Source organism: Grampus griseus, assembly GCF_964374135.1.
Source record: "Grampus griseus genome assembly, chromosome: 18".
In the NCBI taxonomy this organism is placed as follows: Eukaryota; Metazoa; Chordata; class Mammalia; order Artiodactyla; family Delphinidae; genus Grampus; species Grampus griseus.
The window spans coordinates 8457592-8601770 of NC_139012.1; the positions used below are offsets into that span (position 1 = coordinate 8457592).

At 41.3% G+C, this 144179-nt stretch overlaps 1 protein-coding gene and 1 long non-coding RNA gene across 2 annotated transcripts; one reads left to right on the forward strand and one right to left on the reverse strand.

Moving 5' to 3' along the window:
- Positions 1-8331: 8331 nt before the first annotated feature.
- Positions 8332-26344, forward strand: SLC10A2 (solute carrier family 10 member 2; the record flags this gene model as incomplete). Its single annotated transcript, XM_082675352.1, has 6 exons — positions 8332-8708; positions 15519-15637; positions 19864-19952; positions 21145-21320; positions 23498-23655; positions 26187-26344. The coding sequence occupies 6 exons, from the start codon at positions 8332-8334 to the stop codon at positions 26342-26344; spliced, it is 1077 nt and encodes a 358-aa protein (XP_082531478.1).
- Positions 26345-37968: 11624 nt separating this feature from the next.
- Positions 37969-106319, reverse strand: LOC309836131. The gene is made up of 3 exons (XR_014298099.1): positions 105996-106319; positions 103633-103823; positions 37969-40711 (listed from the first exon to the last, which is right to left on the reverse strand). It is a non-coding gene; the product is annotated as an uncharacterized lncRNA (long non-coding RNA).
- Between the last annotated feature and the right edge of the window lie 37860 nt (positions 106320-144179).

The following is a 144179-nucleotide window of genomic DNA, read 5'->3' on the forward strand; positions in this document are numbered from 1 at the left end:
CTGATACCAAAACCAGAAAAAGATATCACAGAAAAAGAAAATTAGAGACCAATATCTCTGATGAACATAGATGCAAAACTCCTGAACAAAATACTAGCAAACAGAATCCAGCAACACATTAAAAGGATCATGCACCATGATCAAGTGGTATTTATCCCAGGGATGCAAGGATTCTTCAGTATATGCAAATCAATCAATGTGATACACCACATTAACAAATTAAGGAATAAAAAACATAAGATCATCTCAATAGATGCAGAAAAAGCTTTTGACAAAATTCAACACCCATTTATGATAAAAACTCTCCAGAAACTGGGCATAGAGGGAACCTACCTCAACATAATAAAGGCCATATACGACAAAACCACAGCAAACATCATTCTCAATGGTGAAAAACTGAAAGCATTTCCTCTAAGATCAGGAACAAGCCAAGGATGTCCAATTTTGCCACTATTATTCAACACAGTTTTGGAAGTCCAAGCTATGGCAAGCAGAGAAGAAAAAGAAATAAAAGGAATACAAATTGGAAGAGAAGAAGTAGAACTGTCACTGTTTGCAGATGACATGTTGCTATACATAGAAAATCCTAAAGATGCCACCAGAAAACTACTAGAACTAATCAATGAATTTGGTAAGGTTTCAGGATACAAAATTAATGCACAGAAGTCTCTGGCATTCCTATACACCAACAACAAAAAACCATAAAGAGAAATTAAGGAAACAATCCCATTTACCATCACAACAAAAAGAATAAAATACCTAGGAATAAACCTGCCTAAGGAGCAAAAGACTTGTACTCAGAAAACTATAAAACACTGATGAAAGAAATGTAAGATAACATAAGCAGATGGAGAAATATACCATGTTCTTGGATTGGAAGAATCAATATTGTAAAAATGACTATACTATCCAAAGCAATCTACAGATTCAACGCAAACCCTATCAAACTACCAATGCCGTTCTTCACAGAATTACAACAAAAATTTTACAATTCGTATGGAAACACAAAAGACCCCGAATGGCCAGAGCAATCTTGAGAAAGAAAAATGGAGTTGGAGGAATCAGGCTCCCAGCCTTCAAACTATACCACAAAGCTATAGTAATCAAGACAGTATGGTACTTGCACAAAAACAGAAATATAGATCGATGGAACAGGATAGAAAGCCCAGAGGTAAACCCATGCACCTATGGTCACCTAATTTATGACAAGGGAGGCAAGAACATACAATGGAGAAAGGACAGCCTCTTCAATAAGTGGTTCCCGGAAAACTGGACAGCTACACGTAAAAGAATGAAATTAGAACATCCCTAACACCATACACAAAAATAAACTCCAAATGGCTTAAAGACCTAAATGTAAGACCAGACACTATAAAACTCTCAGAGGAAAACATAGGAAAAACATTCTTTGACATAAACTACAGCAAGATTTTTTTTGACCCACCTCCTAGAGTAATGCAAATAAAAACTAAAATAAACAAATGGGACTTAATTAAACTTAAAAGCTTTTGCGCAGCAAAGGAAACCGTAAATAGGACAAAAAGACAACACTCAGAATGGGAGAAAATATTTGCAAATGAAACAACAGACAAAGGATTAATCGCCAAAATATACAAACAGCACATGGAGCTCAATATCAAAAAAACAAACAATCTAATTAAAAAATGGGCAGAAGACCTAAATAGACATTTCACCAAGGAAGACATACAGATGGCCAAGAGGCACACGAAAAGATGCTCAGCATCACTAATTATTAGAGAAATGCAAATCAAAACTACAGTGAGGGGGCTTCCCTGGTGGCGCAGTGGTTGAGAGTCCGCCTGCCGATGCAGGGGACATGGGTTCGTGCCCCGGTCTGGGAGGATCCCACATGCCGTGGAGCGGCTGGGCCCGTGAGCCATGGCCACTGAACCTGCGCGTCCGGAGCCTGTGCTCCGCAATGGGAGAGGCCACAACAGTGAGAGGCCCACATACCTCAAAAATAAAAAAATAAAAAAACTACAGTGAGGTATCACCTCACACCAGTCACAATGGCCATTATCAAAAAACTCTGGAAACAATAAATGCTGGAAAGGGTGTGGTGAAAAGGGAACCCTCCTGCACCTTTGGTGGGAATGTAAATTGATACAAGCATTATGGAAAACAGTATGGAGGTTCCTTAAAGAACTAAAAGTAGAGCTACCATATGACCCAGCAATCCCACTCCTGGGCATATACCCTGAGAAAACCATGATTCAAAAGGAGACATGTACCACTATGTTCACTGCAGCACTATTACAATAGCCAGGACATGGAAACAACCTAAATGTCCATTGACAGATGTGAAACATATATACAATGGAATATTACTCAGCCATAAAAAGAAATGAAGTTGAGTTATTTGTAGTGAGGTGGATGGACCTAGAGTCTGTCATACAGAGTGAAGTAAGTCAGAAACATAAAAACAAACACCGTATTCTAACACATATATGTGGAATATAAAAAAAAACAAAAAATGGTACTGATGAACCTAGTTGCAGGGCAGGAATAAAGATGTAGACATAGAGAATGGACTTGAGGACACGGGGTGGGAGGGGGAAGCTGGGGCGAAGTGAGAGTAGCGTTGACATATATACATTACCAAATGTAAAATAGTTAGCTAGTGGAAAGCAGCATAGCACAGGGTATAGCACAGGGAGATCAGCTCGGTGCTTTGCGATGACCTAGAGTGGTGGGATAAGGAGGGTGGGAGGGAGGCTCAAGAGGGAGGGAATATGGGGACATGTGTGTGCATATTGCTGATTCACTTTGGTGTACAACAGAAACTAACACAGTATTGTAAAGCAATTATACTCCAATAAAGATTAAAAAAAAAAAAAAAAAGGAGCTGATACTCCCAGGTCTTCCACATCTGCTTGTGTGATCTGAGCATAAGGAAGGCTTACTTCCTCTGAGCCTCAGTTACTTCATCTGTAAATTGGGGGTGATAATACCTTCCTTACAAGGAGATAGACTATTATTCTATGTTACAATGTCATGATCTTACTGTTCCAAACTTGACAGATGATAACTGAATAATTTAAGACCCTGGTGACCTTCTCTAAGCAGCCAAATTTCACTTAATCTATTGATGGTATACAAATTTACAGAGAGTAAATGATTGAAGAGCTGAGATTATGAAACCATTCCTTGAAATTACGCATCTACGTTTCCACCAGCTCTTGATGATGTGATCACATGGTTGAAGATTCTCAGAGAATCTGGCTCAGGTAGGAACACAAGTTCTCCATTTTTTTTTAAAGATAGTGTCAACTTTCAAGTTTAGTACCACTTTGAAATCATTGTGTGAGTTGCAGTGTGTGATTAGCTGTATTTGTATAAAAATGTTTGCAGGTTTGAACCATTAAAAACTAAAAAGCATACCCAAGAAATAACGATGGTCATCCTCCTAATAAGAGAGGACATGACCCAGAAAACAAACTTATGGTTACCAAAGGGGAAAGGGGGTGGGGGAGGGATAAATTAGGAGTTTGGGGTTAACACATACACGCACTACTATATATAAAATAGATAACAAACAAGGACTCACTGTATAGCACAGGGAACTCTACTCAATATTTTGCAATAACCTATAACAAAAAAGAATCTGAAAAAAATATATATGTATATGTGTATAAATGAATCACTGGGCTGTACACCGAAAACTAACACAACATTGTAAATCAACTAAACTTCAATAAAATAATTTTTTTTAATATTATGGGTCACTGAGGAAGCAAAAAGGACAGAAGCATTGCCTTCTATAAAGAGAATTTGCTTGGAGGTTTATCTAGAATTAACCCAAAAGTACTTTATTAAAGATTCACAGAGATTCATGTTTTTAGACATTTAGAAAATGTTTAATTGACCACCACAAAGTTACTAAGCCATAGTTAGTTAGTTAGTAACCAGAGGATGGTTAATAGAACGAATCCTTGCTAAATGGTAAGAGCAAAACATCCATCTCCCTACCTCCCTCCTAATCTTGATCCTCCCCAGACCCCCACTTCTACCCCCTGCTTTATTCTCACACGAAATCATCTCAAGTCTAGTGTTATCTTCTGTCACTTGACTTCCCTAGGACAGGACGTATATCTCCTCCCGGGCTGTTCCGACCAGGATAGAAGCATTGTTGTTTTTAACTTCCTATTGAAGGATGGCATACTTCTGACCTCTTCAGTCTCTTTTCTCCTGCATCCAAGGGTAATACCATCCCGACCTCTAACACCATAGATTAGCGCTGCCTGTTTTTGTATGGGCTCTTGTGAGTCTGGTCTCTTTCACTCAACATTAACCTTGTCACGGTAGATCATCCATCCTAATTGATGTATAAAATTACACTGTGTGAACAGATCACAATTTATGTACCCATTCTACTCCTGATGGACTTTTGAATAGTTTCCAGTTTGGAGCTATTATGAATAGGGCTACCATGAACATTCTAGTCCATGTCTTTCAAGGAACTCAATTTATGCACCTGTTTAGGTCCTTACCTGGGACTGGAATGACTGGGTCAGAGCCCATGTGTATAATTTAGCTTTAATCGTTTTTGAAAATGGTTGCACCTCCTCCAGACTTTTAATAAGGTTTCACGTCCATTCATAAAAGCCTTAAAAGTTGGCCCAGTGTTTCCCACAGAAGAAGACCTAGAACTCAGATCTTCTGATTCCAAGTCCAGTGCTTTTCACATTCAGTAAATTTTAAACTCTTCATACTACTTCCTCTCACCAATACTTTGCTGTTTTTTTCCTTTAATGCAACTCAGATGCGTGGGCAGCTAGTCATTCATAGGCTATTCTCCCCAGGGTATTTTTGCCTCAAAGAGGGTCCTTGGAGACTCCAAATAACAACTCTAATTGTGGACTTGCAGGTTCCACAAAAGGATGGGAGAAAGGAGAGAGGAAGGTCATTTCAGTCAGAGAGAACAGTTCTCCGGAATCTCTCAAGTCCCAAAAGACTGTTGGTCTGAAGAGAGCCATCCCTGATGAAACACAATAGAAAATTGAAAGCTCATCTTTTATCATATGAACTTCAGAGCAAACACCTTGAAAAGTTATTAAATCCTCATTTCTCCAGAGCGATACACCAGAACCAGAGGGAAGCCTGAGCTGTCGAGTTGACTCACAGCCCTTGGTTTCTCCACCCAGGGAGCTAGGAACAGAAATCTGCTGCTGGTTTCTTGAAGACTGCCTATAGCTGAGCCCAGGGCATGAAGAAACTGAGCAGAAAAGATTGAAAAAGATGACAGTGGAAATCAAGCCCCAGCCTCCTGACGGCCCACTCAGGTGTGCATCTGTTCCCCGATTCTGTGTCGTAATGAAAGCAAATGATTTTTTTTTCATATTTAGATCTTTCCTATTCATCCTGGTCTGATGCCTGAATTTGAATGCAGCTGAAGTTCAGGGTATTAATTAATTGTGAATCTCTCCGATACTTGAATAGAAGGCCTCTCGAGCCTTAATGTGCAAATTTATGCAAAAACAATGTGAAAATTAGAAATGCATTGGCACATTTGTTTTAACCAGAACTGTAGCACTCTGTCTAGTCAAACAGACTGCTCATTTGCAAGTTGTCTATATGCAAAGCATTCTGCCCCTGGGAGCCTCAAATCTCCTTAGCAAGTCATCTGAAATTTGAGCAGAGCTTTGTTCTGATCCTACCCTCTCTCTCTCCCTTCACTTTCTCTCCTGCGGACCAGAGGCTCAGTAGGCTTTCACCTGGCACCTCCAGGCACGGCCAGAACATGAAGCCCCTCCCGGGAAAAATCCTAATCCTTCACCCCACCCGACAGGACCCCAATTTCCCTTTCCAGACCAGACCCAGTGAAGTAAAAGAGGCTGTTTGCGGGCAGGGCCTGGGCTAGCTTTCAGACTCTCGGGTGATGCTGGAGGTCAGAGTAGGGCAGCTGCTTGGAAAGCTGACGGACCCTGGGTATGTATGTGTCAAGTGCATGATTCTGCAGCTCTGCACCAGGCTGCCCCTCACCGCCCCCCAGCTTGGCTGGAGAAGAGCCAGCACAGCAGGTGCCAAGGTGCAGCGGCAGGGGGCGCGTTCAGCTCATGCGCCCTTGGCTGGCTGGCACGTGAGCCAAGAAGTGGGTCAGAGATCAGGAGATGCTTGGAGCCAGCCAGCAGGGCAGGGCCAAGTCACTCCACGCCTAGGAGTGGGAAGGGAGCCCTGACGGGAACGAGCTAGCTAATCATTTAGCTGTGGGAGTGAGAAGGGTGATGGGAGAGACAGAGGATCTCCAGGATCTAGCAAGCAGTCAGGCAGAGCTGATGGCAGCCCACCCATGCGGGGAAGGCAGCTGAGGAAGAGCGCTCCTGGGACAGGGGGCTGCACCAGCAGTGAGCGTGAGTCACTGTCACCCTTTGTGGACGGGACTCAAGGTTTTCCCAGCAGCTTAATCCAAGATGAAGAGGCCATCGTCAGGGACCCCAGGGGCTGAGGCTTTTGGCTCAATTGGCTCCTTTGCTTGGTGGACCCCCTGCTGCCCATAGCTCATGTTCATTCAAGTTATGGAATCAAGTTGCTCTGGAAACGCTGTTTTCAGGAAGTTCTTCAGTAAGTAAGTGACCAGTAAATTCAATTTTTACCAGCTTGGGTGCACTTAGGGTCACCCTGATGTCAGTATCCTGAGACCAGTGTGGTCCCTGGGTCAGCATCGTCACCGTGACCTGTGAGCTTGTCAGAAACGCGGACGCCTGAGGCCCACCCCAGACTTCCAGATTCAGAATCTGCCTTTTAACAAGACCCACCCGTGAGCTGTGAGCACGCTGAGTTTGGAGCAGCTCCTTTCTAAGGTATTTCTCTCAATCGCCTCCAAGCCAAACTGAGTTCCAGTATTTCCAGTTATCTGCTGGGTAACCTTGAATAAAGCGCTTCATTTCCTAGGCTCTCAAGTCCTCATCTGTGAAATGGGGATGCTAACCCTATTTAAGGTGATTAAACTGAATAATAAATTAGAATTTGTCCTATAAATTGTGAATCATGATCCAAATATTCAATTTGTTTTGTTTTGCTTTGTTTTGTTTTTTTGCGGTACGCAGGCCTCTAACTGTTGTGGCCTCTCCCGTTGCAGAGCACAGTCTCCGGACGCACAGGCCCAGCGGCCATGGCTCACAGGCCCAGCCGCTCCGCGGCATGTGGGATCTTCCCGGACCGGGGCACGAACCCGTGTCCCCTGCATCGGCGGCGGACTCTCAACCACTGTGCCACCAGGGGAGCCCCAAATATTCAATTTTATTCTTATGCCGCATCCTGACCCAAAAATTGGGTTATAAACTCCTAAGAATAGGAAGAATCTCTCCTCTACTTCTTTTTTATCTTCCTTATATGCTGAGGACAGCTTTCTGCTCATAATACGTTTGACCATTTGACATGCACAGAAATCAACCTCCCTTGGAACCTCAGATTCCCCCCCCACCGCAAAAAAAATTTCTAATTTCCATTCCTGATGTCAAGCACAAAGAGCTCCCATCACTTTGACCTAATCCTCTGAGGTTCATCCCTCCAAATAATTGTATTGTCTCTTGCTATGCAGCACTTTGTTACCATGGCAACACATACATAATTATGTGTGTAAGTAACTGAGGGGGGCTTTCCTGGCCGCCTTCCCACCAGACAGTACAGAAAGCATCCTACCCTCCTGCATGCTACTCTCCCATAGGTTTGCATCAAAACCCTACAAGTTTCTCAAACGTAAATATTCTTTATGCACACTACAGACCAATACACACAGACAGAATAATACAGTAGGAAAACTAGTAGGGGAGTAAATTGATGGCCTGGGTTCCAGCTCAGAGTCTGATACTAATCGGCAATTTGATTTGTCACAAGGCACTGGACTTCTCAGGACCCAATCGCCCCCATTGCAAGGAGATGCTTTCCTGCGGCTTAACCCCTACAATGTTCTGTAATAGTCGGAGTTGATTTTAAGCGTCATTTAACTGAGATTATTGAACAAAGCTTCCCAGCATTAAACATTAACACAGCTCTTTTTATATGGCACAGTTCATTATCATGTCAATAAATGATTAATTAGAATTCTCTGTCTGGACCAATAATTTGGCAGGACTTTTATGATCCATAATTTGTGCTGTGTTGTAAGGTTACCTCTCGAAACTGACATACTAGCATTTATTGTTTTTTATTGCCTCTCTGAGGTGGCTTTTGAAGGAGACACCAGGTGACATATGTTTAAAAAGGGTTTAAAAGTTTGATGCAGTTGGAGTAGACAGTCCTCATCTAGTGAGGAGTAGAGGACAAGCGCTTCTGTGGACTTCTGTGAGAATTTGAGCAGAAAAGCCAGCAATGAATAATTCAACGGTCTGTTTGGCCAACGCAACAGTCTGCGATGGCGCGTCCTGTGTGCTGCCGGAGGATGATTTCAACACCACTCTAAGTGTGGTCCTGAGCACGGTCTTGACCATCCTGTTGTCTCTGGTGATGTTCTCCATGGGATGCAATGTGGAAATCGAGAAATTCCTAGGGCACATAAAGCGGCCATGGGGCATATGTGTTGGCTTCCTCTGTCAGTTTGGAATCATGCCCCTCACAGGATTCGTCCTCTCAGTGACCTTTGACATCCTCCCCATCCAAGCTGTAGTGGTGCTCATCATGGGATGCTGTCCGGGAGGAACCGCCTCCAACATCTTGGCCTATTGGGTTGATGGCGACATGGACCTGAGGTAAGATATCTAAACCTCCCAGTACTGCAATCACCTTGAATTAATCTTCTCAGAAGCCTGTGGCGTTGTGAACGGCCGTCTGATCTGCCACTGATCTAGGGTCCAGCTAAGAATTGAAACAGGAGACGAAATGCCTTTACTCGCCTTCCTATGCAGCTGCTTAGCTCTGCGAATTTAGGGGTTCTCTTTTGTGTTTGCGTTTTAAAATCTAACTCAGTTAACAAGGAGTTGTATAATTGCTGTTTCTCTTTGGGAAAAAAGTCAAAGTTTTTCAAAAAAGAAATCCTTTCCAAGCCACAAGCTGCAGCTGAGAAAGTTTTCCTTGTTGGTATCAGAAAAAAAGAAAAACAAGAAACACTTTCTTTGTGGTGATCAGGAGCTTTGAATGCAATCGTGAAACTAAGTTGTTCATTAAAAGTTAGACCCTAGGATGAGACAATGGCCAAGCACCGCCAGTTTTTTGGACAAGCTTTTTCTTGGTATAAGGTGTAAGAAAGATTTTGTACATTTGCTTCACTTCTACTGGCATTAAACAAAAAAAAAAGAAAAGAAAAGAAAAGAAAAGAAAACCTCTACAACAGCTTTTTTAAAATTATGCTTACCTTCCTATAAAATAAACAGAAAATGGTTTCTCTGCTTCCCACAGAGTGATCTAAATTGCAATGCTTGCCCAATTCATCCTGTGCCAGTCTGAACTAGCATTGGAAAAAAAAAAAAAAGTAATAGGAATAAGACAAAGCAGTAATGCAAGGACACCAAGAATTTTAACGCTGCAAGTTGAATAGACAAATGTCTTTTTCCTTCCCTCACCATTCCTCATTTCCTGTGAAAGGTATGCCTTTCTGCAAACCTGCCAGGTGTCAGTGTAACGAGTGCTTATTAAATACTGTACAGTAGGCAATGGGCTCTGTGCATCACGTTATAACACTCCGAAGCAAGAAGCTCATGTGTAGAAATGTAACCAGAGCAAAATGTCAGACTGGATTCCAGGTTGATCCAGTGCCTAGTGGGCAACTGGAAGCCTGCCACCTGAGCCCGGCTGGTGAGGATTTCTCCAGAAGCTTTAGAAAAGCCATACAAACAATATACCTTCACGTGACATCTCTCTTCCATAAGGAAATACCATCTCTTCCTTGCAATAGATTTTTTTCTAAGGAAAGTCTTGTGAGGAGCAAAGGATGGCAAGTGCGCTTCAGGTTTAGTTAATCTGTGAACCACCCTACAGAGATAAGGTCTTGCTAGATTTCAACTTGGTGTGACCTGGGTGAAAGCACAGGGTTAAAATTCTACAGGCAAGTTGAGGGGAGTGAACTGAACTGAATACAGGACTTTGCCACCAAACATCTTTTACATAATATTTGTAACTTTTTAAGAAAACAGGAGAGTCTTGTGCCTCCACGAAATGCCACACGTGTCATCATTCCGTAAGACAGAAAAGTGTGTGTGATGCTGAGCTGAGCAGCTACTGGGGCAGATTCCCTTCCGGGGGCTGAAACTGTAAAAACCTAACCTACAAACTCCAAGTTACACTTTCCTGTGGTTTTAAGGAAATCTTGTTTCTCTGGAAACAGGAGATGATTATGTAATCTATCTCCCTCACATAACAATGCCTGTAAAACGTAAGAACCAGAATTAGAATTTGAAACCTTGGTGGAAAACCCCCAGCTGAATCAGTATAGGTGAATCCTTCAGCAGCTCCTCTAATGGGACACGTGCCACTGAAAATTATTAATTTTCATTCTAGAAAGTGTGCACTCCACAGATCTCTCTTGTCTTGTAAACAACACCAGCACACATCCAGTGCAGTCATCACCTCTCTAGCAACTTCACCTATCCGGAACTCAAACAAGACCCAGTGAAAGACTCTGCACACCCAAAGTAAATCATTCTTCATCTCACAGACGTTCCTCACACAGCACCCACTTACTCTCCCGATTGTAAAGCTCTAAAACTTTTTCCCAGCACAGAGGATGAAAAACAAGAAGTAGGGTGGAGCAAGTTGTTAGAAGGGGCAGGCCTATGTCCCACAGCAGCCAGTGGCCCCAAAAGCCTGACTGCAAAGGAAAAGATCAAAATGCCTCCAAAGAGAAGAAGCTAAGTCAGAAAGCACAGCAGCTCTGCATCACTATTTTAGGGACACACAGCTCTGTAAGCGTATCACCCAGAAGACATCACCACATTTTAGTGGAACAAGTAATAACGATAACCCATGATCACTGAAAGGACGTTAAATTATGCCTCTAGGAAGATCATGACATTATGCATTGCATATGTTAGAGGAAAAACTGTTGAAATACTTCTTCAGAGCAAATTAAGAAAGTGACACCTCAGCTATTGGGAAACAGTTTTCCAACACTTTTTATTCTTCTGGAGTGAGCAGTGGATAACTAAAGTCTCATGATCATTTATGTAGATACAATTCTATCTACCCTTTATATTTCCGATTCTGTCCTCTTGGAACTTTACCTTCTCCATTTCCACTTGAACTCTAGCAATGGCAGCGAAGACATGACTGTTTATACCAACAGGTATCTGCACTAGTTGAGCAGATACCATATAACACCGGCAAAACAACTCCATCTGGCTTTAACTTCCTGGATGTGGTTCCTGGGAGAAACTGAATCATCTCCCCTTCACGCTGTCATCTCTTCCCAAACCTGGGAAACCATTGCATTCTGCAGTCTCTGGTGACTTCAACACACACACACACACACACACACACACACACACACACACACACACACACACACACACACACACACACACACACACACACACACACACACACACACACACACACACACACACACACACACACACACACACACACACACACACACACACACACAGCAAAAAAAGCAGACCTTACTAATGGAATCCTTGCTCATTGTAATACAGCAAGTAATATTTCAGCTCCTTCTTAGACCACTCCAGCCTAGAAAGTTGTGGGAATCTGATCTGTGAACAAGTATTTTCACCTGTTCTAGCTCTGCCGTGGGCGCGTTATGAAAAAAATGTCTCAGGGAGAAAGGAAGGTGGTGCTCTCAGGTGAATTTGCTGGTGGCCCACAGTTTGGGGAACAAACACAGAGGCTTCCACCCCCTTGTGTCTTCTGTATACCCAAAGACTCCCCACTTTTTAATGTTTCCTTTCTTTAGCAATGGCCTCGGTCACACCACACAAGGATTTTCCTTTCTTTATTTTTTTAAGTTTTTGTTGGAGTAGAGTTGATTTACAATGTTGTGTTAGTTTAAGGTGTACAGCAAAGTGAATCAGTTATACATACACATATATCCACTTTTTTTCTTTGGATTCTCTTCCCATACAGAGGATTGAGTGGAGTTCCCTGTACTACACAGTAGGTCCCTATTAGTTATCTATTTTATATATACTCGTGTGGATATGTCAGTCCCGATCTCCCAATTTATCCCTCCCCAACCCCTTAACCCCTGGTAACCCTAAGTTTGTTTTCTACATCCATGACTCTACTTCTTTTTCATAAATAAGTTCATTTGAATCCTTTCTAGAGATTGTCATACTGAGCGAAGTAAGTCAGACACTGAAAGACAAATATCATATGATATCGCTTACATGTGGAATCCATTTTCCTTTCTCTGACTTCTTCTTTGGGGAATCCCTGCCTCTGCATCCTTTCTTCAGGTTCCCCCAATTCCTTCACTGCTATGCACTGTCTACACTCCCTTTGATTATTTTCTAGATTTAAGAGTTTCTAAGTTTTCTTACTACAACCTTTGTTCTTTTGCCAAATGTTGTTACATTTTTCATCTTCCCACTTTGTGTTCACTGTTATTTTAGTTGTTCAAAATCCCTGACCCTCTGGCTTATCACAAATTCAAAGCAGTTCTTCCCATTTCAATGACACAAATGTCCAGCTCCTCTCTAATCTAAGAATTAATCCAACACTATTTGAATTCCCCTTTATTTTCCCTCAGAGGAACCAAGCTTTGTTTTGCTCTGCAGCATTTCTTTTTATTTACGAGCTAACATTTAGTGGACACTGTTAGGGGCCACTCACAGTATAAGTCCTCTAGGTGTATTTTAATCCTCAAACTAATCTTCTGAGGTTAGTACTATTATTTTCTGCATTTAATAGGTGATAAAATTAAGGCTCCTATCCTTGACAGAGGTCACAGTCAGTACACGTGAGAGTCCGAATCGGAATCCAGACCTAGTCACTTAGCCCTGTCCGGACTCTTGACCTCTGTTCAACACTGTTTCTAACAATCATCATGTCTCCGCCTTCGAGCCCCGCCTGTATACACTTCGTTTGACCTTCCAAACTTGGTGTTTCATTTCTAATACGATTATAGCCTCTGCCTCCCTTACCACGGACTTCACCAAATTCCTCAACATTCACTCAATTCTCATTTATCGCTTCCGAAAAGAAAAACGAAGGAAAACTATGCTCCCTGGCAATGAATAGGACTAAGGAAAGAATTTAAACCGAGAGATTTTTTTCTGATGTTTTCTCTTATTCCAATATAAATGCAGGGTATAGTGTTTCCGTTGTTGACATCTGTGCTCTTCATAGAACTTCAAATGTTTTAGGTAAAATGATTTCTCCTTGCTAATTCATTCTCCTACATTGTTCCTTAAAATCGTTTATCTGAGTTGGTTTTCATCTCATTTTGAGTGGCTCTGGCCATCTTTTCTCTTGCCTCTCTGCAGCATCTCATGGTCAAGGTGGCCACTAAATCTGAACCACTCCCTTCTCCAACTCCTGTTTTGTCGCTTCTCGTGGGCTTCAAGAAACCATTCTTGCCAAACTCAAGCCAGGACACAACTTCATAAGTTGTCTTAGCAATGAGACAGAATTGAAGCTTTCAGAAGGAAATTTGAAAGAAAAACAAGGGGAGGAGCAGACTTCCTTCTAACAGTTGTTCTCATGGTTTAAAACAAAAAATGGTCAGCCATCTCTTCATTGTGATGCAGGTAATGAACACTGCCCCCTTCTCCACCCCCATCCCATCATCTCCACTCTGGAAAGCATATTGGATGCACTGGAATACAAGTAATTTTATTATGGGGATAACTTTAAATCCATCCTAATTTATTTCTTTAAATAAAAGATGAAAAAGAGAATGGCAAAGGAAGAGAGAGAGGGGAAAATCAAACTCCAGGATCTTACTTATAAGTAGGACAAAGCACTATTCGTAACAAATTAACTTATTATTCTGGTGTGGAACTCTGCCTTTAGCATCCTATTGCATATCTAAATTAAGTTAACGTGTCACCATAACAGATCGAACTTCTTGGCAATGCTTTACATACATCCCCAGCACTGGTTATTGTTACACAATTTTAGCTCTACTAAGACAAGTATTTTTTTCTAAATCCTTTAAACATGTCTTAAGCGACTTCATTCTGGTTTTTAAAAAAATGATTATTATGCAAGGTAAGCCGCCGGATAAACACCACCCCATCCTTCATTTTGCCAAAGCTGCTTAGTTAGATGCAATGAAACGAGCTTCCTCACCTCCAGCTGTTTTCCTTAGCAATGTGTAGGGTGGTTTGTGGTCTTGGGTTGTTTTTCCGGAGGGGAGGCAGGTGTTGTAAATAACTTAATATTTCCTTGAAGTCCACATACAATTCCTTTAAGAACTTACTACTCTGATAGTGCTACGGCTATTAGAGAAAGGGCCTTTCAGAAAAATCTCTCTAGCTTCCTGATTCTGTATTATGCTGAAACACAACAGAGACACACACACACACACAATGGCTGGATAGGGTTAGGGTTAGGGTTACAGTTAACTGGCTTTTAATGAGCGCCTTGCGTTATTCTAAGTACTGGACTCATTGGGTCCCTTAGTCCTCACAGCCAATGAGGTAGTGATGATTATGATTTTCTTCATTTCACAGATAAGGAAACTGGCAAAGGGAACTCAAGTAAATTACCCATAGTCATAAACGTGGCCACGCCTGCTTCCAAGCCAGCCAGTGTCTGGCCCAGCCGTTTAAGGGCTCTGTTTCCCAGGAAGAGAATATGCCCCCATACACAGGGCACTTTTCAGGGACCAAAAGACCCGCTACCCAAAACCTCTCCTCCATCCACTGCAGTAGTGCTAAAAATAGCATCATTCCATGCCCTCCACTCCAAAGCCAAAGTCCACTTGCTCAACCGTGTCCACTCACTCAAACACTGATGCTTCAGGAGGAGCGCTACCAGACCCTGGTGCTACTGGGCACCATCTGCTAAATTTCTTAGCAGAACTAGAACCCAGACCCACCCTGCCTGCTTGCATGTTTTCCTTGGTTTTTGAAGTCAGCTTCCTCTCCTTCTCTCAAGCTTCGGGCGTTAGGGGAATAATTTGTCTGCTTTAAGGAAAGACATTGAGGCTTCCTCCCTTGGACGTGCATTCTCCTCCAGGGGCCACGGAGGCCCGTCTCACCCCGAGCAGACACAGCAAAGCCCCTGATGTCTTGGCGGGTATAAATGTGTCTGCTGTTCTCTGATTGGAGGTTCGAAGGGTGGCATGTCCAAGCACCTTGTACCTTGTTTTAACAATGAGTTTATACAGTCACAAAATATCTTCTCTGATCCTTGAGAACCAATGGGGAGGAAGGGGTGGCACAAGACAAAGTAGAAAGACACGAAATACAGATCTCACCATCTTTTCCCCGGTGTGGCCCTGCACAGACCAGGGTACATGTGTATTTCTGTCCATCAGACCGGATGGTGCTGCCGGCGGAGGGTCTTTGGCAGGACTTTCTAATCACGCACCGAAAAATGAAACAACCTCTCCCGTAGAAAACCCAGTTGGCTGTATCACCCTGCCCGTTTCCTTTCAGCATCAGCATGACCACATGCTCCACGCTGCTTGCCCTGGGGATGATGCCGCTGTGCCTCTTAATCTATACCAAAATGTGGGTCGACTCTGGGATAATCATAATTCCCTATGATAAAATAGGTAAGTCATTCCCCCACCAGGTTGCTTAACCCGGCCCTCCTCCCCTCTGCTTGTCCCTGGGTAGCTCCTCAGGCCAGGCTCAGACCCAGCTAGACCTTACCTCTCGCACCAGCCGTAGTTTGTGCCCAGTTAGGATTTCAGGACAAGTCTCGCCTGCGCTTGAATGAGGACTGGCCGAATGTGAATTCTAAAGCTTGACGCCGTGGGAGAACTGGTTTTGTCCTCCACTGAAATCACCAGGGAGGGGGCTGACGGAATGGACCCCCGTGCACAGCCGTGTGGACCTGAGGAGGCTGGGGCTGCCGACGCACAGGAGGCTCTGTCCTTCCCTTATCCCAGGGCACAACGGGTCCAGGGCGCTCCGGAACACTCATATTGAACAAATACAAAAAGCATTCTATTTATGGTTTCAAAATAGGGCACCCGGTAAGCAATGGCCATGAGAACCCTCCACATATAAATAGTGAGTTCCATGAGAAACACACTATTTATAACCCTCCACTGGGAACCACGTCGTGATTCAGAAGTTGATCTACTGGCCCAGCTTGTGTACCAGGCCCTGGGAGTCAAATGTGCAAGTTATATCTCTGTCTCCACTCAGCTCCCAGATGATCACCCCCAGCCCCAAAGGGCTTTGTTTCCTGTTTCTGGGAGAACAGATATTGGTGGGAGGTTAAGTCATTGGTGGAACATGGGGTCAAGGGCAGGACAAGACAGTTCCTGGTCTACCCAAACCAAGCATCCGCTAGAACCACGGTCATCAAAGATGAGATGTAAGTGAACTAGTACCTCAGTACCAATGGCCAGCTACTTGACATGCTAAACAGTCTTTTTTCAGCTGACCTTGCAGACCAGTGTCTCCCTGATGGGCTGCCTCAAAGAGGTGCAGGGGTCCCGTGGAAGGGAACATGTGAGCAAAGACTGAACAGTGCCTCAGAAAGATGTTTGTAAACAGGATTCCTGTTGACATGGGAAGCTGGACTGGATGGCTTCCATTTCTAAGAAAAACTGTTTCTGTGATAAAAACATGATTCGGCTCTACGCAACTGAGTTAGAACAAACTTTGGAACACTCACGGGGGACAATCTGTTTTGCAACATTTTCTCACACAGAGTCTACTCTATTCCTACCATGGCCATTAGACATCCTCCCCACACATACAAAAAAGTGGTCCTTTTTGGCACACCTTGTTCAGTGTGGGATTTCTCCTCACGCGGTCCTTCTACAGACCCCAGGGAGCTCCTTCCTATCAGATGTCATCTCCTGCAAGCAGGCTTTAGGGTGACCCTGTACAGCCACCTACCTGTGCCTCATGCTGCTCAACTCTCAGTCTGCTCCCTGGGAGGACACCTTCCTTCAAGGAAAAGAGCGCAGTTTGCTTGAGTGGTGTGCACTGTAGGCCTCTCACAGAATGTGTCTGCTGAATGAGGAGTTTTAATTCTATATTATTTGTCGTTGAAGAAAAAAATGTAAGCCTTAAAATAGTCTCCTCTTGATAGTCTTTCCCTCCTGGAAAATGCCCCATGGCGATATTGGGAAATTCTAACTACAGTGTGAATGACTGATAGCACCTTCTTCAATGTGAATACATTTTGAAAAGAAGAGAAAGTGAGTCATTAGTACCTGAAAGGAGGAAAAGGTCATCTTACAAGGCATAAAGGGCAAAAAGAAAAGAAAAAAGAAAACAGAAGGGGAGAGAAGTGAAGAGGAAAAGATAAAAAGTTTTAAAATGAGAGTTTGAAAAAGCAAAAGTATTAACTCTGCTTAGTCACCATTTTGTCCTTGTCCTTTTTCCAACCTAACCATCTTGCTACCCTTTAATGTAGAAAACACACAACCTGATTAATTCACAAGATGTTTTTGATACTTTTCAATGAGGCAATTAAGTAAGGCTCGGGGTATGTGTTTAATTTGTCCAAGATGACCAGGGAGCTGGAAATAACCCTCGGCCTGCTCTCCACTCTGCTCTGTTGGCCGGCCTATTGGGCCCAGTTTCCGTACGGTGCTCATCACGTTCTGATGATTCAATAAACACCCCCTGAGCCCCTTCAGATGGTGACATCTGGATGGAGGAGGGAGGCAGCTTGCGCAGCTGGTACCACTGCAAACACTGCAGAAAGCTCCCATGCTACCTCTTCCATCCCCTGCATGTCTAGGACCACAACCCGTGTATCCACTTCCCCATCTGATTCTCACAACTGCACCATGCATTAGACATAATTCTGGCCACTTCACAAATGAGGAAACTGAGGCTGGGAGGCTTAAATGATTCACCTGGTTCTCACAGTTTGCGAATAAGGTTCAGCTCCGAGTCTGTCTGGCTCCAAGTTCTACCCCATGACTCTGTTTCCCACTCGCTTTTCTTCTTTTTTCTTTGTCCCTTTCTTCCCTCCTGTACCTGCCGTGTAACCTTGATTACAGACCAAGCTATGGTTCGAACAGTGCAACTGTAAGCGATGCTCTCTCGTCTCAAAGGACAGGCATTTGCCACAGAGAGCTCAGGCACGTGGGGAATAAGAAACACAAATCTCTAGGCTTCTGGAGAGTAAAGAATTCCAGGTGGGAGTCACACACTCTGAGTGGGATGAAGGGCAAAGAGTGTCTTTTCCAGCCAACGTTGAGTCCTGGAAAATCTTTATCCGGTCTCGTCTGGTCAAGAGGGGAAATGCAATTCTGCCATTACCTTTGGCCACTGGTCCTGCTTGTGTGTCTATCTGGTAGCCTTGGGCTGCCCCCAAGAGATTACGACTCAGCAGAGGGGGGCCGAACACGGGCTGGGCTGCCTTTGCACAGATCCAACACATGACAAATACATTACCAAAACCTAACCGCACTCACATTCCAATCGCAGTATTGGCACCCAGATTTAAGCGAACGCAGTGCAACCAATTTGTATCAAGACGGCTTTCCTTTAAGGCCTACAAACATCCATTCAGGGAATAGTCTGGACACCCAGAGGAGGAAGTCTCCTCCCAAAGTAGCAGGATGTAAGGATACCCAAAGGGGATTCTTCTGCGGGCTCTGACCAGTACATCCATCAGTGACCTTTTGCATTTCCTTTATCCCACCATTTTCTCCTTACTCTTTCATCCCTAAATTTCTTTTTTTCTTTTCCTGCTCTTGGTACCCTTAGCTATTACTTAATCCCATTGAGTAATTTCTGGGAAAAAGTAATTGCAGACCCTTCTATCCCCAGGAGGGCCAGAAGGCTACAAAGACATTATGTCTTCATCACTATTATATTCATTCTAAATTGATATCTACAGGCCTGGAATCTAGAATCCATTTCCCAGTCCTAGTTCAATCTACTCCAATACCAGACCACCACCACTCTCAGAGTTTCATTCTTCAATTCCACTTTCTCCTACTACTTTAAAAGGATGTTTGAAAAAGAAACAGCCTGTGAGAAGTTAGAAGTTGTTTGGTGCCATATTATATAAAAGCAGCCATCGGACAAATGAGTGTTAAACAACATGGAGAAACAAACCACAGGTCACAGGAACAGCAGTAAGTTTAACGCAGAGAAACTGAAGTATGACTCTTTTATCTGGCTGGGTGAGCACATTCCTGCAAAGAATTATAATTACTTGAGAGGTCGACAAATATATTATCTCATGGAAAATTTAAAGCACGCTTTTGCAACCTATTCTTTCACTTCTCTGCTGCAGATTTGAATCACCCCAGTCTTAACCGGAAGTCATTAGCCACAGGATGCCTGGAGAATTTTGAACTTTTTTCTTTTATTTCTACTACCGTGAAGTAACAGACAGATGTTAAATATCATCTTTGTACACCCCAAGAATACACGCGCGCGCACACACGCGCACACACACACACACACAAACACACACACACATACACATACTTTGAAAAGGTATTTTTCCTAGGATATCAAGATCCCAAGGCCACATAAGCCAAGATTCTGACAAATTGAAACTAAAAGATATTGATTGGCAGCATAAAGAACTCTTAAAAAAAATTAATCCAGGATTTAGGAAAAGGACTTATATCATCGATATATCAATTTTCCACCAGAAATACTGAATTATTTACTGGAGTAGGTAAAGAAGCAGAGTTTGGGGGGGGTGGGTTGTTTTTTAAATTATTTAGTGTATTCAGGAAGGGAGCCTGATCTACCTCCTAAACGTTTTTTGGGGCCGCTTACTCTCGTTTTGCTCTTTCCTGTGCTGTATTCTGTTGATCAAATTGCCCTCTGTCACCTGCAGGTATATCTTTGGTGGCTCTTATTGCTCCTGTTTCCATTGGAATGTTTATTAATCACAGATGGCCCGATAAAGCCAAGATCATACTTAAGGTAAGTGTCCCATGCCACAGGCAGCATGGTCAAGTGGCCCAGAGTGTGCACTGCAGCGATGGGTCTCTCCATCTACTGAACTAGTTTTTCTCACTGTATTATAAAGCCCCTTCTAGAGGGTCTTAAAGTTATTAGACATGCAGCCCACTCTTCTAGAACACCCTTGAACCTAGGGGTAAGACAGGAATTGTCTTACCACAACCACAGGGCAAGTTTCTATCCGCGCTTTGAGATTCCCAATTCAAACTTTACCTCTTGGTTTTATTCTACTCTGTACACCGACGGCACTTTGCTTTTATCTCTGTTATGTGGGTTTGTATTATAAAATATATCTAGACAGCTGTCTTAGAAAAGAAATCGTATCTTTCTTATCCCTGTATCTATATGGCCATCTGTACCTGGCAATTGGTAGATTTTATATACACATTTATATATACATAAAAATAATAATATATAACTATATATATAAATGATGATATACATAATTAGCAACAATTCATTCCGTTTTACCAACTATATTCTAGCCACCTGATGGAGATAGACAATATAGATGATATAGACAAATATAGACATGGATAGATTCCACTTCTCATGGGGGCAAAATAAGGCACTTGGTGTCCTCTGTTTCTCTGGACCAGAAAAAAAAATGTTAACATCCCCGATTTTTTTTTAATGTGAAAAGGAGAAAGCAATAACAGTGTTTTGTTTGTCCATGCCTTTTTAACTTTTATAGAATTTTATCTCCATTTTCTCATTATCATAACAATCATAAAATGTGACTCAGGTAAGATTTCATCCTCAATTACAGATGAAACATCTAAGACTCAGAGAGGTTTCATGATTGACCTAAGGAAGGCAGGCAGGAGGACTTGAATCTGGAAGCCAGCTCTTCTAGTTCTTATTGGAGTGGGTTTTCTTCCTCTCTGACAAGGATAATTTGCAACTAGAACATCTTCTTCAGGCTGAGTACGGACTCTCAATTGGTCCTGTTAAGCTTCTTAAAGATTAAACCGTGGGAAAAGCCCCAGCACTTCTGGAGGGTCTACCGCGGCCGTCGGGCAAGGGTTACACAGAAAGGTCACTTATTCTCACTTTCCCAGAGAGAAAGAGATGCTTAGGCTTCTTCTCTGACAAGAATATTTGGATTTGCATTGCCTCACGATTGCTGCATCTGCTTGTGTCTTTCTTGCAGGTTGGGTCCATCACAGGCATCTTGCTTATTGTGCTCATAGCTGTGGTCGGAGGAGTACTGTACCAGAGTGCCTGGATCATTGAGCCCAAACTCTGGGTTATAGGAACCCTATTTCCCTTGGCCGGTTACTCCCTAGGGTTTTTTCTGGCCAGAATAGCTGGTCAGTCCTGGCACAGGTATGGTGTTTTGGTAAATCAGACTAGGAATCTTCTTCTGTAATAGCTGCTGTATTTGTTTGCTAGGGCTGCTGTAACAAAGCACCACAAACAGTGGTTTAAACAACAGAAATGTGTCTCCCAGTTCTGGAGGCTAGATGTCCAAAATCAATGTCAGCAGGATTGGCCCTTTCGGAGGGATAAAGGGGATCCGTTCCAGCCTCTCTCCTTGGCTGGTAGATGACCATCTTCTAGCTATTTCTCTCCACATTGCCTTCCTTCTGTGCATGTCTCTGTGTCCAAACTTCCCCTTTTTATAAGGACACCAGTCATATTGAATTAGGGTGCATCTGAATCACCTTGTCTTAACTAATCGTATCTTTAGTGACCCTATTTCCAAACAAGGGCACAATCTGAGGTACTGAGGGTTAGGACTTCAGCATATGCATTTGGGAAAATACAATTCAACCTACAACAGCTGTACATACTGATGCAGATTCAAAGTTTCTCACCTGTAATAACATTACCCTATTTCTGAATACATCATTCTATACAGACTCATTCATCCCTAAATTATGCAAGTCCCCCAGAAAGAAAACACTGACTGCCTCTGTTCAGATCCTCCTGGACCATTCCCCCAGGTGCAAGTTGGCCTCTTCCATTGTCACGCGTCCTTATTCTCCAAACAAAGTGACTTCAGCCGAAGCACCCAGGTTGGCCTTGTGATCCACAAGGGTTCCTCAGGCCAGAAACAGGATGCACTCATGATCCACAAAGCGCTGGGTATCAGAACTTGTTTTAGCGTGTATGGGCTTTCCTCTCTGACTAGAGCATCAGAATCAACATTTAATTTTATTTTATAAAGAAATATTTAATCAATATTGTATTTAATAAGGATATATTGCTTATTAATAAATGCTATCCATATACTAAATATAATATAAATAATCTCTGTGTATATATGCACATATAGAAATAGATGACACAGATACTTCCACTGCTTAGAGGGCAAAATAAGTTAATTGGTGTTCCTTGTTCCTCTGGACAAGAAAATATTATAATCCCCAATTTTTTTAATTTGAAAAGGAGAAAACAGTAACAGCAGCTTTTGTTTACATAAAGCTTTTTAACTTTTGTAGAGGTTTATGTCCATTTTCTCATTATCATAATGATCATAAGGGTGACTAGAGCAAGATTTTATCTATGTATATGTAGAGAAAAAGTGATAAAACATTTATTTATATTATAATGTATTATCTAATAATACGTTAATGAGTTACATATTTGTTTAATATAAATAAAACTATATAGTGAATACATACATTAAAAACAGATATATGTATACGCACATACACATGTACTTGTTCTCATATCTGCTTTTTTTCCGGAGTAAATATTTTTTTAAATTGAGGCTTAATTGACAATGTTGTGTTAGATTCAAGTGTACAGCAAAGTGATCGTTATACACATATGCATATTATTTTTCAGATTCTTTTCCTTTATAGGTTATTACGAGATATTGAATATAGCTCCCTGTTCTAGACAGTAGGTCCCCTTGCTGTTCACCTATTTTATATATAGTTTGTGTATCTATTAATCCCAAACTCCTAATTTATCCCTCCCCACCCCCCGCTATCCCCTTTGGTAAGGGTAAGTTTTCTACATTCATATCTGCTTTTTTTTTTTTAAACATCTTTATTGGAGTATAATTGCTTTACATTGGTGTGTTAGTTTCTGCTTTGTAACAAAGTGAATCAGTTATACATATACATATGTTCCCATATCTCTTCCCTCTTGCGTCTCCCTCCCTCCCACCCTCCCTATCCCACCCCTCTAGGTGGTCACAAAGCACCAAGCTTATCTCCCTGTGCTATGCGGCTGCTTCCCACTAGCTATCTATTTTACGTTTGGTAGTGTATATATGTCCATGCCACTCTCTCGCTTTGTCACAGCTTACCCTTCCCCCCTCCCCATATCCTCAAGTCCATTCTCTAGTAGGTCTGTGTCTTTCTTTATTCCTGTCTTACCCCTAGGTTCTTCATGTCTGTCATACAGAGTGACCTAAGTCAGAAGGAGAAAGACAAATACCATATGCTAACACATACATATCTGCTTTTAATGTTATACAATAACAAAGCAAAACAAGTACACCCCAAACAAACCAATGAAAACATAGGTTCTCGGAACATTTCTTTCAGGTGTCGAACAGTTGCTTTGGAAACAGGGATGCAGAATACACAGCTGTGCTCCACCATCGTCCAGCTCTCCTTCACTACCGAGGAGCTCAACCTCACATTCACCTTCCCACTCATCTACAGCATTTTCCAGCTCATCATGGCAGCAATATTCTTAGCACGTAAGGAACACTGATCATCACATTTCATTGTGATGTGCTTCTTTGAGAAATCCTGGAGTTGCTAGTATGGCATTTTTTAATTCCCTTTTTCTGGTAGTGAAATCAACAGGTGGGAAAGGCCACCGATAATATTATCACGACTTCCCGACTGCTGATGAAAAAAATTATAATCTTACCAAAACGTTCTAGCAAAGGGTATTTTTAAGTGAAAAGTAAGGAAGGTTGATTCTCTCCACTGACTTTCTTTTTCTCAGTAATTAAGGAGCATATTAACCTGTTAGGACCATTTTATAGTGTGCCTTCCTACCTGCTTCCAGGAACCCTGAACTGGTCATTTTTCTCAAATCATCATCTTGATATGCTTAGTATATATGTAGGATATTTATCAGAAAATTAGTATACAAGGGATGTTTATCAGGCTAAGTTATATTGGAAGACATGTATGTATGTGCATATATGTGTATATATATATTTTTTTTATAATAACCATACAATTGAAATAGTTGAAGCAAACATGTTCTTTATTTCAAGTACTAAGAATAGCCAACTTGATTTTTAATTTCACTCTAATGTAGCATATAGCTTTGATCCATTAGCCCCTGCCACCTGCTGGCTTTCACCTACTTGAAACTTTTCTTTATATTTTGTTTTCTAAGTACTGGTCATATTTGACCTTTATTTTCAAATTCTGGGGATTTTTGGGGGAGGGTTGGTTTAATAAAGAAACTTCCTCTTAAAGCTTAGTGGCATTTTAATGAGGATTGTATAGTGAAAGTGAATGAAAAAATAATGTGACTCTTAAGTGACACAATGACCAGAGGTACAGTTTTGTATAGGCTGAGGTTTGGTTTTTCACTTAGCTCCAACAGATGTTTAACTGGCCCATAGGAGTTAATCACTCTCTGTGCTATCATCTTGAATGTCATTCTCGAAGCAGAGTTGTCCTTTCCAGTACAGGATCCTCTGGACCCATTAGAAACGTTCCACTGACTTATCACTGGCACAGGAGGGAGGGCTCCACGGCCTAATTACCTTGTTTACCTGTATGATGGAGATGTACCAGGTTTGGTACACTGTGGGATTTTCCCAAATAATACTAGTGGTGTCTACTAGCCAAACCAGAGAAAGTAGATTGGTGGTAGGACAATTACATAGATTTACTAGTTAAATAACTAATTAAAAGGGGATTAGTAGATAAGCTGAAGGAATAATGGAAAAGTGGGCAATAGTATTGCTCTTGTATTTTCCCCCAGTTTTAGCAGCAAGAATGAAAACAAGGATATGCAATGCCGGGAAACATATTTTGGTGTAAGGATTAGAAGTCTAAATACTTTGGGGGACAAGAAAAGGAAAGAAGGAAGGGAGGAAGGAAGGGAGGGAAATAAATAGTTTGGTTAAATAAAATCAGTGATAAGTTGAGGGATTCCCGGCTCAAAACAGTTTATAATAAAAGTGTTGGGATATTGTAATTAACCACAAGCTCAATTCAATAGAGTCAATAGCTCAGTGGCTTCAAAACTAATATATTAGTAGAAGGGCAGAGACCAACCAAGGGGATATTGACCTTGACATATTAAGACCTTGGAAGCAGGCTATTGTCTCTCTCAGCTGTGTATCATCACAAGAGTTACTGTTTACTGAGCACTTACTACTCTCGCAGGGCTGTGCTAGGCCCTTTACCATTTTATCTCACAATTGCCCTCTGAGATAGACAGTATTATTATACCAATTTTAAGTGTGAGGTATTGGGAACTGAAGGTGCCAATAAATAACACTTTCTTTTCCCCTGTAGACTTTGGAACCAGATGAGAAGTAGGAGAAAAAAGAATCAGATATTTAGATAACAAAATAGCCCTTTTATTATAGATAAAGTTTAATTAAAAAATATGGCTCAAAACAACGACCACATGGGCTTGGTAATACCGTCCCTCTCCACTGCTTCCTACATGTGCATGTAGCACACGCATACACACATCAACTGCAGGCCAGTCTGTCCAGGTGTGAGCTGACCTCAAATATATGCTGAGAAATGGCTGCCACCAGAGACTAGCAGCTTCATGGACGAATCACCCATCAGCCAAGGCTCCCCCATCATAGGAAAGACAGAGTGAAGGCTGGGAGAGAGTTATTCCAGCTCAAGTCCTCCAACACAGACCAGTAGACCAAGGTCCTGACAACACCCCTTAGCTTGTAGCATATTATTGAGGACTAGTGCATAACTGGGAGACAGTAGGGACAGAATAAACATCTGCTGTTGTTGTTATTGGTGAGTACCACCTACAGGGCTTATGCCTGCAGAAATCAGGGGAGCAAATAGCCCTTAACTGTGTGCTAGGTCCTTCTGAAGTGCAGTCACCCCTCTTACCATGAGCGATCATGGAACTAAGAATGGTGATCACGCTCTCTAAGTAGCCTCCAGCCCACAGAAAATGCCAACTGCTTTTTGAGACATAGATTATAATCACTGTCCAAAGTAAGTTTGCAGCTTATTATTATGAAATTTGCTTAACCTGCTGTGTATTGTTTTCTAGTCTATATAGCATACAAGAAATATTACAGAAAAAACAATATGGAACTTCCAGAGGGCAAAGGCAATGAACCAGTCCCTGAGTCATCATTCCAAAAGGAGAATGAAGGATTTCAACCAGATGAAAAGCACACACCAGTGGACCAAAAGGAAAAATTCTAAAGAATACGCATCAGCTATAACAATATTTAATTATTTGTTTTGATGGGATATTTGGCAGAAAAAACGTTAAGGAGAAAATTTAAGTTTGAACTGAATTCATGTATTGGTTTTGGTACCATGTGACTGGTGGTCCAAATCCTTAATGTGACAAATATTTATACATATATATATATACATATACACATATATATATATATATATATATATATATATATATATTCTGTCTTTGAATATGCCCCCAAAATATCCTCAAACCTCAGACTAAACCCAACATAAGAAACACTGAGAATTTAATAACCAAATTAGAATCAAGCCCATAACTCGTCAAGGGTTTTGTATAAGCGTTGCTCTGACGTGGGAGTCCAATGATGCCCACTTGACCTTTTTAGGAAAAACAGAATTCTTTCAAATGGCTTGAATTTGGCCGCTCTTCAAGCCCTGGAGAGAGACTTCCTCTAGGCTTGCCTGTGTGACACTGGCTACTATGACAGCCATTTGGTTCATGCAAAGCTCCCACAGTAGGCAACATAGAGCAGGGAGGTGGTGGAAGACACAAAGACAGAAGTATTGGAAGAAACTCGACTGCTCTAGTGGGTGAACTCCATTCCATGGGAGATCATGGGAAATACATGGAAAAGCACAGATAACAAAAACTTGCTTGCAATGCAAGACAAGAGTCAATTAGGTGTGCAAAAGTAGCGGGTAAGAATGAAGTCAGGGGGCCACGCGGGAAGTGAGTAAGTATCAAACAGTGTTTCAGGAAGAAGAGGACAAGCCCAGGGCCCAGAAATGGGAAGAGCATCACCAAGTGAGTCCCTGGGATTCTGTAAGCCGGTCTAACAGGAGGAAGCAAAGAGGATTTGGCCAATGGCAGCGGAGTCTCATGGCAACGGGGAAGCAGCTGGCCGACAGTTGGGTGTCTCCATTACGGGGCTAATTTAATCTCCTTTCCCTCATTCCACAGCAAGATGTGGTACCTCCTTAATTCAGTTCAGAGTGGTCTAGTTCCATTTGCTATTCAGACATTTTCACTAACTCACCCATTCCCTTTCCAATGCGTTGGTTTCCAAGGGCCTTTTGCACTTGGTTGGTGTGAGTTCAGGTCCAGCTGGTGCCCCTCAACATTACAGGAACATGAATATCAGCTCTAAACTTAGTTCTTCCAATACCGAAGGGGAGGGATTCTGCGTTTAAATGTTGTAGCATTTATGCCTTTTTATACCACGTTCACATTTACAATTGAATAAGGCCTCTATATTTTTTCATCATTAGACAAATACATTAAAAGGAACTGAGGATTTTTTAAAGGCTAGTAGAAGGTGGTACCGATCTTCCCACTAGGGAGGGTCAAAGACTATGCTTCCAACAGTGCAAAAGGAAGATTTTTCAATCTATCTGTCAAGTCCCTCCTATACTTTCCTCACCAAATGGAAAACAGGCAGGTTTATTAAAGGCACACTGTGAATTCATATCATAATTTCAAGACACCCAAAGTCAAGGGCCTGGATGCCAACAGCTGCAGCAAGCAGTTTTTTCCTCCCTGTTGATCCAGATGCGTAAGTCAAACAGAATCTGGCTCGCTATACAACGTGGTATCTTGTGAGCGTTTTTTTTTTTTCCTAATGTGCTAGAGGGAAGAAAAATAGATGAGCTTTTTCAAATGAAAACTCTCTATTTTTAAATGAGTTTGAAAAGCTGATTAAATTATGTATTTTATTACCTCTGTGAGTATCCTATTAAATGAATTATTTTAAAGGCTTGAATAAATGAAAATAATTTTTGTAATGGTTGGTCTATTTGGGTCTTTTTGACAACTGTCAAAATGTCTTCACTCTTCAGTTCGAGAGATATAAATAAGGTGAATATTTTTAAATGTTAAATTGCTTTTTGAAAGGTGCCTGAAAGAAACTCTTAATTAAATACTCTAATAATTAGGTCTCCCACTGATACAGACTGAGGTGGTCCCCAAGAAAATCATACTGGGGGAACATTAATCAAATATTCTTAAAGACAATGTGACGATACCTGATTTTAAATAATGGTAAAAGTATTATGTGTACTTATAAGGCCATCACCGTCTTCTATGAAAAAAAAAAAATATATATATAGAGAGAGAGACAGAGACAGGCAGACAGAGAGATGCAGAGATACAGAGAGACAGAGATACTTCAATTATGGTCCTGGTGCATTAAAATCTCTCATTAAAAAGAAGAAGAAATTCAGGTTATGAACCTCATTTGACTACTCAAAGACATCACTCTGTTCTCCATCTAGGAAACTCTCATTCTCTTCCAGAAGGAAACAACTTATCTTTCTGGGAATATCTGGCATCCCATTGCCTATTAAGCCTTTATTTCTCAAAAACCACATTAGCTTAGAACAAGGGTCTTCAGGTCTGTGGTATGCATACTCCCAGTTCATGAAATTTCCCAGGAGTCTGCAGGCACGGAGGGGAAGCAGGTCCCATTTCTTCAACCTGCATACGTACACTTTCCCAAAACTACCCTGCTTAAATGCCCCAATGCTTGAGATGTTCTCCCTTTCTACCTCCTCCTTCCTGGCAAGACACTCCGCCTTGAAAAAGGAAAGCCTTATTCTCGCCAGCCCTCACCTTACTGTGGTGCATCGGCCCAGGGTAGAAGAATTTTGAACACAAACTAAAGGAACAATTCAGAATATCAGCGTCTAAGAAAGGCTGCTCATCCTTCTCAAGTTTTAGAAACATTGACAGAAGACACTTGTTTTTCATCCAAGAGATGACAAACTTATGGCAAATATCCGAACTGTATCTATCTATCTTGAAGTTGGAATTCAAACGTGAGGGGATTGACACAGGGACCCATACTGATGTTATTTGTTAGAATTGAAGTCAAACTTTTTTTTTCTGACAGAAAGTGTGATTTAGCCAATTGGTTTGACAACGGCCCTTGCTTTGTCTGTTAAGAAACTCGAAGGGCATTTTTCCATGAATTAGATGAGCAAAATTTGTAGCACCAGGGTTTTTAAAAATATAGTTAAAAATGTGATAATGTAAAAAGTACATTACAAAATGATTAATGTAGAATATATAAAGACTCTTACAACCCAATAGTAAGCAGGAAAAGGACGATTAAAAATGAGCAAAAAATCTGAACAGATTCTTGAGCAAAGCAATAAAGCAAATAAGCACGTGGCCATGGCAAACAAATACATGAAACGATGCTCAACACCATGAAGAGTCAGATAACTTCAAATCAAAACCACAATGAGGCACCACTGCATCCCAATAAAATCGCTAAAATGTAAAGATTACTGATGATAGCAAGTATTGCTGAGGATATAAACACTCAGAGATTGCTGGCGGTAGGGTCGCTTCAAAACCAATTTGCAGTGTTTTATAAAGTTAAACACACACTAACTGTATAACTCAGCAATCTCACTCCTAGGTTTTTACCCAGATACTAGAAGTAAAACATACTAACAGAAAGATAAGAGGCCCGAAACCTGTAGGAGGCATGGACTGAGACAGGAATGAGGGAACATTTTTGGTGGCGGAGATGCTCTATATCATGATGGTGGTGGTTATACAACCTTAAAACATTTGTCAAAATGCACGGAACTGTACACGTAAAACTGGTGAATTGTATTCTATGTAAATTACACCACTAATAAAACTGATTAGAAATGTTATTGGTCAAGATGAAGCAGGTAAACTTATTCCATTCCCAATCCTCTCTGAGAATACTGAGTTAAATTTGAAGCCCGTAAGTGAAAGAGTAATAGGCTCTAAGAGCTATTCGATAGGGCTAGCCAAGCTTTCTGCAGTCTATTTCCTAGGAATTGGAACAGGGAATAGCGCACGTTCCAGAGACATTGTGAAAAGCAGGTATTTCCAATTCTTTGCTTTCAACAAAACTGAGAGGTTCTGATCAAGTTGTCAATCTTGCATAGTTTCCTTGATAGACCGCTGTGATTTCTTTGGCAGGTAACTTGGAAGGAGTTCAGACTCGAGGCACAATAATACATACCAAAGTCCTTTCGCTGTTGTCTCTCTCTTTATGTGAAACAGGTTGATCAGCACTTAAATCCATTTCTTTTCATTTTTTTTTTTTAAAAAAGGAGCAAAGTGGATGCTGAACCCTATCTCAGTCTAACAATAACAACAAAAGTTTACCTGGTGCCATTGTGTTCCAGGTTTCCTTTAACTTCCACACTACGTGCACTGATTTCACCTGCACAGCAATCCTACAGCACAAGTAATGTTTTCTCCCTTTTACAGAAGAGGAAATTTAGGCACAGAGAGTTCAGTAACTTTCTCAATATCACACAGCTGGCCAAGTGGCAAAACTTGAACTCAAGACCCAGCTCCACATTCTGTGCTGCTGACCCCATTGCTAACCTACAACATATTCATCCACAGGTACATGGAATCTCACAGTTTTCACAAATTCTTTAGATTAGAATAATACTCTTCAGTGGAAATGAAATTAAAATATAAATTCAAGTAGAAAGAAAAACAATGTGAAATTCCCAAATATGAACGCAGAACTTGTCCATGTTTTTTTCCTTTTTAAACAGCTTTATTGAGATATAATTTATTTACCATAAAATTCATCCATTTAAAATATACAGTTTTATGATTTTTACTATATTTACAGACCAGTGAAGTTATCTCCCTATTTTGAAACAATTTCACCACTTCAAAAATAAACATTATGCATTTTATCTGTCACCCACCTATTCCTTCATCCCTCCCAGCCATAAGCAAACACTTAATCTAGTTTTTTGTCTCCACAGATTTCCTTATTCTAGATTTTCATATGAATTAAGTCAGGTAATATTTAGATTTTTTTATGATGGTTTCCTTTCACTTAGCATAATGTTTTCAAGGTTTATCCAACCTTCCACGTATACCAATACTTTGTTCCTTTTTAATGGCCAGATAATATTCTATTGCATGGATACCCCAAATTTTATTTATCCAGTCATTGGTTGAATGTCAATTGAAGGCAGAACTTGTCCATATTTTTTTTAATTGACAATGGGTATCATGCCTATGATGTATGCAAATTCCATTGGATACATTTAAAAGTGATGTAACAATTTAATTTAAAAAGTTCAGTATTTACAAAACTGTGTTTGCAACTATAGTCAGAAATTGAATTTATAATTAATCTTATGATGACAAATGGCAAATAGCACCTAAAAATGTATAAGGTATTCATAGGTTTTAAAAGTTATTTGTGGGGTATGAAATCTAGTTTTCTTTTTTTTAATTCTAGTGTTCTAGCCGTCTATTAACTTGCTGAGTATTGCATTTAAAAGCCTGGTCAGTGTTATAGAGGTGGTAAGTGAAGCTGAAGAAAGATCGTTTTTTCTGCAAATAAAATAATACAGACACAAACACACACACACACGCACACACACATATAGTGCAAGAAGTAATAAAAAAGATAGTATCATTATTCAAAATTAAAATAGTGGCTTGGGATGTTTAAACACAAAGATTACTTGCATGTTGAACCAGCAGGGTTTTCAGCTGACTTACTGATGTTCATTCATTATATTGAATTATACTGATGTTCACTTCATTATAAAAGTTCTTAAGTCACCATGGTTACATCATTCTCAAACCAGGAGAATTTAAAAGAATAGCTTTTCAAATATAACAAATATGATTCAGTCCTTCTGCTACTGTGGATTTAATGACTTTTTTGCAAGTAGTCTCTTGGAACTAAGGAACGTTATAATGACTACTAAATGTCTATCCTTTAAAGGAATCAGTAAGGACAATACAGATATTCATTAAGGACAAAATGAAACAGCAAGGTGGACAGGGTTATGAAATAACGTTAAGTAAAAAAATAAATTAGTATTTAATTATCTTTACACTGAAGTACATGCAAATGATACGGGTCAAAAGGAAAATGGAAACACGAAAACTGTCTAAGGAAATGGAAGTGAGAGATGATTTTTCAGTATATTTCTTTATTAGTATATAATATGTGAGAACCAGATAAACTCAAGAGGGAAAGAAAGAAACATTAAGAATCGCCTCGAAGGATAACCTAGGTTCGCACATGGCAATATACGGATCTGGGTGAATGTGGCTGGAGGGGGAGAAATACACGCCTCTACTGGTTTTAACATCTTCTGCCGCCTGTGTCTTTTCTCTTCCCAGCAGGTCCCCATAAGTCTCTGTTCCTAACCAGTGGAGCACAGGCTCTCCAGGTGTGGCCAACACTATCGTCTGGTTAACCCAACACCCATTTCCGATTCCCTTCTCCCATCCACCCTCTCAACTAAAAACTCACCATCCCACTTTTTTTTTTTTTTTTTTTTTTTTTTTTTGCGGTACGCGGGCCTCTCAGTGTTGCGGCCTCTCCCGTTGCGGAGCACAGGCTCCGGACGCGCAGGCTCAGCGGCCACGGCTCACGGGCCCAGCCGCTCCGCGGCACGTGGTATCTTCCCGGACCGGGGCACGAACCCATGTCCCCTGCATCGGCAGGCGTACTCCCAACCACTGCGCCACCAGGGAAGCCCTGCTCCCACTTTTATTTGCAGCTAGGTGGCCATATGCCACAGTTCTAGACAATTACATGTCAGCAGAAATGTCCAGGGAGATTGTAGTAAAGCCTCTGGTAATTTTTGTTGATGTTGCTGTGAGGTAGCAGATGCATCTGGCATTGCTCCTTCTTCCACATCCTTCTGCCTTCAAGACAAATGGGTGCCTGATGCCACTCTAGTGACTAGGAGGGAACAAACAGGGACCCGCACAGACACCAGCCCTAGGACCGCTGAGCCACTGAACCAATGCCACCATCCACCTGCCTCCGGACTTACTGATATCTGAGAAGAATAAAACCTACTTTTTAAAGCTGCTGTTACCCTGACATGTCATTACTTGCAACTAGAAGCATTCCTAACGTATAGACCTGGTAATTACTGTAAGTGGAGCTGTCTCGGGTATAAGACTTCCACACAAACATCTGAGGACACAGTGAAGGTGGACAAGAAGAGGCTGAAAGTCGTAGGGGGACAGTCAAGACAAAGTTCCTCCAAATACAATTTTGTTCGGGGCACAACAAGGTGACAAGTTCTGTAAAGGCAATGAATTTTTTTTTTTTTTTTGGCCTTACCACGAGGCTTGCAGGATCTTAGTTCCCCAAACAGGTATCGAGCCCAGGACCATGGCAGTGACAGCACTGAGTCCTAACCCCTGGACCACCAGAGAATTCCCAGTAAAGGCAATAACTATAACATTTAGTTTGCCTATCTCTTATCACAAAAGAAACTCAGTACATATTTGCAACATTGAATACATTGGCTCTGAGTCAGATTATGGAAAATGTTGCACATTTTCAAGCCAAAAGAATCTCCCCATAGACTTAAAATTAAAAGTAATAAACATGGAAGTTACAGATATAAGGACTATGAATATTTTATATTATTTCCAAGTAGCTACTGCCAAGCTATGTGTTGGAATATTTCACTTTGTACTACATAGCACAATTATAATTTTTATTAATTCTTCCCAGACCATGCAAATTTCTTTAAAGTATATTTACACTACTCATTTGCTCTAATGTAAACAAAAGTCCTACCCTACAGTGATCGGATGGGATTAGAAAGACAAAACAAAAATTCAAATTATATAATTCTAATGTGTAGTATAGCATTTAAAGCTTTCAAATACATACTTATTACATTGGGTTTCCAACTGCACATAGAGTCATGACTCAGATGGTTCTTTTACTGAGTAAATATGCATTAGGTGCAATTTTAAGCACTCATCATTAACTCATCCAACCAGAACAAACCCATTAACAGTGAGCTTATCTGGTTTATCAAGTGAATCTAGACTAGGTTCTTAGGAATATGCTTAAATGTTATATTTATTCATTAGACCTCGCTAGAATCACAAGGTAACATATTCATTATGCCAGGGATTTTTAATGGACCGTTGCAAGTGATGTTCTCCAAAATGCTGAAGTGATATAATACGATTAACTTTATAAGCCAGGTGTTAATTCTCATGATTAACATTAATAAAGGACCATGAATGAATCACCAACATTATAAAGCATTTTGTTACCTTTGGTCTCTAAGCTCCCTATATGATGTCTTCCCAAACTTCCAACCCCCAGTCTCCATTCACCTTAGAAACTTTGATCTCTTTCTTCTTTACCTGGAGATTCTACGGTTGAACCTGAGAAATTTCCTGAAAGCGGATGCTTCCCCCAGACCACCAGCCAAGGTCCACTGCCTGGGGCTTCTCCTAAATCCAGGCTCCATTGATTTAGAGCCTGAGGAGGTGAGAATAGAATCACTTGTCCAGCATGAACTGGTATCTCTAAAAATATATACATCATTTTATCTTACATAGCACATACCACATTGACCAAAATGCTGAGAATGATTTAATTTTCAGATCTGGTGATCTCCTTATTATTCTCCACCCATAGATTTTATATCTGCACTATCACTTGGCACTTCCCAAAGGCTTATGTGGTTAGTTTTCTTTCTCCTTCCCCAAGCCTCGTAAAAAGGGTTTGATGAAGATTCATTGAATAACGGCTATTTTAAAGTACTATAGATCTTTAAAACACTCAAAGTGTCTTTATTCCTTTTTCATGCCACCTGGCCAAAATTTTCTTATTCTTGTGTTTCAAAAAGTCATTAGTCCTACAACGTATTATTTCATAACTCACGAAATATACATTGGTTCCACACGTAGGTATCAGTAGCCCACTTGTAGTTACACCTTCCTGTTCCTACCTAGTGTTTCCAGGCTCACAGACATTTACCTAAGGCTCACACTTCGCTGAATTACAAAATCCTTGGAAAGACCTTCAATGATGAGGGCAGTTACCAAAGGGCACACTGCGATTATGCCTGTGTGCGTGCATTCTTGCACTCACACACGTTTTGTGTGTCTAATTAGTGCAAACAGGATCCTGATATTTACAGGGAAGATGTTTTCCGTGAGAAACAGCCCTATGCTTGCAAAGGTAGGATGCATCTTTGCAAGGGAGAGACCTTTGACTATAACGTTAGGGTGTGTTGGCCGCCTTATGAACCTTGCTTGCCTTTGTTTATTGCACTAATTTCTGACAATTCAGAAAAGGCCGTTTCTAGCAGTTAACATCTACTCAGCAGCTTCATTTCCTGAGAGAACGTGCCTTAAGGACACTGCCCCACCTCTTCTACAACTCCCTTCTTCAAGGACTTGAGCATTTTATAGACTTGTAAAAAACTGTGTGATATCAGATGATGACGATGTACATCTGTCATTTACCTAAAGTTCTGTTCCTTCCACACTCCATCTTATCTGTTTTGTTTATAACTCTATTTTATTGTTATTGGGATTACTGAATCATAAACCTAGGAAGAAAAATGTTCCATTTAAAAATATGTTTCATACTATTGGGGGATTACACCCATACTTGGAAGCTTCATCACATATTGCACAGCAGTTCTTTAAAATGTCTGTGTTGTATCACACAGCATGAGAGTATTTCAACCTCTCTTGCATTCCCCCCCCCCCAGTATATAACTTCCATGTGGTCAGGGACACTTATACTCAATCCTACATAACCTTGGCACCTAATATAGTGCCTAGCTCATAATAGGGGCTCAATGATATTTGTTAAACAGAAGTATGAAAATCTATTGTTGAAAATATTGACACATGAAACATTTTTCTTCTCCCATTTTCTTCCAATTATAAATCTCCTTATCAATCTTCTCATCTTTCAATAATCCCTTATACCATCCGTGACCATCTCCATTATTTACTTCTTGGCTCTATGCTCTTCAACTACAGTATAAGTACAGTCATCCCTCGATATCCGTGGGCTATCTGGATATCCAAAACCCCCAGAGATGCCAAACTCAGGATGCTCAAGTCTCATATAAAATGTGGTAGTATTTGCATATGATCTATGCACATCCTCCCCTATACTTTAAGTCATCTCTAGATTATTTATAATACCTAGTACAATGTAAATGCTATGCTAATAGTTGTAAATACAATGTAAATGCTATGTTAATAGTTGCCGATGTGCAGCCAATTCAAGTTTTGGTTTTTGGAACTTTCTGGAATTTTTTTTTCTGAATATTTTTGATCTAAGGTTGCTTGAGTCCTTGGATGTGGAACCTGCAGATAGGGAGAGCCAACTATAATGCATCCCATTAAAATAGAATTAATGGTTTAACTTTACACTGTTAATGACATATATCCAGCCTTGATCTCTCGTTTCAGCTCTAGTCCTGTAACTAATTGCATGCAGGGCATTGCTACTTTAAAATAACATCTATCCTCTTTGTACCAACGTTGTCTCCACTTACCTAATTTCATTTTTTCTATCAATAGCATTCTCCAAGTCAGCCCAGCTTGAAAATCTGGAGTCATCTTCTCTTCCCTTTCCTTTATCTCCTATAGCCAACCAGTTAAATGACGGGTCCAGTATGAATTCAAAAAGCCTCCTAAATCCAGCCCCTCCTCCTTGCTTTCATCCCCATACTCCAATACTGCCCCTCATTTTCTCATATCTGGACAACTTCATTAGCCTCTTGGTTTCCCTTCCTCCAGTTTCTCTTCCCGCCGAATTCCCGTCCACCCAGCCTTTGACAGCATCTCCAACAAATATTGAGTCGACTATGATTTGTTCAATGAATGAATGGAAGAATGGATTCATGAATAAATGCTCTAGTATATAAAGTGCCTTAGATCTTTAGTTCATTGTAGTCTACAATCTGACTCCAACTTTTGTCTACTATTTCCAAACTACCCCACCATCCCAGGTAGTTTTCCCTAAGCAGGCCAGAATCAAGTTTCTCTGGCTTTAAAAAGCACCCATCCCTCTTTACACATGCAAACTTCGCCCCAAACCTCCATGAACAGATGTCTAGAATGGCTTGTGCCCCTCACTAGCCATCCATCTTCTCAGAATTCCTATAACACCCCCCATCCAATAGTGATAAATGTTGGCATTCTATCTGCAATGGCACTGCACTCTTTCTTTCCCATGTCTTTTTTCTTCAGCTAGATTTACATAATCTTGGAAGACGGATGCTACATCTTAAGGTCTTTGCTCAACTGACTATGATGATTTAAAGGACTATGCATTTCTTTAACTCTCAACAGGCTTCATTTTTACCTTTGTATACTTCCTGCAAAGAATAAAAAGGAAACAAACTTTAAAGCAAAAAAAAAAAAAAAATCTATACATAACAGGCTCCTGAAAGGAGAGGAAACCACATGTTCTACACCAGTTAATTAATATGGAGCATATAACTCAAGAGACCTTTTTATAAGCAGAACTTCCTAAAGGCTTCCATCTACAGCCATGAAACTGAGAAACAGAAAAGAAAATCAGAATTAGAAGCAGAATATTTTATTGTTTTTATTATTGCTTTCTGAAATGCCCAAATTAGCTTACTATTTATTAGCAGTAGGATGAAATGGGAAATATATATATATATATAAACTTATTCCTGCTGTTGTGGAATAACTATCTAGAGAAATTTATTTAATGTGATGGTTTTCTATTGCTTAAGAATAACAAACTGTACAACCTGTTTTTTAAAAGCATCCAGTAATAGTAAAGTCAAAAGACAGAGAATAAACAGAGACCAAAATCAGATTTCAAAGAAAGTACCATATAATTTTATTAAGGATGTTGTTCCTACAACTCAAAAGTTGAAAATGCTCTTATCGGATAAGTTTCAAAGATAAGAAGAATAACTGAAGATAAGAGTTTATTTTTGACCCTCCAAGGACTAGCAGGCATTTAGTAAAGTATTAAAAATAATAAAGGAAATAACTCACATGTTTTGGCCTCAGGAAATACCCTGCTGTTTATGGAAATAATTCCCCAATCTTTATCCCTTGTTTTTTCAGATAATTATTTCAGTATTCATTTAGCTTTGTTGCTTAATAATAAGAGTTTCAGGGGAAAGATTCTAGACAAAAAGACTAATACGTAAACAGAGCAACCCCAGGCCATTCTGTGAGGTGAATTGTGCATCTCCTTTTCCCCCTGCATTCTGCTTCCTCTTCCTACCAGGTGCTCACCGTGGGTCGTTAGAAGTTTCTAGTCTTATCTGGCATTCCTTCCCCAGAAAACTTATTCTCCAATAAGGCTGACCCTCTTCAATATTTTACCATCACTCCTCATATACACTTGACTCCACACCTTAATGTGAACCATTTCTGTAGCCTCTGACACTTTCTTCTCGCCTCTCCAGATATCCAAGTTTCATCATCCTTGGAGGTTCCACTCGAGTCTCACCTCCTCTGTGGAGTCCTCCCTGATCACATCAGGGTCTTCAGAAATGCAGCAGAGCTGCAACATTCATACAAATGCTGTATCTTCTCTCCTCAAGTAGGTTTGCCTGTCCTGGTGGAATGATACTGTCGACGAAAATAATCAGTCAACAATCTATAATAGGAGTAGACAGACAGGAGTTTTATTTCAGCCAAGCTGAGGACTGTAGCCTGGAAGCCAGCCTCTCATATAACTCTGAGGAACTGCTCCAGGGAAGCATGGTTTCAGCACAGTTTTAAGTCTTGTCAGAACAAATAACACCAAACAAGTCAGAGATACATTCCTTCAAGGTTTCAACAAAACAGATAAGAACCTACACAGTGAGTCAGGATGGCCTTGGCCCCTGGGAAGGGGGTCATCATCGAAGGAGTCCCAGCCTTGGCATCCCAGGAAGGAAGGCATTTGATCTTCATTTTTAACATGGACGTTTTTTACCTCTGGTCAATGCGCCCTTTCCTTTAATAATTCCAGCAGATGTACAATGTACGTTTGATAGGCCACAAACAGGCTGTTTTAGTTAGCATAAAATTCAAGTTAACTCATGTATAAGCCAGAAAGACTTCCCCATACTTCAACATGTGAACATTTCTTTTATCAATATCATGTTTTATGCTTCAAAAGACAAGTGACTGGGGCCCAGAACATGAGCCTACCTTGTTTAAAATGCCCACCTCTTAAGTCTTCACATCTTGTTTACTGCCTTCTATTTTGGTGAGCTTTTGTGGAAACATGTCGTGTCTCCCCCGACAATAGGAGACGCATCTTGAGAGCAGAGCTATGTCTGATATTGTACGATTCAACCACCAATATGGGCACTGTCATACACGGACTAAGAAATAACTGGGAACTCTGGAAATATCTGTTTAATAAATGTAACACAGTGGTTTGGAGTTTGAGCATCTGGAATCTAAGTATGGTTCTGTCACTTACTACCAGTGCAGTGTGACCTGGGGGTTGTTATTTATCCTCCACCAGCCTCAGCAGCTGCATCTGTGAAACATAACAGCATCAGTGATTTTCGGTACTGTCTTGGGTATTCCCAGGGTTGTGGTGCTTTTAGCAGTCTCCTTCCATCCATAACTGGGAGAATGGCCATGTCTGTGGTGAGAGACAGTGCTTTATTTAAGAAATTTTAACTATCCCATTAAACTCTCTGAAGAAAATTTACTGACTCTTATCACAGTATTTTTCTGAAGTTTTCCTTCCAAACTCGTATAGGTATGGGAAGGCAATAAAAAAAAAGGAAACATTTATAATATATATGTTCACTCTTAATAACCCAAACAAATGATACTGCAAAAGACTTTGCTGTCAAATATCACTTTGTAATCCTCTAGGGGTATCCAAGCTCAGTTAGGAGCGATAGGCTGAATTCTAGAGACGGTTTTGTGGTTCACTGCAGTCTTGGTGGAAGTCTTTAACCCATGACACTCACTTCAGTGAAAAGTTCAGAACCACGTTCAGTCATTTCACACATAACAACACGTACTTGCTTTGTGCTATTGCGGCTTGGCTGCAACACGGAGCTACACCAAAAACGGATCTGAGCCTCCAAGTGGCAGGTTTCTGGAAACTTAACCTTTGCTTACCTGCGTGACTCTCTGATTCTCACATGCCAAAACAATTAAAGAAGCAGGAGTGGGTTAAAAAGTGTCCTTTTTTTTTTTTCTTTCTAAGTCATTGCACACAATTCCTCTGCATAATTTGTTTTCCATTTTGCAGACTTCAACATCTTGTTTACCACCGCTCAGATGGACTGTTTCTATTTAGAAAAGTTTCTGAGTTTCTGTGAATTGATTAAGAGTGAGATTTCAAAATATAAAAAGTAGTCATTATTCAGTAAAAGAGGCATTGACGATCAACCGTGAGTGTGTGCGATGAGGCACGTGCCCAGGAAGTGAGCTGACTCTGGACCTCTCATTCATTGGAGCATCACTTATCTCTTGTGCAAACCTTGTCTTACAGGCACTGTGCTCGGCATTGGGAGTCGATCAATTTCCTTGCTTTAGGATCCCATATATTGTCCTTTGTATTTGCAATTCGTAATTAAGATGATCTGATTAGCAAATCAAAGAGAGAAACGTTACCATTCCAGAAGATCCATCTGAACACAAGAAAGAGTTTAAAATCAACCTCTCAACAATGTGAGACGGTCAAATTAACTTCCTGGCCATGGTCTTTAAAGGTCTTCCATAAGAGCGCCTCTCCAACTTCATTATGTAACCCCCTGCACTCTTTCAAGCCATGAAATATATTATCTGAGCTAAAGTAAGTTAGTCATAGGCTCTGTGCTATAAATGCATACTCGATTTAGCCTTTTTAAACTTTTATTCCACTGTTTTTTGCCATCCTCTCCCTCCTTGGAAGATACTTTTTTCTACTCTGTGTCTATCAAATCGAGGCTGCTTTTCTCAAATTCAATCAAACAGAATCATTTCTTCTAGAAAATCCTTTTACGCCGAGTTTCAGTCACGATGTTCACTCGAATAAAGGACATTCCACTCAATCTCACACAGTATCTAGATTTTTCTAAAATATAAGTGTAAATATGCATTTACTATGCACCTTGCACAGAGCAGCTGTAAATTAATATCTAATGAATGCATAAAATTTCCTTCAATTTCTCATCTCTCTGCATGAAGAGTCTTTCCAATATATCATCAATCTCTATTAGTGTACATTTTGGCACATCGACAGTTTTGTTACGAAGAGAAACCAATCACAAAGTTATAAAGACCATTAGAGATACTTAAAAAAAACGTGTGGGGTTCGCGTAAAGAGAAAAGTAAAGGTTTAGTCATGTAGTAGTATGAGCCACTTCAAAGGGGCCTTTGATTTTTAGAAGTGAGTCCTGGGAAACGTAGACTAAGATGAACAGAAGAGGTGCTTAACAAGTTAGCCCCAGTTTTCTAAGAACACATACACAATGACTGGTCAAATCATAAGTGGTGTCTTTTATACAGAAATTTCAGTAATGAATAGACAGATCCAGGGAATTTGCACAGAGAAAAATAGATTTCCATGTTAGTCACCCAAGGGATGTAGATCAGCAAAGCAGTTACAGTTCTAAGCTGGACTCCCCAAGGTCTCCTTGGCCAGAAATGGTGGAGGCCCATAGAAACTTCTCAAATTAGGCCAGAATCCTGGGACTGACCTGGCACAGAACCATAGGGAAGCTGGAACAGAAGCCAACATTGACCTCAGCATGGAACTGCCAAATACAAAACACCACCAAAATTTTAAGAGAATTAACTACACAACAGTCAGAGGGCTGAGCAAGGATGAGAACGCATCTTCTTAACATATCTCTCCTGAGCTCAGAGCATTGACTCTTGCCTAATATCTGACAATAGAAAATATTATTTCACCCGTTTTGTGTCAGAATCAACCCCACGATAAGACCTTAAGTCAAAGCATGATAAGTGGTTGAGGCTATTTCTCACGTAGGCACAGCAATGCTGAGGAACATGAATGTTAAAAGGGAAAATAGCAGTTTGCAGGACCTAAACTGAGAAAACAGAATATTATTTATATAATATGTATTATATAAATATATATAATGTATATATGTGTATATATACACATATATATAATGTATATATGTGTATATATACACATATATATATAGCTTAACTTATTAAACTTGATGTTCTTTTCCACTGAATGCCTTATTAAAGGAGTGGGAAAGAATCATTGCTTGGTTATTGGTCCCAAAATATAGTTTTCTGTCTAAGTGTATCTCAATACGCAGTCACTTGAGACAGTGACTCAGAACTGGGTGCTGAAGGGATTTCAGCAGAGATGCCTTCTTTACGACACTGCAATACAAACGTACAAGTTAATCAAATGCAATGAAATGTTTCCTTGCTAATCTATGCAGCCAACACTGTATCGGCGAGTAGCTGTTTAAATTTACAGCTTCCAAGCAGGGGAAGTTTGCTGACAGGTAGGACACAGACCGTCTTAGGAGGAAAACACCCGCGAAAGCAATTTTTTTCAAGTTCTTAACATCCTATGCCCTACCTCTGCAACCAGTCCCAGGAAATGCAGGTTTTGAGTCGTGACACACAATCTGCTGGCTTCAAACCCTGCAAGAAGTTGGATGGGAACCGTCTTCGGACTTAACTATATTCTCTGTCTACCGTGTGACTCTCAACACATGCCTTTTTGTGTGTGTGTCCTCAGCTATCCCCTCTCAAGCAGCCTGCTTCTGAGTCGGTGAGGCTGGGTTCAGGAACCCCACGTCCACCTTGCCCCAAACAAGTGGCTTCACTGTTGATCTTAACCAGTACTAATCAACTCAGCCCTTACATGTAAAGTAGACCAGACAGAAAGCAGCGTGTCCTTGGTCATCTAATTACATTACCTGCAGCACATTCTGTTCTTTTATTATATTTTTTGATCTTTCACTCTTGCTAAACTTAATAATCTAACACCATATGTTATTTTTTAAATTCTATGTATACACACAAAAAAGGAAGACTTGAGGGACGAGGTCAGACACATAAAAGTGTGATCTCCCCAGTCACAGCCAAATTCCTAAAGGGTGAGCCCATTAAATGGCCAAACAAAATAAGACACATTGCTAACTTCATTTTCAAAAAGTTCCCACGTGTAGGTTTATAAGGGCCTAGAGGGATGAGTTGCCCTCAATTGTGTCTCGTTTAATTTGGCCATTTAAAGGGCTGACTCTTTTCTAACTTGGCTCTAGTTGGAGATATCACACCTCTACGTGTCGGAACTTGATTCTTAACTTGGCTTTTTCAGGGCCCATTAAATGTTTCTGATTTGGTATCACTCTAAAAGAATGTGTAAGTGGTTTCTTTGCACTAACGTCTGGACAGATTGGGGTCAAGTGTGATTGGTAGGTTTCCACTATTAAATTATTTCACACTCCCTCACCCCCGCCTAACCGCTGAAAGCTCGGAGTTCACCTTCTGGGTGGGAGGCCAAGATATTCTGAGATCAGACACTAAAGAAGCTGGATGTACACATTGCAGTTGCAACAAAACAAAAATGATAGATGGCTTTGTAGAATAAATGTGTTTTCTTTACCAAGGGCTTCTCATTAACACTTTTTACTTGGAAAAAAATAAAGAGGAATTGCTTAATCCAGCAGATAGAAGGCAGAAATTATGTCCTTGTTTCTGTCTGTTTCTTCATTTATTAAATGGAGAGCCTACTATTTCTCACAGGATTATCTAGTGTATGATTTAGTGGGAAGAAACTCAAATGGAATAAACTCTGAATTCCTTCATGGAAATGCACTGTATTTGTTTCTTTCCCCAAGAAAGAATTAACTTCAGGGCTTCCCTGGTGGCGCAGTGGTTGAGAGTCCGCCTGCCGATGCAGGGGACACGGGTTCGTGCCCCGGTCCGGGAAGGTCCCACATGCCGCGGAGCGGCTGGGCCCGTGAGCCATGGCCGCTGAGCCTGCGCGTCCGGAGCCTGTGCTCCACAACGGGAGAGGCCACAGCGGTGGGAGGCCCGCGTACCGCCAAAAAAAAAAAAAGAAACTTCAGCCTACAGAGACACATAAAACACTAGAAAACCTAAATGAAAATAATTTAGAAAGAAGATTCATGAAATGGAGCGAGAAATGAGTAGATGGATCACGAATGTCAGAGGCAGAAAACAGCGTTGGAATCCAGACTTATTAGCTTTCTAAGCCATTTCACCTCGTGGAGCCTCAATTTTCTTATGTGTAAAATAGAAACTATACTAATTTCTACCTCACTGGGTTTTTGAGAGACTCCCATGAGACTGTAGATGTAAAAGTACCCTACAGAGTATAAATCCCAATAAGGTATTTCACTAACATTATAAAAGAAGTAGAGAATAACCGTTAAGATATGGTGGGACTCTAGCTGTAAGGGTTCATAGCAAGGGGATAGAATTGAATCGAAGAAGATTAGAAATGGGTTCTTTGGAGCAGGTGTAATTTGAGGTGGGCCTTGAGGATCAGTCTAATTTGAGAAAGTACAAGGGAGGAAGAAAGTCTTCTGGGTGACAGGAGTAGGAAGGAGGTTGGGGGAGAAGTGAGGCTGGAGGGTAGCAGATGCAAAAGCAGTGACAGTCACAGCATGGGGAAGGGGTGCTCGTGGTGAGAACACTGGAGCTGAGGATGGGCACCCAGGAGGACAGAAATGAGTAAGAGTACTGTTGTAGACAGAGTATTTGTGTCCTCCCCAAATTTGTTGAATCCCTGACTCCCAGTGTAATAGTATTTGGAGAAGGAGTCTTTAGGAGATAATTAGGGTTAGAAGAGGTCACGAGGGCAGGGCCCTGGCCTGATAGGATTAGAGCTTTGTAAGGAGAGTCACTAATATTATAAAAGAATTAGGATACATATATACAATGGAATATTACTCAGCCATAAAAAAGGAACGAAATTGGGTCATTTGTAGAGACGTGGATGGACCTAGAGAAAGTCATACAGAGTGAAGTAAGTCAGAAAGAGAAAAAGAAATATCACATATTAACGTCTATATGTGGAATCTAGAAAAATGGTACAGGTGAACTGGTTTGCAAGGCAGAAATAGAGACGCAGATGTAGACAACAAACGTATGGACACCAAGGGGGAAAAGCGAAGTGGGGGAGGATAAACTGGGAGATTGGGATTGACATATATACACTAATATGTATAAAATAGGTAACTAATAAGAACCTGCTGTATCAAAAAAATAATAAAAGAAAATTCAAAAGAAAAAGCGTTAGGGAATAATTAAGAGGTCTTGAGTGCACTCAAAGAGACACGGCCTCCTACAAGCCAAGAGAAAAGGCCTCAGAATAAAAACCTACCTCGCTGGCACCCTTGATCTTGGACTTCCCAGCCTTCAAAACCATTAGCAATAGATTTCACTTGACTAAGTGGCACCGTCTATGGTAGCTGGTCATAGCGGCCCAAGCTGGCTAAGACAAGCTCCTAATATGGAAAGCCTCAAAAAGCAGCCCGAGAGGAGGCTGAATACAGTGGGCTGTAGGTTCCTGAGCGGCATGACGAAATGAAAGGGGCGTCTTTGGAAGATGGTCTTGGTAATGGTGAGCAGGGTGAAACGGAAAGAAATGAGGCTGAAAGCAGAGAGATGAGAGTGCGATGACAATGATTGGAAACGTAGCAGTGAGGGTGGAGAGACTGAATCTCACGGGCACATGTAGGACTGAAACAACAGTATCCAGAGACTGGGAATAAAAGAGTGGGAAGAGTTAGCCTAAATCCTAATTTTGGCTCTCATCCTTGTGCTTTTTTAAAAAATGGTTGAGGGGCTTGGAACGAGCAGGCTGAATTGCTCAAAATAAGAGACTCAATTATTATTACTATCCATCTTCTTCATTATTAATATAGAGCCCTAAGCCTTTGCTCATGGGTTGGCCAATCAAAGATCAGATGCTAGAAGGACTATCTCAGTTTGGCTTAGTTCCAAGTTTCCAAGAAAGTTGCTGCTACATCCCCCTGTGTCCACATCGAGAGAAACAGGACTAGCCAAGCACTCCTTCCTTTACCTGATAAGTTCATCTGTGAATGAGTGAGCTAGTATTTGTGAATAATATGGAGCCCTGCAAAAACACTGCCACTCAAACATAAAAATTAGTATGCGGAGACACACAGCCATTATAACAAGTATTCATGGCCCACGGAACAGCCAACCTTTAAAAATTCAATGTTTTCCATCAGGAACTTCCAGAATCATAACTTGGAATTTCATCATTGGAATTTCATCATTGGAATTTCATTCATAGTTACTCAAAGAATAAAGTTATAATTTAGATATCTAATTCCTAAAAGTTTCGTGCTCAATAAAATTATCTTAATAGATATTATCTCAAGTTTATGAAGTTGCTTCTTTCCTTCCGAGAGTCTATCTTTTTGTTATAGTCATTCAAAATATTCCAGAGATGTAAGCGGAAGAAAATATGACATCAGACCAAAGAAATTATTTTAGACATTTCTTCATTACTAAGAAATTGTGAATTGTTCATAGATAGATAGATAGGAAGAGATTCTAGATACAGATATATAGAATCTAATTCAGAACATTAGAACTAGCAATAATTTTACAGGTCATCTAATGTAATGCTTTTATTTAACAGGTGAAACCACTGAGACCCAAGCTCGTACAGACATACCTCATTTTACTGCACTTTGCTTTTTTGCAGTTCACAGACACTGTGTTTTCTACAAATTGAAAGTCTGTGACAACCCTGTGTCGAGCAAGTCTGTGGGCGCCATGTTTTCAATAGCATTTTCTCACTTCGTGTCTCTGTGTCACATTTTGGTAATTCTTACAATATTTCAAACTTTTCCATTTGTGTTATATTAATTATGGAGATCTGTGATCAGTGATCTTTGATGCTACTATTGCAAAAAGATTACAATTCGCTGAAGGCTCAAATGACGGTTAACATTTTTTAACAATAAAGTAATTTTTAATTAAGAGATACATACATTTTTTACGGGGTAAGGGGGGGAGGCATAAACTGGGAGATTGGGACAGACCTGTACACGTGACTATATATAAAATGGATAACTAATAAGCACCTATTGTGTAGCACAGGGAACTCTACTCAGTACTCGGTAACAACCTATATGGGGAAAGAAGCTAAAAAAGAGTGGATACGTGTATAACTGATTCACTTTGCTGTACAGCAGAAATAATACATTATAAATCAAGGGTACTCCAATAAAAATTAATTTTAAAAAGATACGTACATTTGAAATAAGGCCATTGCACACTTAATAGACTACAGTATAGTGTAAACATAACTTTTATGCGCATTAGGGAACCAAAAATTTTGTGTGACTCGCTTTATTGCAATATTCCTTTACTGCGATAGTCGCTTTATTGTTGTGGTCTGGAATCAAACGGGCAATATCTCCAAAGTCTGCCTGTATACAGTCCACGGATTCCACATCCACAGATTCGACCAACCAAAGATCGAAAAAAATTTTTTTTAATTCCGGAAATTTCCAAGAAGTAAAATTTGAGTTTGCCCTATACCGGCACCCATTTGCATACCATTTACACTGTATTAGGTATTATGAAGTAATCTAGGGATAATTTAAAGCAGTCGGGAGGATTGCATAGGTTACATGCAAACACCCCACCATGTTATGTAAGGGACTTAAGCATCCTCAGATTTTGGTATCCTCTGGGGGCACTGGAACCAATACCTGTGGATACTGAGGCACCACTGTGTTCACATGTCACAAAGAAAAAGAAACTGAGGCAAGAGAGTTAAAATAATTGAGCAAAACGATCGTCTCTTGGGTGAGTGGCCACGCTCAGACTAAAGCACATGTCTGGGATTCAGAACCTGTCCTTTCCAAAGCCCAAACTCATGATCTTTTCATTTTGTCATCCCGCCGGCCTGTCTTCTTCCCAGCCTGTAATCCAGAAGGCAACATTCAGAACCCAAAGCCATCCTAAGAGAACCAGAGGAAGTCACTCTGGGCCTAAAAACACCCAAGAGAGCCAGTCAATTTGGAGAAGAGCCAAACTCGTCCTTAACCAGGTCTGCTGAGATCTGATTTCTCATGCAGTTACTGAGTTAAGCTCAAAACCAGAGCTGAACTGGAGTTCAGAACAAATACATAACCCCTGTTTCCTTTGACCTGCCCTTCCCCTGGCTTCGCTCGGGAGGCTTGCCTTTTTGCCCTCTGAACTCTACCTACGCCCCCTCCCGTGTACCTTCTGCTTTAGAAGCACTCAGGTCCCCACTCTGAGCTCCATGAGTGTGTCCCCTCCGGTGCCTGAAATCAGAAGCTTGCTCTCCCACCTCTGCTCTCTCGGGTTCCTGATGTGGCAACCTAATTGCTACAAAACAGAATTTTCCAAACTGTTTCTCTAAACACACACATAAACAGCTTTTCAAGTTCAAATAAGTTTTGCAAACTTGGTTGACTATATTCCCTTCTTGGGAATTCACTCTAAACATATTAAAGCTTTGGGGAAATTCATAGCTAAAAATAGAAAAAAGAGAAGAAAAAGAGATGCAGGAGGAAAATGGGGGAGAAGAATTTGTTTCTATTTAAACCAGTGTTTGCCACGCTCATCTGACCGTAGACCTCTTTGTTTGCATAATTTCTCAAAAATAATATTCTGTGAAATGTGTTTTAGGAAAATTTGCATTAAAGTCTTTATGCCTGTAATTGGATTAGCATATGACTTATACCTGCTAATGTATTTGTGATTTAACTTAAACTTCCTAGAAATATACCTTAACCCAAAGGAACAATTCCCGGAGGGAGAATCTAATACAATTGACAGTCCTTTGAGGGAGCAGAGAGTGACAGTCTTTCCAGCCCTAGGAAATGTCATCAGGAAATGCAGCCAGCCTAGCCCAGGTCCCCAGAGGCACCTCCATGCCTACTCCCACCATGAACACCTACCAGGGGTTCAGGAGTCATGGCGGTAGAGCTTTTCTGTTTTAATCACATTTTTCTGCATAAAAGCACACAGATCCAAAAAGCCCTGAGGAGAAAATTGAAACGACACAGTTTATCACACAGTTTTCTTTCTGCAGCATTTATTGAAAAAGGCATCATCACATGGAATCCTTTTGAATTGAGTTTGGGTTTTGTAATTTTATTTATTCATGGTTCGCTGATGTCAAGGTGTTGTGAGAGCTTCAAATTCTATTTCAGACCCACCTAATTGTGCTTGAAAAGATCTAGGAAAAGAGTGCCCACCATGTGAATTATCTGCACTGTCTGTGCTCTAGGTAACGGCTCCCACAGCTTCCTGCGGGACTCAGACCAAAGGGTGGTCTTCCCTCTCAACATCCTCTCAACAACTTGCTCCAACTGAGCCAAGTAAAGCCTGACTGACTCACCTCAGGAAGACCCATCTCCCTTCACGGATGCTCCACCACCTCTCTGGAAATGATGTTGCTTCAAACGTTTTCTTTATAGTCAATGATGGATTGACCACAGCCCACACTAGCCTGTACTTCTGTTTCTCCCGCTCCTACGTTTATTGTCCACTGTCTGAGCCTGTCGGTTACTCCATCTACTACTCATGTTCTGCTGCGGCTGCAGCAGCGGGTGAGTTGGAGGATAAATAGAGAAAATTCCTTCTAAGGAAGCCCCATCTGAAGCAGTGGGACTGGAGACTGACAATGGCTTGTTGAAGCTTCAGACCAGCTCATGATTTTGTCTGTCTGCATCCTCCTCAGTCACCTAACATTCACTCATCCTTCAAAAGAAAAATGGGGGCTTCCCTGGTGGTGCAGTGGTTAAGAATCTGCCTGTCAATGCAGGGGACACGGGTTCGAGCCCTGATCCTGGAAGATTCCACATGCCTCGGAGCAACTAAGCCCGTGCGCCACAACTACTGAGCCTGCGCTCTAGAGCCCACGAGCCACAACTACTGAGCCCTCATGCCACAGCTACTGAAGCCTGTGCGCCTAAAGCCCGTGCTCTGCAACAAGAGAAGCCACTGCAATGAGAAGCCCGCGCACAACAACGAAGAGTAACCCCTGCTCACCGCAACTAGAGAAAGCCTGCACGCGGCAACGAAGACCCAATGCAGCCAAAAATAAATAAATAAAATAAATTAATTAATTTTTTTTAAAAAAGAAAAAGTTTTTAAAAAAAGAGAGAGAAATGGAGGGCGTACTTTTCTCATGACAAGGGCATATGAAGAATCACAACCCAGGATTATTTCTCACCGAATCTGCAATGTAGCTGGGTGCACCACTGTATAACAAACAAAATGTTAAGGACACAGTTGCAAAACAACAAGGCAAGCAATGTCTCAGGATGATCTTTTATTCAATACATTCACTTTTTTTATTCCAGAAAAGCGTTATTTAGCTCCTACTTTGTGCCAGGCAATATGCGTGGGGCTAGGTATGAATTAAAGAAGAGTTCCTGCTGTCAAAGTGCTCACTGAAGGTCCAGGGAGAGAGGGAGAAAAATGAACTAGCACCTACGCGACAGCATAGACTTCTACAAATGCTTTGAAGGAAGTATTTCAAGAGCGCTGTAGGAAAACAGAAAGTCCAGCCAAGAAGAGTCTAGAAAATAAGAAAGAGACCCTGAGGTGAGCTTTGAAGACAAGAAAACGTTTATCATGTGGATAAAAGAGAGAAAACCATTTATGCCAGAGAGAGCAGGGGATTAAAGGCTCAGAAGTGACAGGGAAACTGCTGAGCCCAGGGCCCTGGGTTCCTAGTCATGAAGTGAGCATCTGTGGCCCACGGGTATGCCAGGGAACAATGACAAGACAGGAGGCAGCCACCCAACCATGGAGGGTCTGATGCATCCTACAAAGAAACCTGGACTCTCACCTTAGGGCAGTGGAGAGTCATAGTAGCATTTCAGACAAAGAAATCATATCATTTAATTTGAATATGATGAAGATGATTGCCGCAGCACTAGAGGGGTAACTGGAGTAGAGTCGGTGTGGAAACAGGGAGCCTGCGCTCCCAGGACAGAGTGGCAATAAATGTAGGGCGATCTCCCAAATTCCGGCTTTGAAGAATGAGGAGCTGAATGTTCTATTGACTAAAAGAGAACATGTCTGTAGAGGATTGAGTTTGGGCTAAGTAATTTCAGGTTGCCTATGGGGTATTCAAGTAGAGGTGTCCAGTAGGAGGTTAAGGCTGGAGACTGAGGCTGGAGACCAATTTGAGTATTTTCTGGATGTAGGTAGCAGTGGACGCCATGTGGAAACAGGAGTTTGTCAAATGGTGTCAGATCATCCAAAGGAGATCACGAAAAGGGAGAGGAGAAGAAAGAGGCAGGAGGAACTCTAGGCAATGCTGACACCCACTAGGCAGGAAGCAAAAAGGAAATACACAACAGTTGAGTAGTCCAGAAAGAGCTAGGGAACCAAGATGACAATGGTGTTTCTGAAAGAGCTAGGGAACCAAGATGACAGTGGTGTTTCTGAAAGAGCTAGGGAACCAAGATGACAGTTTCTGAAAGAGCTAGGGAACCAAGATGACAGTGGTGTTTCTCAGGTGGGTCGCCCACACTGCTAGCCTGAGTGGGAGGAGAGATTCCTCACATGGTGTAGACAGGTGGGACCTCGAATTTTTGCAGGTTTCCCTGGGGACCAAGGGCATGACATCGGAGACCTAGCTCCTCTCACTTGTGTTCTGAATATCAGCATCTATCCTTTGCTCTGCTCTTTCGCCGGTTTGGTAATCAACCAATATGAAAGCAATCTGATTCATCACCCTTATGCATCTGCAAACTGGGAACATTTCTGTGGTTTTTCCAAGCCCATTTCGTTATCACTTTCATTTTACAGATAAGGAAAGGAGGCTCAGAGCGGTTACTCGCACAGGTAATAAGAATTAGCACCAGTACTAAACTCTCATGTGGCTTTAGATCCTACCATTTTTCACTGGATCCACTGGTTCTGATAACATTCCCCATTTGTACTCTTTTTGTCCTTTCCAATTCTTCCTTCCAAATGAATCCATATTGAAACTGGAGACTGTTCACACAATTTCACCTTGCCACCCTCTCGTAAATGGGAATCTCATTGCACATTCTGAAAAAACAGCTTATAAAAAACACAAATCAGTGAAGATATTTAGTTTCTGTGCTGTGTCTGTCTCTACTATTTGGGGAAAACAAAAATAAAAATAAAAATGAATGGATGAATGAAAACTTCAACAAATTTCAGTTAGGAAATAATGGCCTTAAGAATAATACCATTGATCACATTTTAAGTGGAAAGTACCCTGAAGGGGGTGGGCGATCAATCTAGGAGAATGTATACAAATGCTCTGCAAATAATACGCTAACAGAATTTTCATGACTATGTATCATATCCAGGAATAAGCCTCAGGAAACCCTAAAAGACAACTGGTCTAAAGGTTAATATTTTGAGAGTCAAGACCACTAAAATCCTAAGTAAAATACACTGTAAGAATGGGATGTTGTGTAAGATTAGGTCAGATTAAGGGGGGCTATCCTTGTTTAGTCAAGGAGCATAACTTTTTTTTAAGAGGTGGCAGAATGTGTCTCTGGTGATTTTAAATTATCATGCTGCTACGAGGAAAGAAATTGGGTCAAAACTCATTATCAAGTGGCATTTCCACAAGTAGCAAGGGAATACTCTATTTCCTATCAGATGTTACATCCAGAGTCTGGGTAGACTTCCTTCCTGAATCTCAGCCTAAAAACCTGCTTCATTTCCCCGCCTTTTCCCAGTACTTATAAGGATCCAAGTTTCAACAGTGACCATGAATAGCAGACCAACTACTCCAATTCCCTGCTCTGTAAAACTTATTCTAAAAAGTGACTTGTAAATTCAGCAGCTTGCGTCAGTTTCTTCCTGTCAACCAATAATGGCCAACCACCCCCATTCCTTGGGACAGACAGAGAGAAACGTTCATAGCCAAAAACTATTTTCTTTTTTTTATTTAGAATAAATCATTTGTGGCACAACTTTGCTTTCATTCCTTCCTCCCTGGAGGATCATTACGGAAAATTTAGTAGCCTGGACTTGCATTATCAGCTTTGGCTTTTGCTTTAGGGCCATAATTGTAAGTTACTGAGAGCATTAATTGTGGTGTTCTTTTGTTCCCCTGGTATCTTTCTTCAGACAACTCTGGGCAATACTGTTCAGTGTCTTATCTCTTGAATTCTCACAGAAGCCCTAGGAAATAAAAGTACCACGATGATTAATCTACTTTTTAAAATATGTGCTTCATCCTACCCACTGTAGTAAGATGCCTACCTATTTATAACTTCGTAATCAAACAAGAGTCATGGTCTGTTCCTGACATTTAGGCTTTATGAGGGCAGATATTTTACAATGTTTACTGGATGGATGGATAGATGGATAAGTAAATATATACCATATTCTTGGTATATTTTATTCTTTTCCCCATTTGTTTTATTTCTGACAAAAATGAATGGAAAAATTGGATGAATGGATGGGCAGATGAAGAGGTGAATGAATGGATGTAGGCTATATATATGGAAGGATGGTGGATGATTGGAAAATGCATGGTGGAGAGGTGAGTGGGTGGATAAATGGATGGATGGCACTGCTCATCATGACCCAAGATGTCATTTTATGCCATAAATGAGTCCACAAAGAGGAAGAATCTCAAATGACACCTACTGGGAGCTCCAGCTGGGAAAATAGAAAATCCATAGAGAAAGAAGGAAGAACTAACGCTGGATTGGAAATGAGTAGTGTTAGCTGGAAGAAATCTTCAGGTAAACAAAGCTTGTTTGTTTCACCAAGTTTGGGATTAAATCAAAATTCAGGATTAAGTGCTGTTTTAGTTCTACAAACATGCCCCAGGGTTTGCCACAGGCTGATGAAGAGGAAACAGAGAGCAAGGCCAACCCACCCCTTCAATCCTCCAACTGAACCAGAATAGATCCACTGGTATCACTTTTAGGTACTGTGGCTCCATATACCAAAAAAAGTTTACCAAAAAGGGAGCTTCCACCGCTTAAAATACTTTTAAAATCAATCTCAGTAAACTAAGAGGAATAATGTCTTGCTTACTTCACAGAATCGGTACAAGAATCAAATGATCTACTGTAAGTGAAAACAGGTTTTGAAAACCACCAAGGGCTTTATACGTATAAAGCATCACCAAAATCATAAGAAATTTTTGGAAGATCTGAGATTTAAGAAAGAGCTAATTCATTTAAATTATGCCTTTCCTTTTTCTTCCTTTCTCACCCATCCACCCAGCCCTAGGTCTTTGCAGGTTCCGTCTTCTTACAAAATCATAATTTTCGTATATCTTACCCTTTCCTCTATGCTTTTTACGTCTGACAAAGACTGAGGCTACGAATATTAGAACAAGTTAAGAATTTGGTTGCAAGTATGAGGGCTGGAGAAGACAAAATAGTGTTGGAAAATATTTTGATTTCTGAGGCTAAACTTCTGGGTAGGTGGGTGGATGGTGGGGGGTGAGAGGAGAGTCTCTGAAAGCATCCTTCATGTCTGAATTATACGGGTCATCTTGGAATTCTAAGGATCCTCAGAAGTAAGTCATTGGATCTTTTCAATGTAAGCTTCACCTTAAATCAGAGTTGAACCAGTCTTCCAGCAACATCAGCCTGTCCAATAGCAGTTGGACCCTCCTGGAAACCAAGAATCAAGTGTTTTCCAACATGTATGTTCTATCAGAGATTCTGTGATATGATTTTGATATTTTGATGCTATTTTAGTTATCTGCTGCTGCAGAACAAATCACTCTGATGGTCTGTCTCCCTTGGAGTCCTTCATGAGATTGTAACCAGATGTTGGCAGGGGCTGGAGTCATCTGGAGGCTCAACTGGGACGTTGGGAGACTGAGCCCTTCTCCCTCCCCTTAGGGGCTCAGGGCCTCTCTGCATGGTTTCTTCAACAAGATAGCCAGACTTCTTGCACTCCCGAAAAGGGACTGTTCCAAGAGAGAGACAGAAGCTGCTGGTCTCTTAAAAGTTAGAGCTGGAACTGACACAGTGTCCTTCCCTTTGCATTCCATGGTCAACATGAGCCACAGACCAGCCCACATCTACTGGAGGAGAAGACAACACAAAGGAGTGGATACAACACAAAGAAGCGTAGTTCACGGGGCTGTCTTTGGAGACTTGATGCCACATAGCATTACTATATCAGTAGGAAAGTGATTCTGCTGATCAAAGCCATTAAAAGGGAGAACTTGTAACATCACATACATTATCATTCCTCATAATAAGAAGAATCAGAATCATTTGGCAGGAGAATATTATTCCACTGGCATACTTTAGATGCACACTGTGCACACAGTGTATGGTCACGAGGAATTTGATTGAGGATCTATCTCTGCTTATGAACTAAGATTATGAGTGTCCTCTGTAACCTCAAACTCCTTTCTTGATTTTGAAATATAATTAGCTGTTAAGAAAGAAGAAATGAAAGTGTAAACACAACGTGTGTTTTCCAATACACTGTGGTCTGAACACTTGAGTCCTCTGCCCCTCAAATTCATATGTTGCAATGCTAATACAAGAAATCTGCAACTCAAAAGACGGCCTCACCTGACCATGCTGGCACCCGTATCTCGGACTACCAGCCTCTAGAACGGTGAGAGATAAATTGCTCCTGTTTATAAGCCGCCCAGTGGGTCGTATTTTGTTATAGTGTCTGAACAGACTAAGACACAATGCTATTCCTGAACACATAAATTCCCTTCTTTAATTTGATTCCAGGTATCTCACTTACTTAGGTCACTTGCTTTTCTCAATAATCCTCTGAAGTAGACAGGGTTCATGTGTCCTTGTGACTCCTAGACCACCCTATAGATGCGCCCCATCCTGGTTTATCTTACTATTTTCACTTACGTTTGCCTGGTCCAATATGGGGAAGGGGGAGAGTGCTTTAAATGGTGTTCACCTTGATCCATAGCAAAGAAAGAGAAGAGAGAGAAAGAAAAAGAGTAAAACTGGAGAGGCTCATCTGATCAGCATAACTGATAAATCCTAACTTTGGAGCGTCGTGTAACAAAAGCTGCAACACCCTCTAACAATAATAACTCAAACAGAGAGTCACAGACTCAGGCTCTGGCCCTTCATCCACAACCCTGACCTTCTAATTATCCTGCTTTCTTGGTTGCAATAATGTAGTCACACGTTAAAGCCTGTGACAAGTCACTGAGTTCACAACATAGCTCAGAAGAATTGAGAACAAGCAGTTACTACAAAGGCTCCATCCTTACCAACAACAACAAAGCGAAGTAGTAAGTCCCCTACATACAAGCTTTCAAATTGTGAACTTTCAAAGATGCGAACGTGCATTTGCATGTCCAATCACGTAAGTTAGTTCACGTGTCTGGCGTACTTTGTCACGTGCGTGCATCCTCTACAAGTGGTTGTGCTTTTGTGTACTTTACTGTGCGGTACTGTGTAGAGTACAGTAGTACAGTATCTTTATTTCTTGCCTTTTCACTCAATACCAGCCCTTGCATGCCAGCTGTTGTCCTGGACTACTGTACTTTTCAAGGTACTGTACTGTAAGATTAAAAATGTTTTCTTTATTTTTTGTATTTGTTTTTTATGTCTTATATGTGTGAAGAGCATTATAAACCTATCACAGTACAGTACTGTATAGCCGATTATTAGTTGGGTACCTAGGCTAATTTTGTTGGACTTAACGAATGCACTCTCGAAACAGAACTCGTTCGTGTGTAGGGGACTTACTCTAATAATCTGGGCAAAATAACCCATTATTATTTATATGATACTAGAGCCACTACAACTTTCTCCCACTGTAACTTAACCTATAAATCTTATTGTCAATGAAGCCGCTTAATTGATAACTTAGTGAGTACATATGATTTTTTATAACTTAGTGTTTTATAGGGACATTTACTATCCTCCATCCTTATACAACATTCCTAACGGCATTTCATCAAAATAATGCTTCTAGTAAACCCCAAAAGTACCATCAAATCACTTTTTAAGATTATAATTTTCAAAGTGGATAATATATTCTGTAACTTAAAGAGAAAAACAACAAGGTATATTTCCCTCTATACTGCTATTTTGGGATGACATCTGAAAAAAGCCACTTTAAAAATGACTGCTGCAGAATCACATGGTCCTTTGTTCATTCTTTCACCGACCACTTGAGTACACACTCCGTGCCAGGCACCACAACAGATGGCTCCTGCTTTCAAGTATGTTATAATCTATTTGGGAGACAGACAGACAAGCAATAAATATGTGGTGCTTGGGACCATGGTGAGATTTGCAAATGTAGAGGAGACATAAAAGACATAAAATCACACCCTCAGTCTGCTTTAGGGCATGAGAAAGATTAATAGAAAGAAGTAATCCTTGTGGAAACACTTGAAGGAAAAGGACTTAGTCATTCTCATCAACAGGACAAGAGAGCGTCGGAGAGAACAGTGTGTGCAAATGTGCAAAAGTGCAAAACACAAGAAGTTCTCCTGTATTCAGAGACTACAAGAACCCAAGTACTGGGGAAGAGAAAAGTGCAAGAAGCAGAAGAAGAAACAGATGCATGGGATGGGGTCAGATGGCAAAGGCCCTTGTTTTCCCTGCAGATAAATTTGGACTTGATTCCATAGGCCAAGAATTGAGAGGAGAGGTACATCCTTAGCTTATTTGCTTATGAGGAGCTGCTTTGAGGCTTAGCTCAAGCCCCTGGCTCAAGAGAACTGCATCTCCATCATCAGAGCCTGCATCTCCATCATCAGAGCCTGCATCTCCATCATCAGAGCCTGCATCTCCATCATCAGAGCCTGCATCTCCATCATCAGAGCCTGCAGAGCATTTCTCCATGGGGAAATGCCAGCTAGGCATTGCTTCCATAGCCACAGTATCAGCATGGTCATCTTAACTACAACGCCTGAATGAAGACCCAAACAATCTCAGGAAAAATCTATCCCAATACTATTCCAATATTTTTAGCTGGACACTTGTAGACTATGAAAAAGAACTAAGGAAATCCTTGTTTGAACAGATAGTATGTGCTAAACAACCTAAATTTCTCAAACCGGGATATACAGTTAGATAAGAGTATGGTGTATCTTCCAGGTGTGTCAATTTTGCTCAACATTGTGTGACAAAAATAAACATGTAGATATTTTTCTAAAACATGATATTCTAAGATGAAGAAATGTGACTTCAAAACGTTGTAACCTGCAGTTCAAACTCCTCCCGAATGCCCATCCCCACTCCCACTCCCAGGGGACAAAACCATTCTTGGATACAGTTATGGGCATCAGTGTAAATGTCTGAGAATCCAGTCCTCCATAAATTATGTATGGAAATTATGTTGCCTTAGGAAGAAACACATTCTAGGGAGCTGATACATGTTTTATACTTGGCCATAATTCAACGTTAGTCCATATATGTTAAGACCCAATTTTTAAAGACAGGAATAGTAGCACACTGGAATTCTCCTCAACTGTTTAGCCTCTTTCAACAGCCCTGCTTATTTCACAAGGTTATTTTAAGGATTAAATGAGGAAGTGAAAGCACTTTGTAAACTGTAAAGTACTATCCTGATGTAATGTTTCATTAACAAATTAATTTACAAATGGCTAGGACAAGGTGCCTTTTGAATGATGGTTTCATTCCTACAGGAATTAGAAAAAAAGATGCTCTAGTGTAGTCTACTGAGCAAAATGAAGGGCTAGGGCATTCCGTGATGTCAGGGCACAGATGTGCAGAACTCCAGTTGTCGACATCAGACAGTAGCAATCGGGCAGCATGTGGAAACCCATCTGGTTCTCATATTGCCTGAGCGAAGTGGTGAGTGGAGGATTTTTCCTTCACTGAATTTGAGCAAATCCTCCTGAGGTTACACCAAAAGATTAAAAACAGTGCAAACCGTCCTCAGCTTGGTCACCATTCTTTGATGGACTCTGTCCGCAAACACTTGACTATCACATAAGACAAAGGCTGAGGTGGTAGATGTCAGAACAGAAATTTCAGAGTTCATGAGTGATTCTGCGAGATTGTCACCAGTTCATTCAACTCAGAATGTATGCATGAGATGTTGGAGGTGAACCAAACATAAACCAGACCTATGCAGTTTTCAATGCTCTCAGCTGTGTATTTGTGGGAAATATATTTCTTGGAGGCTTGCCACTTCTTTGTTGAGTACCATGGCTGGGGTTTCTGCTTAATAGTGGTGGTGGAGGTGCTGGTGACAAAAATGTTACAGCCAAACACAGAAGTCTGGCTAAAGAAAACAAACTTTGTCTCAAGAAGATGCACAATTAGCTCCATGTGTTAACAGAAGAACATTATTAAATTAGTCGATCATCTATGTCAGATGCAAAATATTTTACTTTAACCCCTTCTAAGGCCATGGTATGTTCTTATTAATAGACCATTCTGTGGAAATAAAAACATGGAAAGCTGATGGTAAATGACAGAACAGATACACTGACATTTTAGAGGATCAGTCTTGGTTCTCGGGTAGCCAGCGTTATCCAAGTGGAATCCATAGATGTAAAAATAAATTCTTCAGCTGACCCTGAAATGTACTTGATTACTAGTATATGTGCCAAGACCTAGTATACAAAAATGGGGTTTTCCTTATTTATCTTATCTACTAAAAGATGGGTCCCAGCCAATAGCTGAGGGAACTAATATGGTCCTTATAAACATGAAATACAGTCGGGGACATCTAAAGACATTAAAAATGCTCGTTGTTTAAGTAAACCCAGTGTACTGCCTGAAGACTGACGCTGTGGAACCCAGTATTAGAATGTCATTTCCTCCAACGCACCTGAACTTCAGACTGATGCCAGCGACCCGAGGGTTCCTCCCAACCAGAATCCTCTTGCCTTAGAATGATATACACCTGCGAGCAGTTCTGCCACTTGGCTCCACACAGTAGTTTATCTTGACGTGTTATTGGACATAGCTCCTAAATGGGGGATCTTTCTTAATTCACATTTCTGATTGGTACTGGCTTTCACGTGCATATTTTTGTCTGATCTTGATCAAGCTGAATACTTGCAGTTATACTATGGCTGCCCTAAACCCTGCTCTTGTGCCGACTGCACACAACTAGGATGACATCAGTGTTAAACTGAGCTTTGCACAAAGCTAACAAGTGGAAGAGATTAAACTTCTCAAGAAATGGATGTTGGTGTTTGTTTGGTCTGAACAAAACAGCAGCCTAAAAGAACAGACGTGGGCACTTCCCTGGTGATCCAGTGGTTAAGACTCCATGCTTCCAATGCAGGGGGCGCAAGTTCTACCCCTGGTCGGGAACTAGGGTCCCACATGCCCCACTGCACGGCCAAAAAAAAAGAACAGACACTTCCATTGCTCACCAAGACTACGTGTGTCTCAAAGACTCTCTTGATCAGGTCTTATCATTATGCTTATTAAGAATAGGAATAGGGCTTCCCTGGTAGCGCAGTGGTTGAGAGTCCGCCTGCCGATGCAGGGTACACGGGTTCGTGCCCCGGTCCGGGAAGATCCCATATGCTGCGGAGTGGCTGGGCCCGTGAGCCATGGCCGCTGAGCCTGCACGTCCGGAGCCTGTGCTCCAAAACGGGAAAGGCCACAACAGTGAGAGGCCCGCGTACCGCAAAAAAAAAAAAAAAAAAAAGAATAGGAATAGCTAAGGACATTTTATGTTACAAAGCACTGCACACATATATTCAATGCTTTAAAAAAAAAACATCGTGAAATTGATGTTATTAATAACTTCATTTCACAGAGAAGAAAACTGGGGCTCATAGTGGTGATGTGACTTGCCCAAGAACATACAATCAACAAGTGACTAAGATTACAAGTCAGATTTCTTTTATTCCTAATCTTGAGAGATTTTTTCCACTACATGCATCTTTCTCTTTTTACATAACCATGTGTCGTTCTTCTGCAGGTTCCAGGGTAATGGAATACGGGATGGGCTTTTAAGCTCTGCAAGTTCAATGAAGACCTTCAATTGCATGGAGTACTTTTTGTTGTAAAGCAGTGGCCGACCTTGGTCTTTCTCGTCAGTCAGCTCACTTACAGTTGGGCTAGTTTCCACTGACAAGATCATCCCACCCCTTTCTGTTCACTCTCAAAGGGCCCTGGGAAGGAGAGCAGCAGAAAGAGGGGAGGTAAGTATTGTGGTTTCTGGTCCACAGATTTTGATCCCATCACTTTAGCTGCTTCCCACACTTTCCATCCCATGGACATTTATTATTATACATTCTTTCTTAGGAAAGAACACTGGTTTATTCAATCTGCTCACATGATCATAAATATGAAACAGAAAGTCCACACTGAACAAGTTGTCTGCTTATCAAGTCATCATCTTTCCGACTAAGGAACATTGGCGAACATGACTCACATAGTAAGAATCCCTTTAGCCTATCATTTCATAAGGAAAGGTAAAGAAACCAGGTGCTTCCTGTGATTCTATGGGTTTATCTCTAAGAACAGGGGTGAGTAAGGAGGTTTAAGGAGAGTGAGAATCCTCTCCCAAATCCTTTACCTAGCTCTGCCGCTTTCAGCTCTGCACTTGGGGACTTCCTAGAACACTTTTCTGTCAGCATTAGCGGAAGGATAAAGAATGAACCTTCCTGGATTGGATGCCTTCTGACCCAAGATCTTCTGAGACCCATCCACTGTGGGCAGGAAAGGCTAAGTAAACGTCCTTCATATAATCTGGGGTGCTCTCATGGCCCATAAATACTGCCAATGACATTCATCGTCTTCATAGCCAGGATCTGTGACTCTATCTCCTCCTTATAAGGAGACTTCCAGACAATTAAAGAATAAACACAAACAAATCAACAAATGACTTCTTCAGCAATACTGAAACTGCACCTTGACATCGATCTTAAAGTGGACTGCCTCCAAGTGGCCACCTACAGATTGTATGCTCATAATGCACTCATTATAGAGAAAAATACTCATGACCTTATGAACGTGTCACACACCTCAAAACAGATGTATTATAAAATGTGTACCACAGTACTAGAGGGCTATTGACCACTGGCTCCTTTGGAAAGTGTTGGGTCTGTTATTCCACAATCATTTGTTCTGTCTCTGATCCAGCATTATTTCTTTGGTCTACGTGAGCACTTGAATCTATTCAGGTACTTCACCTGAAGATTTGAGTAGGCTGTTGAACAAAGTGTCCATTTGATACTTAAAAACCCTCTTATCTCAGATTCAATAATTCAGTTTTAAACATCTGCACTATCTTCAACACTCACTTTATATATGCTCATAAACCATAATGAGAAAAAAGCCTTGCCTTGAAAATTACCAGCTGCACTAAGCCTGGAACACAGTAGTTGCTCAATAAATAATTGTTGAGTAAAAGTAAAATGGACTTATCAGACAGACTTAGATATTAGACATGATGGAGAAGAGGCACAGACAAGCCTATCAACTATCCCCAGTGGTATTTACAGCCTCTCTTTCACCCAGTAAAAAAGAGAAGCCAGGACACAGACTCAGATGAGACAGGTGTTTCTGTGAGAAAACTCGGCAGACAAGCAATGCTTTCCTTTCCCACAAAATTGCACATTTTCATTCTCTCTCCCCAGTATGGCAGGACTTTCTGGAAGTATTTACAAAATCTTTTCTCAAATCAGAGGCCTACTTTAGTTATTTGCTTTTCTAGCAGAAATTTTACCCAAGGGAACATCCATGGTTTTTTTTTTTTTTTTTTTTCTGTTGAAAGACTGGGAAAGTACATACCCTTTCTTAAAAGGAAAAAAAAAAAATCTCATCTGGGTGAAGGTGGAGAAGGCAGGCTGGGTGGTCTCACCATCTCACCAAGAAGCATCCTTGTTATTCTTTCCCTTTTTCTTTTTGGTTTTAAAATTCTGTGATATTATGAGAAACAACAAAAGGCTTTTATATAAATCATCTAAGTGCTAAGGTGACAGACACACTGAGGAGAAAAGAATTAATGCTTTTGGCTCTCAAGCTTCAACGGAAGGAAGGCTTTGTTAACTTTCAGCAAGGATCCTTCTGCAAGTCCTTGCCCCACTCCTAGGCGTTCTTCTCCAGAAAAATAAATTAAATAGCACTATTCAGACTCTAGCTTCGTCCCTAAACCAGGGCAAAAATGATGCCTTATCAGTGCCTTCAAGTACTATTTATTTGAGTCTGCTTTAGGTTCTGTCAAACATTTCCTCTGAAACTTAGGGAAGACCTGGGGCTCTACCCCAGGATGAGGTCCCAGGAGCTAACCTTGTCTTCTTCACAGAGGGGAAAGGAAAAGGCAAGTCTGAATAAGGTGGCCTCAGAAAGTAAGAAATTGTTCAAATATGCCAAACCCATAAGGAAGAGATAAGGCAACATGTATGTGTTTTATTAGTGCGTCCTCATTGCCTAGAAAAGTGCCTGGTACATAATAGGCAATCCAATAACTGATCAATGAATGAATGAGATCCAAAATGTAGCGATTCAGGAAATGTGAGCAATTGCATGTGTTCGGGTACAAAACAGAATGAAATCTCCTCTATGTAGCATGCCCTCTGTGACGACTGAAGAAAGAGGAGTTGTTGGTTAAGGAGTGTTCGTTCAAGTATCACCGCCACCAGCCCACTCCACCATCACATAGCAAAACACGATCTGGGTTTCTGTAAGCCACTTAGGGGAAAGCCTTGCAGGATTCCTAATCCCTTCAGGGAAGTACTCTTCCTGTTGGACGGTCCATGCTGCATTTCTGAGAGTCTAGTTCTGCCTGGACTTTTCTCTCTTTCATCAAGCCAATCACGTGAGTCAAAGAGAATGGCAGCATCTTGGTACATCAGGGAAAGCAGAAAGGAGTCAACAACAAGAGGGGCAATGGAAATCTACAGGCCACAGAGACGATCTCTTTTCACCTTGAAGGGTCCCAGAGAACATTCTAAAACTTCTGGCATAGGCAGGTGAAGTTGATGTACTGAGAGAATCAGACATGATTCCATGACCTCTGTACATTGGGTCTCCCCTTTATGGACTTCAGGATCCTTCTAAGACACCTGTATTTCACTGAGACACTGGCTGCCCTGCAGGATGGTGATAGAACTATGAAGTAGAAAGAAGGAATGGGATGTCATGCCAAAACAATATTCTACGTGGATGGGGTGCAGCTAAAATGCTACCTACAAGTCGGTAGGGGGTTCAAAGGTATAAGCATTATAGGGATTTTAAGCAGTATGGGGATTTAATGGGATGTGTCAAGTGCTTTTTTTTGGCCATTGGTTTGTGGGTAGTGGGTGGTGAAATAAGTATAAATGTGGGAGGCTTCAAAGAGTGCCCTCCAACATCAAGAGATAAATGGGGGCTGCTGTCGGAAACCTGGTGGTGCAGTCCAGGGGCGAGGAAGAACTCTAGGAGAACGGATCTGCTCTGACTGAGCACAGGGCGGATGAAGTGTGCCTTCCTGGTAGGTATCTCTTCCTTTAGAAAAAGTACCATATGGGGGTATGACTTTCAGTCCACAAACTCAAAGGTGCAGGAAACGACACACATCTTTACTTTCTATAAATCAATTTAATCGCAGTTGTGAGCCTACCTTCTTTCATATTTGCAGGAAGCCTCAGTCATTCCTGGGGTCCCATCCCACCAATCCAGGGCTATGCACAGTTCAGTGCTTTACACAGGAAACGCACTGAGATGTTCCCTTCATTTCTGCCCGATCCTCCAGCAGATTTCTGCAGCCCTGTGCCCACCCGGGGCAGAGGCATATCTGAGGAAGCTGTTTGTGAATTCTCTCTGCCAGGATGCACCAGGCAGCTGTTCCTTTTAGGAAACTGACCCCATCCTCTGGGGGCTACCCTGGGGAACCATGAAAGTTCCCGATGCTTTTCTCACCCTTTCACCCACCCGCTTCTGAAACTTCTTTTAGTCGGGGGAAAATTCTTCTCTGGTCATGTTTCTTCCAAGACACTGTGTTGCTTTCTGTAAGGCATTCCACATACCTCCCCACCCCGGGACTTCCGCTTTTGGAAAAAAAAAAAAAAATTTGCAGACAGCTTCTGCTTTCCACTCTGCCACAAAATTTTCCTGGGGCAAGAAACACAAAGGTAGGCAAACTCTATGCTAGGATACCGTGGGAAGGGAAGGGAAAAACCAAGAGCGAAAATAAATAAACGAATATTCAGCTATATAGAAAAGGGATGGACCAGAGCAGAAGTCCAGATTAACAATATTCCAGAGGTGCTTTGAAAGTCAGATTTCCTCAGGAGAGGTCCTTAACTTGGACACAGGTGTCACAGGTGGCATATAAGGCAACATCCTTGATTTGCCCTAATATGAGGCCAATAAAACTCCACACGGCTACGAATATCCGTGGCCTTGAATGGGCCACAGTTACTGGCCAGGTTTATAATCACCCACCTCACCCAGCAGGCCTTGCCTGCACCCTGCCCCTCTCTCCCCAGGGGCTACGTGGGACCCTACAGCTGATCACGCCAACCACCTGGATGGGTTTTATTATCTGTAGTTGAACTGAACAGCCGCAGTTCCCCCGATGAGCATCGGCTGAGAAAGGCTGTATTCACTTCCTTGGGCAGCCACAACAAACCGCCACTGACTGCGTGGCTTTAAATGACAGAAATGTATTCTTCACAGTTCTTGGGGCTGAAAGTCTGAAACCGAGCTGTCAGCATGACCACGCTCCCTCTGAAGGCTCTAAACAAGAATCCTTCCCTGACTCTTCCAGCCTCTGGTAGTCCCTGGAAATCTTTGGGGTTCGTGGCTGGCACATGCGTCGATGTCTGTGCGTCCACGTTTTCCTCTTCTTGTAAGGACACCAGTCATGTCAGATTCAGTGGTCAGCCTGCTCCAGCATGACCTGTCCTAACTGGATTACATCTGCAAAGACCCTATTTACAAAGACGGTGACATTCAGAGGTTCTAGACATGAGTTTTGAAGGAGCGCCACTCAACACAGGACAGAGGTCATCTCTGCAGAGGTGGCCACCTGTTCCTTTGGGCTGCTTGGAAGGACACACATGTTGGAAACTCAGAGCAGTAGGAAAGGTGCCTCTCTTCGTAATGAACCGTGTGTTCCCTCTTGCTGCAGCCATGACAGGCGGTGCACTGCCACTGAATGTCAACTGTTCTTGTCCTGTCTCTATAGCTCAAAAGCAGCTTTGACAGTAGGCAATTCTCTACTGTTTACTGGATCACCTTGTAGGAGAAATTAATACACGGTTTAGGATTCCCAGACCAGGGTCTATTCAATCACTTAGCCTCCCTCCCAGGCTTGTCAACGAGAGTGTGTTGACAGCCACAGCTCTGTCCTCCAGTGGCTGGGGGAAGGGACAGGTTTGGATTCAGAAGCTCAAACTCTCATTTATAGGATGGATAAGTTCCGGGAATCTGATGTACTACATGACTATTATAGTTAATAATACTGTATTATATACTGATATTTGCTAAGAGAGTAAATCTTGTGTTCTCACCACACACACACGCGCGCACACACACACACACAAAATTGTAACCATGTGAGATGAGGCAGATGTTAATTAATGTGATTGCGTTAATCCTTTCGCAGTGTGTACATATATCAAACCGTCACATTGTGTATGTTAAAAAAATCACATTGTACAACCAAGACATATACAATTCTTTTTTGTTGTTGTTGGAGTACAATTGCTTTACAATGTTGTGTTTCTGCCGTACACCAAAATGAATCAGCTATACGTATACATCTCTCCCCTCCCTCTTGGGCCTCCCTCCACCCCCCCATCCCACCCATCTAGGTCATCACAGAGCACCAAGCTGAGCTCCCTGAGCTATACAGCATGTTCCCACTAGCTATCTATTTACACGTGGTGGTGTATATATGTCAATCCTAATCTCCCAGTTCACCCCACCCTCCCCTTCCCTGCACCCCATGTCCACATGTCCATTCTCTACGCCTGCATCTCTATCCCCCACAAATAGGTTCATCTGTACCACTTTTTTAGATTCCATACATATGCATTAACATACGATACTTGTTTTTCTCTGTCTGACTTACTTCACTTTGTATGAAATCATACTTCAATAAGGCGGGAAAAGAAAATAAATAAAATTCTGAAAACTCAAAAAGAAGCTCACTTCCACTCATTTCATAATTCCTGGGGCTGAGACCGCCGAGCTGACCATGCTTCTTCAGCTCCAGCCACACCCCGGTTGCCCACATCCCAGTTCCTCCGTGAAGGCCAGTTCAAGAAAGTAACCCTAAGGGCTGCACATCACGCACAAATCTGGCACATCAAATGAACTGACATAAACTCACTTTCAAGAGCACAGATGTGGGGAGAATAGGGTCTTTGGGTCTGTGGTGGAGCAGCTGATGCCCATCCTGATTGATGGCAGCTTCTCCGGCTGAAGGTGGGCGCCACCCCACAGGGGTCAGTCATTTGAGTGAATAAGAGAGAAGGGGCCACGATCTGCACTGCACTGGAAGCCCCTGCTCTTTTGCAACTGGCCACTGCAGTTAGCACACTAGAGCAAGGGGCAGGTGGGTCGACTCCGGACAAAAAGTCCGGATGTCTCCTTTGCCCGTGAACAACTTTCACCCGGCCCCCGATTTTGTTCGAATGGGATTCAGAACTACAGGACAGCCTAGGAGCAGAGGCCACCTGACGGCACCATCTTTGAGGCCCCGGGACATGCATAAGGCCTTGAGAAAACCCTGCTTCCATCATGTTGGAAGCTGAGACTCCAACAAGAGGTGAGGTCTGAAGTAGGAGTCAGAAAAACGGCCCCCAAACTCCAAAGGAAAACCAAAGGCCAGATCCCAGTTAGGGTGGCCTCCGGGAGCAAAGAAGTCATTCGAAAGCTAGGAAGAGCATAAGGGGCAGATTCACCACGTAAGGTACTTAAGGACATCTGCACCGTCGGGGTCAACAAACTGAGCTGGGGAAGATGCCCTTTGTCACTGTAGCGATGGCCTAAGGGGGGAGCTGAGGAGGCTGGTGGGAGACCAGAACCAAACATCTATGGAGAAGTCGAGGGCAAGACAGGGCACCCATAGGAGCTCCTCTTTGTTTTGTATCCAGTCATTTCTCCAACTTAGAGGTTATTAGGATCAACTAATCGGTAGTAGGGGAAATGATGCACTGTTTCGGACATCTACTTCTATTTATCAAAATGCATAGGTCAGCTTACTCTGCCTCCAAGCCTTAGTAAGATGTGGTAAGAAGTAGTGATCCTGACTTCTGTAAAACTGCCATTTCTTCGCATCTCACTAGAACATTTAAGGGAGGGAAAAGAACAATGATGTGATCGCTTTTCACTGCAAAATACGTTGTTCCTTCTTTACTTCTGGATTATTGCCACTCGGTCCCTTCGGGCCCCACTCTCCATCCCCACCCAGTGAATCGTAATTCTGTTCAGACTCAAGTCTTCCGTCTAACTTCAGATTTCTCTCCTCTCTGGGAGTTAGTCTTCTGGGACCCCAAATGTAATACAAACTGGCTCAACGATCTCACAGTCATGCACAAAAAACTGATAGAAATCTATTCGTTAGATGGGAAATCATGTTACAGTTTAATCCTTTCCCATCTCTCTGCCAGGGGCTGCGTGTAGTAAAGCTGGACTCAAGAATCTCAGTACAAAAGAGACGTGATTTTTGGAAAGCCAGGCAAATCGAAAGATATGATATCTCCCTCTATTCAACCAAGAATATTGATAAGGCAGCAGTTTTCTGCTAATGTTGCCCAAAAGTATGACTTTGTTTCAATTCTCTGTAAGTGTCCAAAAGGAAATGCTGATGTAAATGAATATTCTGTGTTTCTGTTACAAATTCACCATGTAACCTTGTAGGAATCATAAAGCCCGTAGATTAATCAAGTAAAGCTTATCAACATATCAACAAATATTCATTGTGCATTTTTTGTGCCCTAAACATAATATACTAGGCCTGTTTACGGAACCAAACTAGTAAAACTTATATATCACCATGTCCAAACCCCCAAGGAGTAAATTTTTTTAATTTGCATAAAAAGATAACTAGCATAAAAGCAATGGAAGAAATCACAAAGGAAAAGATAGACTGATTTGACTGCATGAAAATGCAAACCTTCTATTTCTGAAAACACAAGTTTATCAGATGATAAACAACAAAGTGAAAAATATGTATTATTAAGATACACCAAGGATAATCTCCTTGATATATGATGAGGTTATGTTATGATAAGACACAAGGACCCAGTAGATAAATGGTACACGAACAGGACATTCACAAATGAGGACAAATAATAGTTTATAAATATTTGAAAAAATTAACCTCAGTAATTAATCAAAAAAATGAACATTAAAACAGCAACAACAGCAACAAAAATTTAATTTAGCAATTTAGTCAAGACATTTTTAATGAGAACTGAGGAAGTACAATCTTTTTTGTATGAATCTTACAAGTGAAGTAAAGAAACAAATCGTTCCTTTATCACCCAAGTACAGCAACAAAATGGGAGGAAAAATCCACATCAGTAAGTTATGGAAGAGAGAATTTCTGAGGAACAATAATTTTTTAATTAATAGAATTGGAGAACTGAAAGTATTTGGTTGAAGGCAGATTGTAGCCTGGAATCTGTTCAATCTCCTGAGAAATTAGGGAATAACCTTGGCTGTGGGGGCTGGGCGGAACACAGGGGTCATGGAAAGCGCTTTGTGCTATATTAAACATTCAACCAGGTTCTTACAGTTGGCATAATTGTAACTTTCAACTGGCTCTCTTTTATGCTGGCCATCATTATAGGCTAAGATCATCAAACCAAAAGTATAGTAAAGCAGCTCTACAGACGGCCAGTACAAGAAGGTCTGAGCACCCAGCTCTCTGCTGATATGACTTAACCTAGCAGATTTGAGAATATCAGAAGGAACAGCTGGACTGTACAGTCTTCAAAAATACCTTCTAATTGAGTTTCTAGAAAATATCGTATGATGCCTATATCAAGGCAGTCAGAGTTATTGGGTCCCAGGGCAGACCACCTAAAAGTGGCATATTGATTATTCTGAATTAAAGTTACTCAAGAAACAGCCAATGCAAGAAGGACACTTGGACCCTCCTCTCTGCCTTCCTGAAAGCAGGAAATAAATCTCCTATATGACAGGTCCACTCCCTGCATCTGGAGGTAGAAGGACACCCATCACCAGAGAGGGAATTCGGGGCAGAGAATCCTGTATAGACAAACGTTGTTTCTTCTTTAATTGGCTACCCCACGCCGAAACTCTGTTTAGATTCTTCACTAATTAAGCATCCAAAGCCTTAGTTTCTTGGTCCTGTCAATTTTTCACAAATTTATTGCTTCTTTGTCTAAAAACTATAGAAGTTGCCTGCTTTGGCCACTTCTTAGGCCCCATTTCTATGAAACCTCGGTGCCCACAAATTAAAATTTGTTTCTTTTTCTCGTGTTAATCTGTTCTGTGTCAATTTCATTAGTAGTCCAGCCACAGGAACTCCGGAAGGGTAAGGGGTGGGATAATTCCCCCTTCAAACAGTGCTTTTCATTAGGCACAACCTTGTATGCCTTACCCATCATACCGGGGATAAAGCTGACAGCTCTTTTGAAAACTGTGGAGTTTAATTAGGGTCATCAGGCATCTTTTCAAGGCACTCTTGGTTCAAGATGATAAAAACCTAACACCCTGCAAGGCTTTCTGTCTTCTAAAGGAGAAGGAAAGTTAGCTAATCCACTCAAAAGTCGTATACGCTCTTTAAGAAACTACTTTGAAAGACAACAGAAAACATTCTTTTTTAACACACATTTAAAAATTGTACATTTCCATCTGGCAGGATTCCTCAGCCTGTTTGAATATAACTGTGGGTTTATATTCACGCAGTTATATATAGTTTAGTCCAAAACCTACAAAATCAAAGCCTGAGAAAAAGCTGATAAAAGACGTATGTATCTATCATTAATTCCAGAGTATTATTTCCCAAGGAAGTGAAGAGGACAGTGGTAGATTAAGACAGAATCAACATACCTCACGCCTCTGTGTTCCTCAGGAAAAGCATTGATTTCATCAGGTGAAAAACAACTTTGCACATTCAAAACAGAGATTCTTACCTCTTCATCTGTGCCTCCAAATATGCTCCTTCTCCATCTTCCACATCTCAGGAAAAGGTACCGTCAGCCCAAGCCAAAAACCTACTAACTTAGTCTCACAGCGCCCACCCAACTCTCAGCAAATCCTGCTGGCTCTCCCTTCAAGATCGTTTCCATCATCCTTCTCCAAGATTCCAACTCCTCTTACCTTGACCGTGAAATGGTTTCCTAACTAGATTTCCTGCTCCCACTTTTGTCCACCTTCAGATAAAATGATACAGAACGCCAGGAGCAACTTGTAAAAACTCAGATAAGATTATGTCGCTCTTTAGCCCACCAAATCCTCTGTAGCTTTTGGATTACCCTCAGAACAAAACCCGAACCCTTGACCTTGACCTACAACAACACACAGGATCCATCCACCACCTGGCTCTGAGTGGACTAATGGCTTTGCCTACTCAGACTACAGTGCTCTTCTTCTCCCAGTTATTCACCCAGCTCACACCCTCACTTCATCGAAATCTCCACTCAAACGTTCCTTGAAAAAGGCCTTTCCTGGCAACCCTCTCAGAAATATCCACCTGCAACCTCTACTCTATCATTCTCGGTGCTTTACCCTGCTTTGTGTAGCCCTCATCACTATTATATATTAATACATATTTGTTACTGTTATCTGTATTTCCTGCTAGGATGTTAACTGCATAAGTGCAGGATCTTGGCTGTATTCATAGCTGTGTCCCCAGCCTTCTAAGGGGTACCCAAAATGCAGTGTCCACTCAGTGAATATTTGTTGAATATTCATGCCCTCTAATGAAGACAATTACAAAAAGTGGGTGAGATGATTGCAAGCCTTACTGTTATCAACTAAAATCCATTCCACATTTAAGAATGTACTTTGATCTAGAAAGCAATGTGAAAATAAGTATCAAGAGACTAAAATGTTTATTACACCAATTTCATTACCCTATGGTCATATGTTACATTTTGTGTATAATGTAATTAATATGTACAATGTCAATTGCATTATACTTTTCAATATCCATAGCATCTCTTTACAACATGTTATGTTGTAATATGACACACAAGGTTGTGTCTCATTTGAGCCAGAAAAATAAATGTTTATTTTCACCTTGATATAATAAAATCTTTATCCTCCTTAGATTTGGTATTTCAAATGCTGGGAATTTGTCTCAAGAAAATTATTCAAAACTTGGGCAAAAATTTTTTAAAGTGAACAACTTAAGAAGAAAATCTAACAATATCCCAGAGGTTTTTAATCTCAATCCTCCACCAGGTAAGGTGTCCCAACAGGATATCAGCTGTTTTAACTGATCAGAGAAGTCCCCAGACTGTTAGATCAACCCCTCATCATTTGGCTGAACCCAAACAGAATGTTTTTCTTTCTTCTTAACATCTCTATTGGAGTATAATTGCTTTACAGGTTCCTTACAAAACTAAAAATAGAACTACCATATGACCCAGCAATCCCACTACTGGGCATATACCCTGAGAAAACCATAATTCAAAAAGAGTCATGTACCACAATGTTCATTGCAGCTCTATTTACAATAGCCAGGACATGGAAGCAACCTAAGTGTCCATCGACAGATGAATGGATAAAGAAGATGTGGCACATATATACAGTGGAATATTACTCAACCATAAAAAGAAACGAAATTGAGTTATTTGTAGTGAGGTGGGTGGACCTAGAGTCTGTCATACAGAGTGAAGTAAGTCAGAAAGAGAAAAACAAATACTGTGTGCTAACACATATATATGGAATCTAAAAAAAAAAAAATGGTCATGAAGAACCTAGGGGCAGGAGGCAATAAAGACGCAGACCTACTAGAGAATGGACTTGAGGACACGGGGAGGAGGAAGGGTAAGCTGGGACAAAGTGAGAGAGAGGCATGGACACATATACACTACCAAACGTAAGGTAGATAGCTAGTGAGAAGCAGCCGCATAGCACAGGGAGATCAGCTCGGTGCTTTGTGACCACCTAGAGGGGTGGGATAGGGAGAGTGGGAGGGAGGGAGATGCAAGAGGGAAGAGATATGGGGATATATGTATAGCTGATTCACTTTGTTATAAAGCAGAAACTAACACACCATTGTAAAGCAATTACACTCCAATGAATATGTTTTAAAAAATATTACTAGCTGTTGAACATTTTCCCAGTTTTCCCAATATTATATATATATATACATATATATATATACATGTATATATACATATATATATACATATATATATATATATATACATGTATATATATATATATCCTTCCAATCTCTGAAAGTTGATGTGGTTCTAAATTTGCCCCCCAAATACACATCCAATTGTGAACTGGGATTGACAACATGGTTTCCTCAAAAGCACTTTTAAGTGCTGTGACTTTTGACACCAGAAGTCTAATGAAGGGCTTTTGTGTGCCTAGGAAAGCTGCCCAAAGATCCAATCAACATCACACAGAATCATCACCCACCAGGCCTCTTTAGGTCTAAAATCCCTGACTTTCCCTTGCCCAAAATGTGCCCCTCAATTAAAGGTGAACTTCCACACTGGAAAATTAGAGGCTGTTTCTCCTCGAAGTAAGTAAGCCTTAATCTCCAGTTCCTGTACTTCCTAAATCCCTAAATCACTTTTTGAGCTATCATCAGCACAGGAGCCACTTCCAAACTATAAAATAGACTTGTGTTCTGCATCCTCCATGTTAGTTAGCAAGGGCCTCAAAATGATTTCTGCTAGTTTATTTCCCATTCCAAAACAGGTGACAAATCCTCAATAAAATACCAGCAAACTCAATTCAATAGCGCATTAAAAGGATCATATACCATGATCAAGTGGGATTAATTCCTGGGGTGTGAGGGTGGCTCAACGTATGCAACTCGATAAATGTGATACACCACATTAACAGAATGAGGAATAAACGTCATATGATCATTTCAATTGACGCAGAAGAAGCGTTTGACAAAATTCAACATCCTTTTGTGATAAAAGCTTCCAACAAGTTAGGTACAGAAGAAATGCACCTCAACATAATAAAGGCTATGTATGCCAACCCTTAGCCAAAATCATACTCAATGATGAACAACTGAGAGCTTTTCCTCTCAGACCAGGAACAAGACAAGGATGCTCACTCTCTCCACTTCTATTCAACACAGAGCTGGAAGTCCTAACCCGGGCAATTAGGCAAGAAAAGCAAATAAAAGTCATTCAAATCAGAAAGGAAGAAGTAAAACTGCCTCTCTTCACAGATGACATGATTATATATGATATGACATTACATATATATATATGTATATATTCATATCATCTACATGTGTGTGTATATATATATATATATAAAATCTATAGACACTACCAAAAAATGGTTAGATCTAATCAATGAATTCAGTAAAATTTTAGGAAACAAAATCTACATATAAAAATCCAGAGAAAAGTGTAATTTGGAAAGATACATGCACCCCAATGGTCATTGCAGCACAATTCACAATAGCCAAAACATAGAAACAACCTAAATGTCCATCAACAGATGAATGGATAAAGAAGATGTGGTACATATATACAATAGAATACTACTCAACCATAAAAAAGAATGAAATAATGCCATTTGCAGCAACATGGATGCAACCAGAGATTATCATACTAAGTGAAGTAAGTCAGAAAAAGACAAATACCATATGGTATCACTTACATGTGGAATCTAAAATATGGCACAAATGAACCTATCTACAAAGCAGAAACAGACTCACAGACATAGAGAACAGACTTGTGGTTCCAAGAGTGAGGGGGGTGGGGGAGGGAAGGACTGGAAGTTTGGGATGAGCAGGTGTAAACTATTATATATAGGATGGATAAACAATGAAGTCCTACTGTATAACACAGGGAACTATATTCAGTGCCCTGTGATAAACCACAGTAGAAAAGAATATTTAAAAAAGAATGTCTATATATGTATACAGAGTCACTTTGCTGTACAGCAGAGACTGGCACAACATTGTAAATCAACTATACTTCAAAAAAAATAAAATTAAAAAAAGATATCATCTCTACCTATTAAATGGTTATTATCGAAAAGACAAAAGGTAACAAGTGTTGGCAAGGATGTGGAGAGAATTGTTACACGCTACTGGTGGCACAGTCATTAAAGAAAACAGTACGGAGATTCCTCAAAAAATTTAAAAAAAAGAACTACCATATGATCCAGCAATCCCACTTCTGGGTGTATATTCAAATGCAATGAAACGAGTAGATCAAAAAAGGTATCTGCACTTTCATGTTCACTGCAGCATTATTCACGATAGCCAAGCTATGGAAGCAACCTAAGTGTCGACAGAAAAATGGATAAAGAAAATGTGGCATATATATATATATATATGTATATATACACACATATATACATATATATATGAAATATTCAGTTTAATTAAGAAAAGGAAATCCTCCTGTTGGTGACAGCATGGATGAACCTGGAGGACATGATGCTAAGTGAAATAAGCCAGACACAGAAAGGCAATCACTGTATGATCTCACCTACGTGCGAAATCCAAAAAAGTCAAGCTCGTAGTATGAGAGTGGAATGGTGGTTGCCAGAGGCTGAGGGGAGAGGGAAATGGAGTGACACTGGGCAAAGAGTACAAAGTTCTGGTTATGTAAAATGAATAAGTTCTGGAGATCTAGGTCCAGTAAGGCGACTATAGTTAATAACACTGTACTGTATACTGGAAAGTTGCTAAGAGGGTACTTATGTGTTCTCAGTACACACACACAACAAAAAAAGTAACTATATGAGGTGGTAGATGAGTTAATTAGCTTGACTACGGTAATCATTTCACATGTGCACATATATCAAAACAGCACATGTACACCTTCAATATTTATCATGTTTATTTGTCAGCTATACCTCAATAGAGCTGGGGGAAAAAAACAAAAAATAAAATGAATACGTTTCCTTCATTCCAGCTGCCACAGTCCCTCATTTCACTCTTCAATCTTGAACATTCCTACCATACGTAGTGCTTCAGAGTACAAACTGGGATTGTCTCTGTTTGGCTGGTGCTAAGGAAGAACTAGGACCCAGATCCACCAGAGCCCCCCCAACAGGGCCTTCACCACATAACTGCTGGCCGGCAGGCTGAGGGTCAAGGTAACCCAGCTCAGCATGAGCCCAGCTCTTGAAGGTTTGAAGCAATGGAAAAGACATACGAACACCTGCCAACTCCTCTATAATTTCTTCATGACGGTGAGATGCTCGAATTGTTGGGATTATCATTTATTATGTATCAGATATATTTTGTTTCATTAACAAATAAAAACTTGTCGACTGGCATCAATTAACAAGTACAGATGTTTGAGTGGAGATATCCCATCGTCCTCGCTCCTGTCACGCCATCCGCGTTAAATGGGATCACATTGGTGAGCACCAGCATCATGCAGCCGCGTCGTATAGTGCTGTTATTTATGCTTACAGGATAGACCAGGCTCAGTAAGACACAGGAGGACAAGCTAGTTTGCGGCTAATAGGGCATGTCTCTTTCTTCACGTAGCTGAGGCATGAGTTCAAAACCTTCTGTGGTAGAAAAAGGGATGTGGAGAGAGTTTTCTAGACTGTGTACCAGGGGAACCAAGCCAGCTCAAGACTGCATGACTAAGTCACCTGGGACATCCCAGTAATCAAGCCAGCTCTAGCGAGAATATGAGTTCTGGATCGAAATAATCTATAGAGTCTCTAGAAAATAGAGCAAAAGTTGGGACTTTCCTAGAACCTTTCATGTCCTAAAGAAGGAAAGAGGCTCTTTTTTAATGTCTCTCTTTTTATCTGGAGACAAAACAGAACGCTCTGATATGGACAATTTGACACAAGCATTTCAATGTTTCTGTATTTATGCAGTTGCATAAAAATGGACATGATGAAATGTTAAAAGCACTATTTTTTAATCAATAAAGTGAATAACAGAAATTGAACTCCACTGTATCCCCGAGGCTGTTCTGCATGCCCACCCCAAGGGACAGATTCAGTTAACAGGATAAGTCTCAGGGATACAGCAGTGATACCTCTTTTGCACACTACATAGAATAATTTTTTTTAAAGTAGAGTGTTTCTTGAGCTTTTTTTAAGGAGGTGGAAAATATCTGCAAACAGCCACACCACAGTGTTACATACCCAACCATAGGACGCAATCCACAGCCATTCTACCAGAGACGGAATCTCAGAATTTCAGGATGAGATACCACATCAATATTCCCCTTGTAACCTTCCAACTTCCTTCCTGGGCAATGGACAGGACATGTGAAAGATCCTGAATCAGCAGTAAGGACTCTGACATTACCAGAGATGGATGCTTTGTGATTGGATGAAACGGTATCAGCTGTCACATGCTAAAAAGCTTTATCTGATAAAGAACAGGAGTCTGATATTGAAAGATGATTGAGGAAATCAGCAGCACGTTAAATATTAAGCATTTCTTGGAACGTGATCACTGTGCTAGAGGTTACCGCAGCATAGGAAACGAACCTTCAAAGGACCTCAAGGTCTTTGGCTCTGAGTCTCTGCTGAAGTGTAAGAATGTCAAAGTATCTAAATGGGTTCCAGAACTGATGCGAGAAGGAAACATGACTGCTTGAGGGTGCTTTACTTCTCAGATCCCCAGATATCCTCTATTCTGCCTCCAGGGCTGTTACCCTCAAACTCCTACAGCTCTTGGGGAAATACCGTTAAATCCATCATCTTGGAGACCTTCCAATTAAGATGCTCTCTTGACTTTGTATATTGTTCTCATTGGAACAATGGTATATTGTTCCTATTTGAAAATTTTGCTCTCCTTCCTCCAAAATATTATCAGATCTCTCTGGCTCTTCATGATGCTACAACAAATGCTGAGTCTATCTTTTTATTCTTTAAATATTTATGGAGTACTTCCTATGTGCCAGGCACTGTTTTAGATACGAGAGAGGGGAATTAGTGATAGTTGGCCTTGTCATTTCTTATCAAACCATAGGAACTGTGATTTACCCATATTCTATTTTTCACACCCATGTTGTATCCCGTCCATAACACTGGGGACCCGTCTTTTGTCTGCCGCTGACACTCTGTACCTTGTATACCTCTAGCCTGCAAGGATTTCCGCACCTGCAGCACCAGATTGCCTCTCCTCAAACAATAACTGTCAAACTTAATTAGCTTCCATTTTGAGAATTTCCATTCTCAACCACCAACCAGTTACAGCCATCCCCAGTCCTCTGTGCTACATGCAACCTTCTGCCCACCTTCAAAAATATGTTCGCTCCAACTTTCCACCACTGTGATTGCCACATAATCCATGACAGAAAAATATGTCTTAGTTTAAGACACAATTGGAGCTCATAAGTTATACTGTTTATAATTGACCCTAAAAACACTAATGATATGCTCATCCACTTGTGGGTCCATATATAGAAAAATGCTTGCCTGCCCCTTCTGTATCGTTCAAGCACACTCTTCCCCCTCCCCCTCCCCCCTCCCCCTCCTTCCTTCCCCCCTCCTCCTCCTCCTTCCTTCCCCCTCCCCCTCCTCCTCCTCCTCCTCCCCCTCCCCATCCTTCCTTCCCCCCTCCCCCTCCTTCCTTCACCCTCCTCCTCCTCCTCCTTCCTTCTCCCTCTCCCTCCTCATGCTCCTCCTCCTTCCTTCCCCCTCCCCGCTCCTCCTCCTCCTCCTTCCTTTCCCCCTCCCCCTCCTCCCCTCCTCCTTCCTTCCTCACTCTGCCCTCCTCCCCCTCCCCCTCCTCCTCCTTCCTTCCCCCTCCCCCTCCTCCTCCTCCTTCCTTCCCCTCCCCCTCCCCTCCTCCTCCTTCCTTCCTTCCCCCTTCCCCTCCTCCTCCTCCTTCCTTCCCCCTCCCCTCCTCCTCCTCCTCCTTCCTTCCCCCTCCCCCTCCTCCTTCCTTCCCCCTCCCCCTCCTCCTCCTTCCTTCCCCCTCCCCCTCCTCCTTCTCCTCCTCCTTCCTCTCCCCCTCCCCCACCTCCTCCCCCTCCTTCCTTCCCCCCTCCCCCCTCCTCCTCCTCTTCCTCCTGGGAAGCTGGTTCCAAACTTCCCCTCTTATCTCATCACAGGAATCAGGTACCTTAAAAAAAAAAAAGTGACAGATATTTGTTGAGAGAATAGCAACGAGATTCTAAAGTTTTTTTCCTTGCTTGAAATCTATTTTTGTTTATTGTGATTTTGGTAAGGAGATACATACAACTGAAGAAGCAAAACACAATATAAGAAGTATTTAATTCCTTCATAACTCTTAGAAAAAGAGAAAACTGCTCAGAAAAAAATAATTAGCATAATCGAGTTTACCAAGTAGATCGGGTAAGTGGCATCAAAACCACCATTTTGATATTAGTACTTGTCCAAAACTGATACAGGATGAAATTAGAGGCATGGAAACCAACCAAGAGATGACCATGGTCCTAACCAAACAGAATAGTCCTCGCCAATTTTTCTCCCAATTGAAGACAGCAGCTTTTCTCTTTCACATTGTTTGCAAGCTGACATCACCCCCTAGGCCACTTCCACCCTCCTCACTGTGGCGAGCCATTGGCTTTGTACAAGATTAACTAAGAACAGTTAACAGCAACATATGAAAAGTGAATAACCACTTTTGATTGTCTGTACCTAAAATCCAGGCTTTCCGTTTCCTTTGAGTAATGGAAAATGTGAAAACTGATTATGAACTGAGCATGAGACGTTCAGAGCATCTGGCTTTTAAAGACGAAAGCACAAAAATCATTATGCTTTGCTGGAGCTCCATAGACACAATGACAAAAAGGGAAGGAGTCTTCCTGCCAGCCCTTGTCTTGGCTACTGGTAAGAGGAAGTGCTGTCAGCCCATCTCTCTGCTTCCTTTGACCTATTTCTAACGTGTCTATTATCAACCAACATTCAGCAGTCAGGGAAGCTCAGATTCAGGCAGTAATAGCCTAAGTAGGCAAACCATACCTATCTCTTATGCAACCAGATTTGATCCTTGATCTGAAGCAACTACAATAAACCTACTGAGACATTTTGTACAAGGATAATTGTTTTTACAGTAAATCAGTATCCATTTACAGATTATTATATACTGTAAAGCAACTACTATGCTATTTATGTGCAAGCTATTATGCATTCTTGACATGTAAGACACCAGTTCAGCTGGCTCCCCTTCCTAAGCAACGGTGGCAACAAAAAAACAGGGAGTTCCTGAGTTTCAGTTGTTCTCAGCTTGCTCTCAAATGTTAAAATAACATTTTTTCAGTTCAAAATTAACATAACATTTTTTAAAGGTCATATTCTTTGTTTCTAAATTGCACCCTTAGGTTTTTGACTTCTACTATTCCCATTCTCTGCTTCCAAAATGGGGGTAAAATTTTAAGAGACTGGAAACCCTTTGAGCAGCATTATTCACACGGCCAAGCATTAGAGCCCTTCTGCATGATTTTCTACATGAGATAAATGAAATAAAGATTTAGGCAATAATTCAGAGAATTTAATCAATGTAAGTCATCAATATGGGTGATTCAAGACAGTACAATTTCAGTCCTTGGTAGTAAAAGTTTTCAGCCTGGATTTTCCAGATAAATAACTCTATATTTCTCTTTGTCGCTATGAACAAAGCTTTAGGAGAAAACTTTTCTTCTTTTTCATTAGACATACCTGCCATTCAAGCTGCTACTCTTACAGAAGCATATTCTAAGCAAACCAAACTAATGGACTGCCTTGCACTATTGTTATTAATTTTCCTTACAGGTGGTGAAAATAGACTCTTCCCACATCTAGCCTCTTGATTGGTTTAATCAACTTCACCTCAAGCCCTACTGAATTTTAACTGGCCAAAGTAAGTCATCAACAGCACAGCCACAGATTCAAGCAATGCTCATCATCTTTGCATGAACTAGAACAACAGAAAAACAATCACACAACTCTTATTTAGAGGGGAGTCAAGACAGAGAAAAAAGTCGCAGAGGAAATACATAAGAACTCAGTGAGGTAATTCAACATGCCTGTGGGTGTCTGGAAGACACTACAGGAAAGCAACTATGTGTACCTAATGTATGGAATAAAAGAAATCGGCCAGATGGGGTTCTGAGACGCTATGGGTTTTTTTTTAAATCAGACTTTTCTGAAAAAGATAAACCTAAAATACTTTCAGTACAAGAGAAACGTCAGTGTCACATCAGTCTGATGATTGCTACCCAATACAGATCAGTCACTATCAAAAGGTCACTGTGGGCTTCCCTGGTGGCGCAGTGGTTGAGAGTCCGCCTGCCGATGCAGGGGACACGGGTTCGTGCCCCGGTCCGGGAAGATCCCACATGCCGCGGAGTGGCTGGGCCCGTGAGCCATGGCCGCTGAGCCTGCGCATCCGGAGCCTGTGCTCCGCAACGGGAGAGGCCACAGCAGTGAGAGGCCCGCGTACCGCAAAAAAAAAAAAAAAAAAAAAAAGGTCACTGTATGTCCTGGCTGCTGTCCTGGATAATAACAGTGTCACCTTTTGCTCTAAAAAATGTACCAGTTTAGAAAACTAATTATTCGGTGACCCTAATTCTTAGTGGGAAATAATAATGACGTAATAAATACATGTGTAATCTTAAAGCCGTCTCATCTACCTCCTTCGTTCTGATATTCCTCAGTCGTGGTGAGAGTAACCAGTAAAAAACCAGCCTTCACCCCGAACTTTCTAATCCAGCTGAAACACACACACACACACGCACGGGTGCGCGCGCACACACACACACTCAATAGTCTGGTGCTGCCTTTAAGTGTTTGACCAAACCTTCCCCAAACAAGAATCAGCTGTTGTTTGCCAATCAATGTATCACCTTATCCAATACCAAGACCAAGACTCACTTGCTTACTTGGTCTTACTGACCCTCACTTCATTCCACCTCGCTGGACACAGAACCTAGAGGTAAAATACATTATTTAATGCTTATTACATTGATTTGCTCAGAAATAGCTATAACTTGGATTGAATGTAGATAAACAGTGGCAAAATACATCACCCAAACCTTGGTGTGCTTGAGAAAATTCGGGCTGCCGGCCAGTAGCTGCATTGCACTTTGGCTACAGAGGCCTGATGGATACCTCTATCTGGGAAACTCACATCATCGCCACCCCTCTTCTTGAAGGGCACTGTGCTAGATACTGTTAAGTTACAAAGAAAATTCCTTGGCCTCTTTTTTTCTCATCCATTTTTAATTTCTTTTCTTATGCTGTAAACTCCTGTAAGCCTTCTTAAATCCTTCTGCCACCATGTGGGAAACACACGAAAAATCAAAGCTGGTTCTTGCCTGCATAGATCTTAAAATGTAGAAGAACAGGGAAAACAGAAACCATAGAACTGTGGCACAGAATGTGATGTAGCAAGTGCGATGAAACAGAGACAAAGTTCTATTAAGCTTCCGAAGAAGGAAGAAATCATTTCCATGGGGAGGGGGAGAGTGGATAATAAGGCAAAAGAATCAGCACTGGAGAGTGGGAAGTGTTGGAACTGGTTATATGATGAAGTTACATAATGGCAGAGATATTATGGTGGAGGGATGGGTCATCCAGTTTCACCCCCATCAGCACAAATAAAGGAATAGGGGTTGAAAGTGGAGAGTACGACTGGGATAAAGCAGTAATTCAAAACAGCGGAATGAATGACTCTTTAGGGGTAAGACTTGTCCTGTCTAAAAAAGGGTAGATTTTTGATATGCCTGTTATATCTGGGGAGCTCAGACTGAGAAAGGAAAATATATGTATTCATAGTATTTGTGTGTGAGTGTGTTTACAATGTTACTGAAAATGTACACAATTACTAGATGCTCATTTACAGAACGCAGGGATTGAAGAGACTACTTCTGCATGCATTCACACAATGGCTGCTTTCTGCTCAGAGAGAGAGAAAATCGGGCAGGAGCTCCACAGGGACCTACTCTCCATCAAAGATTCAAATTCCATGTGAGAGTCGGGAGATGGAATAGCCCCAGATCCACGCTCCTGTAGAATTCTATGCTGAGTTTGGCAGCTCTGATCTGGGATCACACCTCCTAGCTCAGATCGGGCTACATTTGCAGATCAAATGCTGGCGGGAAGGGGAGAAGAGGAGAAGCAATTACTACGGTGAAGTCGACTCACTGTAGTGTCTTCTGGACTTGGTGACAGGTTCCCCCACTCGAAGTCTCAATTACTTTGATTGATGCACAGAACTGTTCATCTCTCTCCTCCCCAGGGAGAGAGACAAGAATCAAGTGCAATATTGTAGAGGAAAAAGTGGTTTTATACACGTCATCTTAATTTTCAGTGATGGAGAAAGAAGAAAAAGAGCAAGAATTCTAAGTAGCAGAGAAAGGTTCAAGGTTAATTTGATTGGCAATGTATGAAATGCCACTTACCTCAGGCCATTTCAAATTGCCCCTCATTCTCTCCACGGTAAATGAAAAGATTCTTTCCAAAGACGGGACATCAACGGATAATGGCTGCTATTACATATTCATACACCACTTGACATTCGGTAGCTTACTTGGCAGGAATTCTTAGGGCTCTGTTCACAGACGCTGGTGTCGGAAAGGTGAGGTCGGGATTGAGCGAGCTCTCACAAGCACTTTTTAGTGGACAGAGGGATGCAGATGGGACAGTACGTAGAGACACGGACCACACCTGCGCTGGGCAGGTGATTGATGCCTGCACTGCCTGCCCCTTCAGTACATGCTGGGAGAGGCACTTTCCAAAGACCGTACTTTATATGTTATCTAAGGACCATTTGCACAAGCCACAGTTTTAACAACAAAGAGCTCTTCTCAATGCTGGGAGGAAGATGAAAAAAAACCTCATTTGAAGACAGGAATAAAGACATAGACCTACTAGAGAATGGACTTGAGGATATGGGGAGGGGGAAGGGTAAGCTGGGACAAAGTGAGAGAGTGGCATGGACATATATACACTACCAAATGTAAAACAGACAGCTAGTGGGAAGCAGCCGCATAGCACAGGGAGATCAGCTCGGTGCTTTGTGACCACCCAGAGGGGTGGGATAAGGAGGGTGGGAGGGAGACGCAAGAGGGAGGGGATATGGGAACATATGTATATGTATAGCTGATTCACTTTGTTATAAAGCAGAAACTAACACACCATTGTAAAGCAATTATACTCTAATAAAGATGTTAAAAAAAAAATAAGGTGAGACAATTCTCTTTCTACGTAAGGATGACTGCCTCATCCTAGAGAAACTAAGAAATTGTTTTTTAAGGATTAAAAAAAGCAAAACAAAACAGGGAAAGTCATAAGTTTTAACATGCAGCTGAGCTCCTGAGAGGTGATGCAACCAAAACACATTTCTCTGGAGCACAGTCACAAAGACATTCGTGTCAGACCAATCTGACACTCAGGGTTTTGCTGTCTAGTATGCTTCAGGCACGATGCTGGCAAGTTTCATCCCCATTTAAGCCAGTTTACTCCACGCAACAAAGATATGGCCACAGACGGAGTTCCTAAATGCAGCCCAAGAAGAGCTGAAAAGAAAATATAGATGGTTCGGTGCACACCATCCCACCTTAGAAAGAGATGTAAAGCACAGAGATGGCGTGCAAGATCATTAACTTCACATTTTTGAGCCATGATACCTCTCTCCCTCCCTCCCTCTCTCTCTCTTTCTTCTTCCTCTGCTCAGTTATTTAGTGACATGGTCAATTGCTGAATTGCTCTCCATGATTAGCTCTCTTCTTTCAAGGTCAATGATTGCCCTTAGCTTGATGACAGGTACTCAAGGTAACGCACAATTCAGATAAACCTTGAAATGTTGACCTATCCTAAGTTCAGTGTAATTAAAAGGTGTGCCTATGCCTGAGCCAACTGTTTGAAACACATTTGCTAGAAACCTAATGTCCCTGAACTTACCCCGAACATCTGTTGGTGAATTTCCTTCACAGGCCCCTAGTTCAGAGCAATTTTCAGGAAGCTCTAAAAACCTGCATGAAATTAATGACAGCATATACACTTGAGCTGATTCTTTAAAATTAACTCTAAATAACAATTTCTGGTTTAAAATTAGGAGGAAAAAGACTTTCTATTTATATACTTCTAGAGGATGTAAGGTGGATTCGAATACCTTAGGAGGAGTAAACTCCTGCCCTGTTGGCGGAATCTGTGTTTTGACATGCAGTGGCATTTCTTGAAGAACTGTGTCTGAGAGTTATTCTGACTACAACTGTTTTCAAGGCGATTGATTTTTTTTTTTTATTACTAATGGCATTGGTGCTCCCAAAGAAATAATAGAGAAAATAGGAGAGAGGGAAAGCGACATTCCCACGGAAACTATCCTAGAATAATCTTGCCTCCCTACCTCTAAATGTCATCTCGGATGCCAGCATGCATGTTGGCTGTTTATGTCTGGCAGGGCACTCAAGGGCATTGCTTAAAGAACAAGAGGCAGGGCTTCCCTGGTGGCGCAGTGGTTGAAAGACCGCCTGCCGATGCAGGGGACACGGGTTCGTGCCCCGGTCCGGGAAGATCCCACATGCTGGGCCCGTGAGCCATGGCCGCTGAGCCTGCGCGTCCGGAGCCTGTGCTCCGCAACGAGAGAGGCCACAACAGTGAGAGGCCCGTGTACTGCCAAAAAAAAACGAGGCAAAATTCTTATTCCATGAGAACAGTTAATTTGTCCAAGTTCAACAGTAAATCAGCTTGAGACGGTTGAACTTGAGCAAGGAAACATGCTAAGAAACAGGAACTGTATCTGAGTAAACTAAATTCATTTTGCAAAAAACAACTAACTAGAGGTTTGTGATTTAAAATGTAGCAATGTCTAAAATCACCAGGTCCCCTAGAGTGGGAAGAGCAAATATGAGTGGACAAATGCTCTGAGGTAAAAGCCTGCCCGGGTAGTGACCACGGTGGTCTGTTCTACATCCATCAGACGCCAGGGCAAGGGAAGAAGCTGAATTGCCGTTACCAAAACACGCTGTAATCTCCAGTGCTCGGGCTTCAGCTGCAGCTATAATGTTATCTTTCTGGCTATTCTCCAAACTTGATAAGACTGTTATTCATCTGTAAAATGAGTACCAGAATACCTACCTGCTAGGGCTGAGGGAATTACATGAATATAAAGCTTAGCACCATCCCCACCATGCAGTAAACTCTCTACAAATTAATGCTGTTATAATCACTGTCACACGTATCATCTTTCACTCTTTAGTATTTAGCCATGAATTGATTTTATTGGAAAAGATGTATATTTGACAGTAATCCTTTTTTTCCATTCATCCAAAGGGTATGTGCTGAGTTTCTTCTAGAACATTCTAGGCAGCGGGCAAGGCAGAGGGACTGAAATCCCAGGTGATCAGAGTCAGGCAGGTGTAAGACTAACTGTGGCTGATGGGCTTCTGAAACTGTAGACTGGCCTAGGCAGTGCCAATTCACAACTTCAGAGACCTTGACCGCCCAACTTCTAGACAATAATGGGTTGTTTGGGCTTAAAGTAAGTAAATAACACTTTCATTTTAGCAAACCTAAGTAAGGCCTCGCTCATCAGTATCCAGGTGTACTCCAAATAAAGGTAAGCCAAACAGGAATGTAAGAGGTCCGTTCGGGGGAACCCATAAGCATTTGAAAGTCAGGAAAATAAAAACATAAGTTCACTTAATGGAAAGAGAGCCTCAGGTAACACTAAGCCATTAGGACTATTGCCAAAGATCTCCAAAGATGAAAACAGCATCTTCCAGCCCTGTCCTGGGTTTAATCACATCAAGCCACACCCCCACACATCTTTGCACACTCGTTCTTCTCCAGGCTGTCCCGCAATGCACATTTGGCTCCAACACACAAAGCAGCCTTGCCAAGACCTTCAAGTACATGTGGATGTTCTGAATGATGAGCAAGTGCTTACATTAACTTTAGCTCACACATTAAGTCTTAAGGGAAAGAAGAGAATGCATGCATAGCTTTGGTGGTCTTTAATACTGACAGTGTTTTTCCTACCTTTAAAACATTCTTTTTGCCATGATTCCCTACAACACCCCAATTTTATTCACCTAAATAGTTGCTATGTGCAATGCCATTGTCTCCTTATAATTACTCATAACATTTTAGGATAATTTTTGCCGCTTTTAGAATAACACTAGCCTTCCCATTCAGAACCTCTCCCTTTTCCACTTTGAACACTGGTACAGATTTTAAATCTATCGACCACCTGTGGCTAAACACAGCATTGCATTAAAACTCTTGCACTTTCCTTTTACATCAATTTACAACAATTCTTCGTTTAATTATCATTTGAACGTACCCCATCCATTTTTACATTTCATCCTTCATCTACATTATTGCGAATTTTCCACTTAGATTCTGCTTTTTAAGTACTCAAAAGAAAATCCATCCTTATACCAAAGTAGGAGCTATTTATGAAATGGAAATGTTACCAATAATGTGGATGAAGAATGAAATTTAACAGTAAATTGTAGGACTTTGTTAGTACCAGGCAGAAAGCAAAGCACTTTACATGTACCATCTCATTTAATCTTCAGGACAATCTTATAAGGTGCTGGTGTCATCACACTCACATTACAGATGAGAAACTGAGGCTGGGAGATATTAAGCCATTTGGCAAAAAGTCACACAGCTAAGAGACAGAATTCAGAAGCCCCATTTGTCTAACTCCAGGAACGAGACTCAAGCATTACACCATGTGCAGAAAATTTTATGTGCTTTTTTATGCATGTGCTTTTGTGCAAAATATTTTTCAGTGTTGAGGCAGCCAAAGGAAATCCACACACAATGGAATAAAGGCTTTGGCCCTTTTAAGCCTCTTTAAACTTTCATGTTTTTCCTTCTAATATACCCCTTGCTATTGCATTCAGTCCTGGTTAGAATGCCATAAAAGAGGTAATAACACAGATGATACTAAAATAACAAATGCAGTCATAGCATAAATCCATGGGCAAAACAGAACAACAGGAAAGCAAAGTCTAAAGGCCCTCGCCTTGCGATGGCTGCTGCCTGCCCAGCTCCCTGGCTCTGTAACGCACACCGCACAACAACTATTTCCATCTCTGAGATGTTATTATGGGCCTCGTAGAACAATCCACGTAAGGCCATATTTGCATAAGTCAAGTGTTCCACGGTCTCTACAGCGTCTTTACCTAAGGCAGGATTCAATCACTGGTATGGACCATAATCAACCCACCAGATTGCCCTAATTGCCAGCCAGCTTTCACGTAGATATGGAAGGAGTAAGACAGGGAACTGAATTTCCAGAAGCCCTGGCTTCCTGTCTCAGAGCTGCTTTAGGAATGAGAGAGAGAGAGACCCAGCTAGAGGGGCTGCAGGTCTTCAGTCCTTCCCTTAACCAAGGTGACTTCTCTTCTATCTGGTTGGCACGCTGGAGTTTCATGCATGATTTGATTGGAAAGAGTATCTGATGCTAAATACGAAGTTGGAACACCACGAATCCAGGGCAATTCCTACCTTATACTTCCATGTGGATGGGACTGGCCCAAGATGATTTAGTATCTTGCCCAATAAGTCAAGGCTGGAAAGTATCAAAACCTAGACTGGAACCCCAGTATTCAAATTCCTGGTCCTGTACTCAAATTCACCACAGCTTGAACCTTATCCATTACTTCTGCTTCTTTCTATTCCCACCCTGGGACATCCAATGTTATTTTTTCCAATTTTGGTAAATGTATAAATGTGAGAGACCACAGGTCATTCCTCCATCCAACCTTTAAAAAGTGGGCAGATCTAGGAGCCATATAAGACCCATGGTCTTTGGAGCAGGGCTACCTTGGGTGAACTGTGCCTGCTTCCAAATCCCGTACTATATGTCTGAACACATACACATTAATCTATCTAGCCTAATTCCTTCAGCAATTATACTGTTTAGTGCTCTGAGCTTTACCAAGTACCAGAACATATTTTGTCTCCATGTAGAAGCTGGCCCTTTTGCAGAGAAGTGGAAAACTATCTACTGGGAACGTTGAAATTGAAGGTTAGATGAGGCTTTACCAATGATCCAGTCCAACTCTTTCCGATCTATCAATACAAGTGAGAAAACTGAGACCCGTAAATGTTAGTATCTAAGCCAAGACTGAAGACCGGATCAACTGATTCCTAGCACCCCTCCCACCATGCATTCCAGTCCTGTGCAGTCAAACCCAGTGACTTCAATAAGCCATCATGTACTTTATGATTCTGATAGCCCCACTCATACCTGAACATATCACCTGGCATATGCATACCTGGTAGCTCAAAGCAGTTGTTTGCGTAACTGTATGAGTATATCTAGGTACCTCTATACATTCTCATAAACCCTCCTGCTTTCCTTCATAGCACCTATCACAGTTCTGAGATATCTATTTACTCATTTATCTAATGCATTTATTTGTTTCTTTGCTTAATGCCTTTCTCTCCCTTGATAATATAAGCTCCATGAGGGCAGTTGCTAGTTCTACCTTGTTTAACGTTGGTATTTCCAGACCCTAGCACAATGGCTAGAAGCTGAATGAATGAATGAATGTATTTCACAATGCCTTGAAAATATTTCTGCTACACTTACAGTATTTAATTTGTGCATTCATGGTTTAATAAACTAGGAGTTTCTTGAGGGTAGTGTTAGTGCCTTGTTGTCTTGACAACACCTAACTGATGCCTTATTAATACAAAGGCTGTCAATAAGTATTTGTCAGGTAAATAAATTTATTCGTTCATTAATATAATCTACTGATCCTGGACATATAATAGGTACTCAAACACACTTACTAATTGCTTAACTGATTGATTGGTTGATTGACTGCTAAAGCGCCATAAAAATCAGATGTTTTCAGGGGGGCATTTTTAGGGAGCCGACACCTCATCACAAAACCTAGTGTTTTTATGAGGACCCAAAGATGTTTATTTGAAATATGATTCCTCTGAATTTTATTCTTCTATCTTCCCTTTTCTTTTCTACTAGTTGCAACAGAATTACATTCATTTTGTAGAATAATTTTGTACTTCTGGTGAGGACAACGTACAAAGGTGCATCATTCCAGAGCAGGTCAGAGCAGCCTTCCTCTAAATCCATCACTTCAAGTTCACTGAGTCATAAAACTTCAAAAACCAAAAAGGAGCCAAAGTTCAGGGTAACTACTTACAACTGTGAGCATCACAGCATATAATAAAATAGTCATAGAGCTACTGTTTATTGGATTTGAGAAGGTTATTGTAAGGCTCAAGGCTAAGTGTATCATGGGGAATCCCTTGGATTTGTCTATACCTTTTAAGAACATCTTTGGAAAGCAGGTGACAGCTATAGAAAATAGAACACACATATTTACACTCACATACCACACACTCACACAGATCTTTTCCACTAACATTTTAGCTTTACTTTTGAAATTTTATGATGTCTATTCTACAAAGTGGAACATAACAGAGATAGTTTCTCAACCACTATTGAGGAATGAAAAAGCAACAGGAGTTAGCCTTTGATCTCTCTACCATATTCCAGGTGGAATGAAAAGAACATGCTCTATATCTGGCAACCAGTGTGTATGTGGACATACAAGCATATAGAGATTCCATCTGTTGTTAGCCCCGCACTCAGAGGAATCGAGGAATTGATGGATAATTGAGACCTGCCACTGATTTCAAACGTTTCATTTCATGTAACCATTTTACCCTCTTCCTTCACCATACACCTTGCTAAAATGATATCTAAGCTCCTTTCTCTCCCTGTTTCCGCCCAGCTATTGGTGAAGGAGTTTAAAAAGCATGAACTCACTATGGCCAGGCACCATGACATGATAGTGCAAAGATAAAATAAAGGTCCGAATGATACACAAACTCTCCCTCAAAGCCCGCATCATCAAAGGCAATCCATGTTATGGATATATCCCCTCCTGGGTGGTTCCTAAATGAAGTGTACAATATCCAGCATGTTCCAGACTCCATAAATTTGGGGCCCCAGCAGGGACCTAAGCTGATAGTCTCAGGTATCTGGGCTCATCTAGTGAATGGGTACAGTGAGCTCATCAGGATCTTACTTGGAAGAGTCCATAAGAAACTGCCTCTCAGAGACCTCATCAAAGGGAAGAGAAGGTGGGCAGAATGGGCATGCCCAGAGGAAAGCCTCAGGTGGAGGTCCTCAGCTTGAAGAAAGGGAAAGAGTGTCATGGGGCGAGGGGAGGGGGCGAGGGGAAACTGCAGCTGTTTCACTGAAACCACACTGCTTAGGAAAACACTCCTCTTCCTCCTATCAAAAATAATGATGATGGTGATGGTGATGGTGATGGTGATGATGATCAAGGTGGGGGAAGAGTGAGACAGAAGATCAGCAGTCAGTCCCTATTTCACAGTAAAATGTAGCACAGCTTCCGTCACCCCAGGGCTACGATCTGCAAACATAGCAAAACCCAGAGAACGTCGTGTTAAAGCCCAGGGGTCGTGTTAGCATCCGGCAGTAATAGACACGCTTATAAGCACATCTGGGGACTTTCCAAAGTATTCAAAATCCTGTATGAGCATCTTGGGACGAGTGAAATTTGGGTCATTCCTGTTAAAGTGCTGCCATTTGTACCCACAACGCAGGGAGGCCTGAGAAATCTCAGGAGATTAGATAGATAGATAGACATAATCCCTTCATAATACATCTTTTTTAATTAAATGACCATCAGATATATGTGACTTGGGAACCCACACAATCGAGTTCAGATTGCATTTTCACAAAACTTACTAGCTGTCTACTATGTACAGGACACTGTGCTATGTGCTATATGGGATTTAAAAGATTTTTTAAATGTTACTTTTTTATATTGAACATGATCTATTACTGAATACATATTTGCATACGGCCACACATAAGAAATGCCTGCTCCCACCACAGCTTTTACTTAGATTTCTGGCAAACTCTAGACATTCAGGTCACCAACATCAACCAAATAAGTCAGCTTAAGGCCTCTAAGCTGCAAATGAAATGCACTTCACTCTCAAGGAAAAGAAAGAGAGCCGCCCTCAAGGCAGAAGCTGTGGGTTTGGTGTAATGTATAAATTTAAGGTCACTGATTTTAAGTTTTGTTACCAGCATTTCCCTGGTAACCAACAGCTTAAGAAGTGACAGTTGACAGCAAGGGGGACAAGACAGAGAAACTAAACACTATGACAATCCCATGTCCTTGACTGAGGTGATAGGCTGAGGCACCTCCACAGCCCCAAGGGCACAAACACGTCAAGATGACTCAGCGGGAAGTCCCTGTTCAACTAACTTCTCTGAGTCATCACAAGGGGGTTAAGCTGTGTTCTGTCTCTTCTGGTAACCGAGGCAACATACAGATACACCACATTTGAGATTCCCAGCATTTCTTTCAAAATGTGTTCAACTAACAACTTAAAGGCTAAAGCCCAGGAATATCCCTCATAAATTACAGCGACATATGGAAATGAAGACCCAGAACAACTGGCCTGAGTTAAACCACAAGTTGGAGGTAAAACCAAAACAAGAATCCAGTTTCTGTGATCTGACCGGGATGTGAGAGGAAATAACAGAGCCTGAGAACTCTGGAACCTGAACTAGATTTTCATCTCTAGCCTTATGTTTTGCAGGTGAAATAAGTGAGACCTGGAGAGAGGGATGACTTGCTCCAGGTCACAAGTCAGGGATGAGTAGAATTGGGACAAGAACACAGGTCTCATAGATGCTAGTATTATATTCTTTCCATCAACATCCACTCTTTTCTTGAACAGTTTAATAGAACTTACATCCCACAGGCTAAACCGCACCCTTCGGTCTCTGTGGCACAGTAGGTATACTATTTGAAGCTGTTACTACTCCTACTTGCCTTCATTTAAGTCAAACTAGAATAAGGAAATTGGCTGGATGAACTCACTGTAAGTAACACAGCTTTCAACCCCTGCAGCAGATATTTTAAGCAACTGTTGCGGTATGTTTCAACTTGAGAGATTTAATGAGGAGAAATGACGCCCTGACCCACCGGTGGGAACAAGTGTAAGAAAGAAAATGGGGAATGAGCATATAGACATCCTCCTTTTCAAGTTTTCAAACATTTATTAAGAACCTACTGTGTGTGCAAACTCTGCTTACACTTCAAGTCTGCTACGTTCTTAAACATAAGTGGCTCGGAGTCTCAAAAAGGGTGACCTCAAGTCTCTTAACGGTGCCTGTGAAATTTAATAATTGGGAGGCTCACACCAAACCTCATTTATAGCTCCTTTAAATGAAATAGATCACAGTTAATAAAGAGCCTGCAAATTAAAGTAACCCAGCAGTCTTAACTAGCAATTAAAATGACTTTCTTTTTCCTATCCAAGGGGAAACCATATGCCGGAGCAGATTTTTGTCAGGTCCAAGATAAATGAGCAGTTTGGCTCAGCGGGGAATAATTCCAGTTCATACTGAAAGATCCGCTTCAGTATCAAAATCTCGTTCTCTCAATGCCAGGGTCCTACCACGGATCACCTGCACGCACCTGGGTTCAAGAGTCTTCCCTGTAAGGACACGGCGTAAGGTGTGCGATCACCTCATTCCTTCCACACCCTCAGGAAGTGGGGAGTCTAGTACTGGCAGAACCCAAATGCCAGCAGAAGCCTAAACTGACTTTCACCTTCCTTACACATATTGATGAGATCACCCGGCACTGTTACAGAAGTACGTAGGGAATGGGGAACAGGCTGGGAAAGAAATGTGCATGGCAACATCTAATCCAGATCTAAGCCCATCTCACTTGGCCAGCAGACCCCTAAGAACAGGTGAGAAGGAATTCTGGGCTCTGGGAAATGCCAGTCACCTTCTGGAAAAAAGAAACTAGTGGCCCATGAAGCAGGACATTACTCACACATAATGCTTGTTATGTAGACTACAACAGCAATCAATAACTTGCAAGCTCAGCTGTTTGGAGCACTTCTTCCCAAGGACCTGACTCACCCCCATGTCTTCACTTGCCAAGGTGGGAAAGGGAGCGGAGATGCTGGAGGGGGCACGCCAGATGCTGAGTCAGAAAGTAATTACTGATACCAGAAGACAGAAGGAAAAGATAGGTAGAAAGAAAAGAACAAGGATAGATAAACAGATGGTGGACAGATAGATGGTTGGATGGATAGATACATGGATAGATAGAGCTGTATACATATATTTATATCTCAGTGACAATAGGGATGCAATGGACCAATGAATGGTCAGTAGAAAAGGAGAAACAAAGACATATTTGTTAGAAGCCTACTTGTTTCTGGTCACCGAACTTCGAGCTTCCCGTGCATCATCTCATGTAATCCATCAGTGACAGCACTACTATTTTGCCTATTTTACACATACCGAAACTATCGACACGATCAATAATATTATCAGGGTTAGTGTTAAAACCTAGTTCTGGGTAGCCACAAAACCCTTAGCCTTTCCATTATCCACGCTGCTTCTCATCAAAAGTCATGCTAGGGCTTCCCTGGTGGCGCAGTGGTTGAGAGTCCGCCTGCTGATGCAGGGGACACGGGTTTGTGCCCCGGTCCAGGAAGATCCCACATGCCGCAGAGCGGCTGGGCCCGTGAGCCATGGCCGCTGAGCCTGTGCGTCCAGAGCCTGTGCTCCGCAATGGGAGAGGCCACAACAGTGAGAGGCCCGCGTACCGCAAAAGAAAAAAAAAAAAAAAAAAGTCATGCTAAAATTTGGAAGACGCTACATTAGAAAGTGGACTGCAAGCCACATAGATCTGCTCTGTGAGCGCATAATTATAAACTACACCCTCAAACCTACTCAACCATTTAGCATCCTACCAAACACCAGGATAAAAAGAGCACAGCAGACTCTTCCCAAACGCTCCAGGCCTTGACAACAAGCAGGTGAGAAGCACACTTCTGTCCAATACTGTCTTTCACCACCTCCGTCCTTGACACTCCATGGTCCCCACATCCCACCTCCCAGACCCTTTTTTGCTCCAGCAGTTCCCACCTTCTAAGGTACAAACAAATTGCCTAGGATTTTGTTCAAATGCAGATTCTGATTCAGAAGATCTGGAATCTGAGATTCAGCCGTTCTAACAAGTGATGTTAGAATCCAGGTGAAGTTGATGCTTCCGGTCTGAAGACCACACTTTAGGTAAACTAATCTAAAGTTAGTTGTATACCCCATTGTATACCCCATTGTTGGAGAAAATCAACAGGTGAAACACAAAAGGAGATTTAGCATCATTCTCTGGGCACTAAGAGCATTTAGCACACATAACAATAGGAAATATGATGTGGATGTGGGATTTGAGCTCTAAGTATATTTAAAGGAAGTCATGGAATCCCCCAATGCCTCCCCAAATTACCCAGATGCAGTTTTATGTGAGTAAAACCAAAAGCTGCACAGTAAAGAATAATGCCATCTTGATGCTATTTAAATATATATTTACTTCTTATTCATGATCTTTCACCCAGTTAATTTTCTCTGAGAAATTATTCAGGTCACTTTTTAAATGGGTTTCAATGTTTCCAGGGCTGCAGCTCATTATAAAAATGTTCACAGCAGATAGAATCTTGCTTCAGCACAGCACTGTTTTCAAGCTGGCAGACACAGAAATAGGTATGTGGACATTGTACCACAAACATTAGTATTATGTGGAAGGTTGATTGATTAATAAATACATAAGCCAGGAAGCCTAGTTTAACTCTTAATTGACTTTTTTTTATTTCTCAGAGAGGGAAAAATTAATCTAGAAATGTTGATTGATTGAGAGTTTTAGTCTTCTCTAGACAGCAGTGGAAAATGACTATGAACCTGGAACTTTGCAAACTGCATCATTTGCAAAATAAACCCAATCAACAAATTTCATCACACAGTGATGGATTGTCAGAAAGACAGAGCTGTAGCGATCACGGAGAAGAACGTGTAATCATCCAAGGAAGCAGCTCACCATGCAGAGTGGAGAAAGGAGGAAGAATCAGCAAATATTTCCTGCTCAGGGGTGGACACAAATGAAAATATATATATATATATATACTTGAAACTTTTAAAATTAATGAGCATCAGAGCACTCTGGCAGACTAGCAAATTAGTACACTGCATTGAGAATGTACAGCATATAAACATATTGTGCAGTTGTGATCCCACTACAAAGACTGCATGATGTAAAGAACTGACTTACTCTAGTGCCATGATCAGAGGGTCATGTTTAGAACCAAATGTTCTATATCTAGACTTACATAGTGCTGAATTGTTTTTTCTAAAAACAAGGGAAACATCTTCATTGTTCTCTTTTTGGAAGAGTAGCAATGAAGCTGAGCAGGGCAACCGCATCTTAGACCTGCATCTCCTTCCTGTGCTTTTGTTTTTCCTTTCCAGATCATATTTACACAATGACAATCAAGGTCAAGTTCCAAGCCCTAAGCCTCAGAAAGCTGACATCAGAATCATCAGCACTGTTTGCATTTAGTGTGTCCATGGGAGGAAATGGAAGGAAGGAAAGGAGGTAACATTTGAGGACCTACTATGATAAGAACTGTGAAATATTCTACCAGAGATTTAGATCAAATTTCTCACATCAACACTGTTTTATTAACCCCATGTTTCAAAGGAGAAAATGAAAGATTAGGGATGTTAGTGAGACTGGGCAGTGCTGCAACAGCTGTTATGTGGCAGAACCCCATTTATGTTGGGCTCTGTGCGTGTTCTAGAGAATGATCTTTCCACACCCTGCATCAGAATGACTGCAGAGCTTGTTAAAGCAGATCGTGGGCCCCCACTCAGAGCTTCTGATTCAGTCAGTGTGTTAGTTTCCTACTGCTGCTGTAACAAATCATCACAAACTGGGTAGCTTCAAAACACAATTGCGTTATCTCACCGTTCTGTGGGTCAGAAGTTCAGATACAGCACAGCTCAAGTGGGTCCTCTGCTTAGAGTCTCCTGGGGCTGAAATCAAAGGGGCTGACAGGGCTGCCTTCCTTCCTGGAGCCTCTGGGGAAGAATCGGCTTCTGCTCTCATTCAGGTTGTTGGCCTAATTCAGTTCCTTGTGGTTGTAGGACTGAGGTCCCCCTTTCCTTGCTGCCTCTCAGTCAAGGGCCAAGCTTGGCCTGTAGGGGCGGCCTGCACTCCTTCCCATGCTTTCCGTGTGGCCCCTTCCAGCAAGGCCAGTCTCTCTCATGCTTTGAATCTCTCTAAGTTTCCCTTCTGCTGCATCTCTCTGACTCCAGCCAGAGAAAGTTCTCTACTTTTAAGGACGCATTGTGATTAGACTGGGCCCCCTGGATAATCCAGAATCATCTCCCTATCTTAAAAGTCCATAAACCTTAATTACATCTGCAAACTTCCTTTTGTATGTAATACATTCACAGGATCCTTGGATAAGAGGGTAGACATCTTGGGGGGGGCATTCTACCCACTGTAGTCAGTCTGAGCTGGGCCCCCAGAATTCCCATTTCTAACAAGTTTCTAGGTGATGCTGCTGGTCAAGAGACCACACTTTGAGAACTCCTGCTCTGGCTTTTACACCAAGTGTGGCCCAGGGCATCAGTATCACCTAGGAGTTGTTAGAAATGCACAATCTCAGGCCTCATCCCAGACTTACTGAACAAGAAGCTACTGCTTAACAACATCCCCAGGTAATTTCTGTGCTCATAAAAGTTTGAGAAGCGTTGCTCTAGGGCAATTAATAAAACAGGAAAAGGAATGGAGTGAAGTATATGTTTTATTTATTCTCAAAACCTTTTGGAAAGATACAGCTCCTCCTTTGTCCAGGTATTGCCCTTTTGTTTTCTTGGCAGGAATGGAGGGAGGTATCTTACCTATAAAATTTGTACTTGTAAAGAATTCCTGCACTCACTCACTCTCTCTGTCTCTGTCTCTCTGTCTGGCTTTATTTGCCCACCCCTACTCCCCATTTTAATTCAAAGGGGGAAAATGTCCCCATGACTCAACCACAGAAATGTTTGGCAACCTGAACAATTGCAGGTTGGATTTGATTATTCACTGGGCAGCGTTGACAGGGACATCCCTCCTTTGGTTAAATCCAGGATTTGATGGGACTAGATTTCAAAGCTGCTCAGATGAGTTCTAGAAGGAAATACGGTACTTGCCATCACCCATGACCAGAGACAGGGTGAGTGCCGACGGGTGCAGCATATTCTGCTTTTACTTTGACATTAATAGGATTTAACCAGTCCTGGAAAGAGATTCAGCAAAATCTTAAGGGCCCCAGAGGAGAAGGAAATGTCATTAACCCTTTTCTTGAGGATGTTATTGGTTTTCTGTGACTTACCATTAGACGAAAGTGACTGCAGTTAGAATATATTGAAGAAGACTGCAAAGTAATACAGACAGCCTGCAACTAAACACACAGCTCACTTGTATCTCTGGCTCAAAAACGCCTGAATGTAATTACTGTAACCTAATCATTAGACAGCCAGAGAAAAGTGAAGTATGTTTCAAGATGTAGACATTAACTGAACATTATCTCAAACTCTCTTGCTTTCTCTTAATTTAAGTTGAGATAAAGAGAACAAAACAAAAATGGAAGGATGTTTGGTAATGAAAATAAGAACATACGAGTACAGTGAAGTTCTATTAAGTGTACTCTATTGGTAAAACACAAACCGACAGACTAATACACACACACACACACACACACACACACACACACACTCACTCTCTCTCTCTCTCTCTCTCTCTCTCTCTCTCTCTCTCTCTCACTCACTATGCTGTTTCTTTTCTAGTGCACTGAGTTCCAGGCAATGAAGACCCATACTGTCTGCTTAAATCAACTGATTATTCCAGAATCAACACAAAGAATCGTATAAACCAACTCTCGTTCCCAGCGCATACTCATGATTCTTGCACTTATTCTCCTTTGATTGGATAAGGAGATCATGGGAGCATTTCCAGTACTAAACCCAAGCCCCTAAAACATTACCAAATTATCTGTGGGTACTCAATAATAAAAGTCTGTATTGACAAAGGATGTCAGCCGCCCAGAAATGTTTAATGAGGCACCTGAAAATGTACGCAAATGATACCAGCAAAGAGTCGATAAGGCAATGGCCATTCAAGGCAAGATATGGGACAAAAGCCAAATAGATGATAAACACTCCAGAACTCCTGAAAGGAAAAACAACTCCCACCTCTCTGATCAATGCCATTCCCCCACCTCCATTTCTGGAAACTATTTACCTCAAGAAGCATTTACAAAGAGAAAAAAGTTTCTTGAAATCTGCAGAGTGTTTACTTTTGAAAACCACCTGGCAAAATAGCTCAGCTTTCAATCCATCACCGATGAGCCAGTGTTCTCTTAGATCTGTGTTTATTGGGGGTGGGGGGAGAAATAAGTGAGAGTCCAGATCAAACATGGGATCACTCTGGGGTCACTGGGGGAACACAAGATGACCCTTCACTGGATTCTTGACCTGATGGGCAGTAGTCTGGTCGAATCTCCCCCAACTCTTCATCTCTTTATATATATAAATTTACTTAAAATATGTATATACAATTAAGTTATTATAAATTGAAAGTATATATAATTACTTGGGTGCTCCCCAAACATACATTTCTGTCTCTCACATGCTATTCTATTTCTCCTTTCCATTTTTGTGACCAGAAACCTCCTAAACATCTTTTAAAATCCTATCCAGATGCTGCATGGCCTAAAGTCTTACACATCTGCTGTTGGGGATTGTGGCTCTGTCCCTGACATGTGGTTCACTGCCACCACCATCTCAACACTCTTGTTGCTTGGCCACTAGCACTCCAGTTGCTCTGGCCCTTCTCTATCTTCACAGCCATTGATTGCTAAGCTATCTGCTGCAGCTGCTAGCACTTTCCTATTAAAGGAAAACTTCCCCCCAGTGATTAAAGCCATTTGAGACCTTCTGTCCCTCCTCCCAGGGTAGTTGGGGCAATAAACTTGAAAACCAATCCAGAAAATATTTAAAGGATAGTAAAAAATCTTTAAAGCCTATATCTCATAAACTTTGCCAAATGTCTACTCTGTACCTGGTACCCAGCTGGATATGGTAAATATGTTAGTAAGGACACGGCCTCTCCAGACAAGCAAGGCTTAGAGCAATTCAAGAAGTGCTGTGATCATAGAACATACAGGTTGTTACAGGAATTCAAGGAACAGCACACAACTGGTGACATGGGTTTTAGTGCCGGGAGACAACACTGCCTGGGTCTTTCTCATTTCTGCACATCTTCTGCATAGAGGTGCTGACAGCCTTTTCTTCTTTTAGGAATGTTTGTACAGCTAACAGCCTCAGAAGATAGAAATGGTGTCTTCTGCTAGAACACGGGGAAGAAATGTTTTGCACATGAAAGATGTTCACCATTGCTAATTATTAGAGAAATGCAAATCAAAACTACAATGAGATATCACCTCACACTAGTAAAAATGGCCATCATCAAAAAATCCACAAACAATAAATGCTGGAGAGGGTGTGAAGAGAAGGGGACCCTCCTACACTGTTTATGGGAATGTACATTGGTGCAGCCACTACGGAGAACAGTATGGAGGTTCCTTAAAAAATTAAAAATAGAACTACCATATGACCCTGCAATCCCACTCCTGGGCATGCATCTGGAGGAAAGCATGGTCTAAAAGGATACATGCACCTCAATGTTCACAGCAGCACTATTTACCATAGCCAAGACATGGAAGCCACCTAAATGTCCATTGACAGAGGAATGGATAAAGAAGGTGTGGTGTATATATATACATATATATATATATATACATACCATATATATATATATATATATATATGATGGAATATTACTCAGCCATTAAAAAGAATGAAATAATGCCATTTGCAGCAACATGGATGGACCTAGAGACTGTCATACTGAGTGAAGTAAGTTAGCCAGAGAAGGAGAAATATCATATGATATCGCTTATATGCGGAATCTAAAAAGAAATGGTACAAATGAACTTACATACAAAACAGAAACAGACCCACAGACATAGAAAACAAAATTATGGTTACCAGTGGCGGAAAGACGGGGGAAAGGGATAGTTAGGGAGTTTGGGATTGACATGTACACACTAATATATTTTAAATGGATAACCAACAAGGACCTACTGTACAGCACAGGGAACTCTGCTCAATGTTATGTGGCAGCCTGGGTGGGAGGGGAGTTCAGGGAAGAATGGGTACATGTGTATATATGGCTGGGTCACTTTGCTGTTCACCTGAAACTATCACAACATTGTTAATTGGCTCTACTCCAATATAAAATAAAAAGTTTAAAAAATGCTCATTGTGCAGAATAATAAAAATCTTGTCTCCCTCCTGGGCAAAAATCAGGCAAGTTTCCTTACAGTCCATTTATTACAAAAGACTGGGGTTTCCTAAGCTCAGGGTTCCTCAGCTGTGAAGCAAACCCAGTCCATGTGCAGCGTCCAGGACGCTCTGTGCCATCCCTGTGACTTTGGGGACAAAAGGAGCTGACACAGGCATGGAGCTCGTGCTGCTTGCTCTGCGGGGAGTAGTAAAGTCCTCTGTCTCTTACCCAGGAGTGTCGTGTCTTCTCCCAGCATCCACGACACTGCACTGGGCTGAAACATTAGCCTGAAAGGGTAAAATCTAGGAACCTTCACAGTTCTTGACTGATTTAGAAGGGGTCGTAGAACTATTTTGTGGGTCCTGACACCCACTTGAGCTAAGACAGGCAGGCTTCGTGTAATTTAACCTCAAGGACATTCTAGAAGACAAAGTGAAGGGCACCATGGACAAGCAAGAAAGCATAACATACAACACATTTAGGAAAACCCAGGTAGAGCAGGTTGGCCAGATTATCATCAAGGGTTTTACACACAGTCATGAAACTAAATCAATGCATTCAGTTTGGGCTTAGGGTTCATCTCAAGTTGAAATTTTTAATAATATTAAGCACAGTCTTTGAATTAGCTAACACAGTACTTCCTAAACTGATGTTAAAGAAAAACTGTTCTGTGTAGTGTTAATTGGTGTTCCAAGAAAAATAGACTTTCCTTGCACAATTAAGTTAGTTTGTTAACTGCAAGCAAAGTTCAATAGTTTTTTTTTCCACTGAAGCATCCCCAATACTTTAACATGGTAATACATATTTTGAATAACCAAAGGGAAGACTTAGCACACAGCCTAGCCCAAGCTAATCTGATCAGATGTCCTTTGTTTAGGGAACGCCAATTAAACATTTCCCAGAATGATTTTTCTCTTCCTGCTGATATGAGTAATGTTTGTCTAATCCATTTAAAAATCACTATAGCCTTATAAGCAAACACACAAAAATTATAATTGAATAAAATTAATCTTTGGTCAAATTTTCTTTTAAAATGTGTCCATGGGGTTAGGATTCTGTGGTCCTAAACCCTCATGACCTAAAAAAATTAAAATTTCATAAAGGCTGATGTGCATCTGTTCTCTGCTCTAATGACCTACAAATTAACAGATCATTCTATTAATCGCTCGAGTTAATTAACCTGTTCCAAGATCAATTCACATAGTACTAAATATATATAGTATATGTCAATATATCACAACCGAACACAGCAAGTTGTGATCTACCCCGTACAATTCAGATGCTATATACTTTGCCAAAGAATGCACTTAGAGTTTCTAGGTCGTTGAAAATAGAGCATAGTATACTTACATTATTTTACTGTGAAAAATATACAATATATATAAAATACTGTGTGTATTATATGTGTGTATCTGTATCATATACATCCGTTTTGAAAACACCTATGCAAGTTCTTTCAACTCTAAAACTAAGAGGATTAGAAAACCAAGTAGATAGCCCTCTATGATGACAAAGTTGATAGCCCTCTGATTTTTAGACATTTTACAGCTGAAATAATGGATTAATCATTGTTCCAAGCACACACCACAATATAAAGGTAAATATCATTTCCTTAAAGTTGTAGGGAAAATTGATATTTCCCACATTGAAAAGCTCTCTTGACCAAAAATATTTGGAAGATTCTGTCATCATCAGCTTCCATCTATTGAAGAGCAAAGATTCAATTTGCTGGCTTTCTTCTGTCTGTAAAGTCACGCCTGAATCCCTCACCCCTAGTGTAGAACTATCATATGGAAGACCTCCAGTCAATATTTATTGAATCCATAAATAAATTTTTCACCTTGAAATTGATATGATAACTATATCATACAATTTTAAGTACATTTGTTGATTTCTATGAACTGCTCTATCACCAATCCAGTTAATTCAAATGGATATAAAAGTTCATTAGAAAAACAGAGAAATGTAAAAGAAATGTTTAAATGGTTTGTCAGAAGCAATGATGAAATTACTGAAATCCTGAGTGTATAAAAAATGAGAGTTAAACAAAACAATGTAGTAAACATAGACAATATTCTGCTTATACAGATGTTTCATTTAAATTGAAAAGCAAACACGTTTGTCATTATAGTTTTTCTTTAGTAAACTATTTGACAGTTTTACAATATTCATTTATTTGGGCTCTTTGGGCTTCTTATAGCAAGTAGTGCTTATTTCATAAATCCTCTGGATTTTAGCAAAGTAAAATTCTGTCATGTTAAATGTCATGCAGAGAAGTCAGAAATTTATGGTGAAATCAATAAAAGATGTGAAACCACATAGGTGACTTACCTGTCCTTATGTCTGAGTAACTTCCAGGTCTCCTGGGTTCATGGGCTTTGTTCCTTCGTTTCTTTGTTACGTCTTGGTGTAGCCAGGATAATCCTCAGCTGCAAAGTCTCTTCATCAATTTCACGTATGAGGACTCTGCCACACATATCCCTTAATTGTTAGTGCTTATTAGACTCACATCGAGACCTTTCCTACAGAAAGATGAAAACAAAGGATTCCCAGCCTCAATGAATTTATTATCTATATGAGAAGACAGTCATATACAAAACTAACCGTTCTATAGAATGAAATTCATTAACTCATCCATTCGAGTCTTGATTGATTCATTCAGAAATGTTTATTTAACATATATTACAGCACAGGTTCTGTGGAAGACACCACAGGTACAAAGACTAATAAAATGCCACAGTCCACTGGCAGGCTTCTCCCTCCCCTTACGTCACCTCTGCTCTGCCCTAGTCCAGGCCCTATAGCTCCTCAACAACTGAAAGAGACTACTGTCTACAGTTTTCCCAAAATCTCCAGCCGAAAGACAGCTGTTCAATCTTCCCAATGCACAAATTTGTTTAAGTAACCCCCCTCTTCAAAAGCTTTTAGTTCCACCCCATAACCCATGGAGTAAACTATAAATTCCTTAACTGACAATAATTTAGGGACCTCACTGTCTTGGCCCCAATCTATCTTTGCAGTCTTAAAAAACAAACATATCAAGGAGTGATTTACATGACACCAGCCCTTTTGCATATAGCATTTCATGTACATTACCCGAGCCTTTTCACATATACTAACTCCATGACAACAATGGAGATTCACAGAGCACTGTTGTGTGTTCCCCCCAAACATTTCCTTTTTCCCCTTGGCACACAAAAGACTTGATTTCTAAGCTCCAAATATCTAGGTGGAGCCATGTGACTAGTTCTGGCCAATGGAATGTGAACAGATTTGGGTTTTGTATAGGCCTGGTCCCTAAGAGATCTCCCACACTCTCTTCCTCTCTCTTCCCTTCTGTGGCAAACTTGGGGGTCATAGGTTAAGGATGACAGCATCCCAGGACGGAGTGCCTGAAAGTCATCCCCTACCCCACACTGCCTCACCACCACCCCCCAAAACCAAATGGACTGAGATGTTAGGAGACACTCGATTTTCATTGCTTTAAAATCACTGAGATTTCCAGGTTTATCTTTGTGGTGTAAGCTATTTATTCTGACAATGCAGACCAAAATTAATTTGATATCCTTTTAGAAATGAGAAAACTAAGATTCTGAATGGTAAGTGGCATCCAGATTCACACGGCTAATAAGCAGGACTGTCAACTCGGGACTTTACTTTCTGCGCTGGTTCATCTTATGGGTCAACTTGACTGCACTAAGGGATACCCAGATAGCTGGTGAAACATTATTTCTGGGTGTGCGTGTGAGGGTGTTTCTGGAAAAGATGAACGTCTGAATCAGCAGACTGAGGAAAGATTATCCACACCGGTACGGGGGGGCATCACCCAATTCGTTGAGGCCCCAGGCAGACTAGGACTGAGACTCACACCACCAGCTTTCCTCATTCTCCAACTTGCAGACGGCATGTCGCGGGACTTCTCAGCCCCCGTGAGCGTGTGAGCCAATACCTATAATAACACCCTTTCAGCTCGTTTAAACTTCCCGTCTCATTGTTCCACTCTTCCTCCGCTGATGAAGTGATGCCCCTCAGGCATCACTGAGCACCAGCTAAACTGAAATGCTTTCTGTTCAGTAAACACTCATCACACAACCCCAACCTCCAGCTTTCATCCACAGTGTTGTCCAGGGAAAAGGCTCTTCCTTCATAATACATGCTTCAAAACCTACTCATCATGGTCTGACTCCAACTCCTTCCTTAAGGCCCTGAACAGAGGAATGCCTCACCTCTGTGTCCACAGAGCACCTGTCTGCCCCTTTCTTACGGCTCCTGCAATGTCATCCACCTGTATATATTCTCTCGCCCATTGGTCCAAAGGCTTTTCAAGGACAGAGACCATGTCTTACTCTTCATGGTAGAACCCACTCTGTTGAGCCCTGTACCTTATGTATGAGGTATTCAAAAATGTTTGAACTGAGTTAAATTCACATTTTTAAACTTTTATAAATGTTGATATATTTTCTACTTCTATTAATTCTTTTAAACTACCCCACCCCCAAGACATAACATACAAGATATTATGACACTTTTTTTTGAGAGTGCTACCTTAGTAGTTGCATTTTAAAGACAAAAGAATCGAAAAAGACACTATAGGCAGCATTGGATTTACATTGCCTTGCACGTAAGTCACTCGATAATCATGTTGAATGAATAAATGTGGTCGTTTAACTGTTTAACCTGTCATTAGTACCTACATAGATTTACAGCGAAGGTCAGCGAAAGTCACTTCTGATAATAACACAGAAGAGTGATGTTTTGCAAAGGATCTTCTGGATGTGGTGTCAACTTTGATCTCCTCTTTAAATACAGGACATTAGTTTTAGTCTTTAAAGTGTACTTTGAAATCCTCTGATCTTCTCTAATGAGCCACTTGATTATATAAGCTTTGCTTCATGTTTCAGAAATGAACCCGCTGTGTTCACGTTCACCAGAGATGGACTCGGGATATTTGAGTAGTGGAGCAGACTATTAACAAGCAGTTATTCTTGTTTTACTTTTGTTACCACAAAACAATTCACTTCAGCAGTTTTTACCTACTAAAAAAAATTACACAAATTAGAGCGTGTCTTTAAAAATGAATCGCTTCTAAGTAAACCTTAGATGCAGTTAGAATTATGATACTTATTATGAAGAGCTGTGTCGCCTTCCATTTGGCGCTAGTGACAAAGGTTAAAAATGCCCTCCTATAAAATACTGCATAATTAAACAGAGCAATTTTGTAATTACCCACTACAGAACTGGATAAATTCCAAGTTTCATAATTATTTCAACCTACGGATGAGCCACTTGTGCAAAAAAAAGTCCAAAGGATAAAAGAACAGCATTTCTCTTCAGTACAATTTAGTTTCCTTCCCATTTCTCTCAATTTGTTCAGCTACTCTTCTAAAAAACTTAAAGTAACTAAGAGCAAACAGTTTTCTGCTCCTTGTGTCTCACTCCTCCAGTAACGATGCATAGTTATGGGTATAGAATATCAGTGTTTCTGCGTGAGAACTGCTGAAACCCAACACGAGAAATGAGACGTAGAAGTGGTGCGTGGTCTATTGAAAAACTCAACCCCCGCCATCAACAGGTGCAAGAATGATGCCTAAGGAGATGTTGAGGGAACTCATTATAGTAACCTGATAGAGACAAAACTCTGTTAAAGGCAAACCCCTGTTTCCCAGTCGGATCAAATTACACACCAGACAGGCAAATTCCCACCACGCCACCTTCCTTGTGTTGAGCTTCTGAAAATTTCAATCTAAGATATACACTATCCCCTCAACTTCCTGAAGTGCCAAGGGGACAGGCTCTCTCACCAAGCTCCAAATATATGTCCAGCTAACTCAGGGTCCAGCCCCACTTCCCCTGTCAATGGAGGACATTACCTGTGGGTAATTCTATAGAGGGAATCCATTACACACAACCCAACATACCCTGAGGTGACCAAGAAAAAATCTTTTTTAGAAACCCTCAGAATTTCCAGGTCACTGAATGAATTTTAAAATCACAGTGATGATCAAGTACTTTCATCAAATACCTATGATATACCTTAGGCATTTTGCTGAGTACCAATGCTAATACCTTGGCCAAATTTCACCTTGAGAAGGTACCCTTGTTAATTATTCAGTCGTTTTACTCTGAAAGTAGTATTCTTGCTTTAGCTGCAGACCACTGAATAAATGTTCCCAGATGCCAAGAGGCTGGGTGGAGTTACTATAAATGAAAAATCTAAAAAGTGATGACACCTGTTTAAGTTGGATTCAGATCTCACTATTAGAGCGTGATAATCACCTTCCCAGGAGGTCACGTTTACCTTCTAGAAAAGTGCAAAACAGAATACGTTAAGCAATGATTCACAAAGTCCAAGTTCAACGTCCTTTAGGGACTCACCTCAGCCTGAGCATTCAGACCAAGGGAGAACAAGGGTCATTACATGAATATAGTGGTCCAGGCAAAGTGCCCTGGATTTGTCTTTCAGCCTCCTCTCTTTCTGAGTTTTTGTATAAAAATATAGGACTAGGGGGCTTCCCTGGTGGCGCAGTGGTTGAGAATCTGCCTGCTCATGCAGGGGACACGGGTTTGAGCCCTGGTCTAGGAGGATCCCTAGTTGCCGCGTAGCAACTAAGCACGTGAGCCACAATTACTGAGCCTGCGCGTCTGGAGCCTGCGCTCCGCAACAAGAGAGGCCGCGATAGTGAGAGGCCCGCGCACTGCGATGAAGAGTGGCCCCCGCTTGCCACAACCAGAGAAAGCCCTCGCACAGAAACGAAGACTCAACACAGCAAAAATTAATTAATTAATTAATAAACTCCTACCCCCAACATCTTCTTTAAAAATATATATATGGGACTAAATGATCTGATCGCTACACAAATTGAACACCCAGTATAAGTTTCAACTGCAAACCACTTGGAGCAATTTTAGATTTAGATGCTATCTGTACGAGAGCGTGCGTACGCTTAGTATGCCACACACCTTTCTAGGGGTTTTATAAAAAGTTATCATTTTTAATCCCTATGACAAGTCTTTGTTTTTTTGTTTTTTTTTTTTTCATGAGAAGGCTGAGGTTCTAAGAATTTAAGTGACTTTGTCAAGGTCACCCAATAAGGAAGCAATATAACTGAGCATCTGTCTCCACAGCCCATGGTCTTTCTACTAAGTCATGTTACCTCCATGGATTTTAAGTTCAAAATGCTGAGTTTATGTTTCTTAACCTCTAAACCTTATTTTCTTATTTGTAAAATGGTAACATTCCCAGTCACACACGGCTGATAACTGGCAATGAATGATGGGATTTGATTTTTCTGTCTCTTTCCAACATACCACATTCAAAAGAAACCAAACATTTGGCCTTCCTCTGCCACTACTTTTCTTCCTCCGGTCTCCTCCTTCTCAAAATTTGGGGATCATCTTGAAGGCATGTTTCCTCTCAGTGACATACATCTTGCACTTCAAAGAGACCTGGTAATTATACCTTCAAAATATTACTCAAAACCATCACTTCTCTCCACCCCCAGCCCTACCCCTAGTACTGGTTGCCATCATCTGCGGCTGAGGTTAAGTGACCTCCTCCATCACTCAAACCCTCCAACAGAGTCAGAGGGACCTTTTGGAAAAAGAAATGCAGGCCAGGGGCTTCCCTGGTGGCGCAGTGGTTGAGAGTCCGCCTGCCGATGCAGGGGACGTGGGTTCGTGCCCCGGTCCGGGAAGATCCCACATGCCGCGGAGCGGCTGGGCCCGTGAGCCATGGCCGCTGAGCCTGCGCATCCGAAGCCTGTGCTCTGCAACGGGAGAGGCCACGACAGTGAGAGGCCCGCGTACCGCAAAAAAAAAAAAAAAAGAAAGAAAAGAAAAAAAAAGAAATCAGGCAGTATTACCTCAGTACTTAAAACACTTTGGAGACTTCCTATTTCAAGATCACTGTGATCTTGACTCCCAGACTCTCTCCTAGGCTTCTCATTCATTCATTCTGTTTTTCAGATGTATCAAGTCCTTTCCCACTTTGGGGACAGCATACATGCTGTTCCTTCCGCCCTGAGCACTCTCTTTCATCATCCCACTTCGTAGAGACTGCCTCGCTGGAGACGATTTCCTTGCCCCTCCACTCCCGTTTAAATTGGGCTCCCCTCTTACCTCTTTCAGAGTTCCCCACATTCTTTCAGCTGCAATAACAAAAGAGATCCAAAGAAACAACAGCTGAAACAAGGTGGGAGTTCATTTTCTCTGTCACATTAGTTCAAAGCTATAAGGAGATTCTGTCATCCTCAAAATGCAGCTTCCATCTTGAGGTCCAAGGCTGCCATTTCAGTTCTCATCATCTTCCAGCAGGAAATAGGAAAGGGCCAGAGGAAAGATTTCTCTTCAGGACTCCAGAAACGGTAAAAGTCAGTTCTGTTCATATCCTGTCGGCCAGAACTTAGTTATTCGGACAAGCTATAAGAGATAACAGGCGTTTGCTGGTGTTTCCCCAAAAAAACTCAGGCATTCTATCATTATGTGTTCTCTTCACAGGATTTATTTCAGTTAATAATTACTTATTTACTTGGTTCGTGATTTGTTCAGCGTCGCTCTCCCCCTGTTAACCAATGTTACTTCTGGCTTCCTAACCAGAGAGGCAAGTCATCCTTCTTTCATTCCTCAGCCACGATGATATCAATCCCTTCTTTCATTCCACAATTATTTGAACATCCACTCTCTTTACTCTGCTGGCCACCAAGAATACAAAAATATATAATATAATCTTGTTTCCCTAAGAAATTTCAAAGTCTATTTGGGAGACAGGCTAGAAAATAAACAATTCGAATGCAGCAGAACAGGTGCTATAAAACAGATATGCTTAGAAAACTACAGGAACACATTTATTGAACACCTGTTGTTACCTCATTGCATCTGATACTATTATCATCAGATCATCTGAACTTTAAAGACAAGGAAGTTGAGGCTTAGAGAGTTAAAGTAATTTGCCCAAAGTCAGACATCTTGGAAGTGAGAAAGTAGAATTGCAACTCAAGACTATCTGATAACGAACTCATTCTCTTTCCCATCAACGAGCGCTAATGCAATTCTACTTTATATTCTAACACAAGTTCTTCTCTTAAGGTGGTTCCCAGCTCTGCCTCTGCTTGTCCACAAGCACCCAGCTCCAGTCAGGCCCCTACAGTGTCCTCAATACTTTAATGTAATGGTCTCCTATGCTCTTTGCCTCAGTGGAGGAACCCTGTCACTGTGGAAGGTAGACAGCACAGAGAAAGAACACCTGTGTTTGCTGGTGTTCCAGTTACACATTGCTGCAAACTACCCCATAAGGCTGTGGGTTAAAACAACTAGGTATTATTTTCTCTCATGGTTCTGAGGGTTGACTGGGCTCAGCTGGGTGGTTCTTCCTCAGGGTCGCTCATGCAATTGCAGTCAGGTGCTGGCTGGGCCTGGAATCATCAGAAGGCACCCTCGCTCACCTTTCTGGTGCCTGGACTAACGTGGCTGGAACAAGTGGGAACTGGGCAGACCTGTCCTTGTGGTTTGCTCTTGCCACCTCACAGCATGGCAGACTCAGGGTAGTGCTGGGCTTGCCACGTGGCAGCTGGCTTCTGCAAAAACATGCTTTCAAAGAGGCCAGGGAGAAAGCTTTAGGATTCTTTTGATCTAGCCTTGTAAATTCCAGAATGTCACTTCTGCTCAATTCAGATAAATCGAATAAAGTCGAAAGCACTAGTCCAGATTCCAGGGAAGGCAAATTAAACTCTACTTCTCAATGAAAGAAGTAGCAAAAAATCGGTGACTTTCTTAACTAACCTCATGTGGAATGAGACAGATCTCTGTTCAAATCTCAGCTTTGCCACTTACCAGCTGTGTGGCCTTAAACCAGTTACTTAACCTCTCTGAAAACAGTGTTCTTATCTGTAAAATATTGAAAAGAGTATCTATCTCATTGGGTTGCTGTGAGAATCTTATGAAATCCAGTGTGTAAAGAACCAGGTACCAGGCAGGTAGGTGCTCCGTAAATGTTAGTATTCTTTCCCCATCATGATCCACCCTCGCTCCCCAGCAGGTGGCAGAATAATTTCCATAAGCGTTTGTTAAATGAATGAACAAATGAAACTATGCAATTCATAGAGCTTCCAAAGTAACCTTCCAACACTATTCGTCATGTCACTCTTGTACTTAAGAATGTAGAGGACCTTTCAGTTGCTGCATGGAGTTACCCAAAGTCCCCTGCTGTGCATTCAGGACTCTGGGACCTCGCAACCTCTGCTGTCCTGTGACAGGCCTCCCAGCCCTCTTGCTGGCACAGAGCACAGCACAACATGGTCCTTACAAGTACCCCTCACAAGTACCCCTCACTGGAGCAACTGAAAGAGCCCCCAGTGGGCAAAGTTAAAGCAATCCCAGCAACAAAATGAATAAAGTATCAATGCTACTGGGTTATAACCCAAATTATAAAATAAATATTCATGCAACCTTACAGACATAAAATAAACCATTGAATAAATTAATAACGGGGGAGAAGAGACAAATATCTTGTGCAGAAGAATTCCAAATAATTTATGTAAATATTCCTCCCTCAAAAAATAGAGCATAACTCCCCGCTCCTTAACTATGGGCTGCACGTGGTGACTGCCTTCCGAAGAGTACAATATGGAAAGGGAGAAACCTGGCAATCACCACCACAGCCAGGTAATCAAGGTCAACGTCAACAGCTGTAAGTCATGTTGATGGTATGTACCCTTGCTGTGATGTGATGGGAACAGTGCTTCACTTCTCTGATCTTCGCCAAATCCATAAACCCCGTCTAACCATGAGAAAAACATCATACAAATCCTGAGGAATGAGCACTTGATGAATACTCCTCAACACTCTCAAGGTCGTCAATTATAAGGAACGCCTGAGAAACTGTCACAACCAAGAGGAGTCTAAGGAGACATGACAACTAAATATGATGTGGTGTCCTGGGTGAGATCCTGGCACAGAAAAAGGACATTAGATTTTTTTTAAAAAACTGAGGAAATCTGAATAAACTATGGACTTTAGTAATACTAATGCATTAACACTGGTTCATTCATTGGAACAAAGGTATCACAGTAATCTGTGTTAATAATAGGAGAAACCAGGCGACGAGTCAGATCTTCCTCGACTCACAATGGGGTTACATCCCAACAAACCCCTCCTCAGTTGAAAACATTGTAAGTGAAAAATGTATTTAACGCGTCTAACCTACCAAACATCACAGGTGAGCCTAGCCTACCTTAAACGTGCTCAGAACACTTACATTAGCCTACAGTTGGGCAAAATCATCTAACAGAAAGCCTACTTTATAATAAAGTGTTCAATATCTCATGTAATTTAGTGAACACTGTACTGAAAGGGAAAATCGGAATGGCTGGCTGGGTGCAGAACGGTTGTAAGCGTATTGGTTGTTGACCCGCGTGATCGCGTGGCTGACTGCGATCCAGGGCTCACTACCGCTGCCCAGCATCATGAGAGAGGGTTGGATCGCATGTCGCTAGCCTGGGAAAAGATCAAACTTCAAAATTCAAAATTCAAAGTATGGTTTCTACTGAATGTGTATTGTTTTTGCACCATCGTTAAGTTGAAAAATCCTAAGTGGAACCATCATCTGTATCTGGAAAATCGGTGTATTTTCTTCTCAATTTTCTGTAAATCTAAACTTACTCTAAAACCTAAGTTTCCATTGGAAAAAACAACAAAAACTAACCCTTGCTGGACAATGTCCTCCTACCCATTGCACAGAAAAGACTGAAGTCTTCTGTGGCTCTAACATAGTGGTCACAGCAGGGGAGGCTCAGATCCCGGAAGGTGACCTGTCTTTGTATCTGGGTTGAGGTGGAGTATGGTCTCCATAAATGGGCATCACGTCTTCATGCTAATCCAGCCCAATTCCTTCCTTTTGTTCATGCCACGAGCGTCTCCCAGTTCCCTAAGTTCAAGACTTCAGAGTCAGCCTCTCCTTTTTTTCTCCCATTTTCTAAGCCCCGTCGCTTCTAACTCATCGTTTTATCTCAAATCCAGTACATCGACTCAACACCATGGTCTAGTTCAGGCCCTCAGCATCGATCATCCACACACCTTTATAATTCTCCGTGCCCCCAGCCTCTCTCCAGTTTCAATCTGTCCTCCAACGTCACCGGAGTTAGCTTCTCCAAACAGGTATTTGATGGTGCCAACCCTGCTTAAACGTTTCCCACTCCTTTCAGATAGAATGCACACCTACGAGCACTCACAGAAGATTCTGTACTCTCTGACCCCAACCCACATTTCCACTTCCTTTCCCAACCCCTCCCTCTGATACACCTTACACTGAAGTCACACCAGGTTGCCACTGCACTTCACAAATACATTTTGGATGCCCAGGACTTCGAGCCTTCGCATGTCCTTAGAGCTCCGACAGGAATGCTCACGGCAGAGGATACCTCTGCTCACAGCTTTCTCTCACTCCCCCAGACAGGGACTCTCCCTTACAGCGCCACCCACGTGATTATTCCAATTTCCACAAGAAGAATCTCGCACATGTGCGGACCACCTGCCACCCACCTGCGTCCTCCACACCTACAACAATGCCTTTCCACGATGGGAACCCAATTCACGTGCGTGCACGCTTCCACTCAGCAGCTCCCCGCAGCCCCGCTGGGCCACACTCCCTGGGTCCCCTTGTCGTCACCACCCTCCACCTCCCACCCCCATCAGAACCTTCTTTCTGAGATGACCACACCCCTGCTCACTCTGCTGAGGGTCAACCAGGACTGTCTGCAGCAGAATTACAAAAGAGGTGGCACCTTGAGCTTAGCCACAAGGCAAAAGCACAGGAGGCAACACAACTGGTGATTGCCTCTCTCCTTAGTAAAATATATTTCCTTGTGTCGCTGACTTGTGTCCTTTGTATCCGGCTGACGAGATGAAGCAGCTGCAGCCCTCAAGGGGACAAGGGAAACCATCTGCTTTTCCTAATAACTCTAGCATTCCCGTGCTTCCTCTCCGACTAATGAAAGCTACAGATTCCAACAGAGAGCACAGGAGTGGTCCCTGCCCAGCCCCAAGCCCAGAGGCTGGTGCCCCACTAGCCTGGCTGACGTGTCAAAGTCTCCTCCTGGCCCTCAGAATCGATGAAACACTCCCCCAAAGCAGACAGAGATACCATCAGATCACAGGTCAAAGAAAGGAGTAATGAATTGCTTAGAAACCAAATTCATAAGAGAGGAAATTATAAAATGAATTTCCTCAAATAAGTCATACAGAAAGTCAAACATGTTCACACAAATTGGTTTTAAAAACTAAGCTTAAAAATTGGGCCCTGGGGGGCTTCCCTGGTGGCGCAGTGGTTGGGAGTCCGCCTGCCGATTCAGGGGACACGGGTTCGTGCCCCGGTCCGGGAAGATCCCACATACCGCGGAGCCGCTGGGCCCGGGAGCCATGGACGCTGAGCCTGCGCGTCCGGAGCCTGTGCTCCGCGGCGGGAGAGGCCACAACATTGAGAGGCCCGCGTACCGAAGGAAAAACAAATTGGGCCCTGGGGAAGATGGCGGAAGAGTAAGACGCAGAGATCACCTTCCTGCCCACAGATACACCAGAAATACATCTACACGTGGAACAACTCCTACAGAACACCTACTGAACGCTGGCGGAAGACCTCAGACCTCCCAAAAGGCAAGAAACCCACACACACACATACCTGGGTAGGGGAAAAGAAAAAAGAATAAACAGAGACAAAAGAATAGGGACGGTACCTGCACCAGTGGGAGGGAGCCGTGAAGGATGAAAGATTTCCACACACTAGGAAGCCCCTTCGCGGGCGCAGACTGCGGGTGGCGGAGGGGGAAAGCTTCGGCGCTGCGGAGGAGACCACAGCCCCAGGGGTGCGGAGGGCAAAGCAGAAAGATTCCCACACAGAGGATCAGGGCCGACCAGCAGTCACCAGCCCGAGAGGCTTGTCTGCTCACCCGCCGGGGCGGGCGGGGCTGGGAGCTGAGGCTTGGGCTTCCGTCGGAGCGCAGGGAGAGGACTGGGGTTGGCGGCGTGAACACAGCCTGCAGGGGGTTAGTGCACCACGGCTAACCGGGAGGGGGTCCCGGAAAAAGTCTGGACCTGCCGAAGAGGCAAGAAACTTTTTCTTACCTCTTTGTTTCCTGGTGCGCGAGGAGAGGGGATTGAGAGCGCGGCTTAAAGGAGCTCCAGAGACGGCACGAGCCGCGGCTAATAGCGCGGACCCCAGAGACGGACATGAGACGTTAAGGCTGCTGCTGCCGCGACCAGGAACCATGTGTGCGAGCACAGGTCACTCTCCACAACCCCTTCCGGGGAGCCTGTGCAGCTCGCGACTGCCAGGGTCACGGGATCCAGGGTCAACTCCTCTGGGAGAACGCACGGCGCGCCTCCGGTTGGTGCAACGTCACGCCGGCGCAACGTCACGCCGGCCTCTGCCGCCGCAGGCCCGCCCCAAACTCCATGCTCCTCCCACCCCCCCCCCCCCCCGCCCCCCGGCCTGAGTGAGCCAGAGCCTCCGAGTCAGCGGCTCCTTTAACCCTGTCCTGTCTGAGCGAAAAACAGACGCCCTTCGGCGACCTACACGCAGAGACGGAGCCAAATCCAAAGCTCAGCCCCTGGGAGCTGTGAAAACAAAGAAGAGAAAGGGAAATCTCTCCCAGCAGCCTCGGAAGCAGCGGATTAAAGCTCCACAATCAACTTGTACCCTGCATCTGTGGAATACATGAATAGACAACAAATCCTCCCAAATTAAAGAGATGGACTTTGAGAGCAAGATTTATGATTTTTTTCCCCTTTTCCTCTTTTTGTGAGTGTATATGTGTATGCTTCCGTGTGAGATTTTGTCTGTATAGCTTTGCTTCCAACATTTGTCCTAGAGTTCTATCCGTCCGTTTTTTCTTTCTTTTTTAAAATGTTTTTCTTTTCTTTTTTCTGCTAATAATTATTTTTTACTTTAATAACTTTATTATATATTATCTTATTTTATTTTACTTTATCTTCTTTCATTCTTTTTTCTTCCTTCCCTCCTTCCTCCCTCCCTCCCTCCCTCCCTCGTTTCTTTCTTTCTTTCTTTTTCTTTCTTTCTTTCTTTCTTCTTTCTTCCTTCCTTCCTTCCTTCCTTTCTTTCTTTCTTTCTTCTTCTAATTCTTTCTTTCTACTTTTTCTCCCTTTTCTTCTGAGCCATGTGGATGAAAGGCTCTTGGTGCTGCAGCCAGGAGTCAGTGCTGTGCCTCTGAGGTGGGAGAGCCAACTTTAGCACACTGGTCCACAAGAGACCTCCCAGCTCCACATAATATCAAATGGCGAAAATCTCCCAGAGATCTCAATTTCAACACCAGCATCCAGCTTCACTCAACGACCAGCAAGCTACAGTGCTGGACATCCTATGCCAAACAACTAGCAAGACAGGAACACAACCCCACCCATTAGCAGAGAGGCTGCCTAGAATAATAAGAAGTCCACAGACACCCCAAAACACACCACCAGACGTGGACCTACCCACCAGAAAGACAAGATCCAGCCTCATCCACCAGAACACAGGCACTAGACCCCTCCACCAGGAAGCCTACACAACCCACTGAACCAACCTTAGCCACTGGGGACAGACACCAAAAACAACGGGAACTACGAACCTGCAGCCTGCAAAAAGGAGACCCCAAACACAGTAAGATAAGCAAAATGAGAAGACAGAAGAACACACAGCAGATGAAGGAGCAAGATAAAAACCCACCAGACCTAACAAATGAAGAGGAAATAGGCAGTCTACCTGAAAAACAATTCAGAATAATGATAGTAAAGATGATCCAAAATCTTGGAAATAGAATAGACAAAATGCAAGAAACATTTAACAAGGACCTAGAAGAACTTAAGATGAAACAAACAACGATGAACAACACAATAAATGAAATTAAAAATACTCTAGATGGGATCAATAGCAGAATAACTGAGGCAGAAGAATGTATAAGTGACCTGGAAGATAAAATAGTGGAAATAACTACTACAGAGCAGAATAAAGAAAAAAGAATAAAAAGAACTGAGGACAGTCTCAGAGACCTCTGGGACAACATCAAACGCACCAACATTCGAATCATAGGGGTTCCAGAAGAAGAAGAGAAAAAGAAAGGGACTGAGAAAATATTTGAAGAGATTATGGTTGAAAACTTCCCTAATATGGGAAAGGAAATAGTTAATCAAGTCCAGGAAGCACAGAGAGTCCCATACAGGATAAATCCAAGGAGAAATATGCCAAGACACATATTACTCAAACTGTCAAAAATTAAACACAAAGAAAACATATTAAAAGCAGCAAGGGAAAAACAACAAATAACACACAAGGGAATCCCCGTAAGGTTAACAGCTGATCTTTCAGCAGAAACTCTGCAAGCCAGAAGGGACTGGCAGGACATATTTAAAGGGATGAAGGAGAAAAACCTGCAACCAAGATTACACTACCCAGCAAGGATCTCATTCAGATTTGATGGAGAAATTAAAACCTTTACAGACAAGCAAAAGCTGAGAGAGTTCAGCACCACCAAACCAGTTTTACAACAACTCCTAAAGGAACTTCTCTAGACAAGAAACACAAGAGAAGGAAAAGACCTACAATAACGAACCCAAAACAATTAAGAAAATGGGAATAGGAACATACATATCGATAATTACCTTAAATGTAAGTGGACTAAATGCTCCCTCCAAAAGACACAGATTGGCTGAATGGATACAAAAACAAGACCCATATATTTGCTGTCTACAAGAGACCCATTTCAGACCTAGAGACACATACAGACTGAAAGTAAGGGGATGGAAAAAGATATTTCATGCAAATGGAAACCAAAAGAAAGCTGGAGTAGCAATTCTCATATCAGACAAAATAGACTTTAAAATAAAGACAATTAGAAGAGACAAAGAAGGACACTACATAATGATCAAGGGATTGATCCAAGAAGAAGATATAACAATTGTAAATATTTATGCACCCAACATATGAGCACCTCAATACATAAGGCAAATACTAACAGCCATAAAAGGGGAAATCGACAGTAACACATTCATAGTAGGGGACTTTAACACCCCACTTTCACCAACGGAGAAATCATCCAAAATGAAAATAAATGAGGAGACACAAGCTTTAAATGATACATTAAACAAGATGGACTTAATTGATATTTATAGGACATTCCATCCAAAAATAACAGAATACACATTTTTCTCAAGTGCTCATGGAACATTCTCCAGGATAGATCATATCTTGGGTCACAAATCAAGCCTTGGTAAATTTAAGAAAATTGAAATTGTATCAAGTATCTTTTCCGACAACAACGCTATGAGACTAGATATCAATTACAGGAAAAGATCTGTAAAAAACACAAACACATGGAGGCTAAACAATACACTACTTAATAATGAAGTGATCACTGAAGAAATCAAAGAGGAAATCAAAAAATACCTAGAAACAATGACAATGAAAACACAATGACCAAAAACCTATGGGATGCAGCAAAAGCAGTTCTAAGAGGGAGTTTATAGCTATATAATCCTACCTTAAGAAACAAGAAACACCTCAAATAAACAATCTAATCTTACACCTAAAGCAATTAGAGAAAGAAGAACAAAAAAACCCCAAAGTTAGCAGAAGGAAAGAAATCATAAAAATCAGATCAGAAATAAATGAAAAAGAAATGAAGGAAACGATAGCAAAGATCAATAAAACTAAAAGCTGGTTCTTTGAGAAGATAAACAAAATAGATAAACCATTAGCCAGACTTATCAAGAAAAAAAGGGAGAAGACTCAAATCAATAGAATTAGAAATGAAAAAGGAGAAGTAACAACTGACACTACAGAAATACAAAGGATCATGAGAGATTACTACAAGCAACTCTATGCCAATAAAATGGACAACCTGGAAGAAATGGACAAATTCTTAGAAATGCACAACCTTCTGAGACTGAACCAGGAAGAAACAGAAAATATAAACAGACCAATCACAAGCACTGAAATTGAAACTGTGATTAAAAATCTTCCAAAAAACAAAAGCCCAGGACCAGATGGCTTCACAGGCGAATTCTATCAAACATTTAGAGAAGAGCTAACACCTATCCTTTTCAAACTCTTCCAAAATATAGCAGAGGAAGCAACACTCCCAAACTCATTCTACGAGGCCACCATCACCCTGATACCAAAGCCAGACAAGGATGTCACAAAGAAAGAAAACTACAGGCCAATATCACTGATGAACATAGATGCAAAATCCTCAACAAAATACTAGCAAACAGAATCCAACAGCACATTAAACGGATCATACACCATGATCAAGTGGGGTTTATTCCAGGAATGCAAGGGTTCTTCAATATACGCAAATCAATCAACGTGATACACCATATTAACAAATTGAAGGAGAAAAACCATATGATCATCTCAATAGATGCAGAGAAAGCTTTCGACAAAATTCAACACCCATTTATGATAAAAACCCTGCAGAAAGTAGGCATAGAGGGAACTTTCCTCAACATAATAAAGGCCATATATGACAAACCCACAGCCAACATCGTCCTCAATGGTGAAAAACTGAAAGCATTTCCACTAAGATCAGGAACAAGACAAGGTTGCCCACTCTCACCACTCTTATTCAACATAGTTTTGGAAATTTTAACCACAGCAATCAAAGAAGAAAAGGAAATAAAAGGAATCCAAATCGGAAAAGAAGAAGTAAAGCTGTCACTGTTTGCAGATGACATGATACTATACATAGAGAATCCTAAAGATGCTACCAGAAAACTACTAGAGGTAATCAATGAATTTGGTAAAGTAGCAGGATACAAAATTAATGCACAGAAATCTCTTGCATTCCTATACACTAATGATGAAAAATCTGAAAGTGAAATAAAGAAAACACTCCCATTTACCATTGCAACAAAAAGAATAAAATATCTAGGAATAAACCTACCTAAGGAGACAAAAGACTTGTATGTAGAAAATTATAAGACATTGATGAAAGAAATTAAAGATGATACAAATAGATGGAAAGATATACCATGTTCTTGGATTGGAAGAATCAACATTGTGAAAATGACTCTACTACCCAAAGCAATCTACAAATTCAATGCAGCCCCTAACAAACTACCACTGGCATTTTCACAGAACTAGAACAAAAACTTTCACAATTTGTATGGAAACACAAAAGACCCCGAATATCCAAAGCAATCTTGAGAACGAAAAACGGAGCTGGAGGAATCAGGCTCCCTCACTTTAGACTATACTACAAAGCTACAGTAATCAAGACAGTATGGTACTGGCACAAAAAACAGAAATATAGATCAATGAAACAGGATAGAAAGCCCAGAGATAAACCCATGCACATATGGTCACCTTATCTTTGATAAAGGAGGCAGGAATGTACAGTGGAGAAAGGACAGCCTCTTCAATAAGTGGTGCTGGGAAAACTGGACAGGTACATGTAAAAATATGAGATTAGATCACTCCCTAACACCATACACAAAAATAAGCTCAAAATGGATTAAAGACCTAAATGTAAGGCCAGAAACTATCAAACTCTTAGAGGAAAACATAGGCAGGACACTCTATGACATAAATGACAGCAAGATCCTTCTTGACCCATCTCCTAGAGAAATGGAAATAAAAACAAAAATAAACAAATGGGACCTAATGAAACATCAAAGCTTTTGCACAGCAAAGGAAACCATTAACAAGACCAAAAGACAACCCTCAGAACGGGAGAAAATATTTGCAAATGAAGCAACTGACAAAGGATTCATCTCCAAAATTTATAAGCAGCTCATGCAGCTCAATAACAAAAAAACAAACAACCCAATCCAAAAATGGGCAGAAGACCTAAATAGACATTTCTCCAAAGAAGATATACAGACTGCCAACAAACACATGAAAGAATGCTCAACATCATTAATCATTAGAGAAATGCAAATGAGAACTACAATGAGATATCATCTTACACCAGTCAGAATGGCCATCATCAAAAAATCTAGAAACAATAAATGCTGGAGAGGGTGTGGAGAAAAGGGAAAGCTCTTGCACTGTTGGTGGGAATGTAAATTGATACAACCACTGTGGAGAACAGTATGGAGGTTCCTTAAAAAACTGCAAATAGAACTACCATATGACCCAGCAATCCCACTACTGGGCATATACCCTGAGAAAACCATAATTCAAAAAGAGTCATGTACTAAAATGTTCATTGCAGCTCTATGTACAATAGCCCAGAGATGGAAGCAACCTAAGTGTCCATCATCGGATGAATAGATAAAGAAGATGTGGCACATATATACAATGGAATATTACTCAGCCATAAAAGGAAACGAAATTGAGCTATTTGTAATGAGGTGGATGGACCTAGAGTCTGTCATACAGAGTGAAGTAAGTCAGAAAGAGAAAGACAAATACCGTATGCTAACACATATATATGGAATTTAAGAAAAAAAATGTCATGAAGAATCTAGGGGTAAGACAGGAATAAAGACACAGACCTACTAGAGGATGGACTTGAGGATATGGGGAGGGGGAAGGGTAAGCTGTGACAAAGCGAGAGAGTGGCATGGATATATATAAACTACCAAACGTAAAGTAGATAGCTAGTGGGAAGCAGCCGCATAGCACAGGGAGATCAGCTCGGTGCTTTGTGACCGCCTGGAGGGGTGGGATAGGGAGGGTGGGAGGGAGGGAGACGCAAGAGGGAAGAGATATGGGAACATATGTATATGTATAACTGATTCACTTTGTTATAAAGCAGAAATTAACGCACCATTGTAAAGCAATTATACTCCAATAAAGATGTAAAAAAAAAAATTGTGCCCTGGACCACTGAATACCAAGGGGGTATTCAGTAAAGCCCTTTCTTTGTTTTCGTACAATTTGTCTAATAATTTGAATTATAAAGCACTTGAGTTTTTTCCTCTAGTTTCCTGTTTGTTTTTCACATATATTATCTCTTCTCCTAAATAGTAATTCTTCTTATTCTTCAAAACACATCAGGCTAATGATTCAGTGTGGAGGGGTGGAGTTTGGCACAAAATTACTAGAGACGAGTGCTTACAGGTGGGGCCCAAGTCTGCTTTATATCAGTAAAATTCCGAGTGGCATGGACATCTACACACTACCAAGCATAAAATAGATAGCTAGTGGGAAGCAGCCGCATAGCACAGCGAGATCAGCTCGGTGCTTTGCGACCACCTAGAGGGGTGAGATAGGGAGGGTGGGAGGGAGGGAGACGCAAGAGGGAAGAGATATGGGAACATATGTATAACTGATTCACTTTGTTATAAAGCAGAAATTAACACACCATTGTAAAGCAATTATACTGCACTAAAGATGTTTAAAAAAATAAAATTCCTCACTTGCTGAAAAGAACTAAATTTTTTCCCCTGGGACCTAAACCAGTCCCGCATGATCCTGATAAGACCTGATGTGGTTCTATACCCAAAGTAGAAATTCAGTGAATGTTAAAAGGCTAGCATTGTTTTAGGCTACAATTTTCTTAAAATTTTTTAAGCAAATTTTATAAATAAGTTTGCCAATGTCAAGAGCAACAAATATCTTAATAAGAATCAAAATCAGAAATACCGTAGTTTCTTATTTCAGCAGGTTCTACATTTGATCATTAGAAAGCAGTAATGTAAAATGCTTCTCTTCTTTTTTGCTCTCCAAACTGATATTTGCATCAGAGTTAGCAGCTGATAACAGAAAGGTTATGAAACTTCTGGCTAAAATTAAAGTGCCAAAACTGAATCTTCTGGATAATGAGAAACTGATTGCCTCTATTACTGAAGAGGAAATGAAAACAGCAATAGAGAAATTTGTAAGTAGCAAGCCTCCCATGATGATGAGTACCAATTGGAAGAGGATAAAGCTTTTGAGGGAGAATCAAAAGACCTGTTGTGCAAGATTTATGAGGACTGTCTACTTATAAGACCCATGAAAGCCCCAACGCAAGAGCATTTGTTCTTGTAATCTGTCAAAAGTTCCAACATTGGTCCTGTTTGCTTAATTAATTGCACTGGAAAAAAACAAAAAAAGCCCTCCAGGTAGGAACTGGATGAAATAATTCAGCTTGAGATGGGCGGCAGTTTTTTGCATGGCTGCACTTACTGTACGTGCAAAATTTCTAATTTGCAAGTGCCAGCAAAGAGATCAGACCTCCCTTCTATAGCAACTTTTGAATTTGCACAGAAGCCTTTATCATGTAGAAGAGAGGTATTTGCAAAAGCTTTTAAACTAATTTCATTTTCAAGAACTGTAGTAAATGAAATATAAAACGTGAGCCCCTTTGTTACTACATCAGTTACCAGTAAGGGTGCTTCCTTCTCCCTGGGAAGAAACATGTGGTACCTAGATGCCTTTTCACTTCATTTCATCTGTTGACAAAAGAAGTTTATGTTCAATTCAATAGTGAAGTGATTCAAGGTAAAAGTTAAAAGTCAACCATCCTTGGTAACTGTGTACTTCATTTCACAGTAATGTGTTCATTCCACTTTTCAAATTACTTTTAAAACCTGGCCTCATCAAAGCCAGCAGAATCTGCAATTAAACACTTAACAGAAAAAAACAAAAAGACAAAGACAAAAACTAACTGCTTAGCAAGTCGCAAAGAATAAAATCCAAATCTCTTCAGCTAAAGGCAACTTTTCTGACAGACTGTCTTCAAGTAATCTTTACAAACTTTGCAGTTGATCGTTTATTTATTCCCTTTGGTTTTTCTCAGAAGATAGCCCCATACTCACTCACAAAGGAAAAGAGAAAATTCCATGTTATTTCAGTTGCTTCTGAAATCACCCTACCAGACAACACAAGCACACTTCACATCGTTCACCTGAGAAGAACTTGACTATGGTGACATCAGAATCTCCCCACACTCCCATCTCTCAGCACCTTTTGTTTCGATTTGACCTGAAAAGCCCTTAATACAGATGAACGGCTCAGAGGGCAGGTTCTCCTTATGGCAAGATTTTCCAGCCTGGGAGCTTATTTGACTCAAAATATTTATTTCCTTTCCTTCTTATACAATTATTAAGAAATTTTATTTCCCAATGAAGCAAAAGGTTAACTATAGCATATTAGAGAGTGAGGAATTGTACCCCCATGTTCACTGCAGTATTATTTACAATAGCCAAGATATGGAACCTAAGTGTCCATTGATGGATGAACGGGTAAAGAAAATGTGGCATATAGCATTAAAAAAGAGACAATCGTGCCTTTTGTGACAACCTGGATATACCTTAAGGGCATTATGCTATATGAAGTTAAGTCAGACAGAGAAAGACAAATGCCGTATGATCTCACTTATATGTGGAACGTAAAAACAAACAAACAAACCAAAGCTCGTAGATACACAGAACAGATAGTCAGTTGCCAGAAACACGGAGTAGGAGTGAAATGGGTAAAGGGAGTCAAAAAGTACGAACTCCTAGCCATAAAATAAATAAACATGGCAACTACAGTTAATAATACCGAAGTGTATATTTGAAAGACGCTAAGAGAGTAGTTCTTGTACGTTCTCATCACAAGAAAAAAAATGTGTAACTGTGTGGCGATGGACGTTAACTAGATTTATTGTGGTGATCATTTTGCAATATATTCAGACAAGGAATCACTGTGTTTTACACCTGAAACTAATAGTGTTATACATCAATTATATCTCAATAAAACAAAAGAATCAGGAATTAGTAAACCTAGGTATACTTAAGGGTACTTATGGAAAGAATCTTTTAAAACATTAACAACTTTGTTATAATACACATTTGATTTATAAACTGATTTTTTGACATTTTCTTATCCTCTGTTTGCATGTGAAATTAATATCTCTACTTTTCAAATATCAAAACCAGGCTAACTAAAGAACTATTGTAGAGTTTTATGGTTATAGGAATATATTGTTATTGCACTTTGCCAAAACTATTACACATTACTGGAGACGTCATAACAAGAAACAAATTGCTGGGGAAGGTATTAACTATTTAGTATTTCTAGCCCATATGGAAATACTAATATTATGTATTCATGAAGATATGATAGGTATGTTTAGTACGAAATTAATATTCTCTCCATGGAATGGTTGGGTTTTTTTGGTTTCGCTTTTGTTTTTAGCATTTTGGCCAAATGCTCATAAGTACCAATGTCTTTCAAAGTTAGCACAGGTAGGTCTTCCTCATGATATAATGTATTGGGGAGACTGCATTCCAGAACAATTTATTATGGTTATGAGAGCTATTTCAACAGATTGGCTGACCCATCAAAGAAGGAGTATGCCAAGCACAGAATGGTAACGAGGCATTGCTCAAGGGGTGGCCAGCTTTCGAGAAATTCTCTAGGGTTTCATTAGGGGCCACACACTTACCACTCAGAATTATCAGACTCCAAGGCCTGTTGAGCCAGTCCTCAAACCTAGATGCAGCCTGAAAGAACGCAAAGCAGGCTGAAGGGCCATGATCGAATGGGAAGCGTTGGTGTCTGTGTCTGTGTGTGTGTGTGTGTGTGTGTGTGTGTGTGTGTGTGTGTGTGTACAGCATCTGTGCCTACATTTGCCAGAAGGTAGAAAGAATCAGAAGAGGTGACAAGTGAGCTACATCTTGAACAGTGACTCAGAGGATGTCTTATGAATAAGGAGGGAAAAGCCCTCCTGTAAGGGGGGAGTGAGTAGCGCGCAAATGCACAGCGGTCTGAGCAAATCCGCTGCGTTAAAGGACAGCAAGATGTTCACAGCGGCTGGATTGTAACGTGAAGGGGAAAGGTGTGGCGTAATGTCCGTTTCTCCCGGGAGAGCTGACGATTCTGGAGGACCATCCTCCAGGACTGGCTTAGAGATACCAGCCAGGGCACGTGACTCTTTAGGGCCCAGAAGGATGGCCTGGGAGGGGCAGAACGGTATAATGTCGGCAGAGTCTGTGGCCCAGATTCTGGAGCAGATTGTCTGGCTCTGCCCCTTTCTGGCTTTGTGACCTTAGGTGTTTTACTTACTCATCTGTAAAATGGGAATAGTCAGAGCATCTGTCGTAGGGTTATTATGAGGATCAAATGAGTTAATTATTTGTAAGGCATTTTGCAGGCATCAGGCAAAGACTAAGCATTACTTAAGTGCCTGGTAAATAAAACAGTGCTTGCGGCAAGTAAAACATCAGCCCTGGGCTTCCCTGGTGGCGCCGTGGTTGAGAGTCTGCCTGCCGATGCAGGGGACACGGGTTCGTGCCCCGGTCCGGGAAGATCCCACATGCCGCGGAGCGGCTGGGCCCGGGAGCCATGGCCGCTGAGCCTGCGCGTCCGGAGCCTGTGCTCCGCAACGGGAGAGGCCACAACAGTGAGAGGCCCGCGTACCGCAAAAAATAAATAAACAAACAAAAAAAACACATCAGCTTTTTATCAAGAGTACTTGCTCTGGATTCCAGGCTTGAAGAGAGCCATTTTTTACAAAAAGATACTTCAAGGATCACTGAGGTCTCCTGAGTCTAGAATCTTAACCCAATAACTTGCTCAAGGAAGAATTCCAGTCCTGACCCATGTATTTAATTGAACTGAACCTTACGCAAGAAGTTATGGGTTGTATCCTAAAGGTGGTAAGTACTGAGCTCCTCAACAGAAATTGAACATGAGTCTCTTGGCTTTAGGAGACAGGTTAGGAAAAAGACATTAGATGGATGGGTCCCAGGCAGAGCCAGGAGAAAAGCTGCTTCCCTCAGGACTCTCTGATTATCCTTTTCCTCTTTGAAAAGAAATCATTCCTTTTTATAGGTTCTTCAGAAAGAAATACAAGGTTATTAAGAACATTTTTTAATTCACATAGCCCAGATATTTTGGGGTAACTGTGTCATATTACTGAGTTATGTGTCCAGATTGTATATTTAAAAAATTGCTGTATATATATGAGCAAATGAAAAATGAACTGTGAAATTCCTTATAATTGCAGCTGCAGTCTCCTAAATGGAGCATTAAAAATTTTACAGGAACCTCTGGGTGGCACTTTGTCTTCAACTTAAGCCTGTGTGGCATGAGAGTCACACAAACCTCATTGAGACAAATAGAAATGGGGGACAGTTTCCTAAATTGTTTGAGATTTCTATGGCAATCTACTGTCCTCTACTCAAAATAATGAAAAAGACAATATGCCAATTTCATCACATTAAAAGAAATGCATATATACATGTATGTGACACAAAATTCTGACTTTTAAATTCAGTCATACTAATGAAAAATATGTCAGGACCAGCGTCTGTTAAAAATTAATTACTGCAGTTAACAATTTTAGAATAAAAATCTCTTTCCAATGTTTACAACTTAGAGACTTAACATTTCCTTAAAATGCAAATTAATTTGAATGTCTCAGCCTATCTCTCTGCCACCACAACATCATTCTTCCCTAAATAAAACTTTACCTATAAAAATAATGGGTGAGAAAACCTGGATAAAAGATAACTTATATGTATCGATAACTTGGGCTGGATGGAAACCATGATGGATTTTCCTATGTGATTTCTGGAAAAAACAAATACATCCAAAGATGCTCCATTTAACTAAATAATAAAATTTCTTTTGAAAAACAATAAGAAAATGAAGTCAGGAAAATAAAAAGAAGAATGCTTTCTATAAGAGACTAACAAAAGATGTCTCATGTCACAAGTTATATTACCTTTCAATACAACTGTGCTCCCTAGTGGGGACTTCTGAAAGGTTTCGTTTAAATTTTTTAGAAGTTTGTTTCATGTAAGCATCACCACATATGCCAAATGATCCATTAAGGATACTCCATTATAGCTTAAAGAGTTTTCAGTTAAACACACAGGGTATCGTGGCCTAAGATGCTAAGAAAATACACAGCTCATTTCCATTTGATGTAACTCTGCAGGAAGATGTTATCCACAGAACATCTGCTGCATTAAGGCAAGCATTTATACAATGCCTTCAGAACAATTTTGAAGATTCTGACCTCTCTGGACCAAAGTCTGTCTGTCTTAAGGTTTTGGAAAGTTGGTCAATTCTCATTTTCACACGTGAGATCTGTGTATACAGAGGGTGCATTGCAAACATGCCTAAGGATTTAAATTATATCCTTGTGTTTCCTCGAGAACTTTCTACCACCAAGCCAACCCACCCTTCTGACCCACACCTCCAAGACCTTCTGTCTCGGGTCTCTCTCAAGCTGGGAATGTCAGAGATTAGAGTATGGACTGTCTGAACTTCTCTCTGACTTATTCTGCTCTCTATGTGCCATCCCACTGAGAGTCAAGGGTCCTGAAAACACCTTTGAGTCCAGATTACATAAGGAGTGTCTGCATGCTTGGAAAGAAAACCAATAGCTGCAATTCACTGAGAACATCCTAGACTCCAGACACTAAGCCTACCCTGAGAATGTTCTGCCACGTGAGCCCCTGAAGCCTGTTCAAAGTCAGTGGTGCAAAAATATCCCCAGGGGATCTTGAACAAGTGCAAAGCCAAAGATGCAAAAGGAAGTTTAGACAGCTTACTTCTGGAAAGTAGAGTTCTCCTTCATGGTCCTTTATGTTTTGCTTTCTTTCCACTCATTTGCTCTCGCCATAAATCACCAAACTCAGTTACACAGGATGGAAAGAATGCCAAGAACCCAACTAGTCTGAGAGAGATCGGGAGTGATGTGAGGGGGCTATAAGGACCAGGGAGGACGTGAGCCCTTATCTTTAGGATTTTCCATAAAAGTGGAGGCAGGGAAGGAAGGCATTCTAAGTGGGTGATGGCAGGATGAACAAATCTGAAAGACAGGAATTGCCACGAAGTATTCAAGCAACGGAGAGCACGCCTGCTTCACCAGGTGGAAGGTCTGTGTCGGGGATCATTGGGGTGGTTGAGGCCAGATAGAAAAGGTTCTTGAATGTCAGCCTAAGGGAGCTGGAATTTAGCACACAGAAATGAGAAGTCATTAAAGGCTTTTGAGATCATGAAAACCACATTTCAGGAAGGCTTATCTGATAATGATGTGCAGAAGAGATTTGGAGGGACAGGGTGGATTGAGGAAAACTGGAAAATAGGAAGTATCAACGTGCCCTCAGCCAAACCTCTGCCTTTAGCTCCGTTTGGTGACTTGGTGTCAGAGGGAGAAACCCAAGCAGGGGATAAATAAAGAACTTCCCCCATCCGTCTCACTGTCTCCCCGCTCCCCAGGGCTAATCCCACCCCATCCCCTAGCACAAGCACCCCTGGGAGAATCCCAAGTCCAGCTCTGTACTCCTCCTCTCTTTATTCACTTGCTGAAGACGTACAACTAGATAAAGAGAAGCCTTTCCTTTTAAGGGCACTGGATTCTGCTTAGCTGATAAGGACCCTTTAAGATCAGCAAGTCCTCACCTGGGACAGGGCCAACTAAATAGGTCTGAATTGCCCTGGATAAAAGGCCTCAGTCTACAGAGCCTCCTTATCAAAGCTACTAATCTTTCTGAGTATTCTTCAAGCTGTACTCAGCCCTACTGAAGTTTTCTCCCACCTGCTTGTCAAGTTTGAGGTCAAGTTTGAGGTCCACAATGTTGCCAAATGCCAGGTCAGACGTGCCAGTCTCATTCTAAGGACAGCACACCTCTCTTTCCAGCGAGACCTGTGCTGACCTCAGCTTGCTTGACCTTAACTTGTCTCTCTAGCACTGCGGGTTTCCAGTGACCATAATGGACCTGACCCACCTTCTCATACGGGTGTGGTCACCTAAGGAAGTTGCAGCCATCCAGTCATAGGTGGGAAGGTCTGACACACATTGAGAGCAATGGAAGGAAAAAGGAAGCTTCCATCAAAGCATCCTCGACTTCTCCTATCATACCATAGTGAAAGGGCTAGAGTCAAATCATTCTAGAAGATAAAATGGACAGATCATTTCCACGGGGTCTTGTGAAAGTCAGAATCATGTCAGTGGAATTCAATCTTAAAATGCCTTTGTGGCACTGGTATTAGGTAAAAGGCCTAGAAACTCATAGTGATTATGTGCACAGGCAAAAAAAAAAAAAAAAGAGAGACAGAATGAAAAAGAGACTTCTTTGCTTTTCCTCTTTCAAAGAGATGTAAATTGGGTCATTGAAGAAAAACTCAGAATGCTGGCGCTCAAGAAATCTTCATCACTAAATTCAGGTCGATTCATTTCTTTCCTGTTGTACAAATCTGGAATGATTTTTTATAAAATATTTACATCCTAAATGAAGTTGAGAGAAGGCAAAGAACAGAAAAATGGAATTGTTAATGAAAGGCAGTGGAAGATAACAAAGGTACTGAGCGACTTTGTTCTATTTAGGCACCTACATAAAATACTACAGCCTAAAAGTAAGATATCTATAAGCAAACGCAACCCAAAGTCCTGAAAATGCAGATGTGTCTGACAGTGATACCCAGGGATGTATGATGGAAGGTCTGAGTTTGTTCTTTCATTAAACAGTTATACCTTTAATAACAGGAACTTATTAAAGTTTAAGGAGAGATAATTGAGATCAGTCTTGAGGACCAGAATGAGTTTGGCAAGTGGAATAAAAGAAGAGAACATTTCTCATAGAGAGAAGAGAACGAATTAAGGCCTAGAAGCATAAAGCGGCAGGAAGCCACTTTCAACTCTTCTTAGCCTGTGTTCATTCCAATGGAGGTAAATGACATTTGAAAAGTATAAAGAAATGAACAAATGTAAGGAATTTTATAATTGCTTTTATCCTTTGGAAGCTGAATTTGTACAATCTGTATTTCATTCCAGAGATACCAAAAATAGTATAGCATATAAGTGAAAGAAGTCAGAGAAAGACAAATACTGTATGTTATTACTTATATGTGAAATCTAAAAAATAATACAAACTACTGTATATTCAAAACAGAAACAAACTCACAAATATAGAAAACAAATTAGTGGTTACCAAAGGGGAGAGGGCTGGTGGGGAGGGGCAAATTAGGGATATAGGATTAACAGGTACAAACTACTAGGTATAAAATACATAATCAAGGAAGAATCAACATTGTGAAAATGACTATAATACCCAAAGCAATCAACAGATTCAATGCAATCCCTATCAAACTACCAATGGAATTTTTCACAGAACTAGAACAAAAAAATTCACAATTTGTATGGAAACACAAAAGACCCCGAAAAGCCAAAGCAATCTTGAGAAAGAAAAACAGAGCAGGAGGAATCAGGCTCCCTGACTTCAGACTATACTACAAAGCTACAGTAATCAAGACAGTATGGTACTGGCACAAAAACAGAAATATAGATCAATAGAACAGGATAGAAAGCCCAGAGATAAACCCATGTACATATGGTCACCTTATCTTTGATAAAGGAGGCAAGAATATACAATGGAGAAAAGACAGCCTCTTCAATAAGTGGTGCTGGGAAAGCTGAACAGCTACATGTAAAAGAATGAAATTAGAACACTCCCTAACACCATACACAAAAATAAAGTCAAAATGGATTAAAGACCTAAATGTAAGGCCAAAATTATAAAACTCTTAGAGGAAAACATAAGCAGGACACTCTATGACATAAATCACAGCAAGATCCTTCTTGACCCACCTCCTAGAGAAATGGAAATAAAAACAAAAATAAACAAATGCGACCTAATGAAACTTCAAAGCTTTTGCACAGCAAAGGAAACCATAAACAAGACCCCTCAGAATGGGAGAAAATATTTGCAAATGAAGCAACTGACAAAGGATTAATCTCCAAAATATACAAGCAGCTCATACAGCTCAATATCAAAGAAACAAAACCCCAATCCAAAAACGGGCAGAAGATCTAAATAGATATTTCTCCAGAGAAGATATACAGATTGCCAACAAGCACATGAAAGGATGCTCAACATCACTAATCATTAGAGAAATGCAGTTCAAAACTACAATGAAGTATCACCTCACACCAGTCAGAATGGCCATCATCAAAAAATCTACAAACAATGAATGCTGGAGAGGGTGTAGAGAAAAGGGTACCCTCTTGCACTGTTGGTGGGAATGTAAATTGATACAGCCACTATGGAGAACAGTATGGAGTTTCCTCAAAACACTAAAAATAGAACCTCCATACGACACAGCATTCCCACTACTGGGCATATACCCTGAGAAAACCATAATTCAAAAAGAGTCATGTACCACAGTGTTCACTGCAGCTCTATTTACAATAGCCAGGACATGGAAGCGATCTAAGTGTCCATCAACAGATGAATGGATAAAGAAGATGTGGCACATATATACAATGGAATATTACTCAGCCATAAAAAGAAACGAAACTGAGTTATTTGTAGCGAGGTGGATGGACCTAGAGACTGTCATACAGAGTGAAGTAAGTCAGAAAGAGGAGAACAAATACCATATGCTAACACATATATATGGAATCTAAAAAAAAAAAGAAAAGAAAAAGGTTCTGAAGAACCTAGGGGCAGGACAGGAATAAAGATGCAGACGTAGAGAATGGACTTGAGGACACAGGGAGGGGAAAGGGTAAGCTGGGACGAAGTGAGGGAGTGGCATGGACATATATACACTACCAAATGTAAAACAGATAGCTAGTGGGAAGCAGCCGCATAGCACAGGGAGATCACCTCGGTGCTTTTGTGACCACCTAGAGGGGTGAGATAGGGAGGGTAGGAGGGAGACGCAAGAGGGAGGAGATATGGGGATATACTTATATGTACAGCTGATTCGCTTTGTTATAAAGCAGAAACTAACACACCATTGTAAAGCAATTATACTCCAATAAAGATGTTAAATAAATAAATAAACAAATAAATAAATAATCTTACTATCTTCTCACCTGTGAGGTCTGTTCTGATCTTTCCAGGCAAGCAATGGTAGTATAGTAGTTCTGCCTTCTCCCTTCTTATAATTTTTGTTATCTTCCCAAGCAGTGATCACTCTTCTCACATCTTCTTGCTCTGAGGAGGTTAATTTAGAAATAACTCTTGACGTCTTTTTCCTTTTCCACAAGCATTCTTTCATTCTGGGCTTAATCCTCTTAGCCACTATTCTTTGTCTGTTATGGCTATTCAATAACTATTTGTAAATTTTAAAAAAAAATTTAATAAATAAATTAAATAATCAATAAGGATATATTGTACAGCACAGAGAATTATAGCTGTTATCTTGTAATAACTTTTAATGGAGTATAATCTGCAAAAATACTAAATCACTATGCTGTGCAACTGAAACTAACATAATATTATAAATCAACTATATTTATTTATTTTTTTTGGTCTCACCATTTATTACACAAGTAACTTCTGTCTTTGCATCTATGATGTAAATATTTTTTTTTTAACATCTTTATTGGGGTATAATTGCTTTACAATGGTGTGTTAGTTTCTGCTTTATAACAAAGTGAATCAATCATACATAAACTTATGTTCCCATATGTCTTCCCTCTTGTGTCTCCCTCCCTCTCACCCTCCCTATCCCACCCCTCCAGGCTGTCACAAAGCACCGAGCCAATATCCCTGTGCCATGCGGCTGCTTCCCACTAGCTATCTACCTTACTACGTTTGTTAGTGTGTATATGTCCATGAGCAGCTGGGCCCGTGAGCCATGGCCGCTGAGCCTGCGCGTCCGGAGCCTGTGCTCCGCAATGGGAGAGGCCACAACAGTGAGAGGCCTGCGTACCGCAAAAAAAAAAAAAAAAAAAAATAGTAGGCATATTTAGGGGCATTATCCCTTTGGTAGATCATAGAAAAACTTAGTACCCAGGTATTTGCTCCCAAACAAAAAGAATAAAACAGTGGAAACTTCTCCTCCTTCTGCTCTTTCACCAAGTCATAAATCGCTCCTTAACTGACCTCAGGGTCTCTATAGAGAAAAATGGAGAACCACAAAGGAAGAGTAGAAATGCAAAAGAGAAATCTAATAATTTCTTGAAACATTTTTTCTACTACTATCCCCTCCCCTCTGTACAGTGGTTCTTAATGTTGCTAGGTTCTGGATTCTTCCAAGAACCAATGAAAGCTGTGGACCCCCTCCCCAGAAAATTGCACACGCTGGTCAAAGTTCAACCCAAAGAACAGAATCCACTTGGGAATTGTATTTTGTATTTTTCACCCACGACAGAACAGAAAGGCTCCCTGGATGGCAGAAAGTAAGTTAAAAAGCATAGAAAAAGAGTAAACAGAAAACAAGCACAAAAATATCTGCACACATGTAGCCTATCCAAGGGCTCCCAGCTCAAAACTTCGCCATAGAAATAGAGACCTTAAAACAACAAGCCCAGGATGAGATAAGACAGGGAACAAAGCACTCTGCATTAAGCACCAAAGAATGGTTATTCTTTCATGTCAACCTGTCCACCCTGCAAAAGCTGAATTGTACAAGCCACCCTGCAAAAGCTGAATTGTAAAACCAACAGGAGAATACAATCATGTGACTTGATCTTCAATTTACTCATCTGCAAAGTGGGTACAATAATAAAATCGTACCCTATCTACCTGCTGGCATGGCTGTGAAGGTCACCATAGAGAACATATGTGCAAGAGTTCAGAAGCTCTCAAGTGGCTATTATTATTATGTCTGATCCAAGATATAGATCACCTTTAGGGAATCGATAGATACTTCTATAATCCACTTGAAAGGAAAGGCTATTACTACTGAAGTGCTCTAATCAATTAATAGTAAATAGTGCATTCTAAAATTAGCTGCCTCAACATAAGTCCACTAAATAATATCTGACTGATCAAGTAGCATTTCCACGAACAAATATCTATTAAACACGGGTGAATCTGCAGCAATGTTATTATTGAACCAGTATATATGGAACGCCAGATGCTCCAGAATATTACTCACAGGAAACAAGCACAGGGAGCTGAAGTTCAGCCTCCTACTGGAAACGCACTTTCAACTCAAGAGAGCCCATTGGAACTCACCACCCTCCCCTCAGCCCAAACTCCCTCCTCTCTCCTTTTCATTCTCACCATCCATAGCATCCCTGTCCACCTGGGCTTTCATCACTTTCCATTCCACTTTCCCCTCCTTCAACCCCCATATTCAGTTAAGCAGCAAATCCTGTCATTCAACCACCAGTTGAATGACACGTGGCTAAAGGCAGTGGTGTCCCAGACTGGAAGAAACCTGGATTGCTGAGTCATCACTACAAGGACAATCACCCTGAAATTTCAGGATTTACCTTAGCATAATCAAATGCATAATTAAGGTCCAAAGATAATCAGTATATCTAACCTTAGATGATCTTAGAATAATTTAAGTTCAGACACCCCCTTCCCATCTTACACAACTATGCATCCTGACTTTACCACCCTTCAAATTCATGGCTATTTTTCTTGTCCTCCTCCTACTTACCCACATGATTGCCGTTCTTTCTTACATCTCATGCCTTTCTTCTGGGTTCAATCTTCTTTTTCCCAAAGTAAATTTATACTGATGTTTTTAATCAGGAGTTTTGTTGGTGGAAAACTACTCAGGCTTTCTTTATCTCTAAACCTCTTTATTTTGCCCTGCCTCTTGAGATATAGTTTAACTGAGTATAGAATTTTTACTAACTATTGCTTTCCCTTGGCACTTTGAAAATATTATTCCATTACATTCTAGCATCTATTTTTGCTGACGATAAGTTTTATGTTAGTTTAACAGTTATTCTTTTGTAGCTGAGCTATATCTTTTTCTCTGGTTGCTTTTAAGATCTGTGTGCCTTCGGTGTTTTGAAGTTTCATCAGGATGTGTTTAGGTGTGGGCTTATTTATTCAACTCAGGATACACTGAATTTCCTAATCTGAAGACATATGCCTATAATCAATTTTTTCAAAGTTTCAGTCACTAAGTCTTCCAGTATTTCGCTTTCCCCTCCTTCTCTTCTTTCACTCTGGAACTTCTACTAGAAATATGTTGGACCTTCTAATTCTATTGTCCACATCTCTAAACTTCTCTTTGTTATATTTCTATCTCAATCTTTCTGTACTGTATTCTTGACAATTTTTTTTAGATCAATCTTCCAGTTCACTAATTCTCTCTTCATCTGTTCACTAAAACTGTAGCTCTATCTGGACTTTATCTTACCCTCTGAGAATTTTATTTCAAAATCTTTTTTTTTTAATTTCTAGAAATTCTATTTTGTTCTCTGTCAGATACATCTGGGCTACTCTGATAGTCTTGTTCTCATTTTGGTAACTTATGCATTTAATTGTGCTGTAGTCACTGTCTGATACTTCTATCACCTGGCCTGCTTGGAGCCGAAGCCCGTTGTTTGTCTTCCTTGCTGACTCCTTCAGGAAGAACTGTTTTCTACCAGCTTTGCGTCTCAGTTCCACAACTGAATAGGCATGATATCTTGGGTAAATTACCTAACTAGATTCAGTTTCCTAGTCTGTAAAATGGAATTAGGGACTAATTCCTGTTTCGGAGTATTGCTGCAAGTGTTAAATGAGGTCATATGTCCATAGCCCTTAGCATAGAGACTCAGCTCTAAAAACATCACTTCTGTTACCAGTGCTCGGCTCTGGATTCTATCTAGTACCTACCACAATGCCTGCTACTTGTTGGTGCTCAGTGAACATCTGATGAAAAAAACAAAAAAGTAGATGAAAAAACTGAAAGTTAAATCAGTTATGGCAAACCTTGCTATAAAGAATTATCCAAATACTAGTACTCCTCGGGCTACAAATGCCTAACTTATAAATACCTCAAACATTCATTCATTCATTCTCTATACAAGAACGACCACTGTTCTAGTGATGCGATAAATGACAATGAATGATACAAAGCGCCTGCTCCCATGGGGTTTGCATTCCAGTGGGGAGGATCTGACACTAGATGGAGCATTTATTAGATAATTGATTGATAGATAGATACATAGGAAGCAAAAGGGGAGGAAGGAAGGAAATAGATAATGATTAAGGCTTAGTCAGAGAATTAAACTAAAGTGATGCACTGGGAAGTAGTTGGGTTAATACTTTAGATCTGAATGGACTTACGCTATAGTAACACTGAGCTGAGATCTGAAGGATAAGAGAGGACCAGCCATTTGAAAAGACGAATCAAAGCATCCAGGCAAATGCGACAATGAATGCAAAGGCTTTTAGGGAGCAGGCTTTGCTCTTTCAAAAATCACAACGGCTAGTGCGTCTAGAATGCAGCCACATTAGGGGATGATGGTCTAAGACAAGGTCAGGGAAGTAGACATGGGCCATATTATGCAGGGCTCTGTAAACCAGGGTAAGGAATCCGGAGTTTATGTCACCAGTGCTGGGAAGCCATTGGAGAGTTTTGAACAAGAAAATATCATCTGAGTTCCATTTCCAAAATACCACACTGGCCGATCGATGCTTGAGATGAAGAACTGTTTGAACAGATGCAAAAAAACAAAACAAAACAAAACAAAAAAACAAACAACAACAAAAAATGAAAGCTGGGCAGTTGCATCCATTTTCCTGACCCCCAATCTACCCTGAAACTGCTGTCACTGCCACCACTACTCTACCATCACCACCAGTGTCCACACACAAAGCTCTGGTCTCATAAGGCCATCTGGTGACCAGATTCGGAACTGTTTGATCCTGTAGCCTCTGAAAACACCCACATCTTCCCAGAAAAATCCCCCAAAGTCTTCTAACTTCTCAAATCAAACTCTTTCCAGTCCTACATTTAAAAACATCTGTTATTCAATTTAGTTATTTTCTTTCTTTTTTTTTTTTTTTTACAAATAGAGAGCAATAGGATCTTTTATTATTTTTCACTGTAAGTAAAACAAAGTCTGGACTAGGCTCTAATGTCATAATCTTATAAGGCTATAATTTTATTAGTGAAATTTAGTATTAATCATAGTAGGTTTCATGGGGGGGACAAAATGAGCCTGAAGTTATTCCTCCCCTTACAAACCACTTACAAACACTTCTAGAACATAACTAAGGGGTAACCAAGATAATTTATGATGTTGCTTTACTAAAAAGGTTCGAAGTCAATCTCCTGTATGTATTTTTAGTTCAGAACGTGGTCCACATGTGTAATCATAACATCTGGAACAGCTGGTATGTGCCAAAAGAAGTTCATGATATCTTTTTTTCTTTGCTTAAGATAGTAGCAGTTTGAAAGATGAAGCTTTGTTTCAAAGAGGAAAGCTATTTATAACTGGCAGTCGGCAATTGTTAAAGCTAGTTCTGGCTAAAATATATATATGAAACGAACTGCCCTTTTCAGCGGTATAACGGTCAAATCAGAAAACTCTCAACTTTCTCCTGGCTAATACAAAGCAGCTCTTTTTACATTCATTTAAAAATATTACACCAGGGCCACCAATCCCCTTTTGAGAGTATTTTTCCACTTGCAATAATGTGGCTAATTGCAATGATATAAGGAGACCTACTTTGCTACACTGATATTTTCTTGTCCATCAAATTGAAAGATTTTAAAAGCGATGCTTACTCACTCAACTTTATTCAGGAAACTTTGATACATTATAGCAAGTCTGTTAAAAATTTATCTCCCTGGGCATAAAGAGCTCCTGCTGCTTTGCTAGGCGGAGCTGGAGCAATGAATTTTTACTCCAGACATGACTAGTTGACTCTTACTTTGGGGATGCTTTTGGGTCTTCCCACATCAAAGCGAGATCTGGAAAAGAAGTAGTAAAATTCCTCTTTGTGGGAATATTAATTAACATGTGATTTTCAGTATCTGTTAGTGGATGAAAATAAGACAGGTCTGTTGAAAAGCACTGCACTCTTGGTAAAGACTTCTTTCTCCCAGCTCAGCCTTCTTGCTATCTTATCCCAAAGTACCTCCTCTCATGGGAATACTCTACATGAAATGAGTTAGGGGTCTTAGCCCTCTTCTTAGCAGACACTTGTCACAGAATCTTTCACCACTATCGGCAGCAATTAGCACTAACTGGTACCCTAGACAGCAGTGGAACAGGAAGGTCAGTGATGGAGTGAGCAGGCCGAACGAATTACCCTGTCGCCCCTGGAAGTGAACTTATCAGTTCTGTGCGGAGGTGCTCTGTTCCTGCTACCACTGCCGGGCCTGCGAGGTGGATGAAGGAGGAATTTATTCTCTGAGGCTGTCCAACAAGAGTACTGGGGAAGGTCAGGTCACGGAGTGGGTCAAACAAAGCTGTTGAATTATGACCACTAAGCAGCCATCACCCCAAATTACCTCACCTCTTCCCGTCTCTCCCTGTCGCTTGAAGTTTCTTCCTATAATGTTATAAATCCAGTCAAAGCAAGTGCTCTGTCAGCATTTTTCTCTCCCATCCCAGAGCCCACACTGTTTATACTCATCGCTGTACAACAAGATCACTCGGAGGTTGGGAAGAGACGTCATCATTTGTCTTAGCTTTGCTTCCCTGTACATTCATCCTCCCTCCTTTCAGGAGACACAAGGGGGGATGGTGTGAAAATAAGGAAAAGAAGACCTGTGCAAAACTTTCCCTTTGTAGAATAGTCATTCCACTAAGTGCCCTTGTGTTTTGTCATTCTAATACCTTCACCATAGCTACTTTAAGTCAATGGTTTGAGAAATCCTTGAGCGAATTGTCAGGGAGTAATTAATAACTCTTTCCTCGGCTACAAGTAGCCAACAGATGACTTGGCACCACTCATAAGACAGCAGAAGGCAAAGGAATGTTGGCATCCTGCCACCTCATGAAAGTCACTCCCCCCTTCCACTTAACTCAGATGCCAGCACTTTCCTGAAGGCTGAGAAGAGAGGAACAGAAAAGGGAGTGGGCATTTGATTAACAACATAACAAATAAACCAGAGCACCAGCGAATAAGTCAGTGCCCTCCCGTCCTCCTAAAAAGAACAATACATTTGAAACTCAACCAAAACTATTCACTTTCCACCTTTGCGTTACCTAGAAAACACTTCTTATCTGAGTTTTTAAGCATTCACTTGGAGAAAAGAACCAAGAAGAAATGGCTGACCTAGAAATAATTCAGCCTTGCAGGGATGCCGGAGCCCAGACATTAACCAAAGCCAAGAGGGACCTTTCAGGACCATTTATAACCAGATCAATATGTCAACTAGTCTTGCCCTCAACTCACTCAAGCTTTTGTTGGAATTGAAAGATTAGCCCAGAAAAGAACCTGCCAGAAGAAATGTGCAGGAGACAAATTTGTTCTGCTTAGTGTTCATTTGCCTTCCTCAGAGGAATCCAGGATGAAGTTAATGAGGCATCTGGCCTGGACACCTTTTATTCTCATCCACTGACAAAACACCTGACAATAGAAAATGTTCCGCAGCATTTGTGAAATGAAAGAATGGGTAAATACCTGGATGGTCATGTACAGGCTAGTAAAGGAATAAACTTTATAGCAATTAACCGAGCTCATTCCATTCAGCCAAACTGATGCTCTTGGCTAAAGCCCAGAATTAAAGTGCCTGGAGCAAAATGAAAAAGGTGTAACACTAGCTAGAGGGTGACGTTCTTTCATTTATTCAATCAACAAACATTTATCAACAGTTAGGATGTGTCAGCCCCTGCACTAGGCACTTGGGCACAAAGATAAAAAGCATCGACTCTGTGTCAGTCAGAGTTCAGTTTAGTTGAGAGGGTGGAGATGAGAACAAAGAATGACAAAGCAGTGGGGAATAGCTCTCCTCGGTTACATCAGGAGGGTCCCGGGGAAGGGGGCTACCAGCCCTGGGAAGGTGATTGAGGAGGGACATTTGAGCTGGGCCTTTGGAGGGTGAGCAGGAAACCAAGATGGAAAAGGAGGATAGTGTTCCAGGCTGAGGGGGCAGGCGGAAGAGAAGGGGCTCCTCGGGAAGAGAGAGTGGTTGAGTGTCCAGTTCATAAGGAAAATGAACAGGGTAGAGAAAAAAGGAGGCAGAAAAGGTGGAAAGAGGGGAAGAAAAGTTGTAGGGACTAAGAAAGCATGTGGGGTGGAGTGTGGGTGACCAGGGCCTGTGTGCTAGCGAGAAAGAAGTTTGGACTTGAGTCTACAGGCCACTGGGTACCACAGAGGAGTAAAGTAGGGGAGTTAGCAGCTCAGATCAGCTGGAGGACCATTTACCTAATTCGGTTGGCTGGGTCAGTATCCCTTTGTTCCTGTTCACTTCCTGGGTGTCCTTCTGGAAGTTTGAATGAGTGAATGTTCGCAGAGAGATTCTGTTTTTTTTAAAAAACAACACAGTGTGGAAAATAGGTTGGAGTAGAAGAAAAAGTCAAAAAGACCGCTTATGGCTATTTCAAGGGCAACACTTAGGAGGTAAAACGGATAAGCCTTGATGACTAAACGATCTACGAATTAAGAGAGAAAATAGACTTGAAGATGACTCAGAGGTTCTAGCGCACTACTGAAATGGTTGAAGAAATGCTTATCAGAAGAAGACTAGAACCTCTATTTTTCACTCCAAATAAGAGGCACTGGGCTCTCAACATAGATTCAAAATTTTCATCACTGTGTTGAACTATTACATGCTTAAAGGCATAGGCCAATGGCAGGTTTCCCACCTGTGCCAGAAAACAGCAAGAAATACTTTGATCCTGACAAGCCTTACAGAGATCAAGGAAAGTATTATCTTAAAATACTGCAGTTTAGCAAAGGTATAGTTTTTGTTTTCTGTGCCTATGGTGCATGAGGAAGCAAAGGCGACGTTTGGAATTAAGGATGAAAATGCATTTCAGTGATAAAGCCCCATGTTCATTCATTGCTAAATTCCTGATTTTAAATGCAATCTCAATTTTACCTCCCCTGAGAAAAGCACGCATTTGTTTCTGTACTAAAGTTAGAGCTCAAAAACCTGTGCGAGGTCCAGAAACAACGGACAATGATAGAAAAGTGAACCATGTTTCGTATGAATATGAGACAGACAGCGGCAGTGGCTTGTCTGGGCCAGGGTGGCCCCTCCCTCGGTCCTCCTCTGGCCCAGGCCTTGGGGACCCAGACCTGGGCATTATTCATTTTGCCTTTGGCACCCAGAGCACAGGCTTTCAAATATGCAGACAAATGGATGGACATAGCTATGCAAATAGCCTCTTCCCTGTTGCGAAATGTACCTGAAAATCACATTTTCCCAAGCTTGCCCTCAGGCATTTTAAATACTCAAAACCAGGTAAATGTTTCAATTTACGCTGAAGTTTGCAAGTACTCCACTATGTAGGACTTTTACTCAACTCCAAAAGGAGAAGGTTTTGGCTTCTTCTAATTATAAGCCAATTAAGTATAGTTTTGCACAATAAGGTATTTCATTTGGTTTTTGTTCTGTATCAAAGTGACACAGGAAAATTATTACTACTTCCTAGCTGGTTCTAGCCATTGGTTTTATTTTTTGTTCTTCCTCTTTCTTTTCTCTTACAAATCCCGGGAATCAAGGGTAAAACACGTTTTAATAATATTTATGTTACAAATGTAAACACAGGGAAGTCAGAAAATATTTTAATAAGGTTTTCAAAGTCATTATAATTCATCCAAGCTGTTCTCATGCTAAATCCTATATTCTTGTCCTGTTTTCTAACTACATAGTTTACTGAGGAAAGGATAAGTGTGGGTAACCCCTGTTTGCAAAGAGAATCTTCATTTTTAACTTCTGTTGACTCACATTTGTAACCCAGATAAAACGAATGACTGAATTGTTTTACTTATACTCACAGGGAAGGCTTCATTTGTCTTACTCTATTACTTGGTAACACCTATCAAGATAGCTAATTGAATTGACTATTCATAATCTACTCTACCTCCTCAAAGCCATGTTCTACTTCCCCTTTGGTTTACTATCTGAAACATACCAAAGATGACCTGAAGCATGAGTGAATTTAAATCCCATATGAATTGTGCCAGCTTTTGTATTTTGCCTTTACATTCAAGAAGAGCTTTTTTCTTTTTTTTTCGACTCCCAGGCCACCAAACCCTTTTATTAATAAGCTGCAATAGAGTGAGATTAGTAACAATGATAATCACAAACATCTCTGTTTATTGAATACAACTTGGTAAGCAATGGTGTCAGCACTTTTTATCCACTTACCTCGATTAACCTTCACAGGAAATGAAAGGTTCACTGCTCTTTCTCCATTTTTAGCCTGGTGGACCTGGGTCTGGGCTTGGGATAGAAACCTGCCCACTTCCATCCAGTGAATAACTGGTAGATTCCCTCAGGTGAGGGGTTCAGAAGGCCCCCTGAGTGTCACGAGGACTGACTGACAGACTTCACATGATGTCAGTGGAAAGGGGTAAACTGCAGACTCCAAGCTGGGGATGTTTCCCAGTTTCTGTGAAATCGAAGGGGGCAGGAGGGGTCAAAGTGTTGGAATGTTCTAGAAATTATAAAAGCCCAGCACTCCCCCTTCCCCCTGAGTAGAGGGGACCTCCTCTGTCCAACTCCACACAGAGCCTGTTTGCTCAGGGGACATACTGGGAGACAAGGAGGAGGGAGCTCATGTGCACAGAGGTGCCAGCCTTCCCACCCAATTTGGGGCCTGCAGGATTCCTGGGGTCTGGTGAGAAGGCTGGATTTGGCATTTCTGCCCTGTTCTGATTGCCTGTTTCATGACCTTGTTTGCTGCCCAGGTCGGAGCAGCTCCCTGAGCCCATCATGGGGTTGTCCTTCCCGCTTCTCCAGTCACACGATCCCAAGTGACATTCCAAAACATTGCTCCAGGGTCTCTGCTTGGGTTGGGGGAAGGGTTAGCATAGTTCTGTGCATTCAGTTCCCTCTCCTAGCATGAAATGACGGCAGCCCTCTCTTTCTGCAGCCCACCAACATCACCTCTCCGGGAAACTGGAGCCTGGTTACAATGCTGGGACACACTTCCAATGGGATCAGCAAAAATCAAGTAATCCTTCTCTAATTCCTCTGTGCTATTTTGGACAAACTGACTAACCCCAATGCATAGAGTTCCCTTGTTGCATCTCTGGATCCATCGAAGCACCCAGGAATGCTAGGGGGCGACACATCCTGGGTTACAGAGGAGGACCCTGACTCCTCTGGTCTTCCCAGACATGACAGCTGATGGGAGGCCTTAGGGACC